General features: G+C 43.6%; 2 protein-coding genes across 7 annotated transcripts in view; both read left to right on the plus strand.

The window, feature by feature from the left end:
- Positions 1-8,154, plus strand: part of Dcph1 (damage control phosphatase 1) — an 18,050-nt gene extending 9,896 nt beyond the window's left edge. For all 5 annotated transcript variants that reach the window (XM_006978089.4, XM_076552824.1, XM_006978091.4 and 2 more), the window contains 2 exons: positions 3,181-3,343; positions 6,469-8,154. In XM_006978089.4, the coding sequence (XP_006978151.1) occupies positions 3,181-3,343; positions 6,469-7,233 (928 nt within the window). In that variant the 3' untranslated portion in view covers positions 7,234-8,154. The remainder of the gene's footprint in view (positions 1-3,180; positions 3,344-6,468) is intronic.
- Positions 8,155-35,278: 27,124 nt separating this feature from the next.
- Ccdc170 (coiled-coil domain containing 170) lies at positions 35,279-119,624 on the plus strand. 2 transcript variants are annotated; one of them, XM_015996806.3, is made up of 11 exons: positions 35,282-35,515; positions 62,708-62,836; positions 64,515-64,771; positions 69,541-69,685; positions 74,768-74,953; positions 89,182-89,502; positions 98,641-98,841; positions 103,921-104,094; positions 106,619-106,861; positions 114,372-114,608; positions 117,298-119,624. In XM_015996806.3, the coding sequence occupies exons 1-11, from the start codon at positions 35,450-35,452 to the stop codon at positions 117,496-117,498; spliced, it is 2,160 nt and encodes a 719-aa protein (XP_015852292.1). In that variant the 5' UTR covers positions 35,282-35,449; the 3' UTR covers positions 117,499-119,624. The 2 variants fall into 2 exon arrangements, with proteins under 2 accessions (XP_076408941.1, XP_015852292.1); XM_076552826.1 differs by lacking the exon at positions 74,768-74,953 and having other exon boundaries at positions 35,279-35,515.
- The last annotated feature ends 2,272 nt before the right edge of the window (positions 119,625-121,896 follow it).

Below are 121,896 nucleotides of genomic sequence, written 5' to 3' on the forward strand. Positions count from 1 at the left end.
GAACTTTGTTGCATCTTTCAGAGACAACTCTCTGACCTGTGTTAGTTTTGCCTACTTTCAGGCTATTTATTAATTGGTCATACATATTTTTTTTTCCCTCCTGAGACATGGCCTCACTGTCCTTGAACATAGTCCAGGCTGGCTTCAAAATCACTGTCCTCCTGTCTCAGCTTCCCAAGTGCTGGGATTACAGGTGTGTGCCACCACACCTGGCTCCTAAGTTTTCTTTAAATTAAACACTATGACATATATTTATTGTAGGCTTCTTCCACTGCCTGTTGCATTGGTGGAATTCATCCAGTTTGGGATTTTTATGAAGAACAAAGCTACAAACGTGTGTGTGTGTGTGTGTGTGTGTGTGTGTGTGTGTGTGTGTGTATGTGTGTATAACTTTATATATATATATATATGTATATATTTTAAATATGTATATATTTTAGATAATTTTTTAAACTTTATTTTATGTGCATTGGTGTGAAGGTGTCAGATCCCCTGGAACTGGAGTTACAGACAGTTGTGAGCTGCCATGTGGGCGCTGGGAATTGAACCCAGGTCCTCTGGAAGAATAGCCAGTGCCCTTAACCGCTGAGCCATCTCTCCAGCCCTCATAATATGTATATATTTTTTAAGATACATTTTATTTTATTTCGTATGTATGCATGTTTTGTCTGCATATATGTCTGGGCACCACCTGTGTGGCTAGTTCTAACAGAAGCCACAAGAGGGCCTCAGATTCCCTTGAACTGGAGTTACAGATGGGTGCTCAGAATTGAATCTGGGTTTATTGGGGTGCCACATTGACAATATATCAACTACATTTCTCCTTTTTGTCTAAAATTAAAAAAACTTATAACTAATACAAGAAAAACTATATCCAATAAGTATATAAGGTATACACAGTCAAGAATTACATTAATGATGTCTGGTACGTTATCATTAGACAGAGTCAGACAAAACCCCACTTCCCTCCCCGTCTCCCTTCCTTTTGTTTTAAGATGGGGTTGGCTGTCCTAGAACTCACTATGAATTCCAGGTTGGCCCCAGATTCAAGGGAATCCTCCTGTCTCTGCCTTCTGAGCACTGGGCTTATGGGTATAGGCTCTTCTGTCCAGCTGCTTCGCTTGTGCTTAGCTGTTAACCATTTGTGTGTCACACAGTCTCCTGGTGTCTGTGGACTTTGGTTAGCTGCCCCCCACATTTGAGCTCATGCATCCAAATGGCCTGTGTTCTTTTAAATCACCTTGAGGGACTGATTTCAATAACATTGTCATTGCTAAAAATATGTTTGAATTCTTTGGAATTTATTTCAGAGCCCATTTCCAGTCTTCAAAAAGGAAAATTCATTTTGGTATTATTATTTTTTTAAAAATTTATTTAACTTTATTTTATGTGCATCTGTGTGGGGGTGTCAGAGCTCCTAAAACTGGAGTTACAGACAGCTGTGAGCTGCCATGTGGGTGCTGGGAACTGAACCTGGATCCTCTGGAAGAGTAGACATTGCTTTTAACCGCTGAGCTATCTCTCCAGCCCCCTAGTTTTTGCTATTTTTGAGTCATTCCTCAAGTTTTTTAATCAACGTGTTTTTACTCAGCTTGCTTGTTCTGTTCTACTGACATTTCTGGGTGACTTTTTTTTTTTTTTTTTTTTTTTTTTGAGACAGGGTTTCTCTGTGTAGCCCTGGCCATTATGGACCTTGCTCTGTAGACCAGGCTGGCCTCAAACTCACAGAGATCAGCCTGCCTCTGCCTCCCGAGTGCTGGGATTAAAGGCGAGCACCACCTCGGCCCGGCCACTGAGTGACTTTTGCCTGTTGCTGAGAGTAAACTGTCGAGAGATACACGGTCACTGACAGGGTGTTTAATAATGTGCCACAGGTTCTGAAGAAGGTTCCCAGAGAGGAGCTCCAAAGTGCTTTGGCAATGACAGCGCCCTCGGAGTAGAGGTGTGGCTTCCCACACTGCTGCTCAGAAGGAGCGGCCTTCACCTGGTATGTCATAAAAAAAAAAATCTTGCCTACTACAGTGGCTTATGCCTGTAATCCCAGCACTCTGCAAGTTGAAGCAGGAGGATTACCATGAGTTCTAGGCCAGCCTAGAATATGAGTGGGAACCTGTCTCAAAAATAAAATCAAGTTGGTTGGTAGTGGCATATACCTTTAATCCCAGCACTTGAAAGGTAGAGGCAGGTGGATCTTTGTGAGTTTGAGGCCAGCCTGGTCTACAGAGTGAGTTCCAGGACAGCCAGAACTACACAGAGAAGCCCTGTCTCAAAAAAACAAACAAAACCACCCCTCCCCCTCAAAAAAACCCTCAAAATTAGTCAAACAAATGAAAAACCCCTCATTCCATAAGCCCTATATTGTTTTTAGCCTAACATGGATGGCCTATGAAGAATGTCGCTAACTGCAAACATCAGTTATTCAGGATGTCTTCAATTCCCTAACGACTCTCATATTAGTACTTATACCTTGTTAGTTATGTGTTCCAATAACTCCCATGAAAACCACAGAGCTACAATACACACTCACCTTAGGTCAGAAGTAACTGCCAACCCCCCCCCCCAAGTTTGTGCACAAATGACCCACTTGTTGTTCTTGTGGTATTTACATGAGTATTGATTGTGTTTTCCTCACGTGCTCTGGCTCCAGCTCTCTGGTGATCACTATGTTGTTCAGGGGTTGTGTTTCCTATCAGGAGCCCTCCACATAGGGCATGAAAGGATATTGAACTAACATAGTTACCTTGTGATCTCGTTTCTCAATCCCAATTGTGTCTGGTGGGTACATGATTATGGACCTAGTCACTATAATTGCTAGCTAGTTCTAGTAAAATAGTTTATTTGAATTTGAGTTTTGTTTTATTTTCTTTGAGATAAGGTCTCACTGTGTAACTCTAGTTGGCCTGGATTTTGCGATGCACACCAGGCTAGCCTTGAACTCAGAGCTCCAACTGCCTTTGCCTCTGGTGTACCAGGACGAAAGGTGTGCGCCACCAGCCCTGAGGTTTGTTTGTGTGACTGAGTTGTCGGCACTGTGTCTAGCATCTGTCAGTGCTGGTCCCTGAGACGGCAATCCGTTTTTCCTGTTAAGGAACAGCGCTCAGCCAAGCGAGGGGTTTGTTGTTGCTTGTCTTTTAAAAGGTAAGGACTCACATAAATGCTTCTTTTTTTCTCCTCCTTCAGTCCACCAATCCATGACTTTGATGTATTTAAAGAAAGCAAAGATAAGAACTTCTTTGAGTCCCAGGAGTCCATCAATGCTCTGTGTACGCACTTGCAGCAGTTGAAACCAGCCAGAGACCTCAGTGAGAGCCAGCTGAAGGATGAGTTTTTTAAACTTCTGCAGGTATCTGAGTGGGTTCTGTAGTTGGGCTGCAAACAGTACTATGAGCATTAGTTTATACAAATGTCTATTAGTTTACAGATGTTTATGCATCAGTAACATCAGTATTACAATCTCTTTTCTGGCTAGTTTTCTTTTTTTCTTTTATTTCTTTTGTTTCTTTTATTTGACGTTTTGTCTCTCTGAATACTAAAATAAAGAGAACACTGCATGCCAGCTCATTACTCCTTACAGCGCACTCTTTCAGGAAATAGTTCTCTTTCCTATGTCCTTTGACCTGTAAGCAGACTAAACCCTAAAAGGGACAGAGTTAGCCATCTGCTGGTCTCTGATTTGGCTGTTGGCTACGTTGCCCCTGCTCCCCTTAGAGAAGGCTAGCATTGTCTTCTCATATTGCCACCATGAGCAAGAGATCGATGTCCCAAGGGAAGCCTGAAGTTGTTCTGGTTCACAGGGAGCAGCGATCTGTTTTCAAAGCTCATAGCTCTGTGACTGTTCACATAAATAATTTTGGACCTCTTATGCCAAGTGCTTTCCTAGACACAGGGTCACAGAAAAAGAAACAAAATGGCCATCTTTGCTGCCCCAGCACCTGTAATTTTTTTTTTTTTTGGTGTGTGTGTGTGTGTGTGTGTGTGTGTGTGTGTGTGTGTGTGTGTGTGTTTTGAGACAGAGTCTCACTCTGGAGCCCAGACTGGTCTGTAATTCATGTAGTGCAGACTAGCCTCAAGCTCACAGCAGTCGCCCTGCCTCAGCCCCTCAAGTGCAGAGATTCAGGTGTGTGTCACCCCTCTCAGCCTGGGGCTTGCGATTCTGAGGGGGTATAGCTGGTGACCTGAGATGGGACGAAGGGCGAGTGCAGGGCCCAGGGCCTCCTGGCAGCTGGAGACGCTGTCACCGGAGCCACTGGACAGGTGATCCCCGCACACTGTAGTAAAGGTGCCGCGGACACGCCATTCACTTTTGATGTTTGCGTTCATGTCTGGGGCACGTGCTCACCGCAGTGCGCATGTGGGGGTCAGAGGACAAATTGCAGGGCTTGGCTCCCCCACCCTGGGTTCCAAGGACTGAGTCAGGTCACCGGGCTTGGTGGCAAATGCTGTCTGTCACCTCTTGAGCCATCTTGCCAGCCCCATGTTAGGTTTTATTTTAGCCTATGCCTTAAAAAAAAGCCAAAAAGTCATCAATTGATCTTTTTTAAAAACAATGTTCTTGGTTGAAATACATCATCCCAATTTTAGTTTTTCATTTAACTTCATTTAATTAATTAATTAATTAATTGAGACAGGGCCTTCCATGCTGTTCAGGTTGGCCTTGGACCCCATAGTGTAGACTTTTTTTTTTTTTGAGTGTAGACATTATTTTGTTTGAGCCTCCTCTAAAGTAGCTGGGACTATAGCCACAAGCCACCATACCTAGGCATTTTCCTAATTTAAGAATTATAAAGCTGGTTGGTGGTGACACATGCCTTTGATCCCAGCACTCAGGAGGCAGAGGCAGGCGGATCTCTATGAGTTTGAGGCCAGCCTGGTCTACAGAGTGAGTTCCAGTACAGGCACCAAAACTACACAGAGAAACCCTGTCTTGAAAAACAAAAAAAGAAAAGAAAGGGAATTATAGTCAAGCATGGTGGTGTACACCTTTAATTCCAGCATTTGGGAGGCAGAGGCAGGAGCTTTGTAGGCCAGCCAGGGGTATATAGTGAAGACATATTTCAGAATGTATATATTCAGAATATATACATACACACACACACACACACACATATATATATTCAGAGAATATATATTCTGGGAATATTTAGAATCTATATCTTGTGTGTGTGTGTGTGTGTGTGTGTGTGTGTGTGTGTATGAGAGAGTGGAGTCTCTGGATAATATTTATGAGTGAGTGTATATAATACACTATGTTATGCAATAGTGCCAGATTGCTCAGAGCTGGAGTTAGGTATTTGTGGACTCTGGGCTTGTTATACAAGTGCTGGGAATTGAACTTGGGTCCTCATGATTGCACAGCCAGTGCTGTTGTTAGCTGCTGAGCCATTTCTGTAGCCCCCCGGGTAATTTTTTAAACAAAGTTTTATTGGAACACAGTTAACATTTTCATGTTGTCTGTGGTGGCTTTGCATCTAACCCCTAGAGCTGGTGGTTATTACAGAGACCCTGTGGCACATGTTTTTTTGTGGCTATGCTGGGGTTGAACGCAGGCCCTCAAATGTGCCAGGCAAGTGTTGTAACCCTGAGGTCCACCCTGACCACTTTACTGAATGCTTCTATAGCCAAGACTTTGGTGTACTGTGGCATGCATTACACCAGTCCTCAGCTGGGCAGAGGGCTCTATTCTCATTTCCGTTACAGAATCTGAACCTTAGGGACCTTAATTGCTGCTGTAGTCAAAGTTTGAACACAGGTCGGACTCCGAGCCTGCAGTCCTGGGCAGGGGATTTTATAGCTTAAAAAACACAGGATTACATATCATTTTCTTACAAATAGCATTGAGCATTACTTCAGTATATAGCTAAATAATAAATGACTACATTAGGTCTATGGTAAACATCACTTCCATAAGGGTTGGGTCTTGAGATGTCTCTGCGTCCAGTTTCCGTTAGCAAACAAACAAAAGAGCTGTGTCTCAGACACGCCCTCCTCCTAAGAGCTCCACTCATTCTCAGACACGCCCTCCTCCTCAGATGTCCAGTTATTCTCAGACTAAGATTTTCCGGTTCTCAGACACGCCCTCCTCCAGTTGTACAATCAGTACAAAGAAGTAGGACTTTTTGGAGATGTGGAGAATAAAGGTGCCTTGCTTTTTCTCTGGATGTCCAATTATAGAATAAATTCTGACCCTCTTTCTCACAGCATCTGATGGTATTTTAACATCTGTGTATCTTAAGTAATGTGGGTACTAATATTACTTAAAATTTTCATATACTCACTAAAATATCATTGTTTTACTTTATTAAATACAGTATCATGTAAATACATTTGTGTCATTGGAGAAAATGTAAATCTGGTGAACATTTAAAGAATTTTGTAGACATATTATGCATAATTTGGGTGCCTTCCTATACGGTGGAGTTTTTGTTGGTTATGTAAAAGAGTAATGGCCTTTTTCCCTTTCCATTTCAGATCTCTCTCTGGGGGAATAAGTGTGACTTGTCTCTGTCAGGTGGAGAAAGCAGTTCCCAGAAGACCAGTGTAATCGACTCTTTGGAAGGCCTAAAACCATTCATTCTGATAAATGATACAGAATCTCTTTGGACATTGCTCAGTAAATGCAAGAAAACAGCAAAACCACCTGTAGTTAGAGTAGATATTGTTCTGGATAACTCTGGGTTTGAACTTGTTACAGATCTAGTCTTCGCTGACTTCTTGTTATCCTCCGAGTTAGCTACTGAGATTCATTTTCACGGAAAAACTATTCCGTGGTTTGTGTCTGACGTTACAGTGCGTGACTTTAATTGGACAGTTGAACATGTGAAGAGTAGTGATCAGGAGGCCACGTCCGCCTGTGGTGCTGCCTGGGAAAACTATGTTAAGATGGGTGGATGGATTTACCACGATCATATATTTTGGACTCTGCCTCACCCATATTGTGCGATGGCCCAGGTTGCCCCTGACTTGTATGCAGAACTACAAAAGGCATGCCTTGTTTTGTTCAAGGGGGATTTGAATTACAGGAAGCTGGTGAGTGACAGAAAGTGGGAGTTTACTGTTCCATTCCACCAGGCCCTGAGTGGCTTCCACCCTGCGCCTCTGTGTAGCATAAGGACATTAAAGGCTGAGCTTCAGGTTGGGCTACAGCCCGGGCAAGCCGAGCAGCTCTCGGCTTCTGATCCCCACTGGCTGACCACTGGCAAGTATGGAGTATTTCAGTTTGATGGTCCACTTTGACTCTGCTCAGGAGGTCCCAGTTAATCTCCTTTCAGCTCCAGAAAAACAGTGCGTGGGTCTAGTCCTGCTCCTTAACAGCCGTGGGAACCCCATTTCTCAGCTCCTATTGCTCCCTTACACTGTAGATGACGCTTCCTTGGAACAGTTCCCCATTGCCATGTTTGGGAAGATGGGGTTTTAAGCTAGTTACACTCTGCTGGAATTTTCATCACTATTTCAAGTTAAATGCATACTTTTAAGTGGTTTTAATGAACTCATTCTTAATTGCAAAGAATGAGAAATGAAAGCGAAATCTGCTTTTTAAGTTAGCTAATCCTGCTTTTTTCTTCCTTAAACAGAATGATTATTGAATATCCTAAGAATCCTGCATATTATTTAACTTAGTTTTGGCTCTTGAACTAATGGCCTACTGAGCACATGCCTTGTAACAGCTCTATAGGGAGGCATGTCCATGATGCTTGAACACACAGAGACAGAATTACCTCAGACCTGAACTACAGCCTGCTCTCTTGCATGCATCTTAAGTTTTAAAAGCCTGTTTTCTTGCCTGACTTTGTATTTGATTGACCTGTGATATGGGTCAAAGCACAAACTGAACATTGTGAAACAAGCTGTGTTTGACAGAGTGCAAGTGTAGGAGCTTTTCCATTCTCCTTCGATGTCCACGTTGACGTCACCACCACACAGGTGTCCAGACGAACAGCTTCCGTATGCAGTTCTAGAAGAGTGTCAGATGGAAAAGCTTGTTTTGCGTTGTGTTCGATACTGCCAATCCAAGCTCATTCTTTATATTACACATTGTATTCCTCACCTCAGACGTCAAGAGTCTGCAAATTCATGCTGCTTTGTTTGGAAGCAAATTGGAAACAAACCTGGAAATGTTTTCTTGTACTGGAATAATAAATGAATTTTACTGAGAAATCTCACTGGCTTTGATAGTCTTTTGGGACAAGTGAAGAGAACATCACAGATGAGATCTGCATTGTCCCTGAATTTTGACGTTGACCCGTAGTTGTGAGATAGTATGATGGAAATGAAGTTAGACTCTGCTCCTGTTCAGGCTTTAGATTCTTGCAAGATATCTAAAGCCATCTGGGATGGGCTGCTTCTTGGTGGTGCACCTGTTTTAAGCATCAAGTCACTGAAGTGCTCAGCAAGTTCTGTGTACAGAATTGACATTCAGAGTGAGGTGTTTGGATGGTTCATGGCGGGGACAGCCATCACATACCACACTTTGCAAAGTGCTGTTCTGGCGTCCCCTATTTTTGCTTTATTGGTTTATTAAGAGTGCACATTGTAGTGTTTGAGAAAGTGGTTCAGCCCCACCGCCTGCAAAGTAAAGCAAAGAAGTCAGAGCAAGAAAAAAAAAAAAAAAGGCTGTCTGGAAGAAAGTTCAAGATGGAGTTCTTACGGATTCTTAGCAGGAAGCAGTGCCTTCCTGTTATTTCTTAATTTTTTGAGACAAGTTCATTCTGTAGCCTAGGGTGGCCTTGAACTCTCTGCGACCCTCCTGCCTCAGCCTCCCAAGTAGTGGTGAGATTACAGACAGGAACTAATGACTGGCCTCTCCCTCCCACTTTTTAATTTTTACACTATATAGCCAAAGTTGGCCTAGAACTCTCTGTTTGTTTGGGACAGGGTTTCTCTTTGTAGCCCTAACTGTCCTGGAACTCACTCTGTAGACCAGGCTGGCCTCGAACTCAAGAGAGGTACCTGCCACTGCCTCCTAGCTGGAATTAAAGGCATTTCCCACCATGCTTGGCTGCTAGTCTAGAACTCTTATCTGTAGTGCAGGTTGGTTTCAAACTCATCCTCTGGCCTCAGCCTTCCAAGTGCTAAGAGTACAGGTATGTACTAATATGCCCACTTACCACTTGACTTTTTAAAACAGCTTTATTGACACAATTCAATATGATTTAGTTGAAGTGCACAGTATTATAGTACACTCACAAGCTTGTGCAATCATCTTTACAACTGACTTCAGAACATTTGTCACCCCTAAAATAAATCCAGTATCATTGATAACTACTAATCTTTTTGCCTCTGTGTATTTATTTACATATTCTGGGCATTTAATATGATAGAACAATAAAATGCATGGCCTTTTATGATTGGCCTCTTTCAAAGGACCATTCCTTGTAGCATGCCATCAGTACGTCCTCCTCTAACAGCTGAATAGTACTCCATTGTATAGATAAGACCACGTTTTACTAGCCTATCAGCACTCTTTCTCTTTTTCTCCCTTGTTTATTTTATCTTCATATGTTTGTTTTCAGATAGGGTCTCACATTGCCCAAGCTGGCCTTGAACTGGCTGTGCAGCCTCGGTTGTAAGCTAGTGATCGCCGAGTCTCCACCTTCCAAGTGCTGGGATGACAGTCGTGGACTGGCCCAGAGTTTCCATTTCCTCGCTCAGGATGCTGTTGCTATGACCACTGATCGACAGATAATGATGTTTCAGGTTTTCTGGGTAGATCCTGGGTCATGTAGTGTCTTGAATGTTTTGGTTGACTGCCAGAAGTTTCTCAAATATTGTCAGACTGTAGGAAGTGCCACCCCTGGGGCTGAGTGCACTGGAGGGGCAAACCAGGAAGCAGTGTTTCTCTCCAGGTTCAGCTTCAATGCCTGTCTCTAAGATCCTGCCTGTGCTTTTTCTTGATGATGGGCTGTGCTTGCAAGCCAGATAAACACTTTCCTCTCCCAGCTGGTTTTGGTTAGTGTTTTATCATAGCCTCAGAATAGGCCTTGGGAGCTGAGACCCAGAGTTATACAGGTGCAGAGATGTCAGGGACAGGTCCCAGGGCCATTCCCTAGATCAGTTTGAAATAGCTTGAGTGTGAAGGGCAGAAGAAACTGCAGTTGAGGGGGAGCCTGGGGCCAGTGGCAGGAGTCCTTCACTGGGGTAGCTTTCCTAGATGAGGGCTTGGGACAAGTGATGGTGATTAGTCAGTGTGTCTGCCACTGTTGTGGAATATCATTTTAACCCAGCAAAGATGTGTTACATTTATTTATGCTGGGGAATATTACTTTAACTATGCGACAGTGTGTTGCATTTGTTTCTGCTGCCTTTGTTGACAATGTAAAGATGTGTTACATTTGTTCAATTATGTAAAGATGTGTTGCATTTGTTTCACTTTGCCCAGGCACCTGATTGGTCTAATAAAAAGCTGGAAGGCCAATAGCTAGGCAGGAGAGAGATTGGCGGGGCTGGTGTACAGAGAGAATAAGGAGGAGGAGAAATCTAGGCACGAGAGAAGAAGGAAGAGAGGAGAGAATGAGGGAGGGAGAGAGGGAGATGCCCGGGGCCAGAAGCCAGGCAGTCATCAGCCAGCCAGACATGAGAAGCAGTGTAAGTAAGATATACAGAAGGGAAGAAAGGTAAAAAGCCCCAAGGCAAAATGTGGATGAAGGGAAACAGGTTAAGTTATAAGAGCTAGTGACAAGCGTAAGATAAGGCTGAGCATTCATAACTAATAAGTCTCCGTGTCATGATTTGGCAGCCGGTTGGTGGCCGAAAAGAAAGCCTGCTGCATGCCGCCTTCTAACCTCAGAGTACTCCTTACGTACTATCAGGTAGGGGTCCCACTGCTTGTGGAACTGTGACTGAATGGCTTGTGTAATCCCATGCATGGCTAGGCGTCCTTGTTTTCTTATCTATCTGCGCCTTCTGCACTGGCAGACAGTGGTTGTTTGTTTGAGCCCTTGAACAAGATGTACTATGGCTGTTCTTTCCTGGCATTTAGGCTCAAGATGATATGACTCGGGTCAAGACTGTGGCTTCATGCAATGGGATCATTTCAAGCTAAGCATGACCTAGAAACCGATATTACATATGACAGATACTAAATCAGAGCAGACCGCCTTCTGCTTTCACACAATGTGTAAAGAGCCTGCTCATGACACTGACCGTGATAATTTTGAGTCTGGCTTATTTTGCTCAATGTGATGATCTTCATACTCATTTTCCAACAACCATTTCCTTCTGTTATAAGATTGTATGTTAGCCATGTTTTCTTTCTCCATCCTCTGTGGGTACTTACTGTGATGGTATAAGTTGGCTATTGTGAATGTTGAACATTTCCTCTACATAGTTATTAGCCCTCAACTCTTTTTTCCTTCCTTGAGACAGAGTCTTACTATGTAGCTCTGACTGTCCTAGAACTCACTCTGTAGACCAGGCTGGCCTTGAATTCACAAAGATCCTCCTGCCTCTGCTTTCTGAGTGCCAGGGTTAAAGTCACGCACAACCACCCACACCCAGCAGCCCTCAACTCCTAATGGCATCCTATTGGCCATTATTTCAACACCCAAAGTTTGAAGGAGACATTTAAATCATGATACCATTTCCTATTAATTGTGTGGCTCCAATCATAATCTCAAGAAATACCGTGAACCAGATGTTCTTTCTGGTCTGTCTGGTCTATGTTAAGGCTCAACTCCAGATTATATTAGGGAAGTTATCAACGTGGAAAAATATCCTAGCATTCTGGTATCCACTAATGGTCATGAGAATACTCTGTCAAAGCTGTTTTTTTCCTTCCTTAGTCACCTACATGCAGGGACCCTCTGTGGCTCTGGATCTTCTGCCCATGCTAAGCAGTCACACCAGAGACCATTCAATCTCTTCTCTTTTCTCTCTGCCTTTGCCTCTCGATACATCATCACACTCCCCTGCTCAATCTTGACTATTACCTCACCCCATCTTCAGACTTTTCACAAAATAACCAAGGGAACCGGTTCATCCTGAAGATAACCTCTCCCAGGTGAATCGCAGGAGCTGCACATTTCCTGGGCGGCCAAGGCCTGCATCTTTGGTGATTTTAGTTCTGCTGGAATTCAATACAAAACTTCGGCACAAGGGGGAGACCCATTAGCACAGTGGAGTGGCTGGACTGCGCACAGAGATTTCAGTGAGAAAAGCTAGCAAATCGTGAGTTTCATTTTGACCGCAAGGATCCTTGTGTCTTCACCTTTAACAGGACTACAGTGGAGCTAGCCATCTGCCACGGTGATCAGGGATTGTATGGAGGTGCGTGTCCTTGATCACTCTTGGGGCTTAATTACTGCATAGATTTCTTTCTTGCAACAACATATTACAATGATTAGTCGTTAGGCAGACTGGAAAATAAAATTCAGGAAGAGGGAAAAAAAATGAGAATTTGTTAATGGGGCAAAATAAAAAGTCACATTATGGAAAGACCTTTCTATGAAAAAGAAATAGCTTCTCATTCTGCCAGCCTTTGCTTGAATGTTACACCCAGCAAATTAGAGGAAAAGAATACTGCAGATTTCCCCTAATTAATTAATTTTAGTTTTTTTTTGAGACAGGGTTTCTCTGTGTAGCTTTGGTGCCGCCACCGCCGCCGCCGCCACCACCACCACCACCACCACCACCACCCGGCTCTCCTAATTTATTAATTGTGAATGTAACAAGTGATTTAAAAAAAAAAAACCCACAATTGAGTGGACTTGAATAACTTTCTGGGCTATCTTCATTTAAAAAGACTCAAATTGAGCTAGGCGGTGGTGCACGCCTTTAATCCCAGCACTTAGAAGGCAGAGGCAGGCGGATCTCTGAGTTTGAGGCCAGCCTGGTCTCCATAGGGAGTTCCAGGACAGCCAAGGCTACACAGAGAAACCTTGCTTGAAAAACCATTAAAAAAAAAGGACAAAAATTGGGCTTGGTGCATCTCTAATGCTGGGATTCCTACACTGGTGTTCCAGAGTGTCAGTGGGGAGCACTTGAAAGGGATGGTTTATAGGCGGGGGAGGGGTGGGGGTGGGGTCGTCTATATTTCCCATTAAGATGCAGTGTTTCCAGATCTCAGCACTGTGTGATGTTGGATGACAGTTATTTCAGCTGTTCCTCAGTGCCGAGTCTCCACCGTGTCCGCTCAGAACCGTGGGGCCATTCTCCAACGGATTTAAAGCGTTTAAACACTTATTTGGAGGAGTCCACATTACTGTACAAAAACAGCTTTAAAAATCCCATTTTTTTTCCTTTTCTCTGCACATCTTCCTTTCTTCCCCTTCATGAAGTTGTTGAATAGGACAGTTGGGTTTGTTTTCATTTTTGTTTATTTATTTGTTTGGTGCGAAGGCTAGACTCCAGGGTCTTTTTGCTCACTCTGAGCACACACTGCCATTGAGCACATCCCTAGCCCTTCCCACCTCAGGCATCCAGGGCACAGATTAGAGTGTGCTTTCCCTTTTTACCTTGAATCTCAATATAAATGCTTTCCTTAATGCTCTCAAATGAATCCTTAAAGTAAATTATTCTTTTCTTTCTTTCTTTTCTTTTTTTGTGTGTATGTGTGTGTTTTGTTTTTTGAGATAGTATTTGTTGCTCTGGCTGTCCTGGAACTCATTCTGTAGAACAGACTGGCTTCAAACTGGAAGATTTGCCTGCCTCTGCCTCCTTAGTGCTGGGATTAAAGGCATGTGCCACCACAACCCAGGAAATGAAAGATTCTTATGTGTGCATATAGACTAAGTCATTGATTTTTTGTTGTTGTTGTTTTATTTTGTTTTGAGATAGGGTCTTTCTATGTAGTGCTGCGTGACCTGGAAAACTCTATATAGATTAGAATGGCCTTAAGATGGTAACAATCCTCTTGTTTCTATCCCTCAAGTACTGGGATTACAGGTGTGTGCCACTAAGCCTGACATAAATTTTTTGTTTGTTTGTTTTTAAATAAAACTGAGAGTCAAGCATGGTGGTTACATTGCTGTGATCTCCTCATTTGGAAGCTGAAGCAGAAGGATAATTGTGAGTTCAAGATTAGCCTGTACCGCATAGCAAGATCTTGTCTCAAACAAAACAAAAGTTGAAACAGAGTCCCAAATAGGGGTGTGTCCCTATAACCAGAGCAGCTGGGAAGGGCAGGCTGTACCATCAGGAGTTGGAGTCTAGTCTGGGCTACATAATTAGTTCCAAGCCAGCCTGGGCTATATGAGACACTGTCTCACAAATGAAATAAATCAGTAACAAACAAACAAAAAATAAATAAAAGCGCAAGAAAACTATGGAAAAACCCCAAATGGAATGGTTTTCCTATTTAGGACCTAGAACCAAAGTCCACAAAAGAATATTTCATTCGTTTTTTGACTTTCCCGGCCGGAGGCACATAAAGTGCATAAGGCATATAAACTGTGTGGATACCACATAGGAAGCTCTGCATTCCAGGCACAGTATTAAACACTTACTCATGATGTGGTGGAATATGCTAATCCAGCTACCTACAGCTACCACAGGGAAATGCACTTATTACCTTCTGCACACAGACATCAAGGGTCAAGAGTGTTTCTTGCTGCTTTGAGGCCAGCCTTACACTGTAGCTCAGGCTGGCCTAGGACTCATTGTTTAGCCTAGGCTGACATCAAACTTGTAACAATCCTCCTGTATCAGCCTCTTAAGGGCTGGGATGATGACCGTGAGTCACCATGCCCAACTGAACACAGGATTTTAAGTTACAAGCCCAATGTTATCCAGTTAGTCAATGAATCAAAATTTAAACTCCAATCTGCTGGAATCCAAAACTCTGTTTATATCTTTATAAATTATTTCATTTCAGCATAATTGATAGCCATGGTGGCTCGAGGCAGGGTTCTGGATGTAAAGCCGTACTATGAGTTTCAAATACATCGCAGCCTCACAAGTCCCACGATGAAGATCGATGGTGGACAGATGGAGGCTGTTTTTTGGTAACGTTGCAGTTAGCATCATTTGGCACACAGTCGAATTCTTGGATTTTTACAATGAGCTGAACACCACATGAAATGAAAGCCTTCTCTAAGACCTTCAGTGTAGAGAGCCCCAACATGAACAACTCCCACGATGAGAAGACATGTTTCATGTTTCAACAGGCCACTAGCAGCTGGAAGCCAGTGGGGAAGAAAAAGGAAGTTATTGGTGGGGGGGTGCAGATGGAAGCAATCTGACAAAGATGAACTGGTTCACTCTTCTAACCAAAGGGATGCTAATAAAATTTGTTGGTGAAATCCAAAATTTTGCTCATATAAATGATCCCAACTCCAGCCTGGTCTTTGACAACATCACCCACAAATTATTTAAAATTAAGTGAGGTACGCTTTTATGTTGATCTATTCCATGTTTCCACTTCCTTCAATCTCAAACAGAAATCTTGGCTTGAGCTGCTGAAGCCCTGGAAACTGTGGAAAATGAACTTGATCATTGTTAAGATGAGTTCTGACTCAGAGTTGAGCAAGGATTCAAATCCTATTCCAATACTAATTAACAATGCCCTTGCAGATAAAGTATATGGCTTAAGTGTTCAGCTATTTTTGTACTTAATATCCTTTATACATAAACACTAAACTCACTTTTAGCTCTGTCTATAATTTTAGTGTCCAATTGCTTGTGTGTGTATATGATTGTGGTGTTTCCTCCTCTCCTTCCTTCCTTCCTTCCTTCCTTCCTTCCTTCCTTCCTTCCTTCCTTCCTTCCTTCCTTCCCCTCTTTTTCTCTCTTTCGATTCTTTTTATCATGTACTAAACAACATGACCTTATTTATCCCTTTTGCTTGAAAGTTGATACTTATTAAAAAAAAACTCCAAATCTCTTTTCCCACTAAGTGCTATTTTTCTTCATGGACAACTCCTGTGAGATGATATGATGATTGGTGGTGTCGACTTGTCAGAAATTGTGGGCATGCTGGGGGGGGGGGTGTTATCGTGATTAAAAAGGTGGGCAGAGCCTTCCACCTGGGGGCTCCTTACTGCTCTAGAAGTGGTGGGACCCAGGAGAATGAAGCCAGTAAATGAGGCAGACTAAAGTCCACGCAATAGCCAATTTTATTCAGAACATCAGACAACTTATATTCTGGCGCTTAAGGAGAGTCATATGACTAAAGTGTACAATCACAAGGACAAGGCGCACGTGGCAGACAAACTGCACATGGCAAAACCATGTTCTTCCATAGAGGTGTAACAAACAAATAACAATAGCCAGTTGTAACGAATAATCTGAAATAAACTTGCCTGCCTGTGTCTGATATACCTTGGAGGGTCACGAAAGCACAATCCAAGAACAGTGCCATGTTTTTGAAGAAGTTGAGGTCAGGAGATTCTTGGTTTCTTGGAGTGCCTTTTCCTACAAGCACGCAGAAATCTCCTCACACAACTCCATTCTTGGACTATGTTCTGACAGTGGAACATTCCTATCGGGGGGGGGGGGGATCTTGGGCCAGAGAAGAAAGGGAGATAAGTAGCGGCATGCATGCGTGAGGTGGCTGCTTCTGACTTCGGATGTACTGAGATCCGCTGCTACACACTCCTGTGCCTGGTTGGAGGGGTGGGGGAAACTGAGGCAAAGGCAATAATGTAATATTAGTGTGAACTAAGCAATGGTAGAAAAAAATAGAGCAAGGACACACACACACACACACACACACACACACACACACACACACATAAATAAGGAAAAATTGAATTTCTTGCCTAAGAGGTTATACAGGTTGAAAATCGTAAATAAATTTCAAAACACAAACTGGTATATAGTAGGGTCAGTCTAAGTTATAAGGGAAACTAAGTGTGCCCAGTGTGACTCTTCCTAACGTACTCTGATTGGTTGATATAACTGTGACTTTTAAACTGTGCTCCCAAGGGCTCCAGGAATTTCCTTACAATGTTACCAAGGGGCCAGAACCGAGTGGAAGCCAGATCCTCCAGTCCCATATCAACCAAGTTGGCACCCACATGGTCTGCTTTGCAAGTGTGAGTCCCTGTAAAACTTCATCAGGATACAGTGTTGCAAAGTGAGAGTGTTATTGCACAACAAACACTTTCTATGGGATGAATGGAGTCTTAGTCCCTCCCACAGACAGAATCTACTCTGGCCTCCTAACTAGTGGGGAGAGGGTAATGCAGGATCTAGGCTTGTAATTTATGAGTGTAACTCTACCTAGAATTTTAGTGATACTCATTGTTCAAATGTTTTGTTTTGACTTTTAGAAGTGAAAACGGATTCACAGTAATCTCCCTTCATAAGTCAACATCATTCCCCCAAGAAAATTGAACACTCTTTCATTTCCATTAGCCTCCTCCCCCAATCCCTGGAGTCCACCCTCCAATAAACAGACTCTGAAAGCCCATTAAGCTGCTGCCTCCCAGCCAAAAGGATGGAGACATGCCGTTGTCTCCTCCCTTAAGACTTAATCCAGGTGGGCAGGTCAATATCCTGGCCAAGAGACGACCTCTAGGAAACTGGGCTCATCTAACACTATCCTAAAGAGATGGGAGGTATATTTATCTCTTTAATGAGATAGTACTTTTCTTTCCCAGAAGTCCTGGCTCCTGGGTGGTCCCATATGAAACCACAGCCATTCAGCTTCCTAAATCAGCCCTCTTTTCCGAATGAGTCAGGAAAGCGCATAACTTCTCCTCTTCTTCCTCCTCTTTTCTAAGCATACTCTTTTTTAACACTTTTCGCATCCTCATGCTTTCAGTAAAAACCATTCCTCCCTCTCTTTTGCCATGAAGCTTACCTCCATTGCCCAACATGCCAACTTAACTCAAAGAGCATGATTTTCCGTCTTCCATCTTCCTCCTTTGGGTAGTTGCTAAGATTTATAGTTTGCATGCCCTGGATTTTTCCTTTGAACTGTAACAAAATTTTCTGTTAGTTTTCTTCTTCTTCTTCTTCTTCTTCTTCTTCTTCTTCTTCTTCTTCTTCTTCTTCTTCTTCTTCTTCTTCTTCTTCTTCTTTTAAAATGAGTCTAAGGGCCCTCAAAGGGGACCTCAATTTCCCTGGTAACATGAGGCAACCCCAACGGGACTCTAAAACATTTCTGGGAACAGGATGTTTGAAATCCGTTCTAAATGCGCTACAGTACACAGCTACCTGTGTGTTTAAACCTGGTAAGATTTAGTTTATAAATTAGGCGCAATATGAGATTAGTACTAATCATAAAGTGAAACAATTGTAGCACTCGGTGATATTCCTCCCTTAAAAGAATTAAGGCACATGCCAGTTCTTTCAGACTGTGTTGACAAGGACACCTGAAATGTTAGAAAATTCAGCTGCAGATAGTGGAGCTAAGGCACTGAGGTACTCTTTTTTTTTTTTTTTTTTTTTTTTTTTTTTTTTTTTTGCAAGACAGGTTTTCACTGTGCAGCCCTGGCTGTCCTGAAACTCACTGTATAGACCAGGCTGTCTTCGAACTCCCAGAGATCCACCTGCCTCTGCCTCCCTAGTGCTGGTTGGTCATTAAAGGTGTGTGTCACCACCGCCACTGCCACCGCCACCGCCAGCTCAGAAGTGCTCTTTTTAAAACGGTATTATTTTATGTATATAAGTGGTTTTCCTGCAAGTATCTGTGTACCCTGTGTACACTGTGCCTGCAGAGGTCAGAAGAGGGCATCAGATCCCCTGGAACTGGATTACAGAAAGTTGTAAGCTGACAGGTGGGTGCTGGGAACTGAGCCCAGGTACACTGCAAGAGCAGCCCGTGCTTTTAACTACTGAGCCATTTCTCCAACCCCTACTATATCTCTACTTTCTTTTCTTTTCTTTCCTCTTTCTTTCTCCCATTCTCTTCCCCTTCTCTTTTTCAAGTAACATTTCTTGCGCGCGCGCATGTGTGTGTGTGTGTGTGTGTGTGTGTGTGTGTGTGTGTGTGTGATGCGTGTGCATGTGCACACATGCCATGCATGCTCGAGGAGGTCAGAGGACAATCTGGGGGTGTCATTTCTCTCCTTTTCCCGTGTGAGTTCTGGTGAGTGAACTCAGATCCTTACACTCAGCAACACACACCTTTACCCACTAGCCATCATCTCACAGGTCCCCCATTTTCTTTGTTTCAAACGACAGCACACCTTATCGTTAAGATTGTGCTAGCTGTGATAACAGCCGCAACTCGACAGCTTGATAGACTAGAAATTATTCTTATGAAGCCCACTTGTCAGGGATATGTGTGTGGAAGCATCCAGCTCTGTGAAGACAGGATGGCGGCTCTGGGCTCCTACAGAAATCAAGATCTATAAAGACTGAAAGAGAGCAGCCACAAGCACAGGTGATTTTTTTTTTCTGGGCTGAACTTGGAAGTCATGTATTTCACTTGTGCTTACATCCCAAAGGTCAGGTTTCAAGGTCACACCTAACTCTGTGTTGTGACCTGCAAAACAGTTGGCCACACTATGGCTGTGGCAGAAAAAAAATGAAATGATAAGTTTATGCTTTTGATTGGGGCAAGTTAAGTGGTTTTTTGTGTTTTGTGACTGAGAGTGAATGCATAGGTGTGTAAGGACCAATTCAAAGATCTGTGGGCTCATGGGGGGCCCAAATGGCTGTCCCGGGGCTCCAGCATGTAAGCGAGGGAATAGCTTCTTTCTGTCTGTCTTTGACAGGCTGAGTAATATCTGCTTCCTGGGGAAGTCATTTTCTAGCCTGTCATCAAACTATTACAGGTAACATAAAAATCAAAATGGCTACAGCATGGTCAAAAAGAGCAAAAATCTCTTTCGAGTCAGTGGTTTTACCAACAGGGCTAAATTGCCACCCAGAGATTATGCTGGGAACTGAATTTGCCAGAGAGAACAATTTCCCAGACTCCGAAAATACCTTGGAAAGTCTAAGAAATACCAGATTGACACAGTTTGCCTCTTGACCTGGGCATTCCAATGCACTTGCAGAATTTATAACCACCCTGATTTGTGCCGAATTTGCCTCCATCCACCTTATGTTCCTCAAAGAATTCTAAACATTGCCTCCCATTTCTCCAAGTTTCCCTTCCTCATGTGAGAAACCTATGTCCAGTTTACTTGAGCGGCACTCTCCATTTGCAAATTTCTTATGCACCCCCCCCAAAAAAGTCTTCAATTTTTTTAAAAAAGAAAATGTCCTTGATCATATTTTTAAGTCATTTTATTACCTTGAGTTATGCTTTACCATTTAGTAAACTTTGCAATAAGCATATTATGCTTTTTCTTCTCGAAATCTCACCATTTCTTATTAGTCTGAATCCTGGAGGGCAGTGTTAAATACTTGCTGCTCTCTTTAAGTCACCAGCTTCCTGATCAATGTGCGTATTGAGCAGGCTGATTTATCAAATGAAATAAAAGAAGTTGATGTTCTGAATTCGGTGCTTTGCATCTAGGATGAAACTTCTAGAGCCGTGTCAAGAAACCCGGGACAGGCTCAGGGGCTTGCTTGTTTTTAAAATGGCCATCTGATGACCCAACTGCCTGTATCTCACTTGCTTTCTCTTCTCTGCTTCCTTCTCTTTCTCTTTGAAAGAGTTTTTATTGGCCAAGTAAATTCATGACTGGTAATGCAACTTTATAAATAGATTTAATTGAGATCAACCCATGAATCAGCAGAAGATAAGGATCTCTTCCAAACAAAAACTTAGACCAGTTTATTATTTGGATGTTTCTGGGAGGGGTAAAGGAGAGTCACTTTATAGATATAGGCATGTGGTTGACTAACCGACAATTGCTTATAAAATCTGGTCTCATGTGATTCCGAAAAATCATCAAAAGGGTGCAGAATGCTGCTGTGAAAGCCTTGGCAGGAACTTCAAGTCAGCCCAAGAAGCTGGGGCGAAAGCAGTGTGAGCAGGGACGGTTTCCCTCTTGATTTTTAAAAAAAACTAGAACTGCTTTTTGTTTGAAAGTTGGCACAATTTTAAAAGCAATCCGGAACATGTCTAAAGCGGGGTCAGGAATATCCCACACTCCTCTCAACCCTACTCAGAGCCCTGAGATGTTCCAAAATGATAAGGAATTTTAAAAGATTCAGAAATAGCTGGGGCTTCGGCCTACGTTTAGAAACCAGCTTGCTTTTGAAAGCTTGATCTTAACTGAACGTTTGGTTCGTTGTCTTCATGTTTTGAGGAACTTTTGACTTCACTCCTTTGAGAGCTTTGTGGTGCAAGAAGGGTCCTGGGCTAGGAGGGTGGCTCAGTGGGTAGAGATGCTCTCCTGCACAAATGTGGGGCCCCGGGTTTGATCCTGGGAACTCGAGATGAGAGGTGAGAACTGGCTTCCGAGGATTGTTCTCTGACCCCACACATGCGCTGTGGCATGTACACCACACACCACAATGATTTAATATTATTAATAATAAACCAATCTTAATATTTTCTCCTTGCTGTCTCAGCATGATCTCGAGTAACTTCAAGTAGGTTGTTATAAGTCTGCTGTGAACCTCCTGTTCCTGGACAAATTACCTCCAGAATCATTTTACAAATGGACCAGGATTCTAGGGAAGACAAGTTCATGGCTGCACTGTGGCATGCACTCACCCCCCCACAGATCACACATGTACACAAACCAGGGCTCTCTTGGATAGGGCTCCATGCCATTAAAATAACAACAACAACAACAACAAGAATAAATCTAAAGCATAGTGGCAAATTTCAGTAAATGGCATTAAAACTATCATTGGACAATTTCATGCATTTATGTAGTACCTTTTGACCATATTTACCCCTTATCCCTCTCATTCTCTGAATCCCTTCTTCTTCCCAACATGCTTTCCTCCTATTTTTGTATGTATGCATGCATGCATGCATGCATGCATGCACGCATGTCTGTATGTATTATTTTTATGACCCACTGAGTTTAATTAAGGTTGCTTGCATGAGCATGGGTGTCATGTTATTGACTGGGTCATCGGCAGCTTGCCAGTAGCTTCACCCCTGAAGAAAAATGACCCTTCCACTCCTTATCAGCGTTACCTGCCAATAGCTCCTCAACTAGGGGTGAAGCCTGGTGAGCCCCTCGCCCATCCATGCTGGAATGTTGACAGGCTTGATCTAGTGCAGGCATGCTGCAGAGAACAGCTGCTGAGTTTATGAGGGCCATGGCCGCGTCATGCCCGGATGACAGTGTTTCTCGGCCCGCCTCTCATCATCTGGCTCTTGCCTTCTTTCCGCCCCCTCTTTGAGATGTTTCCCGGGATGTGGGGAGGATGTGCTACAGCTGTCCAGATTAGGGCTGAGCACCCAACCCTCCACCGTGAGACTCTGTATTAGCTCTTGCCCACTGTCGAAGGAAACTTCCTCCACCGAGGCTGAGAGCAGCACGGATCTGTGGTGTGGATCCAGGCACAGTTGAGCATTGTTGAAAGAGAAGTTCTTAGATCTCTCCACCTCTAGCAGGTTAAGCTTGGTGGCTGTGTTGGGTGAAGCCTTGATCTTTCAAAACTAAATGCCAACCTATTATTTTAGATGATGACCAAAGCTGCCGAAGGGACAAGGCATTAGTGATTAAAGTCCACAGCCCTCCCTGTCTCCTGTCCCCATGGTGGAGCCACTTGTCCCATGCAGACCACATTCTTTCTTTAAATATGATGAGATAGTTAATTAGTTTAAGGTTTTTCTTTGGCTCAGGAAATAGTAGGGTTTTATAAGGCATTCTGCATATCTCTGCTGTGGTTTAAGAAGAGGAGGCCCATAGGTGTGTATTTTTAATTAAAAAAAAAAGTTAGAAACATTGAAATCATTTATTTTCTTGGTGTGTATGTGTGTGTGTGAGTGCGGGTTCAAGTCTGCCATGGAAGTGTATAGAGGTCAAAAGGCAACGCTTGGGGGTTGGTTCATTCTTTCCACTTTGCCGAGAAAGGGCCTCTTGTTTCTGCCACTGTGGGTACTCCGGGCTAGCTGGCCAGCAAGCTTCCGGGGAATCCTCCTGTCTCTGCCACTCATCTCACAGGAGGACTGTTGGGAATATGGGTCCACGTCACTTGCTACCTCTTCCAGGTTTTTGCATGAGTTCTGGGGATTGAACTTGGCTCATCAGGTTTCTACAGCCACAAACACTTTCAACTTTTGAGCCATCTTCTGGACCTGTGTTGTTTTGAGGCATGGCCTCGTGTAGCCCAGGCTAGCCTTAGATTCCCTGTATAGCCATGGGTGGCCTTGATCTTCATGTGCTCACCTCTCAAATGCTGGTCTTACATGCCTGTGTCTCTATGACCGGTTGGATGTCTGATCTTAGAAGTGAGGTGTTTTCAGCTCCCTTCTAAAAATTTTTGTTTCCCCAAAAGCAAAGAAGGTGTTTTTAAAATGTATTCTTGTGCATTTAGTTAAAATAATTTAAGCTTATGATCTTCCAAAGTTGTTGGTCTGGTAGAATAAGAGTAAACACTGCTTTTGTGGTCCTTATGGGGAGAATTCGCTACTCTATTTCTAGGACAAATAATGCTAATAGCTAACACTTATTAACTTCGTCCCAAATTCTGCATGCTAGGTACTTTGCACATATTAAACAGTATCATCTTTATATCAACCTCACATTAGTACCTCTATATCACTGATACCAAAATAGGTTTAAAGAGATTAAAGAATTTGTCCATCATCCTAAGACTAGGAAATAGCAATATAAGAATTTGAACCCAGACAGCCTGGATCAGGATGTGTCCACTCTTGTGATCTGAGGACCTCCAAGCCTAGGGACAAATCCAAGGACTTTCCATATTTTTTAAATGATAAAATATCCTTTACTTTATGGTCATTTTTTCATATATGTGGAAAGATCTTAATCTCATTAATAATCTGATTTCAGTGAAGAGTTAATTGCTGATTGCCAACTTAGTTAAAGTCAAGAGGATGCTTTATTCTACATCATTTTCCTTGAGCCATCTATTATTTTTAGCCATCAAGAAGAAGAGTTGGGCTTTTGTCTGGGAAAAAAAAATCTGCCATCTCCATAGGCCAGTTTTGATTTCTCGGGGACCTATCTATTGAGGACTTTTGCTCCTGGCTGTCTTCCTCTATCATCATCCTTGGTGACATCAACATCCAACTGGGTGACCTGTCCAGCATCTTGGCCATTTAGTTTTTTGATTACCTGCTTTGGGAGCAATGATTTTTTCCCCCCATTTTTCGACTGAGTTACCTGTTTCCATGGTTACAGCCTAGCCCAGGAACTGCACTGTCTCTGGCTTCAGACATCTCACTCTACCCAGCACCCACTGTCTTCTCAATTATTTACTGGAATAGCCCATTGCTGCCGGGTTCTGACCTCCTCACATCTTTCATTCATCACTCCTGCACTTTCATTATTACTCTGTAGCTCTCACATGCTCTCATTTTTCTTCCGCCTCCACTTCCTGTACTGTCCCGCTCATATTCCATATCCGTTATTATGACGGCTCCCTTGCAAATACAATAAGGTCTCTGTTCTTCTCTCGATCTTACTGGCCTGGTATAACCTTGACCTTGCTTGAAGGTAAATGTGTTCCATTTTCCTCAAAAAATTGGAACGGAGAAGAAAAATCATACAATAGAGACCACTGGTTTCATTTTAAAACCTTGACCATAAACCTTAGGTGTTTCCTCAATGCTGCTAGGAAGTCCCACTATTTCCCAAATGCTAGCCGTTCCCATGTCACCTAGAAGATATTTTTGTGTTTGAATACTTCCTATGCAATGATTTACTACATAATCTACCTTAAATTGATTCTGGATGAGAATTTAAAGCTGAATGTGGCAGCACACACCTGTAATTTTTGCAATGAAGCAGGAAGATTACTGCAAGTCTGAGGGTAGCCTGGTCTCTGTAGTGAGGTCCAGATCAGCCAAGGATACGCAGTGAGACCTAGTCTCAAAACGAAAACAAAAAATAAAGGAAATGTATCTCTATCTCAGATTTTGTTCTAGACTATAGGAGGCATGTAGGTCCTTGTGTTCACAGACAAGCCACAGGGAAATCAGGAATATTAACCTCACAGGGTTGTCTCTTCAAAGAGAGAGATGGATAACCTGTTTTCTGCCCAGAACGCTGGGATCAGATGTGGTTAATAGCCTGGTGACCTTTGCGCTGTTTGTATGGCCAGGCCACAGCTGCTACCCTAGCTCCTTATCATGAGCTTGTTTACCTTGAGCCTCTTTCCTTGGTTAATCTACAGAACCTATCTTTGTAGATGACGTCATTTGTACTTTGCAAGAGTTTGGAGTAGTCACGTCTTAAGCTGTGTTGTACGCGGGGGTTTGAGTTAATTACCAGCAGGAAACTTTTTTCCAAGTTCTGCTGCGCTTAAATGTGCCTTAAATAAACTACTTGGGGTCAGATTCTCAAAGTTTGAACCAACACCAGCTACTGAGTCCTGTTGGAATGGATTCCCTTCTTGTCTTCCTCCATTGACACTCTGCTGGCCATGGCGTTTGCAGAGACCATCCCCCACCCTCACATGTTAGATCAGGGATTACAGGTTGGAAGCATGGCCTATGGGCCAAATCTAACCTGCAACCAGCTCAGGGTGCATGTTTGTGCCCATGTGTGTACATATTTGTGTTTGTCTGTATGTAGGAAAAACAACGTCCGTCAACATCTTTTTACCCTCATTGACTTAGAATTCACAAACAAGGCCACACTGGCTGGACTAGCCCCCTGCAATCTGCCTAGCTCCTAGAACTGGGATTACAATTGAGTATCACTATACCCATCTTTGTTTTATATGGATTCTGGGGATCAAACTCAAGTCCTCCAAGCTTGAAAAACAAGCACATTCCCAACTTCAGAAAGTTTTATAATCTCTTTGATGCTTTCCCGGATCTTTTTCCCATGGTGTTAATACTTAAGACTCTATTTTATCTTTGTTTAGTGCATGTGTGTGTATAATGAGTGTTCTATCTTGTTGGAGGAGAGGTCTCCTTTCTTGTTTGCTGCTATACTATAAACTGCAATGTGTAACTAGTCCACAAGCTTCTGAGGAATTCGGTCTCCACCTCTCATCTTGTAGGGGTGCTAAGTTACAGTCATGTGCCACTGTGTCCAGATTTTTTTCATGGGCACTGGAGATCTGACCATCAGGCTTATGTGGCAAATGCTTTTACCTAATGAACCATTTTTCCAGCTTTAATTTTGTTTTTTAAACACTACCAAAAAAAAATCCAGTGCAAATGCATCTAGAAGTTATTATATTGTAGAGCAATATTTGGCCTATTTAAGATTTGTTATTTTTTTAAGTTTATGTGTATGTGTGTGCGCTTGAGTGTGTATATGAATACCATGCATGTGTAGTGCCCGTGGTGGTCAGAAGAGGGCATCACATCCCCTGGAATTGGTGTTAGATGGGTTGTGAGTCACCATGTGAGTGCTGGGAACTGACGCCAGGTCCTCTGAAAGACCACTGAGACATCTCTCCAGCCCCTTGGCCTAATTTTTTAGAATTCATAAGAAATCCTGCACATACGTAAATTAATCAATCCTCCAAGCACTGTTTTTACATTCATTATTTATCTGTTTTCATGGAGAAGGGATGCACCTGCTCCGGTGCATGTGTGGATGTGGGAGGACAGCTTTTAGTCAGTTCTCCACTGCCACTGTGGGGGTCTGGGACGTCAGACTCAAGCTGTCAATTGGTTGCAAGCACCTTTATTCACTGAACACCCTTGAGAATCCTAAGGTCTTTGCTTCTTAAAATAGCAATTATAATTCCCCTTAACAGTGACAGAGAAGGTGTTTGAGTGGGTTATTTCCCATGAAGTGAGCTCTCAACGGCTCTCTCAACCTCTCTGACAGTAAAGTTACAAAAGGATCATGTTTATTTCTGTTATTAAACATGTATGCTCTCATGTACATGAGAAAAAAAAGTGGACCTTAAACATAAATGGAATGGACGTTTGTGGTGATCACTGAAAGTGACATTGATAAGTGGCTTCACAACCAGCTGTCTATTACAATAAAACACATAACAGATGGGGGATGCATTTCAGGATGAACTGATGACCACGACCATTGTTCATTTATTAGAGAGCAGGGATTAACGCACACTCAGGAGACCTTTCCCTGCTCTGACATAGGTTTCAGTAATGTGTGTTTAAATTATTTCTCTTTTTCTTAAGTGACTGAATAGCTATTTGCAGCCTTGGGCTAGGTTTCATTCAGTTCTGTCTTAGTCCATGCCGGTTGCTATAATAAAATATAAAAAAACTAGAATGGGTCACTGTAAACGTAAAACTATTTCTCATAGTTCCGGGGGTTGAGAAGTTCAAGGTGAAAGTGCCAGCACTTCCGGTGGTTCTGAGCTCTGCGCTTTGCAGATGATGACATCTGGAGGCGGTGTCCACGGCAGTTTGCTGGAGCAACTCTTACACCGGCACTGATCTCTCTTTCTCCTTTTTAAAAAATAACTAACTAACTGACTAACTAAATATATAAATAAATAAATTTATTTATTAATTTTACATTCCAGCTGCAGTTTCCCCTCCCTCCTCTCCTCCCAGCTCCCTACCCCTACCCCCCTACCCCCCTATCCCCATGGCCCCTGCAATCCACTCCTCATCTATTTCTGTTTAGGAAAGGGCTGGTTTCCTGTGAGCATCAACAAAACATGGCACTTCAAGTTGCAGTAAGACTAAGCACCTCTCCTTGTATTAAGGCTGGGCAAGGTGACCCAGTATAAGGAGTAGGATCCCAAAAGCCAGTAAAAGAGTGAAGCATGATCCTAATTAGTTTTATTAAATAAAAACCAGGTGCTGTGGGATGTTCTGTATGTGCTGTGGGAACCCGTTCTCAGGTTCCTCATGGCTTTACCCAGCAGGTCCGCATAGAGGATGATTAGGACCACCGGCCTGAGTGCTGGTGTCTGAGATGGTCTGCACTTGGCTGTGCTGGGGGATGGTCTGTATGTCAAGTTGCTCTGATTGGTCAATAAATAAAACCTGATTGTCCATGGCTAGGCAGGAAGTATAGGCGGGACTAACAGAGAGGAGAAATAAAAAAACAGGAAGGCAGAAAGAGTCACTGCCTGCTGCAGCCGCCAGGACAAGGAAGATGTAAAGTACCGGTAAGCCACAAGCCATGTGGCAAGGTATAGATTTATAGAAATGGACTAATTTTAAGATATAAGAACAGTTAGCAAGAAGCCTGCCACGGCCATACAGTTTGTAAACAAAATAAGTCTCTGTGTTTACTTGGTTGGGTCTGAGCGGCTGCTGGCAGGTGAGAGAGATTTGTCCTGACTGTGGGCCAGGCAGGAAAACTCTAGCTACAACCAGGAATCAGATATTGGGGTAAAGCTGAAAGATCAGAGAAGCAAAAGAGCAGCCACAGTCACTTCTTACCTTTCTGAACCCTCAGACCGAAAGGGACCGAGATCCTGTCTCCACCCGTCTTATATTCCTGTCTTCACCTCCTAATTGTGCTGGGATTAAAGGCTTGAGCCACCACCACCTGGCCCTGTTTCTCTTTTAGACTGGTTCGATCTCATGTAGCCCAGGGTGGCCTTGCACTCCTGATCTTCCTGCTTCCTCCTCCCATGTGCTGGGATTAAAGGTGTGTGCTACCATTGCCTGGCCTCTAGGGTTAGTTAGTGGCAGCTAGCTCCATCCTCTGATCTCCAGGGAAGCTTTATTTGTCAGAACACAAACAAAATATCATATAACAAAAGAGTCAGAGACAGTCCTGTTCCCACTGTTAAGAGTCCCACAAGAGGACCAAGCTACAAGACTGTAACATATATGTAGAGAGCCTAGGTCAGTCTCATGCAGGCTCCCTGGTTGTTGATTCAGTCTCTGTGAGCCCCTGTGAGCCCAGGTGAGTTGATTCTGTGGGTTTTCTTGTGATGTCCTTGACCCCTCTGGTTCCTAAAATCCTTCTTCCTTCTCTTCAACAGGATTCCCCAAGCTCTGCCTAATGTTGAGCTGTGGGTCTGCATCTGTTTCTACCAGGTGCTGGATGATGCCTCTCTGATGACAATTGGGGTAGTCACCAATCTATGAGTATAGCAGAATATCATCAGGCATTATTACATTGACATTGTAGTTTTTCTCCAGTCATGCTTGGTTCTATCCTAGGTCTCTGGGTCATCTAGCCTGTGGGTCCTGGTGCTCCAGGCAGTGCCAAGAGTGGTCTTACTCTCCTGGCATGGGTTTTAGGCTAGACTGGTCATTGGCTGGTCACTCCCTCAATCCCTAGACCACTCTTACCCCAGCACATCCCATAGGCAAGTCAGACTATAGGCCTAAGGCTACGTGGCTGAGTTGGTTTCCCAGTCCCTCCACTTGAAGTCTTGCCTGGTCACAGGAGATGGCCAGTTAGGCTACATATTCACTATTGCTAGGAGTCTTAGCTGGGGTCATCCTTTTAGATTCCTGGGAGATTCCCTTGCACTAGGTTTTTACATGACCCTGAAATGCCCCACCTTTTCAGTAGTCTCTTTCAGTATTCTCCCCATTCTTCCCCCTGTAACCCGATTGCTCATGTTCCCATCCATACCCACCTCAGTCCACTCATGAAATCTCTTCTATTTCCCCTTCCCGGGGAGACGTAGGTATCCCCCCATGAACCCTCCTGATTACCTAGTCTCTCTGGTTCTGTGGATTGTAGTATAGTTACCCTTTATTTTACAGCTAATATCCACCTATGAGTGAGTACATACCATGTATGTCTTTCTCTGTCTGGGTTACGTCACTCAGGATAATTTTTTTTTTCTAGTTCCATCCATTTGTCTTCAAATTTTCTGATGTCCTTGTTTTTAACAGTTGAGTAATACTCCATTGTGTAAATGTACTGCATTTTCTTTATCTATTCCTCAGTTGAGGGGCATCTAGGTGGTTTCAACAAATAAACTATTTATATATATAAACAAATAAACTATGGCTATTACAAATATAGCTGCTATTAACATAGTTGAGCAACTTTCCTTGTGGTGTGGTTGAGCATCTTTTGGGTATATGCCCAAGAGTGGTATTACTGGGTCCTGAGGTAGGTTGATTCTCAATTTTCTGAGAAACTGCCACTCTGCTTTCCAAAGGGGCTGTATAAGGTTTCACTCCCACCAGCAATGGAGGAATGTTCCCCTTGCTTCACATCCTCTCCAGCATAAGTTGTCACTTGTGTTTTTGATCTTAGCCATTCTGACAGGCTAAGTCAAAATGACTCATTTTGACTTAGCCTGTCAGTCATTTTGATTTACATTTCCCTGATGGCTAAGGATGTTGAACATCTCCTTAAGTGTTTCTTGGCCATTTGAAATTCTTCTGTTGAGAATTCTCTGTTTAGATCTTTACTCCATTTTTTAATTGGCTTATTTGGTTTGTTGATGTTTAGTTTCTTGAGTTCTTTATATATTTTGGAAATCAGTCCTCTGTTGGATATGGGGTTGGTGAAGATCTTTTCCCATTCTATAGGCTGCCATTTTGTCCTGTTGATAGAGTCCTTTGCACAGGCACTGATCTTAATCATGACAGTGAGGTCTTCCTAGAGGCCATGTTTCTTTATAATTTTTTTTTGTGTGTGTGTCTGTGTGTGTCTGGGGGGTGCATTTGCCTGTGTGTGCATGTGTGGAGGCCAGAGGTAGATGTTGAGTGTCTTCCTCTATTACATTCTACCCTATTTTTTGAGATAGGGCCTTTTACTGAACCTAGAGCTCACATAGTTTGGCTAGGCTGCTGAAGCAGGCTCTCTCTGGGGTGCCAACCAGCTCCCAAATAAAGACGCATTAGTTATGACTGCTCGGCCTTATCTTGTGCTTGTCCCACCAGCTCTTATAACTTAGTTTAACCTGCTTCCCTTCATCTACATTTTGCCTCGGTGCTTTTTACCTTTCTTTCATTCTGTATGTCCTGCTTTCCTGCTTCTTCCATGTCTGTCTGTCTGACAGTAGCCTGGCTGACTGGACCCAGGCATCTCCCTCTTTTTCTCCTTCTTTCTCTCCTCTCGAGCCTAGATTCTTCCTTCTACTTATTCTTTCTGGCTGCTGGCCCCACCTATCCCTCTCCTGCCTAGCTATTGACTGTTCAGCTTTTTATTGGACCAGTCAGGTGCCTTAGGCAGGCAAGGTAAAACAAAGGCAAAGCATCTTTACATGAACAAATGTAGCATAAACAAATGTAACACATCTTTGCACAGTTAAAGTAATATTCTGCAACATAAATAAATGTAACATGGCTGGGCGGTGGTGGCACATGCCTTTAATCCCAGCACTCAGGAGGCAGAGCCAGGCGGATCTCTGTGAGTTCCAGGCCAGCCTGGGCTACCAAGTGAGTCCCAGGAAAGGCGCAAAGCTACACAGAGAAACCCTGTCTCGAAAAACAAACAAAAACAAAAACAAAAACAAAAAAACCCCAAAACAACAAAAAAATGTAACACATCTTTACACAGTTAAAGTAATATTCTGCAACATAAACAAATGTAACACATTTTTACATAGTTAAAGTAATATTCCCCAATAGGCTGCTGCCCAGCAGTCCTCCTGAGGTCTTTCTCTCTCCTCCAGCCAGGGCTGTGATTACAGATGTATGCTGTATGCCCAGCTTTTTATGTGGGTGTTAGGGAACCCAACTCAGGTCCTCAAGCTTGCAAAACAAGCACTTTACCCACGGAGCAATTTTTCAGATCCCTTCCTTTTAACGTTAGCAAACTGAATAGAGTATTCCAACATACGACCTTGGAGAGATACCGACATAGAGCATAACAAGTTGTACTCTTTAACTCAAATGTACTCTTTAAAAATGATCCTGATATAACCCAAGTGTCACAGGAGTGGTTTGAGTGACGCACTTTTATTTTTGTGGTTTTTCGAGACAGGGTTTCTCTGTGTAACAGCCCTGGCTGTCCTGGAACTTGCCTTGTAGATCAATCAGGCTGGCCTCGAACTCCCAGAGAACTGCCTGCCTCTCTGCCTCAGGAAAGCTGGGATTAAAGGTGTGCACCACCACGCCAGGTGGATGACACATTTTTAAATACACGTTAAAGCTCCAAAAATCATCATAGCAATTTTTTTCTTCATTTTTTTTCTATTTCATTTCTATGGGTATTTGACCTGCATTTGTCTATGCACACGCAGAGCCTACGGAGGCCAGAAGATTCCTGGGATGGGAGTTACAGACAGTTGTGAGCTGCCATGTGGATGCTGGGAACAGAACCCAGGTCCTCTTGAAGAGCAGCTGGAGCTCTTAACCACTGAGCCATCTCTCTAGGCCCAGTACAAATTTTCTTATAAGAAGCACATGCATTTGCAAAACACACAAGTAAACAAATGTCATGATTTAGAACACAAGAAACTATGTCTGAATGAAAAACAGCTTTCCATCTTCCTTTCCAGAAGCTGCTTTCAGGCTTTAAAACAAAAAAATCTTGTCTCAGCATTTACTTAACATGGGTATGGGCACTCCAGGATTATCAGGGTACTTCAAGACAGGGTTAAACACTCTTGGAGAATGAGCTGAATTTCTGCTTTAAGCTCCATGTGCCCAACACTTCTTATTCCATACCAAAAATATTTGTCTTCTCCTCTCCACACCTCAGTCTGAGTTTGTCCCTGTGGTGGTTTCAATATGTATGACCCCCCCCACCCAGACTCATGTGTTCGAATGCTTGTCCCATTGGGAGTGGCACTATTAGGAGGTGTGGCCTTGTTGGAGGAAGCATGTCACTGTGGAGGTGGGCTTTGAGATATCGTCTATGTTCAAGGTATGCCCAGTGTGGCACATAGTCTCCTTGTGCTAACTGTGGATCAAGATGTAGAACTCTTAGCTACCTCCTGAGCGTCATGTCTGCCTGCATGCCACCATGCTTCCCACCATGATGATAATGGACTGAACCTCTGAAACTGTAAGCCAGCCCCAATGAAATGTTTTCCTTTATAAGAGTTGCCGTGGTCATGGTGTCTCGCCACAGCACCAGGACAGTCCCTAACTGAACGTCTCCTCTTCACTCCTTCGCTTTGTCTGCTTGCTGTCTGATTAGGTCCCACTATGATCCCCTGTGTGATCGCAGATGTAAGTACACATCTGTCTCCCCTCTCCTCAAGACTCCCCTACCCTCTGTTGAGTCATGTCTCCCCTTCCCTGTGGCAGTTTTCTCCCTGGGTCTCCTTGCCACCCCCCCTCCATCCAGCCCAACACTGTCCCGCTGCCTTCTTGAAGTTTAGCATTTATGATATTGCTCTTCCCAAACTTACTAGCTTTAGAACTCCTGGACCACACAGTTCAAATTCAGCTTGAGCCCACTTAGGAGCATTCCTCTTCTGCAAAAAGTTAGAGAATGTGTAAAAGGGAGAACAGCTGGTAGCTCATATCTCTGTTGTCACTGTAAAGAAAAGCATAAATGCACACTGGGATATGATGGACCATAGTGAATTACTCACCCATGGATTGCTCCCACTCATGGAGTTCTGTGAGAAGACTGGATGGGAGCAAGCTTTACTCATTTTACTTCTTTCTTTTGCTGAAATGACCATCATAATGGAATGCTCCAAAGCCCAGCCCAGAAAGCTACAGCATTATGCAGCCCCCTCCGTAATCCAGGCCTCTGAATCTGCCTAGACATTGTTAGATTCCAGCATCAGACAGAGGCATCAAGAGTCACTGGGTTCACATCTTAACACTTCAGAAAGATCGAAGGCAATACTTGTCTGTGTCCATTACGGTACGAGTACTTATGACTTCACACGGAGACAAATCTTTTCACAACAAGTCTTGAGAACGGTGAAAGCTGAGATCTGTTTTCCTGAAAAAAGTCTGAGGTCAACCAAAGTGATCAGAAACAGACTTCAGCAAATGAAATTCTGCGATAGGCTTTAGAGTTATTGGAGAGGGGGCTTTTTCCAGGCTGGTTCTTCCAGAGGCCTCAAGTTTTCATCTGCTTTGAAGTTTCTTGGACAGTGTCAGTTCATCGAAAATTAAATAAATCCACATTGATTCCCATGTGATGAAAAAAAAAAAAAAAACTAACTGGAAGGTATGTTTCCTGTGAATTCCACTGAAAATAGGAGATTCCAAAAGCATAGTTTCCACTGAGGAAATTTAAAAATTAATGTGGCTTCAAGCGAGAGTACTGACAGGAGCTTGGATTGAATATATGGCTCTATTACTGTAAGGCTACAAGCCTCTGTGAAGCATTTCGTGGTACCCTGTGAATATGCACGGCTCTGATGTGTCAATTAAGGTAGTGTAGGTTGTTTTTTCAGTATTCACAGTATTTAAATTATGGAACCATCCTAGATATTTGGCAACAGAGGACTGGATAGAGAATGTGTGGTACATATTCATGATAGGATTTTTTTCAGTCAATTAGAAAAATTCTGGAAAATGGATGCAACTGAAGATAATCACATCAAGTGAGTTAAGCCAGCCTCTGGAGGACAAATTTTCTCTCATTTGTAGTTCTTAGATTTTGTATGTATGTTCGTATCTGTAAATCATGTGTATATGTGACATAAAAGTAGAAATAAAACTGTCCTTGTGGCAAAGCGGACTCATGAGGGTGCAGAAAAGGTCGTGGGAGGTAGAATGAAAAGAATTATGCTTAGCATACAATTTATACTTGTACAAAACCTCAGAAAGTTAAACAATAATAACCGCTTGTCAAGGCCGAGACACCCTGAAATACATCTAGATACATGTAATGGATACATCGAGAATGACTGGACAGACCTAAGAAAAGCTGCCTCAGCCCTGATTTCATGTGTGTTTCCAACAGCACATGTGTCCCCCAGGGTTCTCAAACAATGTGACTGTGGGGTTCACGTCCATTTCCTCTAACTAAGGCAAGCTCCTCCACCACACTTAGTTTTCTGGTCTGGGATGTCGTCAGTCTTCCATGTGATGGCTCTGTGTTTTCGGCTTTTATTTCATCCCACTGTGACTGTTTGCTTATTTGGAAAACGGATTATTCTAATATCCACTTCCAACTCTCACGGGAACACTTGGAGCTGCTGGTGAAAGGCCACCTGCCTGCGAGTATGTCGCAAGAAGCCACGAGGTTACCCGCACAGCGTTGCTACAGCTGTGCTTCTGGGCAGGGTTGTTGAGTAGGTGGGACGGAAGAACGTTCACTCACCGGGACAGGCTACATACTTTGCAGAGCCAGGTACAAAGTGAATGCATGGTTCTTAAAAAAGAAAAAAACAAACAACAACAACCAGCCCAGCTGAGATGGTTGGACATGTGGCTCAATTGTCTAAATGCTTGCCTCACATGCATGAGGCCCTGAGTTCAGGTCTCCAGCGTTGCCTAAGACCTGGAATTACACTCACGGTAGCAATGTGCACCTCTCCCCCTCTTAAGAACGACCTCTGTCCCTAAGTGTCACTGGCAGCTAGGAGGACAGATCCCTAAGGGATAATTGCATTGTGGCCTACGGGTCTCCGTGGTGGCTTTGGCCACTGGCTAGTTCAGGCAACAGGCGCCGCCTCCTGATTCTGTTTACTTGTTGCCCCAGGAGACGCACCGGCGTCCCCGGCTCCGTGCGCTGCAGCACTCGGCTTCCTGGGTCCCAGCGGCATCTCGTGGGGGCCAGCCAACATGAGCCACAGCAGCTCCTTGGGCTCCGGGAGCCTGGAGCGCCCCTGCGACGCCTCACCACCCCAGGTAGAGTTCCCACTGCTGTTTCCTGGGAGGGGCACGGGAGTCTCGGGTTTGCACAGTGGGTGAGAATGGAGCAGCTCAGCTCCTACTGGGAAAGTGGTCAGGAATGGCAGGTCTCGAGGTGGTGCCACGCCGCGGCCCCTCTGACCCTGAAACTGGCTGAATTCCCCGGAGCAGCCTCTTCTGGAGGTTCTTCTCCCACCCTCTCTCCAGGGAACAAAGGGATTGCTTCAAGGAACTGAATTTTCCATTTGGTGCAGCGTCTTTTAACCTAGAGGTGGCGGGATCGGCGCTGGGCCTCACAAGGCCTCCAGCCTGCAGGCTGCTAACAGGTCCCCAAAGAGTGGTTGGAACTATTTCCTCGTTACTCCTAGGATCTACTAGGCATTGGGGACCTTAAGAGGTGTCACACTCCCAAACAGGAAAGGGAAACTTCTGAACCTGCCTGGGGTCCTCCTCGGAAATTGTGTGTGTGTGTGTGTGTGTGTGTGTGTGTGTGTGTGTGTGTGTGTGTGTGTGTGCGCGCGCGCGCGCGCACTTCTTTCAGAATAAATCTCTAACCTAGGAGGTGTCCTCAGGACACACCCACCATGTACATACTCTGGGCAAAATTGGATGGATTAAAAACATGGGTTGGAGCTGGGCGGTGGTGGCGCAGGCCTTTAATCCCAGCACTCGGGAGTCAGAGGAAGGTAGATCTCTGAGTTCGAGGCCAGCCTGGTCTACAGAGTGAGCTCCAGGACAGGCACCAAAACTACACAGAGAAACCTTCTCTCAGAAAAAGAAAAAACCCCAAAAACCCATAGGTTGGATTCTCTAACATGATATCAGAATTCAGTTATTTAGCACACTTGACTGTCACCCCACTCCTAGGTTTCTCTGATCCCCACACATATTGTGGGGAACCAATATCATGCGTGATATGCAAATATATCTAATTTTTCTTCTGACAATTTCATATTTGGTATTACATTTTATCTTAATGTAGTGTCTGTTCTCTGAATTAAGATGGTTGAATCATATATAAGTTATGTAATACATTTGTTATTAATATATTTTTAGCGAGCCCATTCAAAGTAAATTACAGATCCTACCTCCAAATATGTTCTTGTAAGAATAAGTGCAGTGGTCAAATTCAGAATGTTTAGCATTATTATAATCATATCTTCTAATGTATATTATCTGCTAAATTTTGGCAATTATCCCAAATATAAAATATTTTACTCCACCTCCCCACACACACATTGTGTTTAGTGTCTTTAAATTTGAACCAGCTCCTCAGCTTTTTGCAACTGTGACTCCCCATGAGCTGATGATTGGTAGGAGACTACATAGGAGATATTGTGTCTTGGTACATTACTTCAGGAGCTGTGAAATATCAGCATGACCATTATTGTTGATGTTCTCAATAACGGGGGACTATGTCTGCTGGATGCTTCCACCATAAAATTCCCCTCAGTGATAAGTAAATGATTATTGGGGCTGGGAAGATGGCTCAGTGGTTAGATCATGTGCTGACTTTACATTGATATGGTGGCTCAAACCAGCTGTTCCTCTAGTTCCATTGGACCCACCACCCTCCTCTGACCTCCTGTGGGCTCCAGGCTTGTACATGTGCACCTACACATACACTTGGCAGCACATTCATACATGTAAAAGCACTTGCTTAATCATCATAATCATCATAATTGTGTAATTATCTTTTAGGATAAGCTCCTACCTACTATGAAGGAGAATTTTTGCTACACTTGATATTGGAGCTGGCTTGGAAGAAATAGACTTTATTGAGAAGGGTGGAAAGAGAAAAGCCAGCATTGATTACCATTAGAATTTGAATTTATAAAATAGTTCGTCTGAGATGATCTTAGGTAGATAATGAAGACGTTTCAAATTATATAGTTGGGTTGCTCACTTGACAAAAGACGAAACTAAGACTCAACTGTCTTCTGCAAGTTTTATGCATGTCCTGCTGTGCTGCGCTGAAAAATGGATTAAAATGCAAAGCATGGACAGGAGGTCCCTTTCTGATAGCGGAGATATCCAAGGGACTGAGACACCAGGCTTGGAATAAAAGCAGGGCTCAAGCAATCCGGATTATTCTACTCCTCCAGAATATTTTGGTTGAAAATTCTTTAGGACTTTAGAACTTGAATGTTCTCACCAGGAAGAAGATGCATTAATGTTACCCTTTTTGCTATGATACAATACCATGACCAAAAATGGCTTACGGAAGAAAGTTTATTTGGACTTTTGGTTCCAGAGGGAGAGTCCATGCATGCCCTCTGCATGGCAGCAGGCAGCTGGAGCTAGGCGCTGAGAAGACCACACCTTCAAACACACTCAGAAAGTAGAAAGAGCAAACTGGAAGTGAATTCTCAAAGCCTGCCCAGTGACATGCTTCTTCCAGCAAGGCTCCATTCCCTAAAGGTTCCATAGCCTCTCCCAAACAGTGCCATTAACAGGGGACCAAGTGTTCAGATATGGAAGCCTTTGGGGGGGGGATTTCTCATCTAAATCACTACAGAGAGAGGGAGAGAGAGAGAGAGAGAGAGAGAGAGAGAGAGAGAGAGAGAGAGAGAGAGAGAGAGAGAGAAAGAGCGCTCATAATACCATGTAGTGTCTTGGGGATTTCATAGTCAATGTGTGAAGGGCACTTAACAGATTGTCTGCTATGATACTAATTAAAATTAGCCATTAGTGTGCTTCCTGCTATAACCATCACTGGTATTTCAACCAGTACCTCTGCCGCCACCTCAACAATCGGTTTCTTGAGGATTCAAGAGTGAGACTGAAGCTAGAAAAATAAACGAGTTCTTGCCTTTCCTGGAGAGTTAGTTTGTGGTCAAGGGAACTGGAACCATGACAGGGATATTCCTTCTCTGATGTCACATGAGAGTTTATGCCAAGATTTTCCTCAGTTGAATTTACTGAAATCAAATCACCCACCAGAAGAGCTTTCTGAGGCTAGAAAATGTGAGAGCTGTGGGCGGTGTTAGAACTGACCGGAGCTTCTCAGGCAGGGAGGAGGGGGCCGTGCGTTGGAGAATTCATGAGCAGTGTGGTAGAACTGGGAGTCCTCGTGCACTTGAAACAGTAGCGAGGTGTGAAAGCGCCACCCAAGGACGGGGCAGTGTCAACAATCGGCAAAAGCTATAAAGCGGGAATTTTCTGAAAAGTGTTTTGATTTCTTGTCAGGGCCATGAACTAATGATACCGTGCAGGCCATTTTCCAGTATTGCTGTTTTTACTCATTTAGAGGTTCTGAATGAAAGTTATGACTCCAATCTGAGCTACTATTGGGAAATGGAGCAAGTGTCTTTCCTCTGGGCGTCACAGGGGCTGGAGAGATGGCTCAGTGGTTAAGAGCACTGATTATTGGTACAGAGGACCCAGGCACATAAGGAACCAAACAACTGAATATGTTAAGGCAAAAAGGCATCACTCGAGGTGATGGTAAAAATTGATATGCTAAGATGATAAAGATTTCATTCACTGGGAAATTGTAATAGTTCTAAGTGTGCATGTACAAGTAGTATGGCCTCAAATACCAGAAGAAAACCTGGTAGGTCTGTTAGGATGAACAGACAAATCCACACAAGGTAGCACATGTCCTTCCTTTTGAAATTAAACATTATTGTGTGCATGTGTGTAAGTGTGTGCGTATGTGTGTGTGAGGGAGGGAGGGAGAGTGTGTGTGTGAGAGTATGAATGTGTGTGTGAGTGTGTGTGTATCTGTGTGTATGTGTGTGAGAGAGAGACTGCGTGCGCGCGCGCGCGTGTGTGTGTGTGTGTGTGTGTGTGTGTGTGTGTGTGTGTGTGTGTGTAAGCCAGAGGATTACTTGTCAGAACCAGCTCTCCTCACCATGGGTGTCTGAGTGACTGGAATCAGGCTTCACAGTTGGTACCTTAACTCCCTGAGTCATCTCCTTGGCTCTAGAACACTTGCAGCATACCTCAGTTAGGGTCGGGTGGATCAACCGGTCAAGAGTTTGGTAGGGGAGGCGTTAAAGGGCTGAAATTCAGATGTCGTTAAGTTATTGTGAGAATAAACGTGTAAAATAGTGGAAGGCTGGGAGAGGAATTGGAGAGGAGGGAAAAGGAGGTGGATTTGATGAAAATACTTTATGCACGTATATAAAGTTCTCAATAAACAGACAAACACCAAGCCCCGAACAATAATTTGAGCCTTTGAGTATCTTCACTCGTGTGGGTTGCTGTCGATCTTGACAGCTGCTCCTTCCTAATCTGTATTAGTTCTTCACTTTAAAGTTTTATTGCTCTGTTGCAATCCCTATGAGATAAAGTAATCAAGATGTTTTTCTCCCCTGTACCGAAAGTGGTGTGTGTGTGTGTGTGTGTGTGTGTGTGTGTGTGTGTGTGTGTGTCTCCTTAGATCATGAAATAATTAGACCTAAGCCTAGAAGTACTTTATTGGTAGGGACTGAATGAAATGAGAGCTTTATACTATTATGAACGAAGGAAAACTATCAAATCATTTGAGAAAGTTAGATAACCCAGCTTCAAAGGAATTCGGCAAAATCCTGGCCAGTACCCTTCCAAAGTGTTGAGGCAGCGAGGGAAGGCTGAGGGGATCTGAAAACCAAAGGTAATATGGGAGTCTGCATTGGCTCCTGGTCAGGAAAGGGCTCTTCCTGCAAAGACGGTGAGACCGTAACAAGGCCTGCAGAGCAGTCAGACTATAACACTCTACGCTCTTAGTGTTGATAAATGCGCACAAGCTGTTTCCAGGGGAGGCTGGGGGAAGATGTCTTTGATCAGAAAGTCTTTGTTCCGGTTTTGCATCATTTCCAGAATCCTAAGTCATTTCAGAGTAAAATACCTAAGAGGTAAATGAATAATGATGAGAGGCTTGCTCATTTACACTTTGACTTGGAGATTTTTATTATACCGTTCATCTGCTCCTGGCTCCTACGCGCCCGGCCACCTGGCTTCAGAATGGAGTGGGAGATAACACCTTCTGGCTCCAGAATGCTGGGGGAGATAGCACCTTCTGGCTCCAGAATGCAAGGGGAGATAGAACCTTCTGGCTTCAGAATGCAGGGGGAGATAGCACCTTCAAAGAATGGGCAGGACTTTTTGAACACCAAAGAGAGAATCACTTTTTTTCATAATATCCTTTAAAGTTATTGTCTTTACCTAGTGTCAGCAAATAGAATGTGGAGGCATTTCGAACAATAGTGGATGCTTCTTGGTTTGAGTTAAATTGATGAATTTATAAGGACTTACTCCCCGCCCCCCCCATGTTCAAGGACTAATTTTTTAAAAACTGTATGAGGGAGCCACACTGGGTACACGAGGAATTTTTTTATGCCATGTTCTTTTGCTCAAGGTTTCCTTCTTTCTTTGTTTTACTTCTAGTTTATCTTCTCCTTTGAAACTGGTGTGTTGCGGCTTTGATCTCAGGGTAGGGAAGTTCAAAGGCATTGCTGGAGTGGACGAGGATACGTCCCTTTTTGAATTCCTGATATGCCAGCCCCACGGGCTACAGTTCTCGGTATCAAGATGTATATTGCTTGAATAACTAAAGGTTGTTTATAAAATTACCAAATGGAATAAATAAATATCTCTTTAGGGCAGTAGGAGGGTATTAATTCATAAAATAAATACCTGCTTTATAGTTCTGAGTAACCCAAATGATTTTCTTCTCATTGAATTTCCTTTATATTTTTCTTCTCAAACCTTCCCTGTGGATATTCATTTTCAGAAATGTGGCTTTTGGCAGAGGAAGGTCAACATGTTGTAACCTCAGCATCAGTGCCAGAGGCAAGAGTTTTAAGGCACGAGGGCGATTAGGATGTTTCTATAAATCTCTTGGATTTGGGGTCAAAGAGACAGATAGTAGGATTTCTGATTGGAGGTCCTGATGTTGAAACCTAAATGTTTGGATTAGCAGAAGTGAGAACTTGGGAGGAAATGGGAACCACAAGGGTTCTGCTAGTGAGTTATTGGAATAGCCAGTCACAGGGCAACAGTCTCAGGATGCTGTTACACACCAAAGGCACAGGAGTCCCTTCCTGCAGCCACCGTGGGGCCTGCCTTAAAGTCCACTCTCACAGAAGTCGTGTGTGAGTGAGAGAAAAGCGTTTATTAAAAATGAAGCAATGAGCCGGGCGGTGGTGGCGCACGCCTTTAATTCCAGCACTCGGGAGGCAGAGGCAGGCGGATCTCTGTGAGTTCGAGGCCAGCCTGGGCTACCAAGTGAGTTCCAGGAAAGGCGCAAAGCTACAGAGAAACCCTGTCTCAAAAAACCAAAAACCAAAAACCAAAATAAATAAATAAATAAATAAATAAATAAATAAAAAAATAAAAAATGAAGCAATGGAGAACAGCATTTGAGAGAGTGACAAAGGCTTTGAGAAGAAAACCAGACAGGGTCATGAGCTGAGATTTGTAGGGTGCAGGGCAAGACCCACTTGGCTAGGGTAAGGAGGGGTGACTCCAAGGAGACGGGGGCAATAGCTGAGTCCGGGGTAACCTGGAAGGAGTGTGCCCTAGAAATAGCAGGCCTGTTGATGGGAAAGAGATAGATGTATGTGGTGATATTTTGTCTGTGTCCCCCAATAAAGTTAATCTGAGGATCAGAGGAAAAAGCCAGCCACTATAGTAAACATAGAGGTCAGGCAATGGTAGCACACACCTTTAATCCTATCTCTCGGAAGGCAGAGATCCTCTGTGAGTTCAAGGCCACACTGGGAACAGAGCCAGGCATGGTGGTACATACCTTTAATTCCAGCACTAACCATAATGGTCTGGAGGTCTGTACAGACAGACAGAGAGTGACAGAGCTGGGCAGGAAGAGGAAGTGATGTAGCTTGGTGGAGAGAAGAAATGAGATGGCAGAATAGAAAGGCATATAGGCATGGGTATACAGGAAGTAGGTCTTTTTGGCTGAGGATCTCCAAGTGGTGAGAATGTGGCTGGCTTCTGTTTGCCTTTCTGATCTCTCAGTTTTAACCCCAATATCTGGCTCTGTTTTTTTTTTTTTTTTTTAATTAGTAAGACCGTTTAGCAATTCGTCCTACAGATGTATTTATTCAAGAGTAGTTTGAGCCAGACATTCTGAATTTCCAGCCAGAAATCCAAGAATTTGGGATGCTGAAGCAGGAGGATTGCTATGATTTGAGGCCAGCTTGGTCTTCTTGGTGAGACTCTGTCTTTAAAACAACAACAACACCCACAAAAAATCCTGCAAACAAAAACAAACAGCAATAGATTGTTTTCAGAAGTGTGGCTTTTGGCACAGGAAAGTTAACATATTGTAACCTCAGCATCAATGCCAAGGGCGTAAGTTGTTGATTGACAACAGCAAAAACAAAAGTTGTTTGTTGACTGATGTTTCTCAGTTTGTGCATGTGCAATGTCTCCATGACTGACAGTTCCATGGAGGCGCATGAGTAGTCCATGACAGTTCATTCCATTACTGAGGATATGAAAGACAAGCACAGGCTGAGGCACGGCTACTTGACAGCCACATGCCATGCGTTCACTGTTACTCTGAGAGAACATTACTGGGATAATTGGTGAATAATTCTGCAGCCTTGTTAAACGTCTTGAATTTGACGTTACGGGGAGAGGAAGGTTCTTGTTCTTGGGAAATATGTGTCGAAGGACTTGGGGGTAATGGGCCATCGTGTGTGCAAATTGCTCAGAAGTGATTCAGCCATCAGAATCGTCATTCACACACGAAGAGGTGAGTCAAAGGTCGCCAAGTGTTCTCATAATTGTTGACTGAGTCTAAACTTCATTGGATCCTTCTTGGAAGTTTTCTTCATCATGAAGCAAGAAAACAAAACCAAAAAATTCCCGCCAGCACATGCCAGTCAGCAAAGGAGGTTACAGAGTAGAAAGTACTGTTTTTGGCAATTGAGTTTATAGTTTAGTTAAGTGACAAGTAATGAGCAATAAGTGACGTGTGCACAAGGGAGATGCCATGCATGGCGAGTGTCAACACACTAATTCATGGAGGAATCCAGAGGGGTAGACACGAGGAAGCACACACATGTGGGCGTTCGTAGACTAGAGTGTGGGGTGTGCGTGAAGGGAAGCCTCGAGATGAATGACTCCTGTCTTTGTCGTGTGAGAACACGGGATAGGGCCCTACGAGCTAGGGAGAGTGCTCTCACTGAGAAAACCTTGGTTTCAGCCTTCCCAGCTTTCTGAACTGGGGATGAGAAAGGTTTTTGGTTTAAGTTGTCCAGGCTCTGGTATTTTGTTATAGTAAGTCTGAGTTGACTGACAGACAGCCTTTGCTGAACTTAGAATCCTTATTCATGTACTCGGGTCTTACACCCAGCAGTTCTGATTCAGGGCAAAGGCCTTTGGCAACATTCTGGGCAGTATCTTTAACTGCAGAATCATTCCTCATATGAGGGCTTCTCATAGACTTCGACCACAAAATGTTAAATTGGTTCTTGGAGAAGTTCTTTTCTTTCTTTCTTTTTCTTCCTTCCTTCCTTCCTTCCTTCCTTCCTTCCTTCCTTCCTTCCTTCCTTCCTTCCTTCCTTCCTTCCTTCCTTCCTTTTTAATGTTTTCTACTTTTATTTTATGTGCATTGGTGTTTTGCCATGAGTGGCAATGGAACTGGAGCTACAGAGAGTTGTGAGCCACCATGTGGGTGCTGGGAATTGAACCCGGGTCCTCTGAAAGAGCAGTCAGTACTCTTAACCACTGAGCCATCGCTCCAGCCCCCTAGAACTTCTTTTCTTAGAGGACTAGATTCTTGGTGCTTGGCCTTGCAGGACTGCAGGCAATGGCCGCTCTGACCCTTCTGGTTCACCTGAGTGTCCTTCAGGTGGTCAGCAGATGATGGCTAAGTCTGTCGTGAGGGCTAAAGTCCAGGGCGGACAAATGCATGAGTGTGCACTTCAGAGATGATGTCGTTTAGGTGAGGAAAATGAAGCTTTTGGTCACGACTCCATTTATTATCAGGAGACATTAACTGGAGTGGAACTATACCTCTTTCCCTGTGCAAAGAAACCCGCCCCATTGTTTTCTCTGTCTCCCTTACACTAATTTCCGATGGTGAAAATGATCATGAATATGTTGTCATGGGGCTGAAGATTAGGAACCCTCTTCATGACCTTGTGACCCCCCAAGTCTTTCTTCTTGGCCCCCATGGACATCAGTGTTGGCTGGGTTCTTGGCTCTGCCCTGGCTTCTGAGGGTTCAGCCCAGCGACCTGGTCCCACTCCCATTCAGTGGTCCTTTGAGTCTCACCTACCTTATTCTTTTAGTTTTTCTTGGGAAAATGGAAAGCCACATACATTTTCCACGTAGCTAGTTGTCAACAGGGCTTTCCGCTGCCTCCATGCCACTTAAATGGCAGTGTTCCCATTATTCAGTCATCATCCATTCAGACAGAGGCACCTAATACCTCCTGTGGAGAGAGAGCCAATTTAAATGCAAAGACAGTGTTAGATGCTGAAAACAGGCCCTGAAGTCAATTAATTTCCCTGCGACTTCTTTGAGTCCATTTTGAGAACTATATTGGATAAAATACACACTTCTAAATCGGCCAGATCCAACCTGTACATTTCCGCACTTACAGAAAAAAGAACCCATCTTTTAGACAGTAACTGGAAAGAGTTATGAGTTCAAGTTAAAGCCCTTAACATTACATATAGGATGCAAGCCATCGTTACAATGGTCAGACTAGCAAATAGTAGTACTGGGGCTTAGGGACAAGTTCAATTTATGAAGAGAGATTATTTCAAACTTTTGACCAGACAGATATAGGATAGCAATACAACAATTGAGAATATGGGCTCAGGAGTCAAGCAGTCTTGGTTTGCATTTGGGTGGAGTACTCACTCTTCATTCATTCATTTATTCATCCCCCATACATTTGCTGATGGCTAGTCACGGGAAAAAGCAGCAGTGAGCAAAACTGACATTCTCTTGCTAATAGTCTCTCAGGGGAAATGGATGTTGTATAAATAGTCATTCAGGTAAATCATAGCCACAGTGGTCATGACGCAGAGGATAAAGGTTGGTCCCACGTGAGGGAATAACACAAGAACTTACCTTATGCGGAAGGGTCAGAGGATGCTGATTTAGTGGTGAAGAGCCACCGTGGCTGGAGGAGACTGAGCATGAGAGGGGGGTGGTTAGAGTTGGTGGGGGGGAAGGAGACGGATGGCTCCTTGTCTTCTTAGAGCCTTGTTTCCTTTTAACACATTGTGGACAACACCATCAGCATTACAAGGTCACTCCAGGATTAAATAATGCTGCTTTGCATTTTGCTGAGTCCAGGCTCGGTTTCAGTATTTAACACTTGGTGTGTCCTTTGTGGAATCCCTGAGATGGTGTAGACAAAAAAACCAGTGTGGGCCAGGGTTGGCTTCTCCAATGGGGTTTTGAGTACAGAAGGGTACAGCACATGACTTAGGAGAAGTTCAAGAAGAAAATATATTTTAAAAATACTATCTTCATTTATATTTTTGTGTATTTTGGTGATAAACCAGATATGCACAGTAGTACACTTTATATAAACATAGTCCTGGCAAGATACAAGCAAAATTATTTGTAGATCCCAGGGTAAAATAATGGGTTTAAGGATCAGATGAGCAGGTAGACTTGAAAACAGCCTCTACAGCACACTCCCTATGGGCTCCTTTGGCAAGACCAAGCTGCTCATGTCTTGTGACATTACTGTAAGGGCTGAATGCTGTAAAATTAGTATAATGACAGTTTATGTTTTCATGTATCCAGTCCTTGAGAAAGGATCACTAATTGTGCCCTTCAAGGAACAAATATTGAATACAGACATCTTTTTAAAGATGTGTATGTATTGCCGGGTGGTGGTGGCACATGCCTTTAATCCCAGCACTTGGGAGGCAGAGGCAGGCGGATCTCTGTGAGTTCGAGGCCAGCCTGGGCTACAGAGTGAGATCCAGGAAAGGCACAAAGCTGCACAGAGAAAACCTGTCTCGAAAAACAACAAAAACAAAAACAACAAAAAAAGATGTGTGTGTACGATGCTTGTGTGCATGTGTGCATGCGTGTGTGTAGATTTGCATATGTCATGGCATATGTGTGGAGGTCAGAGGACAACCTTGGGTGTTTTGGTCTTCCTTTTATAATTTGAGTCAGGGTCAGTCTCTCTGTCATTGTATAGTTGTGCAAACCAGGCTTGATGGCTGTGGGGTTCTTTTTCCTGTCTCCCATTATCCTGCGGGGATTACAGACACTCGCCACTGTATCCAACTGTATGTGGGTTCTGCAGGTTTGAAACAGTTCCACATGGTTGTGTAGCCATCGTTTTACCCACTGAGCGCTTTCCCTAGCCCTGGAAAATGACATTTTGAAAGGCCTTTAGAAATCATGAAAAGCTGGTGTCTAAATAGTGACCCTTCATCAGGGACTCCACGAGAACATGACCCACAGAATCAACTGCCTGGGACTCATGGGGAGCTCACAGAGATAGGAGAGCCTGTAGGAGTCTGACCTAGGTCCTCTGCATATACTTTATGGTTGAGTAGTTTGGTATTCTTGTGGGGTTCCTAACAGTGGGAGCAGGGACTGTCTCTGACTCTTTTGCCTACTTGTGGGACCCTTTCCCCCTGCTGGGTGTCTCATCTAGCCATGGTGGGATGGTATGTTCTTGGTCTTACTTAATGTAGCTTTGTTATGCTGTGTTTGTTTGGTTGATGTCCTGAGAGGCCTCTTCTTTTCTGAGGGGAGGGAGAGGAGGGGTGGGTGGGGGAGGGGCAGAGGAGGGATGGGACGGAGAGGGAGAGACTTGGGGGAGGGGAGGGTGGGAAAACTTCAGTTGGGATGTACTTTATGAGAGAAGAATAAAAAAAATATATAGTGACCCTTCATGTGATGAATCTCAGTTTATTGGTGACGTGTGAGCTGGTGTTGCTTTTATGTGAGATAAGCACCCACATCCTTAAAATGTTTATTACACAGCCGTGTGAGCAGACATTGCTGAAGGTCAGAGGTCGAAGCCTCAGCAGGGCCTAGCAGCTTATCTCCCTCCCTCCAGCAAAGCCTCCTGCTCTCTGCCCGCCCTTATCTGGAGGATGTCCCTGGGCCTGGAGGACCGGCCTGGTCTGAAAGCTCTCTCTAAACCAGATGCCTGTTTCTAAAGCAGATGCCTGATTCATCTTTAGCTTGACCCTTGGCACAGATCCCTGCTGAGAAGACTTGCTCTAGGGGCCCTGCTTATAGGACCCTACTGCCACAGACTAAGCCCTGTGATAGGAGTGTGACAGTTAGTGTAAATTAGGGTTTGTCCCCAGGCTCCCCAATCCTATGTATTCCTTATACTCTGGAGTAAAATTGAGCTGATTCACTGAAATCCGTCTCCCAGAGGGCTGTCTCCATTTGTGCTCATGGGTCGCCAAAGCTTTCTGTCTCCCCATCTGCCTCTTCCCCTCTTGACCTGGTGGCCAGAAGGGCGAGGGGGAAAGAGGACCTCCACACAGCCATTTCTTTTTTGGGAATTATTCCTAAGAATAAATTAAAATACATCTTTTATGCTGGAATATCATGTAGGTGGTTAGAACTGCTAGGATTGTGGGGACCGTTGGAGAGGGACTAAATGCATTTCATAGTATAAGATGGACATAAACTTTTGTGGGTCCTAGAGTAGAATTTTATGGTGTCTATTTGGGTCAAATAGACATTTTGGGTGTCTATTTGACAAAGGGTGGACTTAAACCCATGATGATTTATCCTGAATCTCAGCTTGATTGGGCTGTGAGATGCCTAGGGATTACTAAAGTACACTTTGCAGCGTGTCTATGAAGGCATTTCAAAGAGGACCAGCTAAGGGAGAAAACCTGCCTTGGATGACTGTGGCACCATCCTGCAGGTGGGGAGTGTTTTATAGAGTAAACATGAACAAAGAGAAAGCTTCCTAGTATAGGCAGTCTTTATTGGTCCACTTCTTGGCTACCATGCCATAAATTGTTCTCCTCCACCACGCCCCCACTCCATGGTGGACTGAAAGTTGGGCTAGACGTTGAGGATTAGAATAGAAATGAGGGAAATGTGGATTCTGGTTAAATGAGAAGTGTGTTATATAGAGCTTGAGGAGTTTATTTCTTACCTTGTTTACCTGGGTGGGTTTTATAAGGATATTCCTATTGATTGTCACCTTGCCAGGATCTAGAATCTCCTAGGGGACAGGTCTCCAGGGATACCTGTGGGAGTTATCTGCTTAAGTTGGCCTCTGGCCAAACCTATAGGGGATTACTGTGGATAATTGATGTGAGAAGAATCATCTTAATTGTGGGCAGGATCATTCCCTGGATAGGGAATTCTAGACTATATAAAATAGAGAATGAGAGCTGAGTTTTAACAAACATGTAAGCATACAATCATCACCTCTTCTGATGGATGCAATGTGAGCAGCAACTTCAAATTCCTGCTGCTGTGAGCTCCCCTCTGGCCCCCATGATGGACTGTACTTTGAACAATGAGCTAAAATAATCCTCCTCCTCTTCCTCTTCCTTCTTCCCCATTTATTTACATTTTATATGCATGAGTGCCTGTAGGCATTTATATGTACCATATGCATGCCTGGGGCCTATAGAGACCAGAAGAAAGTGTCAGATCCCCTGTAGCTGGAGTTATAGATGGTTGAGAGCCTGACATGTGGGTGATGGGAGCCTACCCTGGGGCCTCTGCAAGAATAGCAAGGATCTAACTGCTGAGTGTCGCTCCAGTCCCCCACCCCCCCTTCTTTATATTGAAGTTGCTTTTGTCGGGGAATTTTATCAGAGCAACAGGAAAGAAAAAGACACTGAGGAAGTAGTGATCGGAGCTTCCGGGGGAAGATCAGCACAAAGGAAGACAGAAGGATGGGTGTACAGGAATTCCTCCTACTCTGTCAGTCTTCACTTGTTTCAGGGTGGGTTTAGCAGAGTCATTTCAGTCCTGACGTTGACGTGCTTGCTTCAACTCAGGTGCTTGAGAGCTTGGTGAGTTGGTATTAGTCAGAGGAGGCTGCCACACTTGCCTCACAGAACACACCTTGCTATCTGTCTTAGAGTTTCTATTGCTGTGGAGAGACACCATGACCACAGCAACTCTTATAAAGGACAACATCTCATTGGGTGGCTTACAGTCTTAGAGGTTTAGTCCACTGTCATCATGGAGGGAAATATGGCGGCGTGCAGGCAGACATGGTGCTGGAGAAGGAGCTGAGAGTTTACATCTTGATCAGCAGGCAACAGGAAGAGGGCTGTGACACTGGGTGTAGCTTGAGCATAGGAGACCTCAAAGCCCACTCCCACACTGACACACTTCCTCCAACAAGGCCACACCTACTCCAACAAAGTCACACCTCCTAATAGTGCCACTCCCTATGAGCCAATTACATTCAAGCTACTGCATTATCTCAACAGGAACCTGGGTGAGGTGATGAGGAATACACACCAAAGGACTTGAATCTTGGAAACTGGGGGCTGGGGCGATAGCTCGGATGGTGGCACATCTCCCTCCCTACTGGCCTGACCTCACTACGTAGACCAGGCTGGCCTCAAACTCACAGCTCAACCAGTCTGTCTTCTGAGTGCTGGGATTAACATGTTCAATTTAGTCAGCTTTCTTAGACAACTGAATCACAACCCCACAGTGGGCCGGGCCCTCCTCCATCTGTTAACAGTGAATACAGTTCCTCACAGACATGGCCATAGGCTAACTGGATCTGGGCACACACGCCCTCTTTGCAGATGATTCTAGGTTATACCAAGTTGGCAATAACAGCTAAGGAGGATAGCCTCTGCTGTCTTCTTTGAGTCCTCAGCTGCCTTTACTCTCTTCACTGGAGCTTATGGGGAGATTAGGGTGTGGGTCCTGGCGGGGAGGGAGGTAGATCTAGTTTAAGGTGGATCTACCTTTCAGAAACACGTGGTTCCTTCCTAAACTGAAGTCTACCACCTCTGCCCCGAAGGGTGTGGTCAGGACACCCGTCACTCTCATGCTACATGATGTCAGTGGATGGAGCTTGAGATCCACCTTGACTCATTCTTGACTTATTCTGAAACAAACTATACAAATGTCATTCTAAACACTTTATTGTGAATCTTGTACCTTTGCATAAATTATTTTAAAATTTTATTACAAATTAGTGTGTGTGTGTGTGTGTGTGTGTGTGTGTGTGTGTGTGTGTGCATGTGCATTCGCATTCCATTGCCCACATTTGAGGGGTGGATCCAGGGAACTAAGGTATCCTTACAGGCTCAGCCAGGTCAATGATCCCAGGTTTGCATGATTTCTTATAGGAAGGTTTAAAATTGTTAGAATATTTGTTTCCATGTTCTTAAGATTTCCACACTCTGAATGAACCTCTGAGAGCCTTTGTTACCACCAGGAGATGGTAACAAAGTCCTGGAGACCATGCATTTCTCTTACCAGAAGAAAGAGCTGCTGGAAAACATGAAGCAACAGTGTTTTCAGGAGGTTTTCCTGGGCAGCACCAAGGGCTTGTTTGGAAGAGAAAACAGGGGTTTGGTTCAACACAGATGTTATTTAGGAAGGTTTTTTTTTTTTTTATTTTTTTCCTTCCCTTGTCTGGTTTGTCCTTTGTTCATTGGAGACCTTTTACAATTAGGGAAAAAAAAATAAAAGCATTGAATTTCCATTTCAAGCTTCTGGGACACTCATATTTTGGCTGCCATATTATTTTTGTTTCCTCTCTCAGTGGTGAGTTTTCTGCCTCAGAAAGAAGTAGTTCAAACTGTCCCTCCTCCACAAACGCATCCCAAGCACTCCACCCTCCCCCTTTCTGCTTTATCTTCGATCACCCTAGGGTTCAGGTTCAGGGTTTCTTGTTGCCTCTGCAGCCAATCAGAGCTCACAAAGAAGCCAGGCATGGTGGCACACACCTGGAATCCTAGCATTTGGGAGGTGGGAGAAAGCAAGAGTTCCAAAGTTCAAGGTCATTTTCTGCTGCACAGTGGGTTTGGAACTAGCCTGGGCGACATAAGACGACACCTCAAGAAAACTTCGAAACCCAAGAGAACAAAAAACAACAACACCCAGGAGATTAGGAACGTAACTCAGTGGGTGAAAGGCTGGCTGTGTAGAGATGAAGACCCAAGTTTGGATTTCCAGCACCACACACACACACACACACACACACACACACACACACACACACACACACACAGAGAGAGAGAGAGAGAGAGAGAGAGAGAGAGAGAGAGAGAGATACATATATGTGTGTATATATCATATATAGACATGCATATATATATGTGTATATATATCATATAGATAATATGTAATATATAATATAGGCAGGTATTGCAGTTTCTGTCTGTAACCTCAGTGCTGGGGATTTGGAGACAGAGGCTCTGGAAGGCACTGGCCAGCCAGCCAGCCAGCAAAATCAGAGAGTTTCTGGTTCAATGAAAGACCCTGTCTCAAAATCTATGGTGGTAAGTGATTATGGAAGACACATGACATAGACCACTGGTCTCCACAAGCATCCACATCCGTATGTGAACACACACACACACACACACACACACACACACACACACACACACACACACACACACACACACCCCGACATGTGTGCTTGTATATACAAGAGCATGCACACACATGCATACACACAGAAAAAACAAGACCTAAAACCCCAAGCAATGCTTCCAGCTATCACTTAAGATTTTTAGTATGGAAGTTCATCACTTTAAAAATCTATTTGGAACAGAACCACAAGCATACATAAAGTGTGCATGTTTATGGGTATCATGGGGTGTTTTGATACACAGATAAAAGTTAATTGTTTTCCTTTAGGAATCATGGACATTACCAAAGTTGCTATTGTTCCTTTTGAAAATTATTTCTACTCTTGACCTCTTCAGCAGTAATTAATATATAGGACACCCCCCATGGGTGTCTTTCAGGCCACTAAAAATACTTTGCATGTGCATTTGTATCTAGAGAAGTTACTGTTTCTTTAGCATGTACTTTTAAAACTAAACGGTGGATTTTGGAGAGATGGCTCAGCTGTTGAGAATACTGTCTACCCTTCCAGAGATCCTGGGTTGAATTCCCAGCACCCACATGGCAGCTCACAACCATTTGTAACTTTAGTTCCAGGAGAGCCAACATTCCCTTCTGGCTTCCAGGGGCCCAATGTGGTGCACAGACATGCATTCAGGCAAAACACCCATATAGATAAAATAAAAACAAAATCTTAAAGACATAGATGGTCTGATACTGTTAGCTTTGTTCTCTAATTCACTTTATTTAAAGATGTATGCTTTTGAAATCTCCTTATGTTGGTCACATAGATTATATTGGTTCTTTTTTTTTCCTGAAAAAAATTTTTTTGAGATTATAATATAATTACTGCATTTCTCCTTCTCATATACCTCTCTACATTCTCTTTCAAATCCCTGGCCTGCTTTTCACTAATTGTTATTGCATGTACACATATATATTCATAAAGATAACCTGTTCAGTCTGTATAATGTTACTTGTGTGTATGTTTTCACAGCTGACCGTATGGCACTGGACAAACAATTGATGTGCTCTTCCCTGGGGTAGACCACCTCCCCTGCGCCCAGCTTTCCTCAGTTGCCTAAAGTTCTCTGTGTTTGGTTGAGGCTTCATGGGCTCTTCCCCAAGCTGTTTGGTGTGTTCGCTGGTCTCCTCCTTGTTCAGCTCACCTTTGAGCAGTCATGTTAGTGAGACTTTACAGATGGAGCTTCTGATGTCACTGGGAGGCACAATCTCACAGCGAAGTCCCTGATGCTCTGGTTCTTCACACTCTTTCTGCCCACTCTTCTGTAATGTACCCCGAGCTTCAGGTGCAGGACTATTTTGTAGATAGAGCCATTGGGACTGGACTCTACACATCTGCATTTTGATTGGTTGGGGTTTTCTGTCATGGTCTCTATCTGTTGCCAAGAGAAGCTTCCTTGACGAGGTGAAGACAACTCTTAACTGTGGGTATAAGGGACAAATGTTTATAGATTGTTGTCAGGGTTAGTTCGGTTCTTTTAACTGCTTTCTAGAGTCTCATCTTATGGATAGACAAAAGTTTGCTATTTCCTGTTGTAACAAATATTACAGTGATAAGCCTTGTGTAGAACTGGAAGGACTGTGGGGCAGAGAGTATACACAAAAGTGACCGCCACATTTTATACACCCATTCACAGAGTACACATTGAACTCATTTTTATGTAGATCTATAGTTTTTCTTCTCTCTCTCCATCCCTCCCCTCTTCCTCCCTCCTTTGCTCACCTCCCCCCATCTCCCTACTATTGGCTTTTAAAAAAATCTGCCAATATAATTTTCTTTTGTGACCTTCCTTTCCTCAGTTTTAAGGATAGCCCCTACTTATAGGGTCATTGTGAATGGGGACAGCTCCTGGATCATGGATATTGGTGGTGTACTGTTATCTAACACTCCAGGAGTCATTTTTAAAGGAAATACCAAAAGGGATTGGCACTTATGTATTTGATGGTGGAATTTTCTGTCCAGTCAGCCAGCTCCCAAATAATCACACAGAGACTTACTACTAATTATAAATGTGCAGCTGATAGCTTAGGCTTGTTACTAACTGGCTCTTACAACTTAAATTAATCCATGTTCCTTTTCTATGTGGCTCATGCCTTTCTTCAGCAAGGCATGTCCATCTTACTTGTCCCCGAGTCTCTTGGTGACTGTGTCCTTCTTCATCACAGTGCTCTCTTCCTGTCCATAAGTCCCACCTAACCTCTTCTTGACTAGCTATTGGCCATTTAGCTCTGTATTAAATCAATGAGAGCAACACGTCTTCACAGTGTACAAGAAGATTATTCCACAATAAACTATGGCTCCTGCTCACCACATAATGTCTTTAGCAGAGCAATAATATGAAGGTTGTTCAAGAATAGTGTTTTCTTTTCAGTGGGTATATTGAATTAGAAGGGGTTATGTGAATAATAAATGAGTCCAAAGGAAGATAATATGAAATGACATGTTCAGCTTTGTTTGAAGTCCTTGGATTCATGCAGAAATATCTTCTGAAGTTTGCCTATGTCTGCTAAGTTGTAGGTACTTGGGCTGCTTTCTTAGGTCCTCCACCCATCACTTTGCCCCATTAGGCATGAATGAGCCTCAGAGACCAAGTGCAGGCAGAGGAGAAAAGCAGAAGGCTCAGAAGAGTCCTGACAGATCATCAATATTTGACTAGAACAACCATGTCCAACCTCCAGCCAATGGTCTACGTGTCTCAGTATAGGTCTAAGTGTGGTCCAGCACACTTTAGGTTAATGTCATATTGCAACATCAAAAAGACAGACATCTGTGGACTGGAGGAGTGATCAGGTAGAAAAATTTGTTTTTTAAGATGATCAATGTGCTGTGAATTAAGGAAGAAACTAGTTGATGAGGAGAAGATGGAGAGCAGAAAAGAATATCTTAGAAGGGGTTATTCACTAGGCAGCACTGGAAACGTGTGTGTGTGTGTGTGTGTGTGTGTGTGTGTGTGTGTGAGAGAGAGAGAGAGAGAGAGAGAGAGAGAGAGAGAGAGAGAGAGAAGGAGGAAGAAGAAGAAGAGAAAATGTGTGTGTGTGTGTGAGAGAGAGAGAGAGAGAGAGAAGGAGGAGAAGGAAGAAGAAGAAGAAGAAGAAGAAGAAGAAGAAGAAGAAGAAGAAGAAGAAGAAGAAGAAGAAGAAGAGAAAATGTGAGAGAGGGAGAGAGAGAGCAAGGGAGGGAGAGTGAGAGAGCCTGTGGTAATTCAGTTGAACATTATGGTGTGGTGTAATGCTGGAGCAAAGGGAAGAATAGCTGTGGGGCCCGGAGATGAGAATGGAGTGAACTTGAGAGCTTTTGGGTGTCCCATACTGGCAGTGACTTTCCTCTTCTCCTTTTTTCTTTCTATTTTTGTCCATGGGATGATAAGATAGCCAGGCACTGTAGTAGCAAGACTGGCCCAGACACTGCCCACAGGTCAGATAATTGGGCACATTGTGTACTAAATTATGAGTGAGCTCATCTTTGCTTTATGGCACCGAACTTCGAAACTATCCTTTATTCTGAAAAAAACTATGAGCCTCCGGAAAGCAATTTCATTCATTATCATAATAGTATCAGCGGCAGAATCAAATCATATGTAGTTGGCTCTCTAAAATTAATGTAAAATTGCTTCATGCTAGCTGGGTGGTACCTAATGGCTTCAATTGTCCTCATGGGAGGACAAATGGATGGGGCCTTAATTTTGCCACTGTGGGTAGAATGGAAAAAAAAAAAAAGATTGTGTTTAATACTTACAGGTAAAGTTGAGGGATTTAAAAAAAAAAAGAGGGCTGCAGGAGGGCTTGATTAAAAGAAACCTCCTGAAATATCAGTTCTCACCCGTGTTCCAATCTGTCCTGTCAGTCACCTCTTTGTCACTGTGGTCTTCACAGAGAGACTGCACAGGAGGGCTGGTGCATTTTAGCTCTGCTTGACCCTTTAAAAACTGCTTAATGGGGATGGAGGACGCCATGAAAATGAGGTCCCCCAAATCAACCTGATCAGAGCCCATATGAGCTCAGAGAGACCGAGGCAGCATGCACAGGGCCTGCTCCGGTCTCTGCCAGGTGCTTTGGGTATATATTGTGGCTTCCAGTTTCGTGTTCGTGTGGGGCTCCTGAGTATGTGAGTGAGTGGGGCTTTGATTCTTGTGCCCTCTCTTGGGCTCTTTTCCTTCTGTCTGTCTTGTCCAACTCCAATGGGTGAGTTTTTGTTCTATCTTACTATATTTTATTTTGTTATCTTTTTTACCATCCCTTAGAAGCCTATTTGTTTTCTAGTGAGGCAGAAAGGGAGTGAATCCCCGTGGGAGGGGAGGTGGGGCGTGGAGAAGCGGGAGGAGTAGAGGGAAGAGAACTGTAGTCAGGATATATTATGTGAGAATATATTCTCAATAAAGGGGGGAAAAGCAACAGAGGACATGCATTCTGATGATGCAGGTAATACATAGTCTTTGTGATGGACCTGGAAAATATGGGAAGAGGAAAAGAATCACAGCATTTCTGGCCAGCATTTTAAAACTTATATTTAACTATACAAATGATATAAAACTAAGCCACTGCACTCTTACCCTATGTTCAACACTGGTGTCCCTCCTGGAGGTCATTATTACTACCAGGCATGTGTGTTTTGTTCACTTTGATTTGTCATAGATGTACAAATAGGAAATATATAGTAGTATTTTCCATTTTCCTTTCAGTTTATGAACACAAGCATCAGGTTGTGGCTCTATACTTTTTTGGTATTGTTCAGTGATGTCTCTTGGAGACAATATAATGCTCTGATGTGCAGATCTGTCTCCTGTTCCCCATTTTGTAGGGTTCTACAGTTCAGGAAGACCTTTGTTTAATAACTGTCATGTGAACAGGAGTTTACAATGCTTTAATAACTTCCCCCCTTTGTTGTTACTATAAATCATGTAATAATAATAATTATCTGTATGCTGTCTCTGTGCACATGTGTGAATAGTTTTCAAGGAGAAATAGCTGGAGAGCTGAGCTGTTGGGTCAGCTTGTTTGCTTGATTTGGTAGTGCAAGAGATTGCCATCAATCTTACCAAAAGCAATCTACAGATTCAATGCAATCCCCATCAAAATCCCAACATAATTCTTCACAGACTTGGAAAAAAAAATACTCAACTTGATATGGAAAAACAAAAGACCCAGGATAGCTAAAAGAATCCTATACGATAAAGCAACTCTTAGAGGCATCACCATCCCTGACCTCAAACTCTACTATAGAGCTATAGTAATAAAAACAGCTTGGTACTGGTATAAAAACCGACATACGGACCAATGGAATCGAATTGAAGACCCTGACATTAATCCATGCACATATGAACACCTGGTTTTTGACAAAGGAGCCAAAACTATACAATGGAAAAAAGAAAGTATCTTCAACAAATGGTGCTGGCATAACTGGATGTCAATATGTAAAAGATTACAAATAGATCCATATCTGTCACCATGTACAAAACTCAAGTCCAAGTAGATCAAAGACCTAAACATAAATCCAGTTACACTATACTTAAATGAAAAGAAAATAGGAAGCACTCTTGAACGCATTGGCACTGGAGACCATTTCCTAAATAAAACACCAACAGCACAGACCCTGAGCACAACAATTAATAAATGGGACCTCTCGAAACTGAGAAGCTTTTGCAGGGCAAAAGACACAGTCAATAAGAAAAAAAGACAGCCAACAGAATTGGAAAAGATCTTCACCAACCCCACATCTGACAGAGGATTGATCTCCACAATATATAAAGAACTCAAGAAACTAGACATCAAAGTACTGAACAGTCCAATTAAAAAATGGGCTAAAGAGCTAAACAGAGAATTCACAAAACAAGAACTACAAATGGCTGAAAGACATTTAAAGAAATGCTCAACATCCTTAATCATCAGAGAAATGCAAATCAAAATGACTCTGAGATACCACCTTACACCTGTTAGAATGGCTACGATCAAAAACACCAATGACAACCAATGTTGGAGAGGATGTGGAGCAAAGGGAACACTCCTCCACTGTTGGTGGGAATGTAAACTTGTACAACCACTGTGGAAATCAGTATGGCGGTTTCTCAGAAAATTAGGAATCGAACTACCTCAAGACCCAGCCATCCCACTCTTGGGCATATACCCAAGGAATGCTGATTCATACCATAAAGATACATGCTCAGCTATGTTCATAGCAGCACTATTTGTAATAGCCAGAACCTGGAAACAACCTAGATGCCCATCAATGGAAGAATGGATGAAAAAAATGTGGTACATATACACAATGGAGTACTCCTCAGCAGAGAAAAACAATGAAAGCATGAAATTTGCAGGCAAATGGATGGAACTAGAAAAAATCATCCTGAGTGAGGCAATCCAAACCCAGAAAGACAGTCATGGTATGTACTCACTCATAGGTGGATTCTAGATATAAAATAAAGAACAATCAGACCACAACTCATAGAACCATAGAGGCTATATATATAGCATGGAGGTCCCTAGGACGACTGTGGCTTATAATAAATTTCAGTTTTACTCAATTATTGAAAAAAAAAACAGCCAAATGAATGGAAACACATGAACTATGAACCAAAGGCTGAGGGGCCCCCAGCTGGATCAGGCCCTCTGAATAGGTGAGACAGTTGTTTGGCTTGATCAGTTTGGGAGGCAACTAGGCAGTGGGACCAAGTCCTGTGCTCATTGCATGAGTTGGCTGTTTGAAACCTGGAGCTTATGCAGGGACACTTGGCTCAGTCTGGGAGGAAGGGACTGGACCTGCCTGGACTGAGTCTACCAGGTTGATTGCAGTTCTCGGGGGAGGACTTGTCCTGGAGGAGGTGGGAATGGGGGGTAGGCTGGGGGTAAGGGGAGGGGGTGGGAGGGGGGAGAATAGGGGAACCCACGGCTGATATGTAGAACTGAATGGTATTGTAAAATTATATATAAAGCCATCAAGGCTTTATACATGCTTGGCAAGTTCTCTGACATGGACTGCTTTGCACCCATACCCATGTTTTTAACTGAAATACATCCGTGTCCACCCATGAACATTTGAAGATGTTAATACTTTTGGTACAGAGCTCCTTTAGATCAGGACCTGCTAGGATGAAGGGCTATTTCTGAACTGTTTCATATGGCTCTTAATATTATATTCAGTGGGCACATTGCATTTATTAGAAGGAGATATAAAACAATGCGATAATTACAGCACTTCTTAAATGAGATAATTACATCACTTCCTCAGTGAAATGTGCTTTGTTGTTGAAAGAGATCACAGGCATTGGAGAACTTATTCTCCTAATAAAATTTTTATTAAGTGGTGGGCTGTGTACACTAAGGTTGAAACCTCTCCCGAGCACACTTCAGTCTCTCATGGCCTCATGTAGGAAGTGTAGCTGTGGTGTTGAGAGTCAGCAGGCCCTTCTGAGTCCTGAATGAGGCCGGTAGGATGGGGACCCTGCACCAAGAGCTTCCGTTCAACCTGTTCGGCTCTCTCCCCAGGAGTATTTAGCCACCTTGGTTGTGTTGTGACTGTAAACACTGGCTGTCGCTCCGTGTCCAGGAGCTACAGGTCCTGCTTGGCACCTTGTGGATTGCCTGGCACACACAGGTCATGGCAGCGTTTGTTTTCCAGTTCAGGACTGCTTGATGACTTCTGTGTACATGAGTATATCAAGCCCTGGTGGCTGGCGGTGGAGTAGTCTCTGGTGGTCATTTTTGGTTTTACTCACGTGTCCTCTGAGGCTGCTGGAATATTTCATGAGATTCTCCTTGCTGTGACCTCTTTCACATTGCTTTAAAAAAAAAAAGTGAGTGGTTTTCTTGCATGTCTTTCACAAAGACCACAGGGCCTGGAGAATTCACAGAGGTGGGTAGAGACATACGTCTGTTTTACTTCCTTTTCTCATTGCTGCAGCAAGATACTTGGCCAATGCAACTTAAGGAAGAGTCGCTTATTCTGGCTTAGAGTTTGAGGGTCCAGTCCATCGTGGCCAGGATGGGTTAGTGGCAAATGCATGGGGTGGCTGGTCATATCGCACCCACCTTCAGGAAGCCCAGAGTGGTGCTTTCTCATTTTTATTGTCTGGGTCCCCAGGCTCATGGGATGGTACCACTTCCCATCACATGCCAGCTCCCATCTGTGTTGCCTACAGTCATTTCACTGTCGTGTTCTGTGCAGACCAAACAGAGCAAGTGGTTTTCAGCTTAGCTTGTCAGCCGACCCAGTCTAGAGACTCCCTCACAGGTACTCCCGGGGGTTTATGTCTCTGGTTATTCTAACTTCTGTGAAGGGGCTGGAGAGATGGCTCAGCATACGTCAAGGGGGCTTACTACTGTCTGTATGTAGCTCTAGTTCCAGGGGATCTTATACCTTCTTCTGTACACACACACACACACACACACACACACACACACACACACACACACACGCACGCACGCACCCTGTCGAGGTAACATCGTTAACCACCGCAATGTCCAAACTAAGGAATCATCCTTACCAGATGTATATACTTAAGCATGACGAGCAGAAAGAGGACCAGAGGTGGCAGATGGGGACCCGCCCTGCCAAATCTGCTGCTCAGCTGTGTTCACTTGGCTCCTGTTTTTCTTGTTTAAACATTCAAGTGGGTGGCCAAGCTGCACAAACTGGGGAAGTTTGGCTTGTCTTGCAAAATTGGAATGAGGGGCTGGAGAGATGGCTCGGTGGTTAAGAGCACTTGTTGCTCTTCCAGAGGACTTGGGTTTGAATCCCAGCATCCACATGTCAGCTCCCAACCATCTGTAACTCCAGTTGTAGGGAGCCCAACACCCTCTTCTGGCCTCTTTGGGCATCAGGCACACACACGTGGTGCGCAGGTATACATGCAGCCAAACACCCAGACACATAATCTAAAACAAACAAACAAACAAACAGAAAGAAAAAGAAAAACTGTGATGGTTTGGACAGGCAGGGACCCTTACTTTTACATCAGCAGCTGTCTGTGGGAGCCCAGAACTGCTACCTTCCAGAAGGGCCTAGACTTCCTGTGACTCTCCACCACCCCATCTCTCACCTCATGCATTCACTTAAGTTGCTTTCATGATCTGAGAGTGATTGTGATACTGAGAAAAATGGCAAAACGAACCATTAGGAAGAAGGCGACCTTTTACATGTAAGCCGCATAATTCCTCGGCAAAGAAGTGAGATCGGAAAGCAGCGGCCCATCATCTTCGTATGTGGAAGGACAGTGAAGCTTACTCCGCAGGATGTAGCAGTTAAAAAGAAGCTCTTTTCACAATTCTTTGTTCTCTCTCTCTCTCTCTCTCTCTCTCTCTCTCTCTCTCTCTCTCTCTCTCTCTCTCTCTCTGGTTTTTGTTTTTTTTTTTTTTTTTTTGAGGCAAAGTTTCTCTGTGTAACAGAGCCTGTCCTGGAACTTGCTCTGTAGAGCAGGCTGGCCTCAAACTCACAGAGATCTGCCTGCCTCTGCCTCCCGAGTGCTGGGATTAAAGACGTGCACCACCACTGCCTGGCTGCTGTGTCTTTTTGTTCTGGGCTGATGTGAGACACTGAGTGAAGTAGAAGGAAACTTGAAAACATTATTTTAATTTACTTTTTTTGTGCGTGTGCGTGTGGATGATGTGTGTTCATTTACAGTCAGTGCCCATGGCATGGTTCTCTTGTGGAGGTCAGAGGAAAACCTCGGATGGTGGTCCTTACCGTCCACCTTGTTTGAGACAGGGTCTCTTTGTAGTTGAGTGCTGTGTATTCCAGACTGGCTGGCTGGCCTGTGAGCTACTGGGATTCCTCCGTCTCTGCCCCGCAGCTCCCTATAGAACTGCTAGGACAGACAGATGGACACCTGGCTTTGATATGGGTCCTCGGGATTTGAACTCAGGTCCTCACATTTGCACGGCCAGTGCTTTATCCACTGAGCCATCTTCTTAGCTAGGAAAAAACTCTAAGCTAGCCACCTCCAATTCTTGCTTGCTTGGTTTCTTTTTCTTGTTCTGCCACCCCCTCCTCCTCCTCTTCCTCCAACCTCCTTATTCTATTGTTTTGTTTTTGCTTTTTAAGATAGGGTCTCATGTAGCCCAGGCTGGCCTTGAAGTTGACAAGTGGTCAATGTTAATCTTAAAGCCCTGGTCCTATTGTCTCCAACTCCCAAGTGCTACCATGCCTGGCTATCTTCCCTCCCTCCCTCCCTCCCTCCCTCCCTCCCTCCCTCCCTCCCTCCCTCCCTCCCTCCCTCCTTCCCTCCCTCCCTCCTCCCTCCTTCCTTTCATTGGAGATCCAACCCAAAGCCTCACACATTGGCTCTGCTACTTAGCACCCACATTATTTTTCTCATAGAACAGTCTAAGACTTATTTTTCTTGTAAGATACAGGGTTTTGCTATGTTGTAGAGGTTGGCCTCACACTCTTGATCCTCCTACCTCAGCTTCTTGAGTGCTAGGATTATAGGTGTGGGCCATGGCACCCAGCTCTAAAGATCAATTCTTAAATGCCTTATCTCTCTACCATGATCTCAGGGGTGTGTGCATCGTTATTTCTTGGGCTGCTTCTTGTTTGAACTTTGAGAAAAAGACACAGTACCTTCTTGGTAGCATTTTCTATGCATTTGAAATACAAAGGAAATTTCCATCTGAGATACCTTTGTGCAGTCTCAGATGACAGACTCTTTAACACTCCTTTTAATGCTTTGTTTTTTGTGGAAACTCTACCAGGAAACTGCCAATCATCCCACGGAATTCCCAGTCACCCGGGAACAGCTGAATCACTACCGGGATGCGGCTGAAAATGCTCAAAGTGAACTTGCAGCAACTTTGGTCAAATTCGAATGCGCTCAGTCTGAGGTGAGATGCTGTACACATTCACCACTCAGAAGTGAATTTTTAAAGCCTTTTATAGGGTGAAATGGGTTGCTGAGGGTTAGAAATAAGATAGTAAGCAAGGGATTTTGACCTATTGACAAAGTTTAGACTTACTTTCTTGTGTGCTTAGCACCTCTAACTCCATGCTGGCTTTTAGATTTTAGTGAAGTCTGTATAACCTGGGGACACCTGAGGACTTTGGGTTAAAGTTGCATGGGCCTTGAGGAACTTGAAGCCTCCTTCAGAATGTCTTCCTTTAATATGGATTGCTTGTATTCCAGAGCTCTTAGAAGGATTTCTGAATTCTCGTCATGTGGGAGTTCTGATTGGGCAAATTCCAAGATTGACTAGTGTAGCGGAGTTTTGGAGCCTCTCTGGAATCATTCTGCTCCAGAGCAGTGGCTGTGAGGGGTCTAGACTGGCCTGTGAGGTAACGAGCAGTGTGACTGAGGGTGCCAGGGACCAAATGAGAGATGAACTTGTAACATGTGTGTGACTCTGCATGCATGCACATTCTCAGTTCTGAAGAACCACATGTGTGTGAAGATGGTTCCGCAGAAGAGACCAGACGTTCTCGGTCAGTAGAATGAAAACACCCTCCAGCATTTTGATGCTTCAGAACCCACAGAAGTCCAAAAGTTCCCTTTGCATAATTTCCCTTTGTTGCCAGATTTCCCCCAAGAATCTGAATGTTATTTTTCTTTACCACCTACAATTATGGTCAAGAAGGCAAATGGGAGAAATACAGTGATATCCTGAACATCTGGATTTACTTGAGAGACAGTTGTGGCTTGGAGGTTCCCTGAATCATTGTAAATCAGTGCTAAATGCAGCAATACTGATAGAGTAAATGGGTTCCCACTGTGAAATATTTTATTGCTTTTTGTAATATCCACCACAAATATTTCTCGAGTAGCATGAAATCAACTTAAGATGTTGCTCAATTTTATTTTTGTCTGTGTGCTGGGTATTGAATTCAAGGTCTCTTGTAGCTAAAGTTTTCCTGCCTTGCCCACAGTCAGGACAAATCTTTGTCACCCGCCAGTCCCACAGCCGCTCAGACCCAACCAAGTAAACACAGAGACTTATATTGCTTACAAACTGTATGGCCGTGGCAGGCTTCTTGTTAACTGTTCTTATAGCTTAAATTAATCCATTTCCATAAATCTATACCTTGCCACGTGGCTGGTGGCTTACCAGCATCTTTACATGCTGCTGGTCATGGCGGCGGCTGCAGTGTCTCTCTCCTCAGCCTTCTGCTTCCCAGAATTCTCCTCTCTCCTTGTCCCACCTACTTCCTGCCTGGTCACTGGCCAACCAGTGTTTTATTTATTGACCAATCAGAGCAATTTGACATATAGACCGTCCCACAGCAGTCTCTCACGCACTATATAATTATTCTTCCACCAGGCTATCACACTAGCCTTCAACTGATTTTCGAAAAAGATAGACTATGACTATTAGTCAGGAATTTATTCAGCCATAATTTCTAATTTGGTAATGCAGACCCAAATTCAAGAAAGAGAAAGTGAAATTGGACTAGGTTATGAATAAAAAGGTGAAAATTTAAATTACAATTTTGGTTCTTTTGGTAGGCACTTCCAATGGCACATTGTTAAATCTCCCCCTCTCCTCCCCCGCCCCGGTCTCTTTACATTAGCTTCGAGAGCTCCGCTCCAAGATGCTTTCTAAAGAAGTTTGCTGTCAAGAGCTGAAGGCTGAAATGGAGAGCTACAAAGAAAACAGTGCCCGAAAATCATCTCTCCTCGTCTCTTTGAGGGGCAGAGTGCAGGACCTCCAAGAGGAACTGGCAGCTCTTTCTGCTTCTAAAATCCGAACAGAGGTCTCTGCTCACACCACGATGAAGGAGAATCAGGAACTAATGAAGAAAGTCCTAGAATTGGACGAAAAATTACAGTAAGAAAGTTGGAAATGTTTCCCCATTTGCTAGTGGCCATACTAGCTTTAGATCTCAGCCCATGTCTCGAGCGAACTTTGAAAGTTATACATTATTTTCCCTTGAAACTCAAACTGAAAAAAAAAAATTACAGACTTCAAATATCTTTGTAGTCTTGGAAACTTTGCTCGAGTTCAAACGTCATCAAGTATTTCAACAAACACAGCATTGTCTTAGGCATGCTTAGAACCTGTTGGTGAGACCTGCAAAAACTTATGGCATATATTAGATGTGAGAGTTTTCTTAAGTACAAGCTTAACTTTGGAGTGACAGGGAATCCCACAGGAGTATATTTAGAGGTTTGCTAAAAAAAATGCAAGGAAGCCAGACATCCCTAAATAGGTCTTATTGGCATTTTATACAGAGAACTCATGAAACTCAGGGTTGTTTTTTTTTGTTGTTTTTTTTTTTTACTTCATTCAATCAAGAGGTCACTATTAAAACAAAATTGGGAACTTCTGGCTTCCAAAATATATTTAAAAATTCTATGATGGCTTTATTTTATTTTATATTTTAAGACAAGAGTCTCTCCATGTAATTCTGTCTATCCTGGAATTATAGACCAGGCTAGCCTCAAACTCACAGAGATCTGCCTCTCGACCTCTCAAGTGTTGGGATTATATTAATATGTTTTGAGACATGGTGTTGCTATGTAGCATTGAACTTAAGATGGCTCTGCCTCTGCCTCCTGAGTGCTAGGATTACAGTCATGCCGTGCCATGACCAGCTTTAAATATCACTATTAATGAAGTAGTTGATACTATTTTTATGTATTCCATCTTAAAAAAATGAACCAGTGCCCCCAGCCCCTGTCCTTTTCCCCCTATAAACAAACTTTTTTTGTTTGTTTGTTTGTTTGCTTGACTTTAAACCAGTCTCTCTCTGTGTAGCCCAGGCTGGTGTTGAATTCATAATCCTCCTTCCTTTTCCTCTTGAGAACTTGGATTACAGGAGTTCTTACGTCTTTTTATGAAGCGGTATCTCCAGTTTATCTCTTTTCTCTGCTCCACTGAAATTCCTTGGTAATGATCACCAGTAATGGCACAGGGCTGCTGGCCTCTGCAGCATCAGTTATGGCTGATCTGTGAACCAATTTTCTCCCTCGGCTTCCAGAACATTACACACAACTGGTTTATCTCTTCCTTTTCTTTTTTTCTGTTTTTCTTCTTCCGCTTGACTTCCAAATATTGGGGTGCCTTTCTCCTTATTTCCATGTTATTTAATCTCCTGCCTTTTAAGTATGAGCTAGATTCGGGTGATACTACAGCAACTCTGTATCCAGCTTGAAACGCCTCTCACAAGACACACAAACCTGGGCATCTTCATGTGGACGCCCAGTAGACATTTCAACTTTATGCATCTGAAACTGGGATCCTGAGGTTCCCCCCATATCCTTCTGTACTTATTTGATTTGGTGATAATTTCATTCTTCTAGCCACCAGGTAAAACATCCCTGGTTCTCTTTTTCTTTAATATTCTTCTCTGTTTAGCAAATGCATTCACAACATCTTAAAAAGAAAACTAAATATGAACTATTTTGCATTTGTTACCCCAATCACACTATCATCTCTCACCTGGACTTATTGTAGCAAGAATATACTACTTGAAGACCCTACTCCTGGTACCAGTTTATTCTTTGAGTAATTTAGGGTATTGTTATAGTGTAAAAGAACATGTGGCTTAGCCAACAGAAATTTACTGCTCATAGTTCTGGAGGCTGGGAAGTTCAAGATTGAAGTGCTGACTGATTTATTTCCTGGTAAGGGCTCACTTCCTGTTTGAAGACAAATTTCTTTTTTTTTTTCTCCCCCATGGCAGAGAGAGAAAGAGAGATAGTCTCTTTCTTGTTTTCTTCCAAAAATATAATAATCTTATTCATAGGGATTCACATTCATGACCTAATAATTACCTCTTGGAAGCCTCAAGTATACATACTCTCTCAATGGAGGATTCAATGAGCAATTCAGCGTATGGGGACACAGAAATAACCAGTTCAAACGTGTTTTTCTTCTGTCAATGTGCAACCCCAGCCAGAATGATCCAGAATTTAAGCACACATTAGATCATGTCAGTCCTCAGCTAGGACTCCTCCAGTGACTTCTCTTCTTACTTAGGGTAAAGACCTTGTGTTTTTACAACCAAAAAGGCTCAGACTAACCTGCTCATGTCACTCTCCTCTCCCTTATCCCTTCTGTTCCAGACCACTGGCTTCTTTGCTGTTCCTTGAACTGACAGACGCGATCCTTCCTCAGGCCCTTCGCAACTGCTCATCCCGTTGTCGCCAAGGTCCTTCCGAAGATAGCGTGGTTATGTCTGATCTAGCCGCTCACTCGGAAGGACCTGGGCATCGAGTCCTTCCAAGAGTGCTATGTCTACAAACTTTTTACTCCCTTTTCTGTTTGATCGTTTCCCTCCAGTCTTTATATGACAATTACATGGATTAATATTCTGATAAGCTTCATGGAGCAAGGATTGTTATCTATCTTGCTCACTTCTGTGTGGGAGCCGACAGAGACTCCCTAGTAAGGCCTTACTCAAAGTCAGAAAGTCTGAGCTTGCTTTACCCAGCGGGGCTGCATAATGGGATCATTTGGCCAAGGGTGTGGTTACCGGGTGTTTGGAAGGGTCTACACTTGTTGGTACTTTGTACCTCCACCTTGAAAGGGGGAGGTCTTTTGCCCCTCCCCGTGGTGATATTTAAAAGGCCCATCATGAATAAAGTCTGGGTGACTGGGTATGGACCCAGGGCCCTCCCGACCCAGGGCCCTCCCAAAGCTATCCTGTGTCTCTGTCTTTTCTCTCCGTCTATGTCTATATTTCTGTATAATACTTCTTCACACCTCTCTCCTCGCACCAAGAACCCTTCGACAGGTCAAAGCTGGACCCCGACACTTCTGCATCTTTTGCACCCCTGATAGGATCCAGTGCATAGTTATGTTCATTAATTATCTCCTACATACATGTGTAATGCAAATGCCATATACTTATTGTAAAAACACCCTTTCAATACAGAAAATCTCAAGAAGAAATTAAAATTACTCAAAACCTTTGTTTATAGAAAATCTTATCAGCATTTTTGAATAGACTTTCCGATGATTTTGCTGAATTGCACTATGTAAGATAGTACTTTTTCTGACTACTACATTGTTGATGTTTTAAAAAGTCATTTGGTTTATCATCTTAATGGCATTTTATATTCCACTTCTAAAATAGCTTAATTGGGAGCTGGAGAGATAGCTCAGTAGATAAGAACACTTCCAACTCTTTCAGGGGAGCAGGTTTGGTTCCCAGCACCCACATGGCAGCTCACAATTGTCCATTTATAACTCCAGTTCCAGAGGATCCAGTGCCCTCTTCTGGTCTTAATGGGTACTAGGTAGAAATGTGATGCACATACATATAACTAGCTAAACACTCATGCCCATAAAATATAAATTAAAAAAAAAATCTTTAAAAGCTTAACTTACTTAAAACTAGTTCCTTGGCTCTTTCCTTTAAATACTTAGATTCGTTTCATTAAAAAGTTTACTATAAAACAATCTGAACAGGACATCTGCAGACACTCGTATTTTTACAGTTATGTGGATATTTCCTTAGGGTAGATTCTTGGGACTTTATTCGGTCAGTAAAGAAGCAGATAGCTATGGACATAATTTAGGGACCTTTGCAATAGAGCTGTGATGTTGAAATCTTGTGGTTAATGTGTAGGGTCACCTAGGCAGATCTATCAGAGCCATGGCAGGCATTGTGCTTTTTTTGTGAGTGCGGAAACTACAGATAGATCAACACTAGTCACTTATTAATGCACTTTCCTAAATGGAAATATGATATGCTTTTGAGTATGTGCAATTACATGCTTTGTTAATCTTTGAATAGAGTCAAAAATTTTGCAGTAAACACTTAACGTGGGAAAAAGAAAGCAATAATCATGATTATTGTCTAGAATACTGAAAAATGGTACTAAATTACTGAGATGATTCTAATTTGCCTTAAAAGTATGCCTGTTTTTTGATGATATCTCTCTGAACATTGAAAGCATTGGAAATGCACTGTGCTTTTTCAATAGACCTATTGGAGACCAAATACCTGACATTTCATTGACTTGTCAATTTCCATACATTGCCAATATGCTAAAGATTCTCTGTGTACCTGCTCATATTACTCGTTCCTGGTGCTTGAATATTTTCCTCTCCACAGGTGGAGTATCCCCTGCTTCAGATATTATCTTTGTATGTATGTATGTATGTATGTATATGTGTCCACCAGTTATACTTGGCTATGAACCTTATAGTGACATAATATCTAAAAAGAAAATGAAACTTGGCCTTGTAGCATCCATAAAGTGCCATTCTCCTCTTCGAGGGCACAGTAGAGGCCTCAGGGCTTGTGGATTGTGACCACACCCATGGTGGAGGGTCTGTGTATGAACTAAGTGCTTGCCTTTATGTCTGCAGATCAGTTGAAAACAGGGGGCAAAGACTCTTCCCCTCCTGGTATTAGATCTAGGTGCCATGGAGATTTTTATCTTCTGTAGACTGTAGGTGTGCTGAAGTTGCTTCAGCATTTCTCATTTCCTGCCAGAACTTAGCTGTCAATCATTTGTACTGGGTCATTACGACGTATTGAAAGTGGTAGTTATTCCCTATGGAGCGCTTTAGTTCCGACTTGGTTTGATGAATGTTATCTGCTATAGTGCTAACCCTTGATCTATTTGTTATTTCACTGATAGAAACTGTTCAAAGGAAAGTGAGGAGGCTAAGAAACAAGGCTCAGAGAATCTCCGGAGACATGAGGAATTGCGGACTCAGCTCCGCGACTGCTTGAGCCTAGACAAGAAGCACGAGGAAGAGTCTGATGAAGATTTCATTTTAAAGGTATTTGCACGCAGGTTTAAGGCACACTATACACCCAGGGTCACACTGACATGGGACAGGAAAGGACAGTGTGGTGGATGGGTCTAGAGTTGGCAGAAGACTGGACAGTAGCCCAAAGGGAGCATTAATTAATGGTGTAGACCAGGATAGACCACATCACCTCTATGAGCTTCCATTCTCGGTTCTTCACTAGCATTTTTTTTTTGAGATTAATTAGTGTCTAAAAGGGATTAATTATGTTGTCTAAAATGCATTTAGGTATTCAAATGCAATTAATTATCGAAATGATATGTTTGTGCATGAACTTTTTTCTTTTCGTTACAAACACACACCAACAAAATCAGACATATAAAACATTAATGTTTTAATTTTCATTGGTTTTTTAAAATGAATACATGTGGCATTAGACTTCACTATGCATCTTCAAATAAAATGTTTTTGTGGATTCTCCTCCTCCCTCTTGTTTTTCCCCCATGTTCCCATCCCATCTTGTATCCTTCAAAGACGGGGGAACAGGACCAGAGGACCCATGTGACACCAAGTGGAAAGACGTAGGCTACAGCTTGTACTTTCGTTACTGTCCCAGCTGCAGCCCTCTGTGTAGTGTGCTTAATAAAATATTTCCTGTAGTCTGAATTTCTCGGGTCCCCGCCCAGCCCCCCACGGTCCAGACAAATCTCTCTCACCCATGGTCCACAGTCTCTTATCTACGGTCCCACAGCTGGTCAGTCCCAATTAAATGCATAGAGGCTTATATTATTTTCAAACTGTATGGCCTATGTCTAAGAATTCTTGCTGGCTGTCTCTTCTAACTTAACCCATTTCTATTGATCTATAAGTTGCCACGTGGCCATGGCTTACCTAAGGTCTGCTGGCATTCCTCGGGCGGCAGGCTGGTGTCTCTCTCCTTCCTTTCTCTCTCCTTGGATTTCCCACCTGCCTCTAAGCTGCCTTGCCATAGGCCAAAGCAGCTTGTTTATTAACCAGTCATAGCAACACATATTCACAGATTACAGAAAGACATCCCACAGCAATTGCCCCCAACTCTGCCCCCCCCCCAAGGTGTCATTTTAGGCATATGTAGTGAGTAAAAAGCTAGACTTCATTCTAAAGTATTATTAACTTTTACATCAGAACTAATAAAATCTTATCCTTTGGCAGATTGCTATTAAAGGTGGAAACTGCTAATTCTGATGTAATGCTTGGCTTGGTACATAATGATTCATACAGGTGTCTGCTCATTCATAAACATCTTGTGTCCTTATATCCTGACAGATTCAGCCATTCCTAAAAGTCTCCTCCCAGCTGTCTACTAGTCAGCCCTACGGCGTCCCCTGCAAGCTGATTCATTTTGATTTAGCAACAGTCCACTGCATAGAGCGAGGGCTAGAGTGCCAGGGACCCTCATGTGTAGCTGGGGTTATCTCCTGGTCCTGCCTGGCCCACCGTCAGGACAAATCTCTCTCACCTGCCAGTCCTGCAGCCAAGTAAACACACACAGATGCTTATATTATTTAAACTGTTTGACCTAATGGCTCAGGCGTCTTGCTATCTAGTTCTTATATCTTAAATTAACCCATTTGTATTAATCTATACCTTACCATATGGCTCATGGCTTACCGGTACTTTACATCCTGTTCCTCATGGCAACGGCTGTCAGTGTCTCCTTGCCTCAGCCTTCTACTTCCCAGCATTCTCCTCCTCCTTGTCCCACCTACACTATCCTTCCTGCCTGACTACCGGACAATCAGCATTTTATTTATCAATCAATCATAGCAACATATATTTACAGCATACAGGACATCCCATAGCACTCGTGGGTGGTGAATGTTCCTACTCCTCCTAGTGAATATAGGACTAGGTGCTGGCTTGCATGAGTCCACTTTTTGGTGTGGTTTGGGGGACTTGTATGTTTCTTAAGCCAAGTGGTGGGCAGAGCAAAAGGGAACTTAAAATTTCTTTGGGAATCCCTTCCCTGTACTAGTGACAACCTAAGCGTATTTCAGTAGGATCTCTGTTAATCATGCCCCTTTATTTTCTGTATTCCCAATGCTTTGCCACTTGGCCCTTACCTACCAGGAGAGCCCATCCCCCCACACTCAGCCAGCTGGTGCCAATGGTAGGCGATTCCCTTGGATGGCCACTTTCACATGCAAACAAAACAGAGACCACTCCTCAGCCGCCTGCTGGATCTTACACCCTTGGTCACAGTCCTGTTGCGCTGCTCACCTCAGAACTAGATATCAGATGGCTCTGAGCAACCCCGGCCCCACCTCAAGTCCTGCAAGTATTCATTCCAGCCAGTTCTCAGCCTGGATCACTCTAGTTTCTCCCCACAGAAGCCATAAGGAAGCCGCTTGTCTGTATTTCCTTGTTCCTCTTCCTTCTCAGTGGCCCCAGGGATTCTCCAAGTACTGACCCTTGCAACAAAGACATGTATAATGAGTAATCTCTCCTTTTCCCAAACATTTTATTTTTGTGGTGTGTGTGTGTGTGTGTGTGTGTGTGTGTGTGTGTGTGTGTGTGTGTGTGTATGTGTGTATACACATGTGAGTACAGGTGTTCCTGGAGGCCATAGGTGTTGGATCCCTTAGAGATGGAGCCACAGGTGGTTGTGAACTGCCTGACATGCGTGCTAGGAACTGATTTGGGTCTGCAAGAGCAGTACACACTCGTAACCACTGTGCCACCTGTCCTGCCCTGAGTGGTCTCTTCAATCACAATTTCCTTGTAGGCCTTACCAAGCCTGAAATCGAGGGGACCTGTGTTTTAAAAACAGAGTACTCCAGCTGGAGCAGGTACTCTTTTTTTTTTTTTTTTTTTTTTTTCTTTTTTGGTTTTTTGAGACAGGGTTTCTCTGTGTAGCTTTGGTGCTTATCCTGGATCCTCGCTCTGTAGCCCAGGCTGGCCTCAAACTCACAGAGATCCACCTTCCTCTGCCTCCCGAGTGCTGGGATTAAAGGCGTTCACCACCACCGCCCGGCACAGGTACTCCTTTTTAAAGATCTCACTGTCAGACAGGAAATCTTGTACCTACTAAGCATCCCCATGAGAAGCAGAAGAAAATCCACACTATCACAGTCATTCCTTTCCTTTCACATGCCTGTGTAAACACATGGTAAAAAAGGGCGGGGGAGCATTCTTTAAAAAAAGATCTTAGTTTTGATTATGTGTATGTGTGTGTACGTCCATGTGGGGGTATGGGTATATGCTCTTGGAGATCAGAATAAGGCATCAGATGCAAGGAAGCTCCTAGTCCTACATTAACTTGGAGGAGTAGAAACATTCATCACCCATGAGGGTCCCTGGCACTTCAGTCACTCTGTATACTGGACTGTTGCTAAATCAAAATGAATCAGCTTGCAGAGGACGCTGTAGGGCTGACTAGTGGACAGCTGGGAGGAGACTTTTAAGAATGGCTGTATGAGTATCTGTCAGGAAGCAACTGGAGTTGTAGGTAGTTGTGAACTGCTTGATTTGGGTTCTGGGAACTGAACATGGGTCCTCTGGAAGATCAGTATATATTTTTAACTATTAGTTCATTTTTCCAATATCTCCCACATTTAGACATGGTCTTACTATGTCACCCTGGTTGGCCTGGAGCTCTCTGTGTAAACAAGATGGGCCTTGAACTCGAAGAGATCTACCTACCTCTGCCTCCTGTGTTCTGGGAGTTAAGATGTGTCACTACGCCTAGCCAGGAAGCAGTCTTCATAATTGATTTGATGTTCATGCATCCATTTTACCAATGTTTAATGAATGTATATTACATGTTGGGCACTGTTCTGGGGATGTGGCAGTGAATGCCACAAGGTTAATTCTACACCCTTGGGGAAACACCCAGCTTTCATTGTTATGGGGTGGGAGATGGTGCCACGGTGAATAACTGTGATGCCATCCTATCTGGTGAAGGGTTCTGTGAAGAAAATCACCTTGTGATGCAGGGTTAGGGAATGAAGGATGCCAGCGGTTTGGGAAGCTGGCTTAGGCAGACTGGGGCACTACCCCAGAGGTGGGGACTTAGATGGATGCTGAAAAGTGAGCATGGGAATGCGAGGAAGTGTGCAAGAGGGATGGACAGCATTGAGTTGTGACATGGTCCCAAGTGCAGGGGCTGAGAGATGGGCCACTTCCATGGGTGGTCCACACACAAAAGCTGACCATGCTATCTGGGCTCTCAAGTCCTGTTACGGGCACTGTTAATGGCCCTGGAGAGTGAGCTTATCTACGTGGCTAGTGTATTGGTGAAATTATTAAGGCCACTCCACATAGTTAAAAGGGAGGTTTATTTTGTGGGGTAACTTACAAGTGAAGGGATAGGTAACAGCGTCTGGGAAAGGTGTGGTACAGTCCGGCAGTGATCTCTGGAGAACTCTGCTCGGTTTAGCTCCAGCGTCCAGGGTCCAGGAACCAAGAGAGCCTGTGCATCTCAGCCCTGCCTTGTAGGTGTGACCATTACCAAAGCTTCAATGGGGGTTGGAACTTCCAGGTCAAAGCTGGAATGGCTACGCACTACACTAGTGAGTCTTACAAATGCTTCCAGTGCACATTTTTCAACACACAGCATGGAAAGCAAAAAGCCCTGTGGACACTAACCCCCAAGACAACCATTTTTAGCACGCTCCATAGGATGCTTACCATTATTTGGAAAGATATTCGTAAACACAACTGCTCTGTTTTCTCTGCGGCGCCCCCATGCCAGCACCTGGCACACAGTAGGTGCAAGTGGATGTGGGCTGAGGGCAGCTCTCTTGGTCAGTGACCTTTGCTGTCTTCTTAGCCTATTGTCTCGCCTCCAGCATACTTCATCCGGCACTCGCCAAAGCTTACTCACCTCCCACCGTCCTTGCCTTGTGGCCTCCTTTGAATGATTTTAATTTGATCACTGGGTCTGCAAATAGTGGCGTGTAGAGCCTGCCTTTGAAAATGTGACTGTTTGGATCTGTCTTTTTTATTGTTCTGTAAGATCACAACCTCATTAGGCTATAGATTGTGAATTGCTTGGAGAAAGTGGATGGAATTGTCTGTTTTTGTTTTTTTTGTGTTTCTTTTTAGCACAGCTGTAATTTTTTTTCTCTTCAGCTTAGAGAGCTGTGCAAGGAAAACACATTCCTGAAAGGACAAATCAGTACTCTTGAAGAGACTATAAATGTCCATGAGATGGAGGCAAAAGCTAACAGAGAAACGATCATGAGGCTGGCGGCGGAAGTCAGCAGGGAGCAGAAAAGAGCTGCCTCCTGGGCGCTGGAGAAAGACAAGCTGAATCAGGTACAGTGGGCTGAAGGTGCCTCTGTGCCGAGCTCACAGAGCAGAAATGCTGGAGCAGATGTCCTGAAATTATGGGCTACTGTTTCAAAGGGCTGCTCTCAGCAGGAGGGGCGGCCCATTGTGGGGCTAAGTGATCCAAGTAGCACATTTGATGTTTGAGATATACTTTTTATACATACTAGTTATATATTTCTAGTTGCAAAAAAGAAGTACAAAATGCTCTAAAGGATTTGTAGACAGGATGGCCTACTTTGATTAGATAATAAGGATGTTTTTCATATTCAAGTCTTAGACTTTGAACTAATAGGTAATGAGTTTAAAAGATGCAAAATTCTAGTTGCACAAAAGATATTAAATGTCAGCTCCTCCCTCTCTTCCCTTTTCTTAGGCACCCACTTCTCTGGGGAAACTTTTTGTAATTCCTTTTTTATTTAATTAATTGTGTGTGTGTGCCCTACACACGGGTGGAGGTCAGAGGTTGACAATGGGGTTAACAAAGGTGGTCTTTCTTTATATCTCTCCACCTTATTTTTTGAAACAGAGTTTCCCACCGAGCCAGGAGCTCACCAACTGGCCACACTGGATGGCTAGAGGGTTCTCAAAATCCTGACTTCACCTTTGGGATTATAGTGGTGTGCTCTCTCTCTTCTTCCGTCCTCTCTCTCCCTCCCTTTCCCCTCTTCATACTTGGCTTTTTGCACAGATATTGGGGATCCAAATGTAAATTCTCATGTTTATGTAGAAGCAATCTGAGCAATCCTAGCCTTTTTTTTCTTTGAAACACATTTAAATATATATATATATATATATATAAATATATATATACATATATATAAATACACACACACACACACACACACACATATATATATAACCTTCTGGAACTATTCAATGTACTTGTATATGTATAATACAATACACTACACACTGTTATCAACAAGACCATTATGAAGAATTGTATCAGTCGCTTTGCTGTTGTGATAGAATACTCAAACAAAGGCAATTTTGGGGAGAAAAGTTTCATGTTGGCTTACAGTTCCGGAGGGGATATGGTCCAGGATGGGAGAGAAACCATGGCAGCCGGAGTGAGAGGCCGCCTGGTGGTCAGGAAGACGACTGATCATATTTCATCCACACACAGGAAGCAGAAAGAGAGGAAACAGGAAGTAGGGTCAGCTATAAAATCCCACCTCAAATCCCACCCCCAGTGATATACTTCCTCCAGGAGGGCTCTGCCTCCTGCAGGTTCCAGAACCTCCCCAATAGCACCACCCACTGGGGACCAAGTGTTCAAACACATGAGCCTATGAGGGGCATTTCTCTTTTTTTTTTTTTTTTTTTTTTTGGTTTTTCGAGACAGGGTTTCTCTGTGTAGCTTTGCGCCTTTCCTGGAGCTCACTTGGTAGCCCAGGCTGGCCTCGAACTCACAGAGATCCGCCTGGCTCTGCCTCCCGAGTGCTGGGATTAAAGGCGTGCGCCACCAACGCCCGGCGAGGGGCATTTCTCTTTTAAACCACAATAGTCCTATATATTTTTTCACATGTCATCTGTCATGTAAAATAAAATCCTAGAAGACTTGGCGGATCCAAGTACATGGATGCCGTAATTCTGAGAGGTGTCCACCAAAGGAATTGGCTCCTAATTATAAACTTTTGTTTACACAATGAATAGCTTGGTCTTTTCCAACTAGCTAGCCCTTGTTTGAGTGTGAGAATAAATACTGTATGTTTAACACTGTGTAATCTTTTAATTATGTTTTGAATTACGTGTTGAAGAAACTCATTATTGGATTAACACTAACCATTCACTTTCAAAAGCTAAAGCGAGTGTAGCCAATTAGGGAACATGCCATGACTCTAGTCATGGATTGGGACTTTCTGATTAGGTAGTAACTGGATGTCCCAGAGAGGCTCCACGAGGGAGGAAGGCCCAGTGGCCTCCAGGCTAAGAATGATGTGAGTTGGTGTGTGAAGGAGGCATCTTCCTTACACCTTCCTTATCTACAGCGACGTCACTGGGTCTGACAGTGATCCGCAGTAATAATGATGATTTCCAATTATTCCACAGTCACGATGGTCATTTCTCATTATTTCCAGCGCTCTTCGTGAACAAACCCCCTTACCTTTGGCTTTCCTTCCTCGGTACTTCAGCACTGGGGAACAGCAAAGACTGTCGTTTTCATCAGCTCCTTGTCTTGGACGGTTTGTGCTTCTAGAACAAAATGCCACAGGCTGGGCTGGGGATCCAGTGCAGTGAGAGCATGAGAGTCTCAATGTGCAAGCCTTGGGTTTGTTAGATTCCCAGGACCGTAAAAATATAGGAAATGACACTTAAAAAAATTCAGAGTGTATGGCTTATACAACAGTGAGTTGGAAATGCCAGGTCATGTGCTGGTGTGGCTGAATTCTAATGAGGTCCTCTCTCCCTCCCTCCCTCCCTCCCTCCCTCCCTCCCTCCCTCCCTCGATCTCTTGTTTTTCTTAAAGGACCCAGAATCCAGAACAAAGCGCTGACTACGAGGATGTTCAGCTGCTATAATTCTATAAAAAGCAGCGTCTTTTTCATTCTTTGACATTAACTTTTATTGTCTGGTTGTCTAACAGTTTTTCTCTTGATAGTCCAGATTCTCTGATCTTGGGCATCTGAAGCTCCTTGGAGATGGCCCTGTGCCCCTGCCCCGTGACACTTGTTTAACGGCTCCTTACTTTCAGGATAAAGGCAATATCCTAGGCTTACTTGAAATTTCCAGGTTCCCAGCCCCAACCCCTCAATTCCCCAGAGAACTGGCGGTTCTCCTTGTCAAGGAAACAAGGTGCTTTGAGACCATACTTAACCCTGCAGGCACGCTCACTTCCTGTACATTCACCGCCTCGCAGTGACAGTGCTCAGTGAGATTGTGTGATCTGTTCAAGTTCACACAGCGATCACGTGGCAAGCCTGGGGCCTGAACCCGTGTCGCCACAGTGCTCGGCCTCTGTCAATCATCATCCTCTTTGCACGGCGGCAGCCGCCGCCGCACCATCCTATATATAATTGTGCTGGCAGGGATTATTTATTAGCGGAAGAACAATAATAAACAGCTGTGCAATTTCCTTAGTGAGTATAAACTTTCGAAAAGTGTCTCTGGACGTTAGTAGGAAATGAGTGAGAAAGTGTGTCAGAGTGCTGCTACACGAAACAGGAAAACAGAACCCAACTCCTTTTCTTATATAAGTGTCTTTACTTGGGAGTGATTCTGGAAACTCAAGTACTTTGGCTCCAGGTTCCTGCCAGCATCATAAAAATTGTAAAATAAAAATATGGGCAATAAAAACCTGAGGTCTTTAATAAAGTGCTCATTCACAGAACTATTACTCTGATGATTTACTATCAAAAAATTCCAGCCAGTGCTTCTTACCGACACGTTAACAGCCTCGGAAAGTCTCCAGACTGCTTTCCAAAGCTCTGTTTTTGAGGTAGGAAACTTTATTAGGAAAGTCCAGATGTATGGAAGAGGCTGGAGTAGCCTAGCTTCACAGCTGGGGCGGGGGTTGTCTACAAAATTTGGCTTTATCACTTTGTTTAAAGACTGTATTAAGCACCAAGTGTGGTGGCGCACACTTTTAATCTCAGCATTCAGGAGGCAGAGGCAGGAGGATCTCTGTGAGTTAATGGTCAGTCTGGTCTACATAGTAAGACCCTGACTCCAAGAAAAAAAAATCCAGGTGATTTATCATGTGTAATAAATATATTCTTTGGAAATCTTTAGCAGTTATTTTGTGTGTTTGGGTACTGGGAACTGAAGTGAAGATATTATGCCCGTTAAGCACATGTACCCCTCAGCTGCACCAAAAATGTTGCAGTGTGTTTTAAAAGCTGTCAAAGCTTGGTACCTTTTATCTTTGTGATCTTAAAAAAAAAAATTCAGCTCTGTTCAAAGTAGCCACTTTGCCCATAAAAGCCACACACACCTTTCTTAGAGCCTAGAAGTTAAATACACATGTTCTACTTTAAATAGCCTCTTTTGTTAACACTGTTCATATTTCCTTGGTTAGAAAGAAGAAACTAGGGGATGGTACTGTTTTTGGATCCAGTTATACCTAGGTTTGGAATGATGACCCTTCGGTATTATTTTCTTCATTATGCTACATTCAAGGAGTACAGACAGCAGAGCCTAATATGGTGGGCAGAGGAGTTAAGAAGCAGGCTGGAGTAGCTCAAGTTAATGGTCTCCATCTCAAGATCTGGCATCCCCTATTAGAAAAGCCTCAGGGGACACCTAGGAGGGATTGTTTAGCCTCTAGGATGCTTCATGAGAGACTATGTTGATTAGGTTAATTGAGGTTGGGAAACCCACAGTAGAAATGGGTGGTACTATTCCCTAGGCTCAGGTCCTGGACTGTAAAAAGGAGAAAGTTAGCTGAGCATATTGTGTATGTAATGGGACCAGCTGCTTCATGCTTCCACTGTGTTGACTTCTCCAGCATGAGGGACCAACACCATTAAACCATGAGTGGAAAAAAAAAAAAAACCTCTCCTCTCGAGTTGCTTAGTCATTTTATTGTTGCTGTTGTTTTTGTTTTTGTTTTGTTTTTCCAGGCAGGGTTTCTTTATGTAGCCCTGGCTGTCATGGAACTCACTCTGTAGACCATGTTGGCCTTGAACTCAAAGAGATCCACCTGCCTCTGCCTCCCAAGTGCTGGAATCAAAGGTGGGCACCACCACCACCTGGCTATTGCTGGGACTTTGGTTGTGGCTCCAGAATCATTTGATTATGAAGTCCTTCCCAGGCATGCAACTTTACTTTTGGAACCTTTGGTTTCTTTGAAAATTATCCCTAAAATGGGAATATGATTTAAGGCTATATGTTATATGTATTTTTAGTATTAAGTTATAGGTAATAATCCCTTGATATCTGTGGGGGCTCCAATCCAGGATGCCCCATGGAGAGCAAAAAAAATAAAAATAAAAATAAAAAAATCTGTGGATGTTCAAGCCATTGTGTAAAGTACTATAGTTTAGTATACATATCATCTCACAGATTTTAGGTTATCTCTCAATTACTTCTAACACTTAATACAATCAGACTAGCACACAACTATTATTTGTTAAGAATTTACAAGGAAAAGGTCTGCACTTAATTTCCTTCCTGTGTATTTTTGACCTGTTGGTTGGATCCATGTATGTAGGAAGCCACAGCTACAGAGAACACACGGTAACATCCGTGTAGTACTCAGTGTGCATCCAGTACACAATTTACTTTTTCTTCTCTCTCCTTGTGACTCACTTTTACCTAGAGATTAAAATGAGCATGAGATTATTTGAAGAGAAGAGGCAGGCAGAACAGTTCCTGGAAGTGAGAAATGGTTAGACATAGATTACTAAGGAAACTAAGACTGTCTAACACCACGTGCCATGTTGGAAGAAACCTTCAGGTAATTTCCTATCTAGACCCCAGCTCCCATAGGAATGTGAATTATCTTTAGTTACTTGTTTTGGGATAAGTTCTCACTATGCAGCTAGTTGGGGCTAAACTATGTAGACCAGGCTAGGCTCAAACTCACAGAGATCAGCTTGCCTCTGCCTCCCAGGCACTGGGATTAAAGGTGAGCGCCATGCCTGTCATATTTTATTATTCCAATTTATTAATTATTTTTGGCAGTTCTGGGGGTTGACCCCAGAGCCTTGTGTATACTAGGTAAGCACTTTAAAGACTTATCTTTCCCCTGCTACCTGGTGGCTAGCCCTTCCTCAGGCTCCCCCAGAGGTGGAAAGTCCCTGATGTTCCTGCACTTCCAGCTGGGGCAGTTCCCCATCAAAAGAGCCTGAGACCAGAGCTTCTACAATTTATGCCCTAATCCTGGTAGTCTCTTACTTCACAGAGCAAGTGGAGATATATTTTCTTCCTTCTCTCCCCTCCCCTCCCTTTCCCCCCTTCCCCAACTCTCCCCCCCTTACCTCCTCTTCTCTCCTCTCCACTCCTTCCCCTTCCCCTCCTTTCCTCCCCCCATCCTTCCTTTCCTTTCTTGTTTCTTCAGTTCTGCAGATTGAACCTATGGTCTCATTCATGCAAGGCACATGATCCTCAGGCATATTTTCTTGACTTAGGAAAAAAAAATTCTTGGAGACCACGTCTTGTTAAATTGCCCAGGCTGGACACAAATGTATTCCATAGTCTAGGCAAGCCTTGACCCTTCTTCTCAGCCTCCCAAGTACCTAGGATTTCAGGCCTGTGCTACCAGGCCACATTGCAAACATTTTGAAGTAATTTCTAAGTTTCTTCCTTTGGCTAAGCAGTCCAAGGTTTTCCCCAGTGCTCTTTACTTGGCCCCTCTCTGTGTTGTCTAAGAGGTTGAGGAGTTCCACTCTCCAGATGAGGAACTGGCATGAAGACAGACACGAATATAACACCTGCTCATGAGGTCCAAGTTCCAGCTGTTCCTGGGAGTCTAAAGTACAATCAACAGCCGAGCCAAGGAATGATGGAAGAAATGGCAGAAGGTCGTTCATTGTACTCCCTGCCACAAAACAGGAAGAATTCAATCCTCTTAATTTTTCACCCCCCCTCTTTTAACTTCTTAGCTTTTAATATATTATTGTATTGACGTCGTCAAGGTTGACATTCTGATATTTATGAAAATTTATTAGATGATTTATCTTTAGGGTCGTCCTAAAAATTTTAAGTCAGAACAGCATTTAAAGATTACACGATACAATATTGTTTATTGTGGGTCTAATCTTATCCACGACAGAGCCCATCGCATCCTGATGAAAAGATCCAGTGGGAACTGTCCGTGGTCCTCCAGGCACAGAATGACCAGCCTAGGGCAGTGTTGGCAGCTCTATAGTGCAGCCCAGGAACACAATGGCTTCTGGGGCAGATACATCCCCGGTCAGCCAGCACCCAGTTTGCTAATAATGAGACTTTAAACTTCAGCTACCTTTGTCCTTTTCAACATACACAATGCCACTGGGACAGCCCTGATCGGGGAAAGGTCGGCTCATCTGAAGTAAAATGTTGTTCTGCATCTTCTGCATCGCTGAGCATCTGTTAAGAGTAGAACAGAGCAAGCCTCCTGGATGAAAAGGCAGCCTTTGGATCCCTGGAGGCATCTGCTGGGTAAATGCTCCACTTAAAGAAAATCTCCCCCCAAAACACAACTTCAAAACTTCCACCAGTCTGTGTGTGCACTCTAGTATGAATGTCCTCTGGGCTGTGGGTTAGGGTCATAACTCTTTATTTATTTTGAGTCAGCTCCTGACTAATCTATAGATAGAAAAATAAATTATTAGGAAAATTAACATTTATTTGCATAAAGTGCAAATCCAAATTTCAAGTGTTTGAAACCACAGCCACAAAATGGAGACATAATCACTGTATGGAGAATAAGTGTGGGGAAAAAGAATCACCCAAATGGTACCCATCCTATTTTGAAAGTTTGTGCACAGGAGACTAATAATGAAGCTCTTGGTTATACAATATTATCTGAACAAAAGTTAAATTCACACAGCTTTGTGTTAAGAAGAAAACTATCTGCAAATATATTGACAAGGAGTGGTGTTTGTGCCAGCATTGAAGTTTGCTTGTGATCACACACTAGCTTTGGGTTTGCATACGAAATGAGGTAGTCTTGGTTGGACCCATGATGCTTACAGTGGGCGTTTACCCACCAACCCCACCCCCCCCAGAGTTTTCTTGAGTGCGAGCAGCAGGAAGTATTAGATAGGAAGATTTAGATTGTGGAGATAAACAGACAGAAAATAAAGGATAACCTCGAGAGGACCTGGAACCTTTTCCAACGGGCCCTGACTGTCTCTGCCCCAGGGTATTTATAGAGATGCCAAGGGGTGGAGCAAAAGTCTTCCTCCCGCAGCACAGCCAAGTGCAGACCATCTCAGACACCTGCACTCAGGCCCGTGGTCCTAGTCATCCTCTATGCGGACCTGCTGGGTAAAGCCACGAGGAAACCAAAAATGGGCTCCTACAGCTTACGGGAGGGGTATGCTTGGATTTCAAGACATTTCCAGAAGTTGCTGGCTGTGGTGACATGCTCTTCTGTAATCCTAGCTCTCAAGAGAGAAAGAGAGACAGGAGGATCAAGTTAAAGGTAAAGGCTAGCCTGGTCTACATTGACCCAAGATAAGTTAAAGGCTAGCCTGGTTTACATTGTAAGTTCCAGGCCAGGCAGAGCTACAAAGAAAGAATCTGTCTCAGCAAAACGAAACAATAAGAAAAACAAAGACACAGGACTAAGCCCTTCTTACAAAGATTTGTTGAAACAAGGTTGCCAAGGTGCAGCTGGCTTCCAAGAGATTTTAAGGTGATTTCTTCACTTCCAAGATATTTATTTTTAATTTGTATCTAAATCAAACAAGAGTAACTCTGCTTTCAAAATCTACCACTAGCCCTGTGTCGGCCGACAGCCCTACACATTCTTCTGTAAGGTCTAGTGTCACCCAGGGACGTATAACTGCATTCTAATTGAATAATTTGTAATGTTCGTCACTTCCATACCTAGTAATTTAGCATATAGTTATGTTTTGGGGACTAGAATTGTAGTTTTAAAAGATGTTTGCATGTTATATTTTATATAAAAAATTTATACCCACATTGTGCTCACACTCGTGTGCCTGCTTGTGGGCACTTGCAGGATTTATTTGTGAATCTTAACTGCAGTGGGCAGAATTAACTGACATTTTAATTTATAAAATTAGTTTAGAATTGGGGGAATTAAGCTTCAGCCAGAAGTTCCCACCTTGACAAGAACTAATTGTATTTTTCTATTTTTTAAGACAGGGTTTCTCTGTGTAGTAGTTCTAATTGTATTTTTTTTTTTTTTCTTTTATAAGTTGCCTTAGTCAGGGAGTTTTTTTTTTTTTTTTTTTTTTTGGTTTTATTATTATTATTATTATTATTATTATTATTATTTTACAACACCATTCTGTTCAACATAATAGCCACAGAATCCCCTGTTCTCCCCCTCTCGCCCACCCCTCCCCCCAGCCCACCCCCCATTCCCACCTCCTCCAGATCAAGGTCTCCCCCGAGGACCGGGGTTGACCTGGTAGACTCAGTCCAGGCAGGTCCATTCCCCCCTCCCAGACCGAGCCAAGTGTCCCTGCATAAGTCCCAGGATTCAAACAGCCAACTCATGCAACGAGCCCAGGACCTGGCACCAATGCACAGCTGCCTCCCAAACAGATCAAGCCAACTGACTGTCTCACCCGTTCAGGTGGCCTGATCCAGTTGGGGGCCCCTCAGCCTTTGGTTCATAGATCCTGTGCTTCCATTCATTTGGTTATTTGTCCCGGTGCTTTATCCAACCTTGGCTTCAACAATTCTCGCTCATATAAATCCTCTTCTTACTCACTAATTAGACTCCCAGTGCTCTAATTGTATTTTTAAGAGATAATTTGATCGCAGAAATATGTAAGTCCATATTGTAGTTAGCAAGTTCATGATAGGATTCAATTGTGCATGTATACCATGCATGAATATGTTTGTGTGTACCAGGCTTTTTCTTTTGAGCCACAAACCAGCTCCCAAATCATGACATGGAGACTTATTATTAGTTATGAATGCTCGGCCTTAGCTTATGCTCATTTCTGGCTAGCTTTTTTTTTTATATATATATATATAACTTTAACTAACCTGTTTCTCTTCATCTGTGTTTTGCCTTGGGTTTGTTTGTTTGTTTGTTTGTTTGTTTGTTTGTTTTTTTACCTTTTCTTTCTGTATGTCCTGCTCTGTGTCTGCTGGCTGGTGGCTGCCTGGCTTCTGATCCCAGACATCTCCCTCTCTTTCTCCCTCCTCCTCCTCCTCCTCCTCCTCCTCCTCCTCCTCCTCCTCCTTCTCCTTCTCCTTCTCCTTCTCCTTCTCTAGATTCTTCCTCCAATTTATTCCCTCTTCCTGCCAGCCCCATCTGTCCCTCTACTGCCTAGCTATTGGCCGTTCAGCTTTTTATTAGACCAATCAGGTGTCTTAGGCAGGCAAGGTGAAACAGCAACACATCTTCATAATTAAACTAATGCAGCAGAAACACATGTAACACACCTTTACACAGTTAAAGTAACATTCCACAGCATAAACAAATGTAACACATCTTTGCCTAGTTAAAATAATATTCCACAATGTATGTGTTTGTTTGTGTGTGTGTGTATGTCTTGCATGAATGTGTGTTTGTTTGTGTGTGTATATCCCACATGAATGTGTATGTGTTTGCATGTGTGTATGTCATGCATGAATATGTATGTGTTTGTGTGCCTGTGGAGGCTAGTGGTTGATGGAGAGTCTCTCCCTCTATTGCTCATCATCTCATTTTTGAGACAGGACCTCTCATTGAACCTATAGCTCACTGGTTAGGCCACACTGGTTCCCCTGCCTGCTCTCGGGATCTGCCTGTCTTTCCCCACCCAGCAGATCTCTTGGCTTTTTCATGTGGGGCCTGGGGATTCAAACTCAAGGTTCTTATGCTTTTGAGACAGCTACTTTATCCACCGAGCCTTCTCTGCACAAACCATTGAGAGGCATTTTTTGCTTCAGACAGATTTTTGTCTTCCACTGAACACTTCATGTTATTTGTACACAATTTTGTTAAATGTAATGGTGACATCATTATTGCTTATTTAGTGACTTAGAGGCCTGAGCCTAAAGATTTGTTTATTACTATTTTGATATTTTTTTGAGACAGGTTCTCTCTATGTAGCCCTGCCTTAGAACTTGCTATGGCAGACCAGGCTGGCCTTGAACTCACAGAGATCCACCTATTTCTGCCTCCCAAATGCTGGGATTAAAAGCATGTAGTACCACACCCAGCAAGGTTTGTTAATTATTACAAAATGTTTTAAGCATTACCTTCTGCCGGGGGGGGGGGGGCAGCCTTTATTGTGCAGATGTGTCCTCAGTGGAGGCCACTTCTGAGCTTTCTGGGAAAGAAGTTGTGTGTTTCTCCGTCCATGTCAGTGTGGTCTGACAGTTGTCACCAGGTCACGCCTAGCCAATGCTCATGTCACCTCATGTCTCATGCTTCAGGGCATCCTTGAGGTAGCCATGCAACCAGACTCCAGTGCGGTGGCTTGCTCCTGGGGACTTGGGGAGGTAATTGCATTTGCAGTCCCGAGGACATCTATTTCCAGTAGACCAGTGCAGCTGAGTCCCAGAGTGATTAATCAGAGCACCGGGGAGTGGCTGTCCCCAAGGTCTGCTGCTGGCTCCGGTTCCTTCATTTCATAGAGAAACAGATTAGAGTCCACTGGGCTGGATGTTTCCAGAAAAAAAAAAAAAATCCAACCAAACTACTTTTGTGATTTTTTAGTAGACATTATGATGGGTGCTTAGATTAAAAAGAGGCAGTGCTTTGTTTTAGGGGGGTGGTTCTCAACCTTCCTAATGCTTGTGACCCTTTAATATAGTTCTTCATGTCATGGTGACCCCCTAACCATAAAGTTATTTCATTGCTGCTTAATAACTAATTTTGCTACTGCTGTGAACTATAATGTGAATATCTGATATGCAGGATATATGTTAAGCAACCACCAAAGAGGTTATGACCCACAGGTTGAGAACCACTGTTGTAGGGTGTTTGATTAAATTGGTAGTAGATAGTAGGGTAGAAACAGTCTTCAAAGCTAAAATATTTTAATTATGTTTGGTGCTCTTTTGGTATTAGATGACATTTGATTGGTCTACTTCAAATTGTAGCGAGTCTATCATACTCTAGCATCTGATAGATTTAAATTAAAAGCATGTTATATTTATTTATTTTTGTGTGGGTTGCTAGCATGTGTTGCTAGCATACATGTGCATGTCTGGAGGCCAAAGGACAGCTTACAGGTGAGTTGGTTCTCCCCTTCCACCAGATGAGTCCTGGAGATTGAACTCAGGTCTTTAGGCTTGGTGGCAATTGCCTTTATCCACTGAGCCATCTTGCTCTGATAGATATTTCTTTTTTTAATGTATCTTAAAGGCTTTTTGTAGGGCTGCTTTCAAATGTCACTACTGACAATAAGAGATTCCCGCTTTTGCATGTGGGGGCTTCTTTTCACACACAAGCTACTATGTGATAGTCTATATGGCTTTGGAACTCATTCGGGTTAACTTTTATCCTTGCATCGAGTTTAGGGCATCCGTTTTCTAAGTAAAAACACGAGTCCAGTTGTTCACTACCAACACTGCTCCTGGCTACCAAAAGTGAGCAAGTGGGCAGATACCATGTTCCTATCTGAAAGAAATCGGTAAACGCTAAAAATATGGTCTCTTTGTTAAAGGACCTGGGCTGTACTTTAAGGCCTGTGATTTAATTAGCAGTGATGTGGGTGTTCTTGAAAGAGACAGGGGAAACCAAGTCCCTAAAAAGCAAAGCATTTTACAAAATAAGTACCCCAAAGAGTGATTACCCTGCAAGGGGCAGGCTTTTCTAACTACCTTGTCTCTGGGCATTTTTTCTTTCCAACTGATAACTGAGACTTCCTTGTTTTATTTATTTAATTTTAGAATCACCGTAAGAAAAAAGGGAAGATGTTATATTTTCTCTATGAAATAGGAAGTAGCATTTCAGCCCATCCCTTTTCCTGTCTCCTAACTGTTGGTGGAGAGAAATTCCCTTTAAAGACCATTTCTAGTGTAAAAACAATGACTGTATCTTAGCTAACAGCCAGAAATGTTACTGGCCCCGTCGGGTGAGTCTGTGGTCAAGGATGTTGTCTCTTTTCTGTGCTTTTTGCCCCTCACATTCTATTTTCATTACAAAATAAAAGGAAAGATCCTTAACTAGGTAACTACGCGTCAAGACTATGTCGTAAGGCAGGCCGACCCGTTGTTGGAGAATTTGCATGTTTTGGCACTCGACCGGTAGTTAAAGAAGTAGGTGCACGTCTCTGTGGCCTGCATTTCATTTTTTCTTAATCTCTGGCTACCTATGGTATTTTTCAAGATTATTTTTCTAAGTGTGGGTCTTATCTCCTCCTTTCAATCTGCCCCCCCCCCCCCCCCCCGCCCCGGCAGTCTTTTAGCCCTTCTTTCTCAGGCTCTATCAGTTCCCGTTTTTTCTTTCTGAGAGAAGTTAGTGAGTGAACGGGAAGTGACACTTCTAAGAGACTACCAGTCTAGTTTTAAACACAGGATTAAAGCAGCCACTGCATTCAAATAATGTATGTTTGTTTTTGAGACAGTGACCCATGTAGTCCAGGCTAGCCCCAAACTTGCAGAGGATGACTTTGAACTTGCGATTTCCTGCATCTGCCTCCTCATTGTTGGGTTTTCAGCTGTGCTCTACTGTGCCTGGCTTTCTGTGACCATGGGGCTAGAATACAGGGCTTTGTGCATGCTAGATAAGCACTCTATTGACTTAGTCACAAGCTAAGTACCTCAAACAGCTTTTTTTTTAAATAAAAAGATTTATTTATTGATTTTTTTTATATATGTGTTTTGCTTACATGTATGAATGTAAATCACATGCATCCCTGGTGCCTGTGGAGGTCAGAAGAGGGTATCTGTAACATGAATCTTAAAAGGTCTTATTAATATAAACAAACCTACAGCCAGGTATTGGGGTGAATGCTAAATGATCAGAGAAACAGAATAAGCCACAGCTTCCTCACCTCGTCAATTCCTCAGCTGATCCTGTTTCCTCAGACTGGATGCCTCTCAGCTGAACTGTGCTGCTTAAAAGCCTAAAAGCTTAACCAGCTCTAGTTACTAGTCCTCACGCCTTATATACCTTTCTGCTTCCTGCCATCACTTCCTGGGATTAAAGGCGTGAGTCACCATGCCTGGCTGTTTCCAGTGTGGCTTTGAACTTACAGAGATCCAGACAGATCTCTGCCTTTGGAGTGCGAGGATTAAAGGTGTGTGGGCCACCACTTTCTGGCCTCTATATCTAGTGGCTGTTCTATTCTATGACCCCAGATAAGTTTATTAGGGTGCACAATATTTTGGGGAACACAATATCACCACAAGGTGTCAGATCCATTGGAATTGGAATTCTAGATGGTTATGAGACACTGTGTGGGTGCTGGGAATCAAGCTGGGGTCCTCTGGAAGGGCAGCTAGTGCCCTTAACCACTAGGCTCTCTCTCCAGCCCAAACAACTATATTTAATAACTTTATGAAGCCACGGAGAGACCTTAGAACCAAGATCATAAGGCACACCTAACCCTAAGTTCTTGGAGTCACGTGGGTAGGAGAGGTTAAACGAAGACCTCATCCAGTGCGGATGTCCCCATTGCTCTTTTTGTTCTATAATCTTTCAGGACTTGCTCAGTGCTGTGGAAGCAAGAACAGCCCTAGAAAAGGAAGCTAAGCTCTCCCGAGAAAGGCTGCTTGCTGTGCAGCGAGCCTGGGACGCTTCGAAGCAAGAGCTGACCCAGCTGAGGAAAAGCTGCCAACAGCTGGACCTGAGCTTGACAGCCAGCAGGGATGCAGCGGCAGCCTCGCAAAGCCAGAGCTCCTCCTTCAGGGAGAAGCTCGCTGCGCTTCTTCTTTGCGGCGGATTGGATACGGCTGGGTCCACGGAGGGTGCCATATTGGAGAGGGTTCGAGAGCTCGGCATCCAGGAGGAGAACAGGAAGAAGGTGAGTAGGCCATGGCCCCGTACAACTTCTTCAGCATTCACTCCGCACACAGCAGCTGTGTCTTGGAAGTAGTTACTATGTAATGGAGCTGGTTTGCGCCACCTTTAGCGGTACATCGGATGGCCCGAGTCTTTGATGGAGGTGGAGCTGTCCATGCGGTGCCCTGTTTCTCCTACGCGTTTACTCAGGGTGGCGTGAGCTCTGGCAAGACCCGGAGGTCATGGTTTCTGAGATTTTCAGTGACCTTTCCTGTTTCTTTTTCTCTCCCTTCTCCCTTCACGGCCTCCATGTGTCTGTGTGTGGTGTATGTATCTGTTTGCATGTGTCTGTGTGTGGTGTGTATGTATCTATCTACTTGCATGTGCCTCTGTGTGGTACGTATGTGTCTGTCTGTGTGTGGTGTGTATGTGTATCTGTTTGCATGCGTCTGGGACCCTGCAGGTGCATGGGCCTATGGAGACTGGAGATACATATCAGGAGTCTTCCTTTGGGACTAGTCAACCCCAAAGCTTGGTGGTAGGGTCAGCCTCACCAGACAGCTTGCTCTAGAGAGTCCTGTCTCTGTCGTTCAAGGCTAGGATGACGAGTGAGCCACGGGCATTTAATGTCGGTTCTGGAATCCCGGTTTGGCCCTCTTGCTGACGCATCGAGCACTTGAACCATGGGGCTAGCTCCCCAGACCCAACGATCTCTTTTTCTTTTTTGCAATACTGAAGACAGAACCCAGGTTCTCACACTGGGAAGGATGCTCTATCAGTGAGCTACGGTCCCCACTTCTTAGATTTTACTTTCTTAACTTATTAGCATCTGGTACAAAGTTCACAGTTCCTGTTCAAAACTGTGAAATTCTTCAGGCTCATTGAGCATTTTCTTTTTTGGGTTAGTGAGTAGTGTTTTTGAGAACGGGTTTCGTTATGGAGCCCAGGCTGGCTTCCAACTCACAGGAACCCCCCTCCTTTATAAGGCCTCCCGAGTGCTAGAATTGCAGGCCTGTTCCACCACACTCCCCAGCATGCTTTCGAATGTAGGGTACTCATGGGCTTGCAAACTAAATATGTAAAAAAGCCATATATCAACCACACACAGCTCTCCACAAGGGGTCTAGACTGTACCCCATTGCCAGCCACACTCACTGCACTACAGCAGAACCTGCAAGCCACGCCGGATGGGATGAATGGAGACTATAAATAGCCTGAGCCATTGAGGAGTCGCTGTCCTGCGGGGTCAGGTTAGGCCAAGTCTTGCTAGGAAATAAGTTACTAGTACTTGCTTCCATAAGGTTATTGTTTATTAGAGGCATTCAATGGAACAGTTGTTACATGTTCACACACTGTCTGGCAAATCAAAACAACAAAATAACTATTGCGGCTGTGTCTCCTCCCCCTCTGTCCTTCCTTCTGTCTTCTGCATACCATGTTGAGGCCCCAGAGAGGCAGTGAGGAGACCTGCCCCATAAACAGTAAAAGGGACCATTCAGGTTAGAGCAGATCCATGCTCCATTGCGTCATCATCCACACGGTCAGTAGCTGTCATCAGCGAAGCTCCACTTAGCGGTGTGGACGTCAGCCTGTTGCAGGGATCATCAACTCCAAATGATTGGGTCCCAGCTAATGAGGTCGAAGGCAAATGGCATCACATGTGCATGTAGAACCCCATGATGGCTAGTTCTTCTTTTGATGTCAGACTCACTCAAGAGGAGACACGTGTGCTTTTGCATCGGTCAGTGTCGCTCACCCACAGGTCGGTGCTGTGTGTTTTGTATTTCCCCCGTCTCCTCTCCTCCTGTCCCAAGTAACGACAGCTTTATTGTTTACTGCTTTCTATATGTGTTTTAAAGATCTTTAAGATTCTGCACGTAGGTGAGATTATGCAATATTTTTCTTTTTGTGTCTGATTTCTTTCACTTTGCACAGTGTCCCCTAGGTCCATCCATGTCGTAGTAGAAAGGGCAAGAGGAGAGATGATATATGTACTAATCTGTTCCAAGGTGTTCACTAAATAGGCATCTTGCAACATCTTTATATACCTTAAATATACACACTACATTTTCTTTTTAATTTTTTCTTTTTTTTTGTGAGTGAGTGAATGTGGTGTGTGTGTGTGTGTGTGTGTGTGTGTGTGTGTGTGTGTGTGTGTGTGTGTGTGTGTTTATATGTGGAGGCTAGAAGGTGACCTTGGGTCAACATTGTTCCTTAAGGTATCATTAAATTTTTTAGCTTTTGAAATAGAGTTTTTCACTAGCCTGAAAATCATTAGTAGGCTACCCTGCCTGGACTGTGAGCCTCAGGATCTGCTTGTCACCACCTTACCATGCCCTGCTTTTGATATGTAGGTTCTGGGGACTGAATTCAGGTCCTGGTCCTTTGAATGCAGTGATTTACTGACTGAACCCTCGAACTAGCTCCACAATGACTTTTTTAAAAAAAGTTAGTTTAGGAATGAATTTGTAAATAATAAAAAAAAAAACCAAGCTAAAATTCACCTATGCTCTACAAGTAATTCTCATGGCCCTTTTACCCAGTGCACAGTGTTTTTATAGCTGAGCTGCACTCTGTAATATATGAGGGTAAGTCCATTTTTTTCCCCTGTGACTCAGTTTACACATAGGAACCCAACTGAGGCAAGGAATTGTTTACAGAACTGAGAAGAACTTCAGGAAGTTGTCTTGAGTGGTAGTATGTGTGCACTGATAGCTCATGTCCCCCCACTCCCCACACACTCATTTTATTGCTTTTCATTCTATATTTCCCTGCTTCCCCCTTGCTATTTTAATTCCAGCATGTGAACCATGGCATATGGTTGCCAGCATGATGTATATGTTTATTTTCTAAAGCAAAGTGGTGTAAATTGGTTAAGCTGACTGTGCCTCCCCCACTTCCCATACAAATGGGAATGATTCAGTCATTTTAGTGTCTTTCTTGACCTCTCCTACCCTGTAATTTTTCTCAATAGCTGCACTTCCCCATTTAAAAGCCCCAAATCAAGCATGTAGCTGGTGTCTTGCGTGACTCATCTTCAAGTAAAATCAGGAGAAAATGGATTTTGCGCATTGTCTTAGAAATGTTTTTGAAGAACGGGCGCTTTAGAAATTGATGAATCTGTTTGTGGAGGAAGCTGCTTCTCGCTGCCAGCTGCCATGGCTACAGGCAGCCAGCTGTTGAGTCATCCCATGCGAGGGCCCCGCAGGCTTGGCCTGGCACACTGTCCACTTTGTGTGCGCTCTCTGCCACAGAACACCTCTCTTCCTGTTTACTCTGGGGCCGTGCATGCTCCCTCAGCTAGATGTGCAGTTCTCAGGAGAATTGGGGACACCGCCCCCACTTCTTCCCTAAGTTGTTTCTACTTCTTCCTTCAATTTCTGCTTCTGGCAAAATTTAATTTTCTCTTTAAAAATTAGCTGTACCATATCTTAGAGCAGGGATTCTTAACTATGGTACTATTGATATTTAGACTAGATTGTTTTCTTCTTCTTCTTCTTCTTCTTCTTCTTCTTCTTCTTCTTCTTCTTCTTCTTCTTCCTCCTCCTCCTCCTCCTCCTCCTCCTCCTCCTCCTCCTCCTCGTCCTCCTCCTCCTCCTCCTCCTTCTCTTCCTTTTCTTCCTCCTCCCCCTTCCTCCTCTTCTTGTTCCTCTTTTTTGAAGAGAAGGTCTTATATAGCCAGACTTTTCTTGAACCCATAATCTTCTTGCCTCAGTCTCCTGGGTTCTGGGATTATAGGTGTGTACTCTCATAGCTAGCTCTGTATGGGATAATGTGTGTGTGTGTGTGTGTGTGTGTGTGTGTGTGTGTGTGTATGTGTGTGTGTATGAGTGTATATATGTGTATGTATGTATATGTGTGTTGTATATCTGTGTGTGTATGTGTCTGTATATATATGTGTGTGTATGTATGTGTGCATATGTGTATATGTGTGTGAGTGTTGTGTGTGTATTTGTGTTTATATGTGTGTGTGTGGCATTTGGTGGTAGTGTCCTGTGCATTGCAGGGTGTTAGTAGCATCTCTAGCCTCTTCCTGTTAGATCCCAGGGCAACCCTCAGCCTCAATTTGAGACAACCTAGACATAACCAAATGCCTCCCCACAAGGGCAAAGTCATTCCTGATTGAAACCCTCTGCCTCAGAGAAAGTCCTACCTCTGGATTCCCAGGAATCCAAAAGGACTTTCTGGATGTTATTTTGCCTAGAATTTCAGGTCATGTAACAGGTGTTTAAGAATAAAAGGCTTCTTGTACAATGGCTGAAACATGCAACATTTCTGCATTTTACATTTTGAGGCACATTTTTCTACAGTTTGAGGTATTTCCTAGCTTACTAATTTGAATGAGAACTGATTAAGTGTAGAGATGATGTGACCTGATCAATTTCTCCTCGTTTCCTAAACTAACTATAGGAATCACACAAGCTTGTTCACCTTGGTGTAGACTTTCTTTTTGCTGGCTTTGCTTACTGCCTCAGCTGGAAAGGCTCTGTAGGAGCCGTGGACATAGCCTGATGCTCCTGAAGGCCTGAGGGAAGTTCCACACTCCCAGTTCTTCAAATCTCATAGCCCACCATCATTTCCCTGGCACTCCCTACAGCAGACGTTTCCCGAGAAGCACCAGCAGACTGATGTGCCACTGTCAAAAGTTACTCTGCATGCTCACTCTGGGGTGCAGTGGTGTCTGAACAGCCAGGGGTGTCGTGCCTCCAGCCTCCCTAGTCGTAATTGGTTCCTAGCACGTCATTAACCATGTGCCACTGACTGGGTGATATCAACAGAGCTTCCTAGCTCACAGTTCTGGAAGTTAGAATTCTGCAATCAAGGTGTAGTTGGGGCTGGTTCCTATGTTTGTGAAGCTCGCCTGGCTTCTGATGATGGCCCCAGGTCCTCCCTGGCTGGTGCACGGGTTCTCCCCATGTTTTGACAGTATCTTCCTTTTATATATGTCTGTTTTTGCATCCAAGTTTCTCCCTTTTATGAAGACACTGGACAAGCTAACCAGATCTCACCCCAGTGAGCCAATGCTAACACTATCTCGGTGAAAAGCTTATTTCTAAATAAACCCCGTTCTGAGGGCCTTAGTTACACCAACCTTCCTTTTCTGCTGGTACCAAGTTAACCTGTAACAAAAGTTGACTTGAACAAAGAGGAAGGGAGCAGGGTTAGCTAGTCGACATTGTTGGCCCCACAGACTGAGGTAGAGGAAGGGGAACTTGGCTGATAATAAGCCTGGTGTTAAGCTACTGGAAAATTTACTTTATATAATTCCAAACTGAAAGATATTATTTGAATAAGAGAAAGTACCAGACCTTGGGTGACCCAGGAGGCTTTTTTTTCTGGGCACAGAGCTCTCATGTTGTTTGGTAGCGTCTCAGAGCAAAAGGCCTCTCTGTGGAGATCAACAAATCCTTGTCCTTGGGAGGTGAGTTAGCTCTGAGGGCATTATGACTTTGCTTCCCAAATCTCTCTTGTTTCTTTTTGGAGGGTAGCCTGCTGAAGTAAGTCTTTAATTAACCAAATTGAGGCATGTGTTTTTTGTGATGCTCCCGTCCCCAAGTCCCTACATCCTTAGTAGAGAAACTTTGAGAACATCAAGTGTACATTCAGACCACACTATGGAAGGAAAAGTCCATTGGCTCTTCAGACTTCTTGGTGTGAAAAGCAACAGGTGTACAGTTTGGGTAGGAACACCCAGGGACTGGTATATGGTGTTCAAAAGAATGGAGTCAGATGGTGCTCTTAGTAAATTTGAATAAGTTTATGTAACTTTAGTTCTGAAAACAACAACAACCGTGTGCTGTGTGCCCTGACAGCTATCGAAACTTCTGAAGATCAGCTTTGTGAATGGAGTAGATTGGGAAGGACCACAGTGTGATGATGGGGTAGATTGGGAAGGACCACAGTGTGATGATGGGGTAGATTGGGAAGGGCCACGGTTTGATGGTGGGGTAAATTGGGAAGGGCCATAGTGTGATGATGGAGTAGATTGGGAAGGGCCACAGTTTGATAATGAGGTACATTGGGAAGGGCCACAGTGTGATGGTGGGGTAGATTGGGAAGGGCCACAGTGTGATGGTGGGGTAGATTGGGAAGGACCACAGTGTGATGGTGGGGTAGATTGGGAAGGGCCACAGTGTGATGGGGTAACTGATTGGGAAGGGCCACAGCTCTTTGCTCCACTCTGGATCCCAGACTCACAAGTAGCCATTTGGTACATTGTGTACAGTTCAACCATCCACTTACTAGTAGTTTGCAAAGTGGCCTGCATTGGGCTTTCAAGCTCTTTGGAGCATCCTCAGGTCTAACAGGTGGTGTGCAGGCAGGGGTCTCTTGGCTTTGACTCAAATGCTTTTGTCCCTCACTTGTCTTCTGTAGAAAGATTTCTAGTTGACAAAAGACTCAATAGCTAAAGAAAAATAGTTTGGGAAATATGGCATAGGACAATGTCTTTTTTTTCTTTTACTACTTTGAGACAGGATCTCGTGTAGCCCAGGCTAGCCTTGGTCTTGCTTTATAGCCAAGGATGACCTGTGTCAACCTCCCCAGTGCTAGGATTATAGATAGGCATGGGCCACCACATCTGGCCGGCAGAGGAAAATTCCTGAAGGTTTTCCAACACTCGTTAAGGAAAGAGCACCTGGTTAGTTGAATTCATGCATCGGATCAGGAATACTGATGGCGGAAACGTTCACACCCATGAACTCCTACTGGCGATAGTTCTTAGAGCTGACAAGGTGAATCGAGGTTTGTCAGAGTCTTTTGCTCTGTAATAATGGTACACATTTCCATGGAGGAAAAATAATTCCTCAAATATGGCTCTGAGTGGCCTCCCATCAGATACTGATGTGAAATACCCACTGAAGTATAGAGTGGGTTGTATTATAGGCTAGGTACTCTGAGAGCCATCGAAGCGGAGGATGAGATTTCAGTTTGCTTGGTCTAATGCCCTCCAGGTGTTACTCACTTCAGTCCACTCTGGAACAAGGAATTGATTAGCCTTTCTCCTCCACTGACCTGGATCCACTACCTGTTTGCTGTCTGGTGTCTTTAGACAGCTTTGGTCATCAGAAGAAACATTTTCTTTTCTTGTATAGGAATGCTTGGGCTGGGGGGTAGGGGCATGGAGGCAGGGTCTCAAGTAGACCAGGCTGGTCTGGAACTCCTGACGGTCTTGCTTCCATCTTTTGGTGCTGAGAACTTTTTCTTTGTTTTTCATGGTGAATTGTTTTAGAGATTGAACCCAGATTCATACAGGCTAGGCATGTGCTGTACAACTGGCTTACGTGCCCAGCTCTGTGATGGATTCTTTTCTAAATCTTTAAAAAATTTATTTGTTTTATTATTTTAGTGTATGAGTGTTCTGCTGCATGTATGTGTATGGACCTTGGAGATCAGAAGAGGTCATCAGGTACCCTGGGACTAGAGTTACAGATAGTAGTGAGCCACCATGTGGGTGCTGGGAATTGAACCCTGGTCCTTTGCAAGAGCAACAAGTGCTCTTAATAACTGAACCATCTCTCTAATTCCTCATAATGAATTCTTAATACAGCCTTTGCAATGCTAATCATTTTGAATGATAGAAAATGACAGGAAATGATGCTTAAACCATTACTAGGTAAAAACAAGGACAGAAAGTTGTATGCATGACACAATCTTGACTGTATCATAACAATACAAAACCAATACGTTATTTAAAATAGGTAAACAAATAAGTAAATAAATAATTGTGGTCTCTGTTTGGAGGATCCTGGAAAGTTTTTTTTTTTCCAATTTATATTTTTGGCCTTTAATGAACATTTTACAGTATATATTTATTATTTTGTATTATATTACATAGGGATGAATGAAAACTTAAGTAAACGTGGACTTTCTTTTCTAATTTATGCTTATTGGCCCTTCACTGAAGATCTGAGTTTAAGTCAGATCAAATCTAACATAAAATAGTGTTTCCAAAAAAATTGATGGCAGCTTCAGTCTCTTGCATTAAACATGTTTGTATAAACGACTAAGAAAAAAGCAAAGCCTGATTTCTGTTCTTGATTTAAACTCTAAAAAAGCCAAAACAGTTATGGCCATTAGTACTGTAAAACATCTATTACTCTTTTCCTTTATGCTTCCCCAAACAAAAGAAAACACTTTTATTTACCTATGTTTTATCCCAATTTTATTGAGCTCAGCATTTTCCAAAAACCAAATTTAGTAAAATCAGTAGGTGGTCTGAAAGTGTGCTTTAAGTCTGTGATTTAACTTTTGCTCTTTGTTTCTGGAGACAGGACAATCAGGACCAAAGAGAGGAATTCCTGGGAAGGATGTAAATACTAGGAGAATTTTTGGTCTCCATATTAAAAAGAATTTGACCTTTCAGATGCTAAAATGATAATATCAGTATATAATTGTACCATTGAAGTCTAGGATGTATATAACCAATATTTAGTAGAAGGCTAAATAGAAGAAAAACGTCTGTCTGCATTGGAATTCCCAATAACACCTCCAGGCTGCTTCTCATGATAAATTCATCACATAATCTTTAATCAACTGTATGTGCTGAAAGAGTCTTTCTGGGGAAATGACATTTTTGTGGCTCTTGAAATGACTTTTTACCTGAACCTTTTTCCTTCCAGCTTAGCTTTGAAATCTCTAAATTAATAATAGTTTTGGAGACAAGTAAATATTATCTATAAATATTTATTGACTAACCATGTTGAAGGAATTATAGAAAAATGAAAAAAAAAACATCCACCACTACCAGTCTGATAACAAATGTTGGTTTATTTCAAACAGAGGAAAACAGCTACAAATGACCTATTTTTAATTTAATTTTTACCAGGACCTATTTTTTTTTTTTTTTTTTTTTTTTTTTTTTTTTTTTTTGGTTTTTCGAGACAGGGTTTCTCTGTGTAGCTTTGCGCCTTTCCTGGAGCTCACTTGGTAGCCCAGGCTGGCCTCGAACTCACAGAGATCCGCCTGGCTCTGCCTCCCGAGTGCTGGGATTAAAGGCATGCGCCACCAACTCCCGGCCAGGACCTATTTTTAATTTAATTTTTACCAGGAATCGGCAAGTGGGTGTCACAGTGGTGAGGCTTCTTGGGCAGAGTGGTGGATCTGAACACTTTGTGTCATCTAAACAAGGCTTTGCCTTCTTCTCCGTCTTTGTTTCCAGATGGTCTCTCAGCTTGAAGCCCAGATATCAGACCTTGTCGAACAGTTGGGAAATGAAGCCGAGCTTCACCGGAAAGCCATACAGAGGGCCCATGAGGCAGAGAGCAAGTTGGCGGTCCTTCAGGGTCAGCTGAGTCACCTGGAGGGAGAGCTGCTTTCTGGAGACATTGTGAGAGACAACTTGAATCTTGAGAAACAGAAAGTAAGAATGGGACGGCACATCTGTGGTGCGAGTATCTGTCATGGGCTGAAACTGTACCTGAGAACATTCTGAACTTTGCAGTGGCTATGGACTGATCATGTCTTGAGTTACAAGCTAATTTCCAAGGAATAATAAGCCTCTTCCTATTGTTTGGGGTTTCCTTGATTGTTAATCCAGTTAAAGCCAGTATGTATTTATTGTGTATTCACTATCTATGAGGTTGGAAGGTTTGGGGTAGCTGAAGTATGGGTGATGTATAGTTTCTATTAGTAAAGGCCTGGCATTTAATAGAGGAGACAGGCATTAAGATACCCTGCTGTACCCTAGACTATATATATTATAGTTGTCATAGTGTACTAATAAAGTATTGTAGACACTTCTGGACAAGGAGGGGATTTTATAAGAGAGGAGATAGTTCAATTCATCTTTGAAGGCTAAATAGGATGATAGTGGGGAGGGGGCAGATGCTGTAGGTAGACATGGTTTAAAGGTGTGAAGTCTTACCAGTGCTATATTCAGAGAATGCAGAGTGGGTAATCGTATATGGTAGAATGTGGCATTCTTAGTGGAGCTACGGCAAAGAGAAGAATGGGACGCGAAGATCTTTTAGACCTGAAGGTTCTTTTCTTCTATAGAATACAAAGCATAATTAATGACTGTGAACATCAGAGTGCAGTCATTTGTTGCCTGATGATGCTTTTGTCAGTGGTAGATTGCGTGCATGGCGGTGGTCCTCTATGACCATGGCTGGGCTATTGTGTAGTGGTAGAGTGTGCGCTTACCAGGCACAAAGCCCTAGGTCACATCCCCAGCACCTCAAAAGTTAACAAAGACAAACTCATCGAGTGGTGGTGTAACTGTCCATGATGTCCACACCATGACAGCCCTGTCTGATGCCGCAGCTTTCGGAACCTAGATCCACGGTGAAGCAATGCATGCCTGGTGGAGCTGAGATGTCGCAGTGGAACTACTCAGAGGAAATAGTACCATTAGGTTAGAGGGAGACAAGAATAGCATGAGAGAATAGTCCACCCTAAGGACCTGAGCCTGGGGGGGGGGCAGCAGGACTTGGAGATGGTTTTGCAGAATGGCGAGTAAGTGAGCTCGCTTGCTTTGCACCGAGTGTAACTAGAAGGGAAGGGGTGCAGAGTCACGAGAAGAACATGAAAAGCAGGGTCAAAGAAAGGCTTTGTTGGTAATAGTGAAGAAGTAAGAGCTTGTGAGCTACAAGGGTCCATGGAGAGAGGGCAGGGACAGAAAAGGAGGTGCCTAGAATCAAGACTAGGGGGACAAAATTTGTCATGGAAGATACTCTTTGATTGAGAGAAGTGTACTCTGGAAACTCACTCCTTTTCATTCTTCTGAATTTAAAAGGAACTGAGGATGGCCATGGCTACATGAGGGGTCAGATAGGCAGAGATGCCCAAAAGGTCTCTGTGGAATCCAGTCCACACAAGACAGGTGGACTAGGGCATGATTGGTACCCTTGGTGCTCTGATGGAAATGGACGTGGAATGCGGTTGGAACTGGGAGGCAGGAGGAACAGCTTCTTTCTTATTCACAAATATGAGGACATGATCCTCTTCCTCCTCCTCCTCCTCCTCCTCCTCCTCCTCCTCCTCCTCCTCCTCCTCCTCCTCTGGCAAGGATCAGTTCTCATTCTGTAGCTCAGGTTGGCCTTGAACGCCATATCCCAAGCTGGCCTGGAACTCACTGTTTGGTGCAGGCTGGCCCTGAACTTCTGGCAATTCTCTCGCCTCCCTCCTAAGTGCTAGAATTACAAATGTGAACCACTAGGACCCTCTTCATGTAGGTTGAGTTCTCTTCCCTTCTTTCTACATAAGTGTACATTAGACTTCATCAAAATTGCGCCAAAATAGTTCTCAGCTATGAAAGCAGATTACATAAGCTAATTATGTCCACAGTGAGTTTTCCACAGATGCAAGCAGTAAGGGCATGGTGATGTAAAATTGAAAGTAAAGTTGTATAGAGATCAAGTACCAGATATACTCTAGACCAGCACAGTATAGAGTAGAATGCATGGTCTCTAACTCATGGTAACCTGTGATTCAAATGAATAAAACACACAGTAACCCCCTTTTTTATTTCTGCAAAACTAAAGATTTTTAAGCCATTCGGGCATGCCTGTATTATATGGTGATAACCTACCTCAAAACCAAAAAAAAAAAAAAAAATTAAATTAGAAAAAAAAAAAGAAATAAAACAACTTTCCATCAACTGCAATCTTAAAAAAAAGATAGATTTATTTTATTTTTAATTGTGTGTGTGTGTGTGGGGGGTCCATGGGTTTGTGCACATGAGTGTAGGTACCCGAGGATGCCAGAAGAGGGCACTGGATGCCCTGGAGCTGGAGTTAGAAGCAGTTGTGAGTCACTTGAAGGGGTGTTGGGAAACAAACTTGGATCTTCTGCAAGAGCAGTGCATACCCCCATCTGCTGGGCCACTTCTCTAGTGCCCTCAACAGAACAGCTAACAGCCTCGAAAGAGGCCCTTCCTCAAGCCAGGAGGCGGTGGCGCATACCTTTAATCCCAGCCCTCGGTAGGTGGACCTCTGTGAGATCGAGGCCAGCCTGGTCTACAGAACAAGATCCAGGACAGGCACCACAACTACACATAAAATTTTAGATTATTCAACCTCTATTGGATATATAATTGGTAAAGATCTTTTCGTGTTCTGTAGTCTGCCCATTTGTCCAAATACCCTTGACCTTTACCATACAGAAACTTTTCAGTTTCATGAGGTCCTATTTATTAGTCGTCCTATTAGTGCCTGTACTTTCGGGGTTTTGTGCAGAAAGTCTTTTCCTATGCCAGTGAGTTCAGTACAGTTCCTCACTTTCTGGTCTATCAGATTTGGTGTATCTGGTAATATGTTGAGGTCCTTGGTCTATTTGGAGTTGAGTTTTATGCAGGGCGATAAGTATGGATCTGCATTCTTCTATATGCAGCCATCCAGTTTGACCGGCGTCACGTGGTAGAGATGCTGTCTTCTACCCAGTGTGTATTTCTGGCATCTTTGTCAGAAATTGGTGTCCACAGGTATGTGGCCTCATTTCTGGGCCTTCGATTCAGTTCCGTTGATCAACATGTCTGTTTCTATGCCAGTCCCACGTGGTTTTTATTCCTGTAGCTCTGTAGTACTACTTGAGATCAGGGATGGTGATAACTTCAGCAGCTCTTTTGTCATTCAAGATTGCTTTAGCTATCCTGGTTTGTTTGTGTTTCCATATTGAAAATGGCCTTTTCGATTTCTGTGAGGAATCGTGTTGGAATTCTGATGGGGATTGCATTGCATCTGTAGATTGCTTTTGGTGGGAGGGCCATTTTCACATATTAATCCTACCAATCTATGAGGGTAAATCTGCTTCCTCCACTTAAAGTGCAAGCAATAGCAGCGAGGTCATGTTCAAGCACATATTAGAGGTTAAATAAAATCCCAAACGGAGAAACCACCAGAGCAAGAAGAACCGACAGTGTGACAACTCAGATGTAAAACTGTCTGTGGTGTCAAAGCGTAGTGAATGATGCTATATTGGTAGTTACTGTAGATTCCAAAGATGATTAAATTGTATTTATCTGTATGCTACTTAACAAAATTGGAAAATATACACTTGCAGATAATTCCATCCTGATGACTAAAATATAAATAGTTCAAGCTTTAAACTGATACACTTAGACGGCAGGAAATGATACTCATTTCACCATCTAATTGCCTGAAAGTGCCAGATGCTGAGAAGTTACTGCAGCAAGAAGGTAGCGTTGGAGATAGAACCCCAATCCTGTAATTGCCGTAGAGCAAGAGCATTGATGGACTGGATCGCTCATCCAGCACACACTGAGCGTTCTGTGTCCGAAGATGCTCAGGTAAACAATAGCAGCTAAATGAAGGATGACCTTTAAGCTTTGTGCAGGTTGAGTTTATTAAAACATGAGCTGCGGGGGCTAGAGAGATTCAAGGGTCAAGAGCACTTGCTGTTCTTGTACAGGACCTGGTCAGCACCCACCCACATGGTGACTCACAAAGAAATGTCTGTCTCTCCAGTTCTAGTGGATCCGATGCCCTCTCCTAGCCACCTCAGGTACTCTCTGCATGTGGTGCACACGCATACACATATGACGGCAAAAATACACATAAAACAAAGATAAATATTTAAAAGATTTGCAAACTATGACATATATCACACATTTCTGTTTTAGACTGTTGTTCACCCAATTATGTTATACTAAACATTTTAAAGAGCATTTCCTGAAGCTCTCTCCCCATGTATGTGCATGCATGCATGCATATGTGTGTGTGTGTGTGTGCGTGCACACACAAAAACATACGTCTTCCTCAGTTGTGTTCCACCTTATTTTTTGAGATAGGGTCTCTCACTGACCCGGAAGCTTACTCATTTGGCTACACTGGCTGGCCAGTGAACCCCAAGACATCCTCCCGTCTCTGCCTCCCTCATGCTGGAATTACAGGCACATTCAGGGTCTGGCTTTTAAAAACAATGTATGTTTTGCAGTTCAAACTCAGGTCACCATGCTTATACTGCAAGCATTTTACCAACTGAGATGTCTTTCCAGCTCCCTTAAAGCATTTTAACAACAACAACAACAACAACAACAACAACAACAACAACAACAAAGAACCCTTAACTGATGTTCAACTTTAGTATACATGGGGAGAACTTTGGTTTTCGAGTGATTGCTAAGTGCTGGGACAGCCTGGGAGGGGCAAGGTCACAGTGGCTTTTTGCCAAGGCACATAGAGAGAGGCCAGAGTGGAATTGGGGGCACAGCCCATTTTTCACGTGCCAGGGCTTAGAAGTGTATTTGGTATTAAGCTGACATCAAGGTTACTGGCCAGAACAGAACAGAGTATTTGGACAGGAAGATGGCAGAGAATTGGTAAGGTGGTTCAGACATTCACTACCCAATCTTGGAGTCAGAATCTAGGCTCTGGGGTGACGTTAAAGAGAACAACCTGTAAACTTGTGAGAGAGAGAAGAACTCGGTGAGACCACACCCTAACTCCCATGTCTCATTTTCATTCTTGTTTTCTGGGTTTAGTATCTGAAGTTTCTGGATCAGCTTTCAGAGAAAATGAAATTGGGCCAGATAGCTGCGGAACTTGGCTTTGACATGCGTCTGGATGTAGTTTTAGCTCGCGCGGAGCAGCTAGTCCGCCTCGAAAGCAATGCTGTCATTGAAAACAAGACCATCGCTCACAACTTACAGAGAAAGGTAGGCACCGTCACACTCTGTAGGACCAAGAAAAGAAACTTCCTGGAAAGCCCGAGTGTTAAAATGATTTTATTACACTACCATCAGCCGTGTGTTTAGGAAGCATATTATTAGAAGACTATCTGATGTGTGGATCTATCTATCACTAGCCTCCCGTAAGCCTTGGAATTGCCCATCCTTGTGGAGGTTGTTGTCTCCATGGTTAAAATAGTAACGAGAACCGTTTGTCTGTGTTCCATACCGAAGGTTGGAGGAGGGGAAGACGAGGGAAGATGAAGACACAAGTGATGGCTTGTAAAGAAGATTCTGGAGGATACTAGCTGAACTTACGTTTATACCGTGGCCAAACCTGGTCGCAAGAGAGACTTGCAGACACAGCCGTTAAATCTCATAGTTTCTGCTCCTTTGAGTGAGGAGGGAAGCCGGGGGTGGGGGGGTGGGGGAGTGGGTCACTGAGTGGTTCTGCACGCACCAGCTCTATTGAGCTAGAAAGCACAGAGAGAAGCGTTCACTTTCCATCCAATTGACACGCAGAGTTTGAAATGGTTTCTAGCAAGTGGGTGAATGGACAAATGAAAGCGATGAAACCTAGTTATTAGCTGTGTAATTATCGGCCCCAGAGAAGGAGAAAAGGAAACACAGATGTGTTCTTGTAATCCTTCTTAGGAGAAACGTTTTGTGTAGAGGCTGTATAAGATGAGGTACATCTGGGCCCTTGGACTCGGCCAGACTGTGTAATCTTGGGCGAATCACTTACCTCTCTGTTTCTTCATATTAAGATGGGAATGACATACCCCTCATGGGAGACGTAATTTTAGTTTTCAAGACAGGGTTTCTCTGTGTAGCTTTGCGCCTTTCCTGGAACTCACTTGGTAGCCCAGGCTGGCCTCGAACTCACAGAGATCCGCCTGCCTCTGCCTCCCGAGTGCTGGGATTAAAGGCGTGCGCCACCACCGCCCGGCTGGAGACGTAATTTTAATAAGAGAAATTGTGAACTCCTGTCTCATAGAATAAACTTTGTTCTTCTCACTTAGCCCTTACCCCAGCTCACTGTATCTGGAGGAATTTTTTTTTTTTTTTTTTTTTTTTTAGAAAACAGAAAGCATCAAGGATGTCGAATTGGGCCAAAATTCCTTCTTCACGTCTCCTCAGAAAATTGATTTTGTTCCTTCATGCCCAGTGATATTCCTTCTTAAGAATTATATCGTCATCAAGATTACCCATGTGTGGAATTTATCAGTGGACGTTTGTGTCAGAGTGCAATTTGACATGAAGTGGTTCAAGAAAGAGAGTTGGGGGTAGGCCAGATGGCTCAGTGGGTAGAGGTGCTTGCCGTGAAGTCTGACAATCTGAGTTTGGTCCTTGGCACTCACAAGATAGCAAGAGAGGATGGATTCCCACATGCTTTTCTGTAACCTCTGTGGGCTGAAGTTTCAATAAGATCAAAATGCATTGTATATATGTGTGAAAGTTTCAAAGAATAAATAAAAGCATTATTCAAAAATATTAAAAGGGATTTGATTAGAGAAATATCAGATGGGGTTGTTAGGGAGTTGACCCAGGTGTGGACACAGCTGTCACAGACAGGCAAGAAATGCAAAGTAGTTTTTCAGTAAGTCTTCCCACCTCAGAACACTTCGGGGAAAATGAAGGGCTCACCTAACAGTCTCCAGCCTGGGCATCGGGCATTGAACCGCTCTCAATTCCCCCTCCCGGTGTTTGTGACCTGTGACGGAACTGCCTGGATTTAATATCTGCCTACTGAAGTGACAGGCAGAGCTCAGGAGGCTTTCTCTGCTTGTAGTCATTTTCCACGACCCACTCCAATGCCCTTCATCAGTTTGAATACCAATGTCAGTGATGTTGTTCCAAGAACTTACTCCCTGCCTGGCTGGAGGAGCTCACAGCTTAACACAAAGAGTTCAGAGAAGCGAAATCTTCATCAAGTCCCGTTTCGGAGATTCGAAGTTTGTAAACAATTTCCTTAAAAGTCTCCCGGGTATATCTTTTGCAAGAATGTATCAACTCTCATCTTGGGAGCTACTCAGTCTGTTTCTAAGGGGCTCAAATTATCTAGGGCAAGTTTCCAGTATGATGTGGGATCTCTTGTTTCAGAAGACGCCACTGAGCACTGAAGAGGATTTTTGTCTGTGTCTTATTATATTTTACTTATTCTGCTCTTGATAAGCCTATTTTATTAGTCTTAAAAGTAATTTTACATTTTTATTATGAGGCACAGAATATTGGACCAAGCAGCTGCAGAGAGCTGACTTCTTCTCACATTTTCTGGGGCTCTTTTGTCCCGTACTTTGTAGCTACAGAATTAATTCTTGGAAAAAATACGAATAAAAAAATTCAATCAGGGAAAGGAACCCGGTGACCTTTTTTTTTTTTGATGGTTTGCAAATGAGTCTCATTGAAGTACAGATAAAAATCGACATTATCTGAGTAATTCATTTATATTTACTGACTGTTCAATTATTTTTTTTTCCAAAAAAAAAAAAATCCTCTTGTATCAAACCAGCTAAGGACTCAGAAAGAAAGGCTGGAGAGCAGAGAAGTGCATATGAACCTCCTTCGGCAGAAAATTACCCAGCTGCAGCAGGAGAAGCAGGCACACACAGCCTTGGCTCTGGAGAGGGATGAGGCTCATCTCGCTGTCAGGAAGCTGGAGAAGAAGGTGGAGAGGATGCAGAAGGAGCTGAGTGCGTGTCGGGAACACAACACTGAGCTCAAAGCCAAGTTGGCTGACACCAACGAACTCAAGGCAAGTGTGTGGCTCCTTTCTCTGTTTTCTTTCTGCCAATGCACACCCAAGTGTACACTAAGGAATGGCACCCTTGAGTCAGGCGTGGCTGTGCGTGCCTGTAATACCAGCACTTGGGAGGTAGACGCAAGTAGATCAGGAGTCCAGAGTCACTCTTGTTACACAGACAATTCAAGGCCAGCCTGGGTTATATGTATTTTCCTCAAACAAAAGAGGAAAAAAGGTGGAGCTGCCGAGATGGCTCAGTGTGTAAAGTCTCATTCTGAAGTGGTGTGACACATGTCTGGGGCCTTTCCTAGGGAAATTCCCATGTCTCTGGGGTCTGCTGTTTCAATAGTCCGAAAGATTGAGAGACCCAAATGTCTCTGTAGAGTATCGTCATTTCCAGCAGGCCAGTTACAGAAATCTTCATTAAGCAGGAATTTGTTTAGGACGGGATGAGAAAATAGAAGCTCTACTTACTGAGAATCAGAGTTTTGTCTTAGGGTTACCATTGTCATGAAGAAACACCATGACCAAAAGTAAGTCGAGGAGGAAAGGGTTTATTTGGCTTACAATTCCTTCTCACAGTTCATCATTAAAGGCGGTCAGGGCAGGGAGCTGGAGGCAGGAGCTGATGCAGAGGCCATGGAGGGATGCTGCTTATTGGCTTGCTCCTCTTGGCTTGCTCAGCCTGCTTTTTATGGCACCCAGGACCACCGGCCCAGGGCTGGCCCCACCCATGGTGAGCTGGACCCTTCTCCACCAATCACTAATTAAGAAAATGTCCCACAGGCTTGCCTACAGCTTCATCTTATGAAAGTATTTTCTTAATTGTGGCTTCATTCTCTCTGATGTCTCTAGCTTATGTAAAGCTGACATAAAACTAGCCAGTACAAAAACATACCATAGAAGAGGCCCACAGACAGGGGAGGTGGAGGGATTCTGCTGTAATACATGTCTGACATAGTTCAGTTCTGGATTTTTCCTTAGCAATTTCCCTCTTGTTCAGGGAAGGTTCATTTTATTTATTTATTTTGTTTGTATGCAGGAACTTCACATTATTGGAAGACACCTACCCACATTAGCTAGAACAATCTGGCGAAATTGAAATAGGCTTGGAGTCTCAGTTATAATTGTAGCATCTCGCTGGGCGGTGGTGGCGCACGCCTTTAATCCCAGCACCCAGGAAGCAGAGGTAGGCAGATCTCTGTTAGTTCTAGGCCAGCCTGGTCTACCGAGCGAGTTCTAGGATAGCCAGAGCTGTTACATAGAGAAATCCTGTCTTGAAAAAAAATAATTATAGCATCTTAGAGGCTGATGCAGGAGGATTATACATTTGAGGACATCATTGGCTACATAATGGGAGTCTGTCTAGGCAAAACAAAGTGAAACAAAACCAAAACCACCTATCTACTTTTAATATCATCTGCAAATATCCTCCAGGAAGCATCTAGAACACCATTTTATCAAATACCTGGACATCATGGCCCAGCCAAGTTGATGTATAGCATTAACCGTTGTAAATCTTTTTGATGGGTGAATAATAATCCATTACATCGATGTACCACTTTCTGTTTGTCCATTTAGAATTTAATGGACATTCAAGTTGTTTCTACCTTGGGGATGTTACCAATAAAGCTGCTATGAACATTTGAGTTCCAGCTCTCATGTACATTCCCATGTCCATTGCAAACTAAGGCTGAAGACCTTGACTTCAGGTTATCTGAATATCTCCTTGTAAGACCCATGCATTAAGCTTTCTTGAGTTCTAGACAGAGAAAAAACAAAATCCTTTCCAGACGAACTGTTAAATTTTAAACCATTGAAAATTATCTTGGCGTGCAAACCTAAGTATTATGGAAATATTTTTTGAAAGACAGAACTATTTTTGCATAGATCTCCCTTCTTGTGTTAAATTTAGAAAAATTCTATGATGTCATTTAAGACTACATGGATTTGTCAATTGTATTACATTTTTTACCATTATGAAACCAAAACTGATTGAGAAATCAAAGGATTAAAACTCCAAACTAAGAAATGAATGATATTAATTCAGTATAACTGATGATGTTGTTTTACTAAAATCATCATTGACAAGAATGTGTGGCGCCAGTTGCGGCTTTCAAGTTTGTCCTGCCTATGAATTCTCCCTGCATGATGAGGTGTGTTCTACCACATGCTTCATTTTACCAGTGTGAACCTTCTTACACACACGGTGATATAGTTTGGCCTTAAGTTTGCGTGGATGTATGGTTGATGAACTAACTGTACCTTTGTTCTTTTCTCATTAACCTGGGGTTACTAAAGTAGTGTCCCTATATCACCGTATAAGAAATGCAGGCCCAGAAATCTTGTGGCAGAATTCTAGAGGATGTAGAAGAGGCTTTGTGTAACCTCTCTATAGCCAGATACTTCACAGCCTGCTGCAAATATAATCATTTTCTAGGGAATATATTGAGACACCCCATAATGCCAGTGGCTCAGACAGGAAGGATGTTAATTACTGTTTCACTGAGAAGAATCAAGGAGCTGGGGTGGTAACTCAATGGTAGTGTGCTTGCCTTGCATGTATGGGCCTCAGGAAAACCCTCAGCACTGATGGTGTGTGTGTGTGTGTGTGTGTGTGTGTGTGTGTGTTTGTGTATGTGTGTGTAAGGGAATGGGCATGCCACATTTAGAAGGACATGTCAATGGTCCTCAGAAGTCTGGCTTATTCTGATTTCAACTTGAGCATCCTAACCAATGCTTTCATTATCTCTCACCCTAAGTCCCATGTAGTTTCTGGGGCTCCAGCCTCATTCCAGGTATTAGCTAGGAGGAAGGCCTAAAGGACAACCTGTTGGCTAGTTTCTGGGAATGATGTAACAGCTCTGTCTCCATTGTCCAGAACTTAGTTTCTTGACTTTGTTTAAATGAGATCAGCCTAAGGAGTAGGTCTTCATTCTGGCTAGTGAGAAAGAATGGGAGACCAGCTGTCTGGAGGAGAACCTCAGCTGTCCGCTGTGGCCAACCCTTGTAGGACCCAGGTTCCAAAATCAGCTCCAAAAACTCAGGGGAGAGCCATGTGTAGCTCAAGTTTTTCTGTGTCCCACCCAGTCCACAGCCGCTCAGACCCAAGTAAACACACAGAGGCTTATATTAATTAAAACTGCTTGGCCATTAGCTCAGGCTAACTACTGACTAGCTCTTACACTTAAACTCAGCCCATTTTCGTTAACCTATATGTTGCCACGTGTTCCGTGGCTTTAACCTGTGTGCCATTACATGCTGCTCCCTGGACGGCAGGCTGGTGTCTCCTGACTCAGCCTTCCTCTTCCCAGAATTCTCCTCTCTGCTTATCCTGCCTATATTTCCTGCCAGGCTACTAGCCAACCAGCATTTTATTTACCAACCAATCAGAGCAACACATATTCATAGCGTATAGAAAGACATCCACAGCAGCCACGAGTGTTCCTTTGTGGTCTCTCAGAAAGCACCAGAGCAGACAGTAGCCTTCAGCCACAGGCAAAGCTTGCTTCTTTTTCTGACTTTTCCCATATATCCCCTATACGGAAGTTGCTCCCCATGTTCCTTCCCCATGGACATGGCTACCACCCAGCCAGTGTAGCCCTTACTCACCTTCCCTGGAGTCAGCTCCATTCTACAGTAATCCTGATCTCCTGGATTGCTTTTCTCACTGTGCACAGTGAACAGGGCCTGCAAAGGCAGACTGCTTTTTGTGGTGAGGGTAACTATACTTTGCCAGTTCCCAGAGTGTGGGCTGCTAGGGACAAGGAGGGGAGAGAGACCGAACAGTTGAATGTCTCCCCTACATAGCTGTATCTTTGTGGACACAGCATGTTTTGGCCATCAGGACACTCCAGAACAGTGGCTTTCAGCCTGTGGGCTGAAATGCTAAGAAGGTAGAAAGACACAGATCCATAACAGTAGCAAACTGACAGTTAGGAAGTAGCAACGAAAGTAACTTTATGGTTGGGGGTCACCACTGCAGGAGGAACTGTATTAAAGGGCCACAGCATTAGGAAGGTTGAGAACCACCGCTTTAGAACTTTGCAGCCCTACTTCATGCAGACTCATGCACTCTGCTTGATGCCTGTCAGGGTTTTTTCAGTGAACTGTCTTTAACAACTGCAGCTGAGCAATTAGACCCTAGGGTCAGCCAACATGGAAGAGTTCAGATTTAATCACCTTTCCTGTCTGGGCCTTTGACACTTATGTATAAGAGGGAATTGCCCACCAGATTGCACAGTTCTTTCCTGGGAAGCAGACAGCACACAGTGTTCGCCACCAGTGGCACCCTGGGAACCTTCCCCATCCTAGCTGGACTCTTGATGATACATCAATCTTGTTTATAGCCAGTTCTGTCCTGCTGGAGGAAAATTAGAGGCCAATTGCTTGCTGAACTCTGGGCTGCTCTGAGAAGTTCCCTCAAGGGGATTAGGAAACCAACTTAGTCCCACCCCACGCCCAGGAATCTGTTGTTGGTTTGATTTCACAGTCTCCGTCATTCTTGCTGGCTCCCAGCTCCGTCCTGGTGGCTTGACTTGGCACTCCCTTCCTTCGGATCCAAGCAGTCCTCTGAGCGAGGAGTGGTGATGTCCTCAGTGAGTTGTGTGTGGTTGACATGGACACAGCCATCTAAGGACCTTAATGCCTCAGCCCATGGGAGAGGTAAGGCCTTCCCTGGTGAGGCTCAGAGAGATGGGAAAGCCTTTCTGTGGTCTGAGTGCCAATGTGGACAGTGAATGCAGAAAATGTCCACTGTAGCTTTCTCCCCCAGGTGTTTATTGCCTGAAAACTGCTCCTTCCAGAGACTGTTCCTACGGAGATTAGGAACACATGCCTCCTTAGTCATTGGTATATAATAACTCTGCTCCTTGTTTATCTGTATGTAATAACCCCACCTCCATGTTCAGCTGTGTGCAATAACCTCACCTCTCTGTTTATGTAATACACATGCTAAGCGTCTGGGTGCTGTGACTTCTCCATCTGAGAGTCCTGACCACTTGATCTAGATGCATGCCCATGTATTTGCCGCTTCCTCATTCCCTGGTTGCCCTGAGTCAGGGTTCTGGGACTTAAGTTATACAGGGACATGGCACCTCTGGGGCGTGAAAAGGCCTCTGATTATTCAGAGTCCTCTCCTGTTTCTTCTCATTAGGACTGTCTCCAAGCTGTGACCTGTCACTTCTGGTAGACATTTCACCATGTTTTCTCAATCTGAACAGAAAGCTGAATGTATCCATTCCAGTAATGCAAGGTTTCATACTCAAAATACCAATCCCAACAGCTTTGTGATTGGGCACAGCTTTTCTCTGCAATAATGATGTAGCATGAATGCTAAGAATCTGTGTTTTAACAGGTAATGCCTTTTTTTTTCCCCCAAGGCAGGGTTTTTCTGTATATCCCTGGCTGTCTAGGAATTCACTCTGTAGACCAGGCTGGCCTTGAACTCACAGAGCTCTACCTGCCTTTGCCTTCTGAGTGCTGAGATTAAAGGCATGTGTCACCACCAAATGGAGAATAATGATTTTGTTTTAAAGTTTGATAGGTGTTTAATTCATGAGTTTACCCAACTTGAAAAATTTTTGATAGTCTATACAATATATTATTTGAAGTAATATGTTTAGGTCATCTATAAATAAATATACATATTCCCTTTTTGTGGGATCTTTAATCAATATAATTCTTTCCCAACTTTTGGCTTTGAAAAGAAGTCTTCTTAAATTGATTTGAAGTGTGTGTGTGTGTGTGTGTGTGTGTGTGTGTGTGTGTGTGTGTGTATTTGGTGGAACTAGAGGTCAGAATGAGAGCCTTATGCATGTTGATCAAGAGCTATACCACTGAGATATATTCAAAGTCCTTTTAAAACCTTTGTGTTTTGAGACAGGGTCTTGCTAAGCTGTCTACATGGGCCTTGAACTCAATCTGTAGGCCAGACATATCTCAAAGTTGGCAATTCTCCTGCCTCAGTTTCCCAAATAACTGACAATGAAGATCTGTGTCACTAGGGCCAGTGAAAAATTTCAACTCTATAGAACAAGTGCCAATAATAGTATAATGGATATTCTTTTACCCTTTGTGGTAACATTTGATTGATTACTATATTTTACAAAAGAGAATGAGAGATTTAATTTCCTTGAATCACGGGGAAGTACATTTTGACATACCACCCCTTAATAACATCCCCAAGTTTCTTTTTAAAAAACAAAGTCATTCTCACCATAATGGAATTAGCCATTCAGGAATTATCAGTGAGACACTCTTTGGACACACTGGATTTGGCAGGAAGTAACTTTCAAAATGTGGTTTTGACAACATGGGATCCATGAGTGATCACCAATGTTGGTTCCTGCAGACCTGGGCGTTTCCCATCTTAAGTACCTGCTCAGCCATTTCACTCACTCCTTTCTCTGTGCTGCCTTCACCCCAGTGGCAGGCACTTTACTTCCTGTCTATTCCCAGAGCTGTAGAAGGTATTCTTTTGCCCTCTGGACTGTGAGTTCAAAGCTGCTGTCAGAGTCCCAAGAGAGTTCATATCACTCTAGAGCCGGTTCAGTGGCTGTGAGGTCAAGCATGTCTACCATTGACCTCTTTCTGTTTAGATAAGTATCTTCGTCTTTGAGTGTCATAACAATATGCGACAAGCTGGGTGGCTTATAAACAACAGAAATGTAGCTCTCGGATCTCTAGGGGCTGGAAGGCCCCAGGGCAAGGTGCCAGCAGATTTGATGTCTGCTTTATCTTAGCTATGTCCTCATATAGTGTTAGGGGCAGAAGCTCCACCTGTTTTACCGGGACATCCAAATGCCTTGTTTCTGTGTCTTATGAGGGCATCTTAGTCACTGTTCTACTGTGTGAAGAGGCAACTCTTATAAAAGGAAGCATTTAATTGGAGGCTTGCTTACAGTTCCAGAGACTTAATCCATTATCATCATGGTGTGGAGCATGGTGGCATGCAGACAGGTGGTAGAGCAGTTTCTGAGAGCTTTACATCCTGGTCTGCAGGCAGAGAGAGAGAGAGAGAGAGAGAGAGAGAGAGAACCTGGGCCTGGCTTGGGCCTTTGCCTCACATTCATTAGTGGTGTCTAGAGACACTTCTGGTAACGGCTGATGGAGAGTCGAGGCTTGCTGATGGGCTCCCCTGTGACACCATTAGAAGACCGGGCATTCAACCGCTGCTATCGTTTGTCTGCAAGGCACAGGGACCCACTGGTTAGCATAGAAAGTCCAACTTGCTCATAGGCTTTATTTTAGCGATCTCACTTCAGAACCATGTTGTCTGCAATTTTATTGAGTTGATCTCCCAAATAAGTGTACTCTGTTTTATCATTCATAAGCTACAGTGACTGAGGCCATGCTTGTCCAGTTTATGCTCTTCTGCAAGGTCTTTGTAGCCGCTTGGGATGAAGTCCATTCTTTATTCATAGAACAATTAAGTGAGTTCCATTGACTTCCCAGCTGTTGTTGTATACAGTTCTCCTAAAGAAGAACAAGGGAAATGAACCTCATCCTCTTGACTCCTTAGATTAAAACTTTGGAACAGACCAAAGCCATCGAAGATTTAAATAAAGCCCGAGACAAGCTGGAGAAGACGAAGGAGAAAGCAGAGCAAAAGCTTATGTCGGTCAAGTCCGAGCTGGAGACGACGGAGCAGGAGGCTAAAGAGCACAAGGAGAGGACCAGGGCCATGACAGAGGTGGTCACCAGTGAGCTGAGGACCCTGAGGAAGACTCTGGAAGAAGCTGAGAGGAGAGAACAGCAGGTAGATAAAAATCTGCTGGTGGGATCCTCCTCAGGACGTGACAGGGTGCCTTAAAAGCTGCATGAGACGTCACATACTGAGCGATACAGATGGCTTTGGGAATGGGTGTGCCATCCTGTGCAGGGTCACCCTCAGCTCCCCTGTGCCATTCTAACTTTAGTTTATGTGCTGCCAATGAGAGCATCATTCACACATTTCTCCCAACACAATTTGTAAAGCTTTCTGTATCATTTCAACAGTTCCGCCCACTCCCCCTGCCTCTCTTTTGGCCAATAATCATTATGAGTTTCTTGGCCAAGAAAAACAATTCATATTTGCATGGCATAGACTATAAGCAAGAAAAAGAAATTAATGTGCTTATCAAAGCAATAGAGAGCCAGTGTGGACCTAGCTTCTGGTGGTGATGGGATGTTTTAAATTGTGTTTGATAATTGCCTCTGGAGATTGCCTCGTCGCACTTCGTTTATGGTTAAGCAGGGTTTGGGACTCATAGGAAAGCTTTATCTCCCCCAGAGATCAGTTGCAGGAAAAAGTCTCCAACCTCAAACAGTGGCACCCAGACTTCATGGTTGACCAAGCGCAGATGTAGGCCATAAAAAAGTACACATCAGCTGTCTGGCTGCAAGGAGGAGCATTTTATCTCCTGAGCACATCAGGTCAGACATAAAGAACTCTGTCCCGGGCAGTCTGACCCCTACTGCCGTTGACTAGCGTGTCACTTTCTGAAGCTGAAAGGGCAGAGAATGGACTCTGCTCCTAGGATTTTTTTTTTTCCCCTACTCTGCTTTGGCTCATGTGTCAGGCAGAGCTGGGAAGAGCTAAACCGTAAGAGCAAGTGTTCTCAGGAAGAAAACATCTCAGGAATTGTGAGTTTTGGCCGCATTCAAAAGGGTGGGAAAGTTTGAGAGAAGCTCTTGCCTTTGAGAGGCGAGGCTGGTGCCTTATTCTATTTAGGTGCTTTCACCAACCATGGGAAATGGAGCAGTTTGTATGCAGGGCAGTTCTTTCTCTTAGGTCTAGGGCTGGAGATTTAAGGTCAAGACGTCAGCAGATTGGGTATCAGGCTTACAAATGATGTCTTCACGAACCCTCAAACGGTCAAAGTTCTCTGGGGCCTCATTGATAAGGGCACTAAGTCTATCTTGGAGAGTCCACCATGGTGACCTTATCCAAGCCTAATTACCCCAGAAATCCCCTTCTCCCAGTACCATCACACTGAGGATTATGTCTCAATATACACTTTGGGGGTGGGGTGTGCAAGGAAGAAAAGCTTTCTTGGTCCCATGCTGGACCATTCTCGGGAAGGAAGTTGGGGATAAATGTTTGGATGGTGTTCTGATGATACTCCGTCTACAGGTTGGATCTCATCTTTTCTGAAATGGAAGGTATTTAGTGAGGGCTTGTCTTGATGATACCCCCATTTTGCCTGTGTTAGTTCAGGGCCACAGAAACGACCCTAGAAGAGCATGAAGAGAGGAGGTGCCCACTCTAACCACTGCCCTGGTTTCTACTTTCCTCTTTCTTGATGGACACCTAGCTACCTCAGTGTTAGAACTATACACGGAGTCAGCTGTCTTTGCAAGGTAGTTTGAGAAGGGCTGAGAAGCCCTCAGGTTTCCATCAGCTCCTCCTTTCTCTTTGAGTTTCAGAAATTCATTACCCAGTTAACATCCCAATGCAGAAATAGTTACCATTCATGGACAGGCTCACACCAACATTTGTGTAGCACTTTGTAGGCCCCAGGGCATGTACTCAGTTATCATTTCACTTGTCCCGGATGTCAGAACAGGCTTAGTGAAGGCAGACTCTCAGGGATGGTTGTTTCTTGGGGTTCTTGAATCTGTAGCAAATACACACATGTGTGGTTGATACAGTGTGCACCCCAATAAACTTATCTGGGGGTCAGAGAACAGAACAGCCACTATATTAAACATAGGCTTAGGCAGTGGTTGCACATGCTTTTAATTCTAGCATTCTGGAGGCAGAGATCCATCTGGATCTCTGTGAGTTCAAAGCTATACTGGAAACAGCCAGGCATGGTGACACATACCTTTAATCCCAGGAAGTGATGGCAGGAAGCAGAAAGTTATATAAGGCATGAGGACCAGGAACTAGGTCTTGTTAAGCTTTTAGGCTTCTGGCAGCAGTTCATCTGAGAGCCATTTGGATGAGGACGTAGAGGCTTCCAGTCTGATGAAACAAGATCAGCTGAGAAGTTATCGAGGTGAGGGTAGCTGTGGCTTATTCTGTTTCTCTGATCTTCCAGCGTTCACTTCAATACCTGGCTCTGGGTTTGTTTGTTTGTTTGTTTGTTTGTTTTTTTGGAGCTGAGGATCGAACCCAGGGCCTTGCACTTGCTAGGCAAGCGCTCTACCACTGAGCTAAATCCCCAACCTAGGGTTTGTTTTTATTGATAAGACCTTTTAAGATTCGTGCTACACATATGGCCACTTAACTCACAAGAGATTATGAAACTGCTGAAGCCCAGGGAATCTGCAGGGATTTTAGAAGTCACTTAGCAGGCAAGCCTCCTTATGCAGAATTTAGAAAACTCAGGCTAGAGTGGGTCATTTGCCTACCTCATGCAAATCTGGGCTTCCCGCTTTTGCTGTTGTTGTCATGTTTGACCTGGCAGCAGTGATGCATTTTTTTCTTTGCCAGCTAATGTATCTCTGCTTGATATCTGCAGCTGGTGGACTTCAGGGAGGTGATTTCCCAGATGCTGGGCTTGAACTTGACCTCTCTGGCGCTTCCTGACTATGAAATCATCAAATGTCTGGAAAGACTGATCCACTCACACCACCATCACTTCATGACCTGTGCCTGCCTCAAAGACATGACTGCTGAGCCAGAGAATTGCTCGCCATGCCACTTAGAACTTCTGCATTGACCGCTTGCCTCCTGGAGGGAGGAGAGGAGAGACGGGGGATGATTCTCAAGTGGTGCAGCTCAAAAATTCCTCATAGTTTTGAAGTTTGGCCAGCGTGCGTCAATTATAGACTTTGGTGGCACAGTGAGAATATATCATGGGAACAAAAGGTCTTCCAAAGGGCCATCCCTAGGGCCAGGAGACGGCTCAGCAGGTGAAAGCATTTGCTACGAAGCCCGACAACCTGAGTTCGATCCCTGGGACCCACACAGTAGAAGGAGACAATTGACTCTTGCAAGTTGTCCTCTGCCCCACACACAATCTCTGTTATACAAGTACACACACACACACACACACACACACACACACACACACACACACTAAATAAATATTAAAAAGTGCCAGTCCTAGTTAATATTCAGTACTAAAACCACCTATTGCTTCATTAGCTATAGGGCATTGGGACTCACAGGAATCCCCTAGGTTCATGCCTAGGTTGGGACATATGAGCACAGAGTTTAAAATGGCAGACTTTCTGACCTGGGGCATTACAGATGCCTTTGCATCTTAAGATAACCATGTGCAGAAGTGTTCTGAAAAATATTGTTTAAAATTATTTTATTTTTAGGGTTTTTTTTCTGTATGTGTGTGTGTGTGTGTGTGTGTGTGTGTGTGTGTGTGTGTGTGTAGGTGCAGGCAGAGAGCATAAGAGGGAGTCATATCCCTTGGTACTGGAGTTACAGGCAGTTGTAAAGCACTTGATGTGGGTGCTGGGAATTGAACTCAGGTCCTCTGCAAGAGTAGTAAGTGCTGTTAGCAACTGAGCCATTTCTCCAGTCCTGTAAAAATTTCTGTCTGTCTCTCTCTCTCTCTCTCTCTCTCTCTCTCTCTCTCTCTCTCTCTTTCTCTCTCTCTTATCTACATACATACAATTTGACGCATAATAATTGTACTTGTTTATAGATTTCTGAGTGGCATTTCAATCCATGCATACAATGTAATCAAGAGACCAGGGTAACATGGCAAAGTCGTAATGTCCTTACTACATGCTTTCCGAGGCCCGGAGACAGCTGTACTAACTCGGGGTTCTACGTGGTTAGTGTGGGAGCCAGGGTGTACAAAGCAGAGGCTGCGCCTCTTGTACTCTGCAGTCTCAGATTCTGCTCAGGTTTGATACTGGTGCGAATTGCTGGCATAAAGGAAGGGAGGCAACGTGACAGATAGTGACTCATTTGAATAACCATCCCATGGGTCTAAGGGCCGGTAGGAATGGTGGCTTTGAAAGTCTTAACAGGGCTGACCTCAGTTTTTGGGGTGGAGTCTCTTGTTGAACCTGGAGATCGGCTGCCTGTCACGGAGCTGCACCATCCGCCATCCTCCCGTCTCTCCAGGAAGAGTTATAACCACATGCACAATCACAGCCAGCCTTGGGCAGATCCAGCTGGGATCCGAACTCAGGTCCTCATGCTTGCATAGAACTCTTACCCACAGAGCCACCTCTCCAGCCTCATCTTGTATCTTTATGTGCCTCATTCAAGTAAACAAACAAACCAACACACTAAAAATCTTAATGCCTCACAACATCGAGGGAAATGAGAAGTATACAGCTAAATGTTAAGTCTGAGTCACAAACAAGGCATAAGCTGATTCAAGACAATGAGGGCTTATGGATACCTACTGGCCAGTTGTGAAGCTGGGAATGAGACTAGATATTGGTTTGAATGGGGAAAAAAGCATGAACATATTCTTGCAACCACTGAGCAAATGGGTCATCCAATTGTTTTACACGTTACACCGCTTCCCTCATGCCCAGTGGCATACACATGTAATCTCAGTCCCCAGGAGCTGGGCCAAAAGGATTGACACAAGTTTGAAGCCACTCTGGGCCACACAGTGAGTGAGGGCCAGCCTGGACTACAGAGTGAAACCCTATCTCAAACCAAGCTAGCAAGCAACCCATGGCTGACTATCCAGCTAGGCAAACCTCCTGCAACCCTAAACAAAACAAATAACCCTATTAGGCTGGCTTTAGCTCAAAACTCCTCAGGCCAGACTTTTATCTGTCTAAAGTGATAAGTGTGTTATGTTATTTTCCCTTTGACTGGTCATTAATTCCATGTCAGGGGGTCATATAAGAGACCAAACATAACCCATATTTGTTATAACTATACTTTATCATGTGAAATCACATTTCGTTTATCCAAAATCTATGGCGCAAGTGTGTAAATAACAACTCTTAATCCATATATTAATAATTCAATATGTTTGACTATATATCCTAGAGACATTAAGTGGAAAGGACAGATGGGATAAACATAAATAAATCCTGTGCCTACAGATAGTTCATGTACACAGTAACTGTTTGCTATTTGGACAAACTGAATATGTGTTAGTAAAGCCATTTCCTTCTCGTCAAAATGCTGGTTTCTGCTTTTCTCCCCTTTGTGCATGCATTCCAGAGTTGGCAGCTTAGCTTCACATTTCTGGGATAAGTTTTGTTTTTCTATAATATCCATGTATATTTTATATTGTCCAATAAAATGCGTTAGATTAATGTGACTTTTAGATAAGGTCTTAAAATATTTATTACTAACTCGTCTAACAAATGTACTCTCGGGGAATTGCTATTGAGGTTATTGTTCTGGTCACTGAGACATCTAAATATTTTCAGAAAACATCTCACAAAAAACTGTTCCCTTGGATCCATCTAAATTTCCAATCCATTCTTCCAGACTTCTGAGGAGGAGTGGCCAGTGATCCAGACCAGGGGGTGATGGGCTGACAGGCTGCTAGGGACATCTGTAATACTGATGTCCACAAGAACAGCATGCAAAAGAAGCATCTAAGTTTTACTGGGGTGACGTTTTATAGTGGCTAACCTTTAACCTAGAAGGCTTCTTCCAGTTTGTATGGTTGTGTTTAATTGGGGTTACCTTATAATGGGGCAACAATGTCTCTACTAGATACCAGAGACTAGCAAACAAAAAGACCAGTGTTAGGAATGGGGTACCTCTTCTAGAGCTGCTTGCCAGTGAGGCCTGATAGACCCCCCAAATATTATAGGCTGCCACCAATGCTCTTGGTTACTCTCCAGAACTTGATGGTAAGATCCGATTGCTGAAGACACCACATACATGAGTGAGAGGACATGGAGAAATCAAGCTGGTACTCAACTTGACCCTTCATCCCAATTGGCTAGGTTTCATAGTTCTGGAAGGTGCTCTGCATGCAACCAGAGGAGAAAAGTAATCCATCTCATCCAACTGTGAACCCTGTGAGCAACAATCATGACCAGTCTGGCAAGACATGCCCACTGGCACAAGAGTGACGTGACTGTCATGGGAATACCCAAGCACTTTCTGATTGGATTTAAGGGCCACTGTGCAAGATGAAATACGTGTGTGGCACCGATATCAGGAAACACCCTGGCTACCACATCCTAGTAACACTTTTTGTGTGTATACACACATGCGTCGTCTTCCCTTTTCCTAGTTTAGCTGAATCCCACTGCCTGTCAGGGCCCTCACATCCTTAGCAACCCATTCCCACCAGCTGATTGATCCTATTTCAAGTGTTTGCATCCTCACTGCCATTCATAGCTTATGCCCACCATCCTTAAACATATTCAGCTCTCTCCCCTCTTAAAACACATTGCCCCCTTTCCCTCGGAGCCCTCTCTCACCTTTCTAAGCTCTAGGGGAGAAGCTCCTACTATTGCCCTGATAAATGACCATGACCTATCACTATAGGTTAGTGCATCTCTCAACCCTTATCATGAAAGCTTCTTTTTGCAGTAGATGGAGATTAGGAGAGAGAACCCAAATTAGTTCAAGTGTAGAGAATGAGACTGTGGTGTAGATGTAACCAACTGTCTTATTAAATAAGAAACACAGAACCAATGTAAAAGAGAAAGCCAAGAGGTCAGAGCTCAGAGCTAAAATCTCACCCTTCCTCCTGCCGTGGTTCCAGCTTCCCGAAAGAGAGCTATTTCCCTGTGTGTAAGTCGTTTCATAGTCATTTGCCTTCTCATTGGTTGTAAACCCAAACACATGACTGCCTCGTCATTGTCTGTATGTACAGCCCCCCAGGTCTTAAAGGCATATGTCTCCAATGCTGGCTGTATCCCTGAACACACAGAGATCTATGGGATTAAAGGCGAGCGCCACCACCGCCACACTCTGTCTATGGCTCTAATAGCTCTGACCCCCGGGCAACTTTACTTATTAACATACAATCAAAATCACATTTCAGTACAATTAGATTACCACCACACTGTGGAGTGCTCAGGCCCTAATGGTGTACCAGTATCGCATGCCCTTCTCCCGAGGCTCAGGGATCCTTGTAGAAGAGGATGTGGATAGATTCTCAGAGCTAGAAGCAGTGGGTGATGTAGTATTTTAAGGTGTGTTATTTTTGTTC

This window comes from Peromyscus maniculatus, chromosome 16, assembly GCF_049852395.1.
Source record: "Peromyscus maniculatus bairdii isolate BWxNUB_F1_BW_parent chromosome 16, HU_Pman_BW_mat_3.1, whole genome shotgun sequence".
Lineage (NCBI taxonomy): Eukaryota > Metazoa > Chordata > Mammalia > Rodentia > Cricetidae > Peromyscus > Peromyscus maniculatus.

Bases quoted from the DNA above. Each gene is read 5' to 3' on its own strand.
- Ccdc170 (XM_015996806.3), top strand. From the start codon at position 35,450: ATGAGCCACAGCAGCTCCTTGGGCTCCGGGAGCCTGGAGCGCCCCTGC. The intron at 69,686-74,767 runs GTATTTGCACGC...TTTTCTCTTCAG, and splicing joins ATGAAGATTTCATTTTAAAG to CTTAGAGAGCTGTGCAAGGA. The intron at 114,609-117,297 runs GTAGATAAAAAT...TGATATCTGCAG, and splicing joins CTGAGAGGAGAGAACAGCAG to CTGGTGGACTTCAGGGAGGT.